Genomic DNA, 144,179 nt, shown 5'->3' on the forward strand with positions numbered 1-144,179 from the left:
TGACGGTCGTTTAGAGGCCGTTAAAACAAAGCTAAAAAGAATAATTATACCGGCATATGCTGGGTCTGTTGGAGTAAATCCAACATCACAGTTTGCAGCGTTGGATTTAACTATTGATAGCAAAGGCAACATACTACTAGCTGAACCAAATGACAATGCAATCCACCTGTTAGACAAGTCCTTAATGTTTCAAAGACTGCTTCTGACTGGGGAAGATGGACTAACTGGCCCACGCTCTGTGACTCTGGATCCATCGGGTTATCTCTGGGTGGGATGCTCGGACGGACAGATCCGTGTTTTCAACTACCAGTACCTTATGTGTACTGACCGCAAATCTAGATACCTCCACTCCGCTTGATAGTGCGTTTTTAAATACGACAGCTCAAAATATCAATCTAAGCTCTGTTTATAATTAAAATTACACGTACTTTATATGTTTGTATTATACACCCAGCTTATGAATGTTTAGAAAATATAATTTATTTGGAATTAAACTCAAGTTGCTCGCTAGACAGCGCAACCACATCACCGAGTTGTCGTAATGAAATCCGCCAATGCAAGGGTTAATGGGGAGCAAAGTGGACCGAAAACCCTTGGCTAGCGAAGATATCTGCAGCATAATGGGTTTTTTTTTCCTTTTTGTTGTCATTCATATATATATATATATATATATATATATATATATATATATATATATATATATATGTATATATATATATATATATATGGATTTTAAAAACATGTGATCGTTAAAACATTTATTAAAATTAATGTATGTCACTGTACGTACAGTCTGAGACTGGCAATGCCTTCTGGTTTTCGATAATATTTCTAAGATTTTAATGATAGGATTTCTAAGATTTTAATGATATTTTATGTTAGATTAATTATGTTTAATGCAAAACAATTTTCAACAAAACATGGTACAAATATATTAAATGCTTTTAAAGTTAGAAAAACATACACGTATAATATGTCTATAATATGAACATCTATTCTACACAATAAAAATTATGATCTTGATTGTTTGTGCTGTAAACCGGTTAATCGAGAGAGAACTAAATGCCTATCGTTTTATATATTTTGAACTCTGTACCTTATATACTTCTTGTAATCAGATCTTTTTTTCTTTCTCTTGACAAAATTAAATCCCCAAAACCGAACTGGATGAGTTTGAATTTTGTAATCGTCAAATTATGAGCTTCTGCTTCTCATAGATTGTAGGAAAAAGAGCGCCTCCACATTTTACGATTTAATGGATAACTTTTAATATTTGCATATCCATTGTTCTGCAAATATATATATCTATATTCGCAATTGCTCTGTCTGTATATTATGACGTCATAAAGGTGTGGCGTCATATACTTTTCCATGATGTCATAGATTTAAACCACTACGATACATCATGTGTTTTTCTCTCTAACTCCATAAAATTGATGTATTTAATTAAAAGATGTCTCATAATAATAACATTTTAAAGGAATTACTGTTATATCATAGATTCTGTTAACAAATCTATGTGAATTATAAAGATACATTACAGTCTGAATGTTTATTTTTGATGCAATAGCTAAATGTCAAGGTTTAGGCTAATACAGGGTATTTGCGAGTGGTAAAATGCAAATATAAGTAATAAACAACGATTACTTAGTAGATTGTTTATTTCTTAAATAGGATCCTGCTGTTCATCAGTGTATCAAATAGAAAACAAATCTTTTAGAGGCATGGTCACGATTTTGGTCAAATTATTTGTACGATTTTAATGTTTACTGTTTTTAGTACGGCATTTGCAATATGCGACCAAAAATCTGAATCATTTGTTGAGTTATAAGCGAGTAACAGAGCTTACAATTCTTTGCTATGTAAACAAAGCTTTTTTTTTTACATTTTGATTACTGTTGTAGTGACAATTCAAATATTTTAGACCTAAATTGAATGTTAAAACTTAGGAACTATGTTTATTATGCCCCCCTTCGAAGAAGGGAGGGCATATTGCTTTGCTGCTGTCTGTCGGTCGGTCGGTCTGTCGGTCGGTCCACCAACAGTTTCCGTTCATTTTCATCGCAGAGAATGAACATATTGAAATGAAATTTGGTATACATATTTATCATGATGATATCTAGGTCAAATTCGATATTGGGTACGATGGAGCAATTTTCGACAGAGTTATGGCCCTTGGACGTAGAAAAATTTCAGTTATTTGCAGTTTCCACTCATTTTCTTTGCAGAGGGTGCACATATTGATATGAAATTTAGTATACAGGTTTATCTAAATAATATCAATTTGATTTTTGGTACATGTATGATAGAGCGATTTTTGACAGAGTTATGCCCCTGGGACTTAGAAAAATTCCAAATATTTGCAGTTTACGTTTATTTTCTTTGTGGATGTTTCCAAGGGAGGGGGGCATAAGTGTTTCACAAACATCTCTTGTTTATATAATTCAGATAATATTGACACTAAATATTGATTTTTAAAACTTATTCAATGATAATTGACACATTAATTATTCCAATAAGAAGGGAAATCAGTATTTTTTTAAGAAAAGGAGATCAAGTACGGTAAATAAAACAATAGTTCAATGGTTTTTAACAACATTCCTAACTTGATTTAGTTGGAAACAATGTGTCGTGGACAGCTTCATATTTAAATGTACATTTAGTGTTATTGAAAGTTATTGAAAAGTAATTGGAATAACATGCCTTTTTTTAAATGTAAATAATTAAATTACCATTACATGTAATTGAAAATTTGACCAATTACACAGTACTTTCAATAACATCAAAACTTGTATTTAATTACACTCAATTACCATTACAGATTACCATTATCCGATTCTTGTGTCCAATACATTAACATTAGGCCAAAACAGATCATTTTGACTTTGAGTCTGTTAATAAACTAAATATTAAATAAAGGAACACTGGTCAAAATGAGGAAGCATGCTTAGAAAAACAGTTTTTTTGCATTGGTCCTTTTAGTCCACATTGCATTATGAAAAAGCATGCGCAAAGGTGAACATAGTTCGAAAATCCCGCACATTTATCATTTTGTACAAACAACGGAAGAGGATGGTGTCATTCTGTAGGATTTAAATGTTAAAACATGGATTAATGAATGTCCATAGGATTAAGATTTTTTTTCGATCCAAATTTATACGAAAGGACGACGTTAATTGAGCATTTACAATGAGTGAATAAGTTACTTTGATTTTGCCATACATAATTTCTTTTCGTGTTTGGATCTGTAAATTTGAATTTTCATAGATATTCTACGTAGTTTGCGCGTAAAACCTGATAAATTCCCTTCAAATTAAAGAAACCAGAGATTGTTGGGGTTTTTTTTTCTCCCATTGAACCTCCGTGAGTTTACGTTCACATCAATTATCTGCAGCAGTCAAGTATGTTACCTGTACGTGGAAACTTATTGGACAGCTATAGGAAACTTATTGGAGGGTTGCAGGACAATATTTCTGGGGCGGTTTAACATAAGATAACGCCACAAAAATGTTTTAAGTTACAAAAGATATTCATTTGTAAAGGAGGAGTGCACTTATGGGCCCCGGTAAAAAGTGAAAAAATGAAGATTCAATTTAAGCATATTTTTTCCTTAACATTACCTATTGATATCTATTCCATAAGAATTAACAAGTTTTAGCGCTGAATTTATTGTATATATATAAAACGCACTAAGCTTTCCAACATAGTAGGGGTCAGCCGACATTCGTGATTTTGTATAGTAAATCGAGGACGGGCATTCATTTCAAAGCCTTTGTTTACTGTTAACCGAGTACAAACTTATGGAAAAGACAAAATACGCATTATAGATTAAGAAAACTCCTGTGAAAATAAGAAGTTTGTTATACATTAGGCTGGTACCTAAAAATGAAAAACGTTTAAAAATTTCAAGGATTTTCCTATAGCAAGCGAAAGCTTTTACCTACGTTACCCATGTTTGAACCCACACATGGAATAATTTCAAACAATCACGTGGGTTCTATCCAGGTAGACGTTTGTCAAATGTGCTCACTGTAAAACATTGACACGTTTTAAATCGCATTTCATCAACTTTGTACGGTCATGAATGTTTGTTTGATCACTATGGTAATATTTATGCAACTTCAAAGCTTTATTCGATTTTTTTGGCAGACGTAAAATAATGCATAAAGTATAATTCAGCAAACGCGCCAGTCGATCCACCAACAGAACAACGTTGATTTAAATGTCTCCTCCCTCTGATTTATATAGACACAATTGAAGTAGGTTCGGTTCGATTTTTCGGATTTAGATTATTTATAGGCATTTAAAAATCATCAACAATTTTTTAAACTGTATGCTAATTTTGGTGAATTTAAGTGTGCATATAAATCAGAAGTATCCATGAGTGCTTAACTATTACGAGAAAAAAGCAATTTGTTGATATTTCCTACATAAAAACGGCACTGAAAAAGGGCCCATTCTCTATAGCTTAAGTGCACTTGTTCTTTAAACCAAATGTGGAAAGTTGTTCAGAAGTATACCTAGACTAGATTACAAAACCGTATCACGTTACACAACTGTATCAGTCCGATGCAACTAGAACATGTACCGTCAACTTCTGTTGGTTTTCATTCAGTTACTAGCATCATACAGATTAGTCGTGTAATTGTTTGACCTCTATCACGTTGTTGCTAATTAATTTTTCCTCCACCTCAACAATTTTCTCCATGTTGTTTCTGTTTTGAAATGATTCGGATTTTGTCATCGTCAATATCATTAACATTTCAAAAATTCCCGCTAAAACATATAGGAATCCTGAAACACAGAAAATATCAATATTGACTTAAAAATAGATGTGCTTGGCAGCATATTTTTTTAAAAGTACAAGTAAAAGTAGTTTTAAACGCTCAAAGTCAGCACGAACCTGATATGATAAAAATGATAGTAAAATCTTCAGTCTCTCTTTGAATTTTCCCTGAAATGTTTAATATTCATCTAACGAGGTAAAATGTATTGGCAATAATAAAATGAAAATACCAAGTAAGATAAGCAAATACATATATTACATGCATTGGTATTGGTATGTATATTTGTGTATATTAATAATACACTTATCGAAATTTTGGTAATTTTATGTACAAGTCTTACCTCCAATGATTGGACCAATTAAAAACCCGATGCCTCCAATTAACAATTCCATTCCAAAAGCTGTAGGCATTTGTTGAATACCAACAATTTCAATTGTAATAGGTGTGAGAAGCGACCAAACGTTGCTAGAATATATTCCTAGCATCAAAGAGTAGAATACTTTTCCAGGAAAGTAATTGCCTATCAATGGGAGAAAGAAAGTACTCAACCCTAAAATGATGTATGACCCCATATACAATAGTTTTCCATCTACGCGTGGGTCAGAAGCAGCTAATCCTGTCAGAATTCGGGAAAAACAACCCGTAATGCCGTAAAGAGACATAAGGATGGCAGCTTCTGTGTGTGATGAACCTGTGCTCACATAATATTGCGGTAAAAGTAATACAGAAGTATTTACACTCGTACTCCAACAGAAAATGCTAATACAAAATTGTAAATAAGCACCCATTGAAAATATTTTTCGAAGTTCTTGAAAAATCAATTCTACTTTCATCTTAAACGTCATGGAGGTTTCTTTTCTATTGTTTTCTAGTTCATGGGTATCTATGCACATGTTGAACACAACAACTTGCAAGCTGACAGCTGATAGGAGGAGAAATGTTCCATCAATTCCATAGGTCTCAATGAGAAACTCTGTAAACATGGGAAACACCGCCACTCCCATTCCTGCTCCCGCTACCACCACGCCCGTGGCAACCGATGGGTTGTCATGGAAATGAAACCCCGTGGCCAAAACTGTTCCCGAGTATATCATGGATTGACCTAGTCCTGCATAAAAAGATAACCCGTGGGTCTAAATGCAGATACATGTTATGCGATAATTTATGTAATTATTCGAGACATTTTGTTTTCAATACATTTGGAGGTACATTGTGTTAATAGTTACAGACTTCGCATATTTTGCCGTATCTATATACCGGACGACATGTATATTATATAAGATAATGTATGAGGTTTACATTTCAAATAGGAATCTTTTACCTTTTTAATTTTAAGGAATAAATATATTAATGCAATTTTAATATACTGATATTTTTTATTTCTTTAAACATTATTCAGTATGAAAAAGAAATACGATAAGCTTTGTTTTTAAAACGTTATTTAACATCAAACAATTCTTCTGCAATAAATGGTGGTTCTGGTTGGGGCTATTCACTTATTTTAAATTTTTTAAATCGGAACTAAGTGACGTATTTGAGTTACGCTGGACATTGTTGCTCAGTTAAGCGATGTAGCCCTCTTGTATAGGAAGATATAGTTGTGAAAGACGAAGTTTTGTTCATATCAATTTTAATTCAAATGCTTGTTGTAACTGACAATTGGTTTAAGGATTCCCTTAAGTATTATTAGGTTAAATTTTTGGTCGTGGTGTTGTCAAATCCAATCAGCCATAAGGGCTTTATGATAGATTTGATCTCCCCCTGACCGGAATTATCACCTCATAATTTTTTAAAGAATGATTTGTTGCTACTCCTATTTATAGAATTTTCAGCAAAAATATGATTTGATATAAAAATATTAATTTGACATATTATGCTATTATCATTTTTTTAGTTTTGCAAACTCCGCTTTTGCCAAAAAATCGTCATTTGCATTTATTGGATTATACATTAAAAAATCGATTGTGGTCTGGATTATGTATATATATTTTTTATTTTTTTTTGGGGGGGGGGTGTTTTAGTTTTGTTTTTTACATCAGAAATTACGTTACCTGTTAAAGTGACGTTTGCCATTGTTGCTAAGGTAAGCAATCTTGTACTCTTATTGGAAATGGAAGTTGAATTAGTTAAAGACTAAGAATTGATCATATCAAAATTACTTACAGCAATATAAGCTATATTTTTTAGAATTTTATTTTGCTGCAAAAACCTGCTAGTATGCTAAGTCAGCATGTAACTTAAATTGTTATGATAAATAATATTTGAAAAAATCATTAATTCTTGTCAGAAGAAAGATTTCTCTTCTAAGGAATATATAGCAGATCAATTTTTGACAATTATTCAATTATGTTTCAAAATGCCTTACCCACAAAAATAAGGCTAACAAATATTTTCAAAAATAAAACTATGATATTTTTGTCATTTTAGTAGAAATTAAGATTTTTGTAAATAAAAATCAGCGTGAAAATGCACCTCACAAATGTTATGAAGATAAAATAGTTCTGGGGCCCGTTTCACTAAAAGGCGTAAGATACGACGAAACTTAAGTTAGGCCTTAGGGCGTACGCCAAAATTTAGTCCGGCGTAAACTGCGTTTCACTAAGAGGCGTACGCCTGGCCGTTAACACTAGTATCGGACTAAGTTAAGGCCAGACTTACGTCCTTGACAACGAGCTTATGCACATGCGCAGACAGATGATAAACAGTAGAAAGGAAGATAGATAGATAAATATATAGATATATAGATAGATATATATTCTTTAGATAGATAAAAAGATAGAAACTTGTCAATTGTGTTTGCGTGAGAGAGAGAGAGAGAGAGAGAGAGAGAGAGAGAGAGAGAGAGAGAGAGAGAGAGAGAGAGAGAATCGTAAAGTATTCATGCATATTAATCCTGTTAAATGACAAAATCACACAGCAAAACTTGTTAAAATGTTTTATTTGAAAGATATATTTGATGAAGCATGTAGGGTATGTTCATTCAAAATCATTAACTCAACAGAACTATTTTGTTATCGATATCTCCGGGAATTTAACATGTTTCGAACACCCTTGGAATTTCTATTTTGATCATGCGTCAATTATGACCCGAGTATAAATATTTTTTTATTAAATTTTCTGGTTTCCTCTTGCTATATCATTGAAAGAAAATCAGTGAATTTGTTTAAAAATAGAAAATATAGCGAATTAATGCAGTAATGAGCTTTTTAACCATGGATTAGACAATTTTAAGCAAGCATCGAACAACCATTCAACAGATACTAAAAATAGCGATATTTTAATATTTAATGCAAAAAAAACAACAACAAAAAACGAAGAAGCTTGGATAAATATATTTATTACTTTCATATTAAGATTTTTGTAAATGTGTGTGGCAGACGTATGGTGGACTCAACATAAACTACCTAAGTACACTTACATGTGTAATTTAGTATATTGAACGAGGCTTCATATTAATTTGAAGCTAATAAAGAGGATGTGTATGTAACTAACAAAATAAAACATATTTAATCTGGAGTCAATGTTTTGCATCGGTTGTATCATAAATAAATTATCTAATATTTAAAAACATTAGGGACTTTTGACGACTCTAAAACATAGTTCGAGCTTTCATCATATTTTTAACAATACTGAAAATACTTTTGTGATTAACCTTAGTTAGACTACCTAAGCTAACACCTTTTACTCACCAAAAATAAAATAAAAAAAGGAAAATATAAAAGTCAATAATTTACTTAATGAGTTTTAAATTTCAAAATATCCCGCTCACACATATTTTGCGTGGAAGTGGGGGGGGGGGGGGGGGTGAAGTGCTTGAACTGCCAGACATTTCTTATACAAATATACCTTTGTACTACATATGCATCATGTATGTTTATTTTCTGCATTATTCATTGCCCAATTTACTAAAAAATATGAAACGTAAATCAAATTATTGAATAAACATAATCGAATGAAAACTATATATCGATTGTCTAAATATGTCATTTTAACATGTAAACGGCAATTGCAATTTATATAAAGAATGTGCATAAAACATGGTAAGAAAGTTTCTAATCAAGAATTGGTACCACCTATCAAAACTCTTTTTTTTCTTAATTTCATATGAAATTAATAACATTTACATGACAAATTGTACAATTTAACATTACGGTCAGCACCGATATTCTCAGCATCAGAATTAGCAATCATTTATGTTTACGCCATAAGTTACGACTACCCTTGGCTAGGTGTAGATTTTTGTCTTAACTTAAGGCGGGCGCAAAGTTACGCCTTTTAGTGAAACGGACCTTGGTCCAAATATTGGACTTAGTCCGGACTTACGACAGGCGTAAGGTTACGCCGGGCGTACGCCTTTTAGTGAAACGGGCCCCTGGGGAAGCGTTATTTCTTACTATAGTTTCCAAATGAAATCAATTAATTGCATATAAACAGCATGTGCAGACTGTTCGATTATCTCGTTGATATATAGAACATCTAAAGTTAAACATTTTTCGATTTTACATTATAATATTTAACTTATCGGCATGTCAAAATTCAAACTAAAAAACAATTAATGCAGTATTGAAGGAGTTGTTCAGGCAAATTTGACTAAAAATGAGAATTCAGATTTAGGGCAATATGTGAGTACCTGCAACAATTCCATAACTGAAGACTACAATCTCAATACTTGACACAAAACTGGAAACCATAAATCCCACAAAGCTCAGGAAAGATCCAAGGAAAATGGTCGACCGACATGACAAGGCATTCACAGCGACACTGGAGATAGGACCTAAAAATTAACATAACAAATCAAAGTACGTATTTAACAACTCAAAGAGATTCAAAGTGACTTGAAACAAGCATGTCTATGTGGCCTCGACTGTAAGTCGGTGTAATTTCACTGAAAGCCTATAAGTATATCGATACACGGATAAAGTCCATGTATCATTTTTCCCTTTCTGTGAAAACTACCGACTACAATACAGCAGATCAAGTAATTTCAAATCTAAGGCATACTATTCGGTCTTCCCATAAACTAGAGTTATCGTTACTGAAAGAGTTATCTTCCCCTCATAGCAGGTATGCATTACTTCCGGTTATTTGAAGATGAGTAAGCAGTGCGGGAGTTTACATATCCGACGTCAATTAATAACGACTTTTCTTACAGCAAAAACATTTGATGATATTTAAATTACCAAACAGAAAACATCAAAAGTTATCTAAAAAATTAAAATGAATGCAAAGAATGCGTTTGAATACAATGTATAACGTGATGTACATAGTTTTGCTTATTCGGCAAACATTGCGAGTGAATGACATTTACGATTCTTTTTTGGGGGTGACATTACTACTTTTGTGTGCTAACGGATGGATAGTGGTATTGTGGTTTCTCTGATAAAATGAACCCACCTGTTACACAGAAATAAAAGATGTTATAAATATTAGAGTGGGAGGAGTTGAAAATCAACTTTCTTCTTTAGAAATCAAATATAGAAATATATATTCTTAACGAACTGTCCCTATTTTTTTTCTTCTGAGCACAACGCAAAAAACAATATAGACCTAAGGGAAAGTATGCATTTATATAATTCTGATTAAATTCAAAGATACATAAATATACGAGATACCCCTCCCTCCCCCCCCCCCCCCCCCCCCCCCCCCCCCGCTATTTTCACAGACTGGGATTTTGAAAATGTGTAAAGTGATTTTTTTAGTTTATTAATTGTTTTTCGTCTTGATTTTCGTTTGGTCGGTCTGCTCTTCTAACCCCCAGCACACTTTTTCAAAATACGATGTTTGCGCTAGCCTGTTGAGATGCATTCGTTCGAAATGCCATGCTCTCATGAAAAAAAATATGTATGTACACGCAGTGGGTATTGGTATCTTACCAGGTACCGACGGTCATCAATTCAGGCAGCTGTAGTGTACCTGTCATGCAGGATGTTTAATCGATGACAATCATTTGAATTTCTTAACAAAACAGATTTGTTGTATAAAATAGATACCGGTATTAGAGGGTTAAGAGGAATGACAGCATTGAAAATAGAGCTCAGTGCTCTTAAATAGAGATATCATCGAAATTTGAATTTGTCTTTGGTTTAAAATAAGAGATCCCTTTTCTTTTAAGTCTTTGAGGAGACGCTTAAACAATTTTTTGTAGTCTGTTTGTTTTACTATTAGTACATTTATTACTTTTATCATTTATCTCATTGCCCTTTACATAATTGAACTGGTCTTTATTCACGTACCATCTATAGCAAACACCATTTTAGGAATAAACTTCTTATGAAAAATTAAGAATGGAATGAACTATATATAAAAATATAGGAGTGAATGTTGTCAATCAAAATCGGAACGCAACTTTAAATCAAAACGTGATTGCAAGCGGTCTATGCGAAAAATTGCGCAAAAGCTAGGTTGCAGATGTTTTTATCCATTATCTCTTAAATTCCCATGATGGTGAAATTGAAATATATAGTCATTCATTTATCTAAATGAAATCCATCAAGAGTAAGTATAGTAAGGTCCGCCAATGTTCAGTGCAGATACATACATACGTAGGTATAATGCCTATCTTTGTACCTCGACCTCCTGATAGATTGAAATATTCTCTTTTGAGAGGTGGACAGACAAAACCATCCATGTCTTTAGGATTGCTTTGCATGTCTACTTCTCTGTATAATAAAATGTACATGTATCAGCAGCGCTCTTCTAAAACCACACACTTCACCGCCAGCAACTGCATTATTTATTGGTAGATGGAAGGCGCGTGGCATCAAGGGGGGGGGGGGGGGGGGGGCACCCTCCCCTCTTCTTGCAAAAGATATTTTTCATAAATTTACATATAAAAAAGTGAATAAAAAAGTTACCCCCCCCCCTTACCTTTTTCGTAGTAAATAAATAAAAAGTGAATCTGTGAAAAGAATGAAATGAATCATTATTTAAGCTAGGTCTGCTGTACAGTAAAGTACATTATACCCCCCCCCCCCCCCCCCCAACGGATTAGGATTTTCACGATTTGAGAGGTTGTAATTTTCTTTTTCTTTTTTTAAATTTTCTGGTTAAGTAGTTTTTTTTTTATGAGCCCCCCCCCCTCCCAATCCACGTTCAAAAACCATGGTATGTGCCTGGATATGGTACGATTAGGCGCGATCGTCAAATCTCTGTACTTTTTTTTTTTTAGTATTTTAGTATAACAGCATCTTTTAATTGCACAGTCGTCTTTCTATTTTGACAATTTACACCAATAACCGATTAAACAAGACAAAAAACGTTTGTTTCAACCATTTGTTTATAGTGGTTACATAGCGCTATACCTGCTCTAATGGAGAGATAACTCGTGTTACGAACGATAACTCCAGGTTATGAAAATCCCGAATAGCATTAAATCATAATTTTTTAAAGTATACAGTCTCATAACTGCAGCGGTGTGTGCATACAAATTGAGTAACGCGCGTTGCCCGTCATGAAAACTTGTAAGCACACATCGCCGCAGTTATGAGACTGTATACTTTTAAAAAATCATGATCTAATGCTTTATATTTACTTTTTTTGATTTTATGCATTGTCTGCAAATGTGATTTATACCTTACAATTCTTATCTTATCCTAAGGGTTAGTTCATATTAATGGAAGAGCCACTGTAACAGCCATAAGCGTGAACTTTCATTTCTGCTTCGGACTTTGCAATTTTAAGCGTTCAACGTTTGTGACGTCATAATAAAACTCGTCATTTTAACCTTTGATTACCCTGTGTGCATTGTAGTGTTATAATTGCCGTAGCTTTCAACACATTATACAAGCAGAAAATATGTGTTATGTAAACATAGAGCATTTAATTTCTACTGTAGTTGAATTAATATATTGGGCATCAATTTTTGAAGATTCAAATGCAAATTAAGTGATAAAATTATAAAGAAATTAGAGTATGCTTAATCAGGAATTCTACACCTCAATCATTAAATCATCAGGAAGAGGAACGATAAAAATACATCAGTGTTTCTCCATGGAAGTCACTAAAATGCAAGTGTTAAACAAGCAGAGAAAGGAGAGAGAGAGAGAGAGGAGAGAGAGAGAGAGAAATATGTAGATCGAACCTTATTCTTACCAGCTAGACAAAGAAGGCTTGAAAATAGAGCACCTGCCCAGAAAACCACATTAGGAGACTTCTTGTGTTTCTCCAGTAGACCAAGGTGTATTATTCCTGCGGAATAGCCGATATTCGTTCCAAGAAAAGCGTTCATTAGTCCGGCTAACATGATCACCGCACGTCGACGCTGCCGGCGCATGGTTACCTGAAATTATATATAACTCTTACTTGGTTCAAAGTAAAATTTAATCATAATTAATTGAACTTAAAGTTAAAAAGTCTGAAATTACAGAATTTCAAAGGACAAATATATTAAAATAGAAATTAATTCCACAACTATAAAGTATATCAGATATGGTGGACTATAAAGCAAGAAAATGCTTTTAATGGTATACAAGTATATATATGTGATAAGAAAGATTTGTAGATAGCCATTGAAGACAATACAGTCATAAATATTTACAATATAAGCCGCTCTCTTTGTTGATTCATACGGATGTAAGAGAGGCAAATGTCTTTTCATTTAGAATTAAATTTCCTCTGTTATTTTTTAAATTGATTTTAATCAACTCTCCTATGCAGTAACTCTGGAAAACCGGAGGTAAAACAGTATTTGGACCTAAGTTCAAATTATTAGCGCTGCAAAACGTAGTACTTGAAAAAATCGATAAATTCTATGTAAAGTATTCAGCATTGTTTTAAAAGGAAATTTATTCATAAATACCTTTAATATAGTCAGAACGGTACAAACAATTTAGAGTTTTCCTACGCCAGAGTTCGATTACAGTGGTAGCGTTTTGAATAAAGGACAGACTATCAAATATAAAGATAGAATCAGTACTGGCGCAGACTAGACTTTATTATCATTTGTTTGTTAAAAATTGCTTTTGTACACTCTTCCAGAAATATTCTTTGTATATCAACTACGCAAGTTTCAAATAGTACTATAAAACATGTGACCTGTTCCAAAAAACTAAATCTCATCCAGCATTTGAAAAATATGCTCCGATTAGCACCAAAGCCTGTCATGTGCATCAGTATCATATAACGCACCATCCATGCAAGTTTGGTAAAGTTAGGACCAGTAATAACAAAGATATAATCATCAGAGGGCACCTGATCCGGAAACTTTAACTAGCTCTTAAAACCTTAATCTCCACCAGCATCCACATTTAATAGCTCAGATTTAGCATTCATGCCCGTCATGTGCAATAGTAACATAAGTAACACCATACATTCAAGTTTGATGAAGTTAGGACCAGTAGTGATATAGATATTGCTATCAAAGGGCACCTTTACCAAAAACTTTAACCTACTCCAAAAACCGTAACCTCCTCCAGGATCTAAAATTCATGGCCCAGATTCAGCTGTGAAGTCTTTTAAGTCCATGTGTTGGTCCAGTTGCATTATCCATGCAAGTTTGGTGAAGATAGGACAAGTAATAACTTAGATACAGGACCTGCAACAGGTCTGACGCCGACTTCGACGCCGAGGGTATAGCATAAGCCCCCCCCCCCCACCCCCCCCCCCCCCCCCCCCGACTTCGTCTCGTTGAGCTAGAAACAAAAGTTTAATCTATGCCTTGAAAGACACATTTTAAGAAGGTAGGATTCCTTCTTAACTGCAGACGAATACAGGGTCAGAGTGGATCAATAGATGGACCAAGCAGTATTTGAGGAGAGAAGATGAACAATATTTCGTCACACAAAATGTCAAACACGCTAATTAAGCGGAAAGATTCCCAAGAACATTTAAAGTCATGATGTAACGCTACTTCACTCATAATCGCACATGTGATCCGTTAAAATTTTACATGACATCGTTCGAAATATAACAGCCGAACACCTAGGTCCATGAAACTCCAAGAGAACGAAACAAATGGGAAAACAGTTACTATGAGGATGTGTTGAAACCATGTGCGGTTAAAAAGAACAAAAAATATAAACCGCACAAACGATTCGAAACAAAAGTGGGAGATTATGTCAGATTGTCTGGAATTGGGCACATGGCGAAAGTACGAAAAAAATGGACTGAGGAGGTCTTCATTGTTAACAAAAGATTTTTACGTCAGTAAATAATCAGTATACAAAGTCGTTATTAAAGTAAAAAAAAACCATTTACGAAACGTTTTATGAATCAGGAATTTAGAGGATTGATAAATAAATACAAAAGAAGATGATAGAAAGAAATGTACGGAAAGACGAAGACGGAAGTGTTGGTCAAATGACAAGGATATAATGAAAAAAGGATATAGATCTGGAAAAGGCAGTTACCCATGTTCTTAATAAATATAGACAAGAGATTGATCAGCCGTTGGAGGCCGAAAATAGTTTTTTCCTAGGACGATATTGAAGAAGAGTGTGACGATGGGGAAATAAATAAATAATATTATACACTTGATTTAACATTATGAAACAAGAAAACAAAGTCCTTTACAAAGTTTAATTTTAGACTATCAAAATGAAATGTTATATGATGAAGATGTATTCACAAATAGTGTAACAAAATGAATCAGAGATGATGATGTACAAAATCAATAGATATCTGTAACAAAAGATTTATCCATAATTGATAATGTTCAAAATAGACCATTCCTGCATATAGCATTCTTCCAGGCATATTTCTATGAAAAAACACACCCTTCATTTATATATCAGCTCGAAATAAAGCCGTCCGGGTCCTCCATCTTAATAAGGGGAAAATCAGAAAACAAAATAAGTTTGTTGTACTCTTCCACTTTTGCTACTTTATTATTTACCAGATTTATGAAACATGAAAATGAAATAAATGATTATGTTACAATATGTTTGTAAAATTAAATATAAAATTATGAATTTATGATTCTTTATGCCATCATTAAATCTGTGCAACAAAATAAGGTAGGTCTTGTTAAGGTCTTCCGTTTCCAACGGAAGACCTTCTTGTTATTGCTTTGTTTCTGTTTCCCTTATTATTATTCTTTTTTTTTCTTACGCATTTTTGTGCACGCGAGTTCTCGGGAACGGCTTGACTGATTTTAATGAACTTTTCAGAACTAACACATATTGATCTGAACCTTATTGGAAATTTTTTATATTGATGACGTCACTTCCGTTTTAGAGATATTGACGTTTTTACGATTTTTAGAGGGTCGGCTTGTCCGGTGATTTTCTCCTAAACGAAAACAGATATTTGATTCAAATTTTCAGGGTTTGTAGACCTATGATTGTGGATATGACAGAAGCATTTTCATTGTTTTGTGACAAAAAACACCGAAGCTCGCCTGAGCTTAAAAATTGAGATTATTTTGCAAAAGTATTTTGTTAAGACTTATAGAACAAAAAAACTTTAAAAAGTCAAGAACTTTCATTTGACATCATGGAAAAGGGGCTGGCCCTTTAAATTAAGGGCCGAAAGGGCTCTAAAGTATTTAATAATATCTTTTTAATGTGAAATATTTTGTAATACGTTATTTAAGCAATTATGTTCATCGTAACGTTATGTACCTATACATGACAATTGTTTACTCCTTTGTTACGTATTTAGGGATTTTAAGGGGCTAGCAGTCCGAAATTTTGATCTTTTATATCTGAAAATGGAGAGAAATTTTAAATAACAATGTTTAACGAAAGATGCTCCAAATAATGTCGTTAACAATTTGCAACCATAATTTTTTTGTTATCCGGTCTCTAAAAGGAGTTAAAGGGTCGGCCCCTAAAACAATCTCTTCCAGATATCTCAAGAACGGTACATAATTTCTACATACTTGTTGAACAAAATGTGTTTGAGCTTTCTTCTTATATCAAGAAAAAGGGACGGGCTATTCAAATTAGGGGTCGATAGAGTTCTAAAGTCTTTTAATCATAACTTTTAATTGTGAAATAATTTGTAATACATTACGGAAGCAATTATGTTAATCGAAATGTTATGTACCTATACATGAAAATTGTTTACTCTTATGTTTCTTAATTAGGGATTTTAAGGGGCCAGATGTCTGACATTTTAATTCTCAATATATCAAAATAGAGAAAAATTTTGAAAAGCAGTACTCAACAATATGTAACTATAACTTGTTTTCTTAACCACTTCCTAAAAGGAGTTAGAAAGGTCGGCCCCTTAAATGATCTTCTCCAGATATCTCTTGAACGGTCCATACTTTCTAAACTCTTGTTTAACAAAATGTGTTTAAAATGAGAGGAGCTTTCTTTTCACATCAAGAAAAAGGGGCTGGTCCTTCAATTAGGGGTCGATAAGGCTCTAAAGTCTTTTAATCATAACTTTTAATTGTGAAATATTTTGTAATACATTAGAAAAGCAATTATGTTAATCGAAATGTTATGTACCTATACATGAAAATTGTTTACTCCTATGTTATGTAATAAAGGATTTTCAGGAGCCAAAAGTCCGAACTTATCATCAACGTCCCAAAATTAAAAAAAATCAATTTTAAAAAGCAATATTGAAACAAAATACGCTTAATACGCTTAAAAATGTGGTTAACAATCTGCAACAAAACTTGTTTGTTTTCCGTTCCCAGATCTCTTCCAGATAAATCAAGAACAGTAACAGATTTCTAAACTTTTAACACAAAATGTATCGAAATCAAAAGACCTCTTATTTGATAAGAAATGAAAACGGACTGGTCCCTAAATTAGGGATCCAATGGGGTGTATAATCCTTCATCCATCTTTTAGATCACATCTGCATTTTCTGATATGTTTCGTTGATGAAGATAAAAGGCAAGGTCATTTCCTATTCTAAAAATCGGACGGAAGACCTCCTCGTTGCTCGCAACGAGATCGTGTCTAGTTCTACATATTATTTACAGTATTCATGGTCTTACCCAGACACTTTGTATTATTTTATTACGACCATGAGCTAAAGTGTGTATGCCAGAGTCTATAACTATCCGTTTGTTATCATAGAGATTTCGCAATGTTTTGCAGACAGATACTGAAACAGCTGGTTGTAACATCTAAACAAATTCATTGAATGACTCATGGAACAATGATCATAGAGGGCTCGCTTACAACCCAGTTGTTTTTAGTGTTTGTCAATTACAGATATGTTTTACTCCTTTAACAGTCTTCTCCATGTCGTCATTAAAGAAACTGTTTAACATGGATCTGAGACCAATGAATTCTTCCACTGGTTTCCCTCTGCAGTCATCCTTTATTTTGCCGAGGACCTTAGCGCTTGTGATGGAAAAAAGAAAGTGAATGAGAAAAAAACTGGTGTCAAAAAGAGTTTTATGAAACATATTTTGATAAAAATCTTTTTTGGATATCATAGCAAAGGCAATTCGTGTTTGTAAACAAAGAGTGGCCTTTTCTCCGTTTGCAGATTTAATAAAGTCGTAGTTAACCTCGAACCTGGGCAGCTTAGCCAGGTTAAGAATAAAAAAAAATAAGCTATACCTAGGCGATAGAGAACAACGTTGCTTTTTCTGAGATTGACGTCCTCCAGGTCTTTATTGAAGTTCTTAGAAGATATAAAGTTGGGCTTCGCACATACTCTACGTCATCTCTTTTTGGTCCCTCTCTTCCACATGCTCTCATTGGCTTTCCCACAGTAAGAATTATTTGTCAGCTTTTAAAAATTCTTTCTAGAAATCTGTTGTAGCCTGAGACATCATTTGCGTATCAAAACCAATGCTTGACTTCAACCAAAGGGACTGTGTACATCATAGAACCCTTTGGAGTGTGGATAATACACAGCCTTTCGACAAATAGTACATCGATCTTAAATTTCCATAATGAAGAACAACATCGTTAAGACAAGGAAGTACTAGTTCCTAACTTATCTTTGGGCATCAAACTTTGAGAAGTTAACATATCATTTGTAATGGTTTTAATTTGTTTTCTAAAGCAAGAGGATAATCACTGTGATTTTCGTGTAATGAGGTTGGACATTCAAGATCAACCTCTAGTATATACCCCAAGTACGAGTCATATGGGATATTTTATTACAGCAACCATTTTCTATTTGCTCTGGATAGATCAAAAAGCATTATCACACTTGTTTTTATATATAAAACATGGTAATCTCCAATGTCTTTCATTTTATAGATTTGTTTTCCATACGTTTTCAGTTTGAACGTACTCACTCTCAGATATATCAAATTCGAACAGCTTTTTTCAAAATGTTGTGACAGGGGGTAGCCCTCTGACATTAAACCTATCTTAAGAGTACATGTAGTCATATAGATAAACCATTATCCTAAGTAGGAGACCTTTATCAACCTTAGACTGAAAATGTCGAGGTAAAATTTGAAACCTCGACTCCCCTCCCCCTTCTTTGGCTAGATCTCTTACTTAGTGTCTAGAAAGGCATTCAAAAATTGCAGCGAATCAAAGAAACGCAAAAGTAATGTCTTTCTTCATATTGTTTGGAATACATGATATTTTCTTATCCTTTTATCTCCCAATGGCACTTGTTATCTGGTTTATGTCGTAATTGCAACTGTTGTGCATAATATCAGACACATTAAATTCCACAGGGTTCAAGCTTTTGGTTGGGTGTGGTTAAGGAATGATTTTGACTTGATATGCAAGATTAAACATGCAATGATATGCTTTCCAAGTCAAGATAAAAGACAAAGGACACCTTGTATTAATTATTAACGTGCTTGAATGGCACCAATTAATTTTTTTCTGAGTTTAAAAATGACATTGTAAGGGGACCATGAAGAGAGCAATAAGGAACATGTTCATCCGATAAATCTTGTCTTGTGAACCAATCAAGACAAGAAATTACAGTAGAATGTTTCTTCATTGTTCTAACCCCATTTGCCTGCTCATGCTCCTAAAGGATTGCATTTCTCGCTTCAGTTATATGAAGGGGGGGATTTCATTTTTTACAAATCCAACCGCGTTGACTGATATGTCGTTTGTCTTTTCAAATCTATTAATCTTGGACAAAGGTATGGAGAAATCTTATCCCTTAGTATTCAATTCAAATTCATATTTTATTTAGATTGGCACACGTGTAGATTGGTCCTCAGTACTAATTTGATGAAGCGGGGATGAAATCGCCCCAAGGAAAAAATAATCGTCAGTTTGTATGTTGAGTACGGTCTTTTCCTTTGCAAATTTTGGTGGAAAGGGAAGATAACTGCTCCAAGGCAGAGGAAACGAATTCTACTGTATTGACTTCCATTTTTAAAATCCATCTTTAACTTCCATCCCTATAAAATTGTTGTTAGCTTATCTATAAATTTTGTAAGCTTTTGTTATCTGCTCTTTGCTGTAAAATCTTTCTGGTAAGGGATGGTGACACCAGCGACATTCACGACCTGCTTCTGAGCATATCTTGCACATTTTTTACCTCGAAAAAATAGGTGTTAGGTGAGTACACCATTTTCCTGTTGATTCTGTAGCTATTTATATGTTCTGAATTCCACATGGCATCAGCAACGTCTAAGCCTTCTGTATTTCGTTGGTTTTTTTAGTGGTTGAGAATTCTCTTCATATTTATGTTTAAATGAATCCTTTTTAGTATGATTTTCGTAAGTAATATGATCGATACAAAGACCTTGTCAGCAAATACAATCTTCCGTTAGGTAGAATGCTGACTGACGTTTTTCAAACTTATTGTTGGGCCATTATTATTCACCGAATCTTCTACGGATTTTCCCGATTTGACAAAGAGCATACGGCGGATGTGACCGGTCAGCAGGGGATGCTCTATGCTCTAGGGCATCTGATCTTACCTCTTATTTTTGTAGAGGTCCGTGTTTCCTCTGGCCCTGTTCTGTTTTTCCTTTGGAATTTTGATTTTGAATACTGTTTGTTATAACCACACTTCATATTTTATCCGCTTCACTGTTTTCTCCATATGTTTTGATGTGACGTTTAAAGTTATCTTTTCTATTAAATTTTAAATGGTAAACAGGACATTCAGAGGCATAAGGTGATCCAGGCACGATTCGTTGATGTCGATTTAAATTACATTTCTGCTTGAATGATTTTACGCAGTCATAGCAATCGGTAAACATCGTTCCTCTCCATTAAAGCACAAGGTTTACCAGAGGGGTGTTCAGCAATGCGAGTGCTCGTGATTGCTAGCCAAAATGTATGTTGCAGGTAAGGGGAAAATTAGCGTGGAACCCGCCACTGAACAAAATCTTTAATACGCTCTGTAGCAACCTCTAATGATACAACGTCCACTAATGATATAATGTTTCATTAGTGGTCAGGATGTTGACCACTAATGATATAATTTTATCATTAACGAACAACCTAACCGACCGCTAATGATATAATTTCAGATTTGTATCATTAGCGGTCAAAAACCGTAACCTCTAATGATATGGAAAAAAACTGAGAAATAAGTACTACCTTGACCACTAATGATATACATTTGCACACATTTTCAATTGCATTAGTGGATGGATTTGAAACCTTTAATGATAAAACATGATAAAAGATTATATATATATATATATATATATATATATATATATATATATATATATATATATATATATATATATATATATATACATATATATACAGTAAAACACGGTTATAGCGAACACGCTTATAATGAATTGACGCTTACAGCGAAGTGAATTTCATTCCCCAAGTCTCTATTTCATGTTGTAAACTTGACGGATATAACGAATTACGCTTATAACGAAGTTAAATTGGCCGTCCCTGGGATTTCGTTATAAGCGTGTTTTACTGTATATATATATATATATATTTATATATATATATATATATATATATATATATATATATATATATATATATATATATATATATATATATATATATATATATATGGGTTTGTTAATTATAGATTAGAACAACAAGGAATATCAATTAAAGTTAGTTGAATTAAAACTACTTAAACAATAGGGATCATGTCGTTGTAACAAAGAATATTAGCCCAAGTTAAAAATTGGCCCGCGTTTCATTTTTCAACATTGATTATTGATTCGGGGTGGGGGTGGGGGTGGGGGGCTTTTTTAACGTTGAAAACTGAGACCAAAAGTCGTGAAATGTATACCCGGATTTCATTTTTCAACATTGATTATTGATTTGGGATATTGGGGGGCGGGGGGGGGGGAGGAGGGGCGGGGGCTTTTCTAACGTTAAAACTGCGACCAAACGTCATTTTTCAACAGCTCAAAAAAAATGTTTTTTTCTAATCTCTGATGACCTCACACGTTGAAAATTGACCAACTACAGGTTTTTGAACTGTCTCTGAAATGGAACTTGCTCTACCTAATTATTTTGTATCTGATAAAAAATTTCAGCTCCATGTTTTAATTCCTAATATTATCCGATATTCATGCCGATATGGATTTTTGTTTTTTCAAACAACATCGTCTCAAGCCATGGTCCGGTGTCCGTTTATATATATATATATATCTCCACCATGATTATTCATGTTGACCGTGGTTTGCTAAGATTGTCAAACCAATACCGGCCGTTTATGTTATATTTCCGGTAAATCGCTTCAACTTTAATTTATTTTGAGAAGTCATGATAATTAACTGACAGCACAATAATGAGCAGTTTTCATATTTTTATCAGACAAGTCGCGATCAGTGATTATTTAATTAATTCAACTTAACAATAACTTTTCTTAAACTTGCAAGATTAACAAAATTATGATTAATAAGCTACTTATCTTGATTTGACAGAAAAAAATATTGAAATGTGTTCAATACAGATACAAACACTACACAGAAACTTTTTCGTGGGTGTGTTTAGGGAGTATTGGACATTTATGACGCATTCGCCGGCGTAACGAGGAATCTTGACCCGGGTTGAAATTTGACCCGGATATCATTTTTCAACGTTGAAAAATTGATACCAAAAGTCGTGAAATTATACCTGGGGTCAGTTTTCAACAGCTTGAAAAATATTTTTCAAACTTCTTAGGACATCGACACGTTAAAAACTGATCATGACCCTGTTGAAAATTGACTCCGACTTCAGAGTTTTGAACTGTCTTTGAACAGAAGTGTAACTTGCTCTTCACAGTTTAATTGTACATGTGTGTACTTAAAAGTTTCGGTTTCAAAACTTTAACTCTTTCATACTATCCGCTATATTTGCCGTCTTGGGTATAATGACATTTCAAAGGTTGATTTTTCTGACTTCAATCATTTAATATTTCATTTGACTGAAAACGTGGTATGTAGCAACCTCTTTTATTATACTTTCATGTTAAATACTGAAATCTGATTTGTTTAGACGCAGTTGATAATTTGTACTATTACCCTCAGCGTTAGCAACACACTTGGCAACGGGTAACACAACGAATTGTTACATGCGCGTAAATTATGCGCGTACAGTTCGCCGTAGAATTCACGTCATTTCTATACAAAAGCAGAAAAATTTCTTTAAAATTAAGACATTCAGTATAATAAAATAAATAGTGCCTATTTGGGAGGATAACAGTTGACATTGACACCCCTCGAAAACCATTGTCAACCTCCGCTTCGCGTCGGTTGACAATGGTTCTCTCGGGGTGTCAATTTCAACTGTTACCCTCCCAAACAGGCACTATTTATATAATGATACACTGTCCACTAACGATATAATGTTGCATTAGTGGACAGAATGTTGACCACTAATGATATAATTTTTTCAAACCCGGGTCAATTTTCAACCCGGGTTAACATTTTTTGTTACACCGACATAATCACCATTGTTGAAGTAGTTTTAATTCAACCAATATTATTTCATATTCTTTGTTGTTCTAAGGTATAATTAACAAACCCACATATTCAACTTAAAAATAAATTAGTGATTCAATTGTGCTACAGACCATAATAGCAAATAGTCTTGTGTTGTATATGGTTTAATTGTAAAATTCTTCAGAAATATTTTTTTTACAAGCTAACCACTTTGAGTTTAATATACCCGGTAATCATTTTTGGTACAAGTTAACTATATCTGGTCAATCACTCACTTCCTGTCAGCCTTACTGACCAGTCCGGTCTCACTTTGTCAATCGTCTTCAATCTTGTTAGACGCGTGCCTCGAACCACTAAGTAAGTCTTTTTTATTGAAGTAATTGCTCAAATTTGTTAGTATTAAATTGTATTTTTGAAGTATAGTTACAGATGGAAATTTATTTTACAGATAAAACATTCTTAAAAGTATGGCACACCATTATGGTCTTTAAAGTAATTTACAGTTAAAGGTATAAAGTTAAATTCTATATTTTCCTATTTAGTAATTTGTTATTTCTATTTGTTGTAGTTTTTTACCAATATTATTCATGACGGCAACGTTTCCACACAAAATAAAATATGAAACCCGTGTGACTTTTGTTTGCGTTGTGCAAGGTTAGCTATCTGCTGCACCAGGCAGAATAAGTCTTATGAATTGGACCTTTTTCATGTTAATAAAATCCCGCTAAAAGTTTATCAATAATGTTTTAATATCGTAAAATTGCTTTTCTTCAAACTCTCTTCAACTAAAAATATTTAGCACAACTCCTTTTTGATTAATGATAATCAATTTGGATCTTCAAGTAAACAGACGAAGTCATAAATGGTATGTATTTTGTCTGTATGCGACTATTTCAGTTCAAGTAAAAAGGCAAAATATCAGGGTAATGTCAGAATGGTGTATTTTAAAGGACAAAATACATGTATATGATCAAATAACGCAAATATAATTACACGACCTTAAAAATCATACGCAAAGCATATTGTGCGTTGTTCTCGCGTAGGTTCCGAAGCAGATATCGAGATATATGTGCTAATCATGCATACTGTAGATTTGTCTATCTATCCAACTATCTATCTATTTATCTATCTATCTATCATTTATCTATCTATCTATTTCATCTTTGATTAGATTGAAGTTTTCGTGACTGTGTTATAAGCCTTAGGATTCTTGTGTAGATTATTATAGAGTATACACAGTATTTGAATCGCTACTTGAAGCAGACGTTTATTAAAGAATTTTAAGTGTTTTGAAAAATGAGGATAATATTGTATCCATACACTTAACAAAACTTTTAAGTGTCCACCAAGTATAATGTATTTATTATAATGAAATAAGCACATTTATTTGTCTTGCCGTCAGGTTGACCGATTTCCACTTAACTTTTAAATAGTGAAGAACAATGGATTGACCTTGTTCTCTGGTCATGACCCAAGACATTGACCTTTGTTAAATATCACAAACACTTCCAATTTGGTTGATTTTTTGCTCAGAACTTTTGGATTGTTTTAAGTTGCCGATGGGAAAGATATATATAAATATACATTTGAATTTTTTTTTATAATTTTCATTTTGATTTTAGTACCCACAATTTAAAAATATGACATCATAAAGTTTACCTTTTCCCGCCATTTTCTCATTTTTAGCATAAAACGGCTTGTTTTTAGGTAGTTTTTCTTTAAGGAAACATTGAGCGACTGCTTGAACAAACAAAATATTTTCACCAAAGATGTATCTATCCAATACTTATACGTGACAAAAAGTTCATTCTTGTTCAAAGAGTCGCTCTATAATTCCCATTCGAAAAAAGATAAGAAAATGTCAATTTTTGATTGATTTTGATTAAATTATGAAAATAGCGTCACTTCTGACGTCATATACTGCCAGTGAGTGCATATAATCAAATAAATAGGTGAAAAACATATTTCATGTCAACTCTATTATAAAATAACACAACAAATTAATGTACCTGAATCATTTTAAAAATAGCGAATTTTGGGGGCCAAATTTGACTAATATCATATATAGTTCTTATTTGTTCTAGTGTTGTATACCGGTATATACTGTTTATCAACTTTCACTCACTGAGAAATGAGTAAAATTTGTCTTGGAAACAATGCAGACACCAATATTCCAACTGTTATAGGTTTTCGCGATGAATATTTTGTCCATGCTAAGTGTTTTTCTTTTTTACCTATCGCCTTTGACTAATATCAATCACAAATATGGTTAATCATATTCAGCAGAAAAACACCAACATAATGCTTTTGAAACTGACAAGTTAGTAGTTTTGTTGAGTGTAAATAAAAAGGCGTAATGCTAAGGTCGGCTACACGTTCCTGCTTCCACTACTTTTTACGTAATATTTTGGTAATCATAAAAACAAGATTTCGATATAAAGCCAAAAATAGAAAGTCAACGGGGATGTTGCATTGCAGTTGACATAAATAATGTTGAAAAACTGTGCAAGATGTTTCGAGTAATTCTGAGTGGATAAAAATGTAAACTTTTTCCATTATCAATCTCCGTAGGAAATTTGTTTTCGTTCAATTTTACTTCTCCCAGTAAAAAGAAATGAAGAGTCATTCAACAAAGACCCCCCCCCCCCTGAAAGTGGTCTGAAAGTGAGGGAAGAAGTAACCTCAGACAGACTATAAGAGCAATATATCTAAAACTTTTTCTTCTTAAAATGAAGTTATATGCAATGGGATATCTACAATATAAGACAATAGAGTAATTATAAAACACTATTTTGTGCAATATAAAAACGATAGATCCATTTTGGGGTTTTTTTCTCCCTAGAAAGAGCCCTGGAGTGCGCATGATAATGTAAACCTCCTAAAAATACATGTGAAAAAAAATTGTCCCATGATCAACATCGCAATGGAGTCTTTACTACTGGACATTACTTCTGATGTGACGGATTCTGCAAATGTAAAGACGACCGTATAACTTGAATACAATAACCTGTGCCCAACCTTATTTTATTATCAAGTGATATTAGTCTTTAGAAAGATGAGAAATATATTTATGCTGTGTACAAAAAGATAAGTAAAAAGTGCCCAACAACATTGTATTAAAAGAAGCAACACTATTTTATCCTCACGTTTTATCGATTAATCCACTCCACGAGAATATCATCCGGTTGGTAACATATTTCTAACATAATAATCGAGGTACACAATGAATATACTAAGATCGTTTTGTTAAATGTATATACAGGCGTTATATACTTTCCTATGAACATCCAAAATTAGGTCTGAAAACACAATTGTATCATCGACTTAAAGATGAACACCACTCGTAAATAAGGACCGTCACACAGGTAAATAAACATTCGATTTAGTTAAACCAGATTTCACACCTGAATCTCGTGGCCGATCTGTAGGTCTACATCGATTGGAAAACAAGTGTAAACTCGAATTGATTTAAATATATCTCATGCACATGTGCAAAGAAATTTCATTCAAAGGAGTTAATTTTACATCACGTGTTGTTACGAATGTAGGCAATATGACAATGTCACAAGAAGCAACTACTTCTTTTTATTTGGTATTCGGCTAATCAATTATCTATACGACAGACTGGCAATCGTTTTGATGTGTCTCTCTCTCGCTCAACTGCACACAAGACATTAAAGTTGCGTGCATTTTGAAAAAGATATTCTTAAATGCAATTGAACGGCCGGATCAAACAGCACAGAACATAGCTGCACAGACATTTCAGTTTGTTAGTGGTTTTCTTGGGATCAGTAGTGTACTCGATTGAACCCATATTAGAATGAGTTTTCCCACTGGGGAGATTCAAATCATATAAACCGCAAGTGAAAACAATCAATAAAGTTACAGGTTTGTTCATGTAATAATAATTAAACAAACAATCGAATTTTTAAAAAAAAAAAATCATACTAATGGTATACTTTTATGATTCCTATTTAAGATTGTTGTGGATAATTATCTCATGCTTTTAATTGATCACTCTGGATGGCCTGGTTGTGCCCATAATGCACGGGATTTTCTTTACAACAGTTGAAAATGGAGCGCTACATGTAGCTCCACCACATATGCACATCATTGCAAATTCTGCCTACCTCTTAAAACAATGGCTAATAACAGCGTTAAGAGACAATGGAAACCTGAGTAAACAGAAAAAAACGTGTCAGTTTTGCTCTCTTCTTGCCGACAGACGGTTGACGGTGCAAATGTACGAAAGCCGAGAAGGATCATTCGAGATTCGAGATTCGAAATACGAGATTCGAAATACGAGATTCGAGATTCGAAATTCGAGATTCAATATCTAAATTAACCAATCAAATCAAGGATCTGAAAATATGTATCCTAGCGACATCAAACTGTTCTAAATAAAAATCATACGTACATGCTCTTATATACAAATAAATGCTATGTTCACTTCTCCCTACCTAACTAAATAATTATTTGTATTTACTTTTACACAGAATATCTAAGTAGACTAGTAATAATGCAGTGTGCTTCGCGGATCTAAGTGATTTTGTTTGCCCTGGTGCATTTCCACCTGATGCGTTTGAACCCTAAGGTATTTCACCACCAGTAATAGTTTAAAACCCGGGTTTATTCACCCCTTTTGTGTAAAAATGCGGTTATGATAGAGAACTTCATAAGCGTAGCTAATTTTTTCTGTAGGGGGTCCTAGGCCAATTTTAAAAAATTTTACTATGTAAATTTAATAAGCTCCAATTTTCCCGAGGAGGGGGTCCAGATCCCCTGACCACCTCCTTTCTAGATCCCCGCATGAAGATTAGTACATGTATCTAAATAATCTAAATATAAATAATCTGTCCTGTTTCACTAATAAATATAAGCATTACTTATCGTTTTTATGCATGTATACAGTGATACACTAGTACTATGATTATAAACAAATCATTGAGATATTATCACATCATATGCATACGGAATTATTAATAAATACAATTTTTTTCCTTTTCCTCAGTAAGCAACTTATTATGAGTCTTACTTTTGGAATTGTTTTCAATATAGAAGGATACCTACTATCTACAATTAAAGGTAGGGATGATAGGGCGCAAATTTGTTCACATTGCCGATTTCTTGTGCAGAGAACAGTAAAACCCTTTATTTGATTGTGCATGAATATTTCAAAATTAATTGTTGTACATATATTTTGTTATAATTCATTCATTGATATATCAACAAGAAAGAATAAAAGCATATGTTTCACAGCCAAGTTAAGTTTCTCTGTAGTTTCCTACCCCCCTATCCCCCACCGCACCAAAATTGACAATAATTACATATAAGTCATACAAATGTTTACTTTTTTTGTAAATAAATCTCTAAAGATGTAAATAAGCACTGCAAACAAAGATGTGTGTATTTAATATACTACTACATTACACTTAGCCAGATAAAATGTAATCAGGATGAAGCTACAAGGGGTGAGTGGTGCAAATTTACCAATTTGTCGCCATACACACAGAACACCAAATAAAGAAACTGTGAGTGGTGTGTGGAATGCATAAAAGATGGCGGCAAATTATCTCAAATAATCAGTGCAAAAACCCACAAATAGGCTGTTATTTGTCACATATCCTGCAAAAACATTGATAAAAAATGTTATCGTCCCATAACATAGCCGATTAAGTTAATGTGTACATATGGTCAACGTACATGTAATTCTAATATACAAGAAGGCGGACGTATCAGGCGGGGATCCAGAAAATTAAATTTCAAAAATGATCGGTTGAATTACAATAAATGCTTTGAAAATTGTTTTAAACTATCGCACGGGTCAAAATGCTTAATAGAAGCTATGTACAGTGTAATTGGAAACTTTCATTTTATATCAATATGTAGTATTACCTATTATAACAAATGAGAGTGTAGCACAACTGCCACAAGCAATACATGTCCTTTACCGGCACCACCTCCCTCCCCATAAAAAAATGAAACAATTGTCGTTTTATTTGCTAAAATGTGTGTGGTTCAAGATTTTTCTAAAGGACATACCCGATTAGAATTGAAAAAAAGAGTCGTACGTTTATAACAAATTTTGTCAAAACTTTTAGATTCATTTGGTTATATTTTGGTCCATTTGGGTAAATATATGCACCAGCGCAGCTCTAATTTATATATAATCAGGCCATAAATTCAAAATATTTTCAAAAATTAATAGCTTTAAATCCAGTGGATGAAAGAAAAGGAAAGCAAGTCGAACTCGATGAGTGCTAATACCTGTGTTGAATGAATGGTACAGTAGGATATGCGCAAAAAAGTCCCGTCTACTCTTTCCTACCCTATAATTATTGGAATATTAAATCCGATTAAAAGAGTCAAATTAAAAATCAAGTACGGATATGTACCTGTTTATCAAAAGTAAAACTACTCATAATTTATCTACAGTGCATCGTTGTGGAGCTACACAGAAAGTTTTATATCAATTTGCCGAGCCAAATGAAAAAAACCTGGAAAACGAAGAGAAAACAAAGTGGGGACAGAATAACTGACAAATTAATTAGGACTATATAGCCGCCCCCCCCCCCCTCTTGAAATGTATATACTGAAAACAGATTATTGGCGTATACGATCCGCACACAATTTAAAGAAAATTTCATGTGTTTTTTATCATTATCGCTAGCTAATGTAAGACATCACAAATACCCCAAGCCCCCTCACGGAAAAAGAAATGCTAGGTGATGAGAGAGAGAGAGAGAGAGAGAGAGAGAGAGAGAGAGAGAGAGAGAGAGAGAGAGAGAGAGAGAGAGAGAGAGATGTAAATCACAGGTGCGCTAACACCGTTAAAATTAAAGCTTGCTAGTTGGTCTGCCCTACCCTAGCTACCTCCTCTCTTTTCTCGTTTAAGAGGCTTAATTATTGTCTATATATGCTTGTAACAAATCAAATCAATTTCAAATTCTAAATCAAACTGAATTTGACACTACAAAACTCTCTCTGTGTCTGTCTGTCTGTCTGTCTGTCTGTCTCTCTCTCTCTCTCTCTCTCTCTCTCTCTCTCTCTCTCTCTCTCTCTCTCTCTCTCTCTCTCTCTCTCATATCGACAATGGCATTGCCATACCCTACAATACACTATTCTTATCTGGATTTTTGTCTTTGAGGTTGTAAATCATTATATCTTCTATGGTTTAAAACTTTATCCTAACCTATATTTTGACATGTCGATTATTTTTTTGAGTTTCGTTTCATAGCTATAACATTTAGATTAAACAGATCTTTCTTCGCGAGCCGATTTTTACACAGTTGGGGCGAATACACTTTGGGTTGAAATTGTTCGGGGGGGAATACATACAGGGCAAACAAAACCACTTAGATTCGCAAAGCCAACAGTGTTATTTCTACTTTAATTGTTTTTACTGTGTAAGGTTAATTCATCAATGTTAATATAACCATCAACCACTATTTAAGAGCTATTAAGACATTTATTTGTAGGAAAGAGCATGTACGAATGATCTTTATTTAGAACAGTTTGATGTTGCTAGGATACAGGTTTCAGATCCATGATTTGATTGGTTAATTTAGATATTGAATCTCGAATTTCGAATCTCGAATCTCGTATTTCGAATCTCGTATTTCGAATCTCGAATCTCGAATGATCCTTCTCGGCTTTCGTACAAATGGCCACAGGAAAGGCGGATTAAGATGGGAAATTTATTTTCATGATCCCGAAGTGTTATGTTCCTACATAATTATAGGCTGTATACTGCATAATTTATGCATCATACATGATGAAGACATTTAAAATTCGTTGTCGTACAACCGGTCTGCAAAAACGACAGCAACTTATGAACTTGTAATATGGCCCTAACCAATTCCTGCATTCCTTGCACGATTCTTAAATTTAATAATTGATGAAGCATTTTGCCACTGATGGTGAGAAGTCTTATGTAAATTAGACATTTCTTCGTAATATGCTCGTAATGATTTGCATTGAAATTAAGGATTTTCATAAAGTTAAAATTGTCAAGTTTTTTTTTACTTTGTCAAACCTATTTTTTTTATTCTCTAAATGACTTTTGTGCAATGCAAAGATAATTTTTCAAAGTAGTTATTAATGTACGGTACATGTGAGAAAACATACATATTGTTCAATCACCAAACTGTCTACGAATATTTCTTCTTTCCCGATTACCACAAAGAGCACACGGCCGGTGTGACCGATCAGCAGAGAATGATCACTTCTCCATGGAATTTAACATGATTTGCTCTGCTCCTGATTTGTATATTCCTTTAAACTTTTGACTTTGAACAATATTCGTTATCTCCACATTCCATTTTTCATTCGCAAGCTTATCAATGAATGTAAACCTTTTCATAATATGTTTTTTTTTTCAATACAGAGAGTTAATAAAAACATTAATACATAATTAAATGTTATGATGCTTAAAACATTGAATTTAATCTTCCTAATAAAAAGAATTTTGAAGAAGACTAGTCAACAATTAACTTTAAACTTGCTAATTTTACTTCATTGTAATGATGATGTGGCAAAAGGATTTATTATACTATCGTCCATGTTTCTATCATATAACCTATATTAATTTTCTCAACCAGAGTCTACACTGCTCTGTTTTTTGCCAATTTGAAAGACAATATTAACAACATGTTGAATTGAAAAGAGCATTTTATTACAAATGCCAATGTAAATGTAGCGGTATTGTCCGCTATCAAACTGTATGTTACACCTGTTTCAATGAAAAATAAAACAACAAAAAAGATACAGTATCATGAATATAAAAATTGTACATACACAATGAAAAACACATGACTAAGGAGTGGCAAAAACGAAGGCACTACTATATCTATTGACGAAATTCACTTCGTACTTACATTGTTTGAGCTGCTAAAGTCTCAAAGGAAAAAGAATGCCGTGTCAATCAAAATGCTCCATATAAAACGACGACAATACATCAAAAAATCCAAAAAACTTATCAAAATCTTCTCACTTCTAAAGTTGTGGTAAACAAAGATCACGTGATCAAAATAATGAGTGTAATATTAGAATCTAAAACGGTACACATGCCTAATCCGGAAATTGACAAAAATAACAATTAATAATGAAGATGGTATAAATTACTTTATGCTTCACATAAATACAATTATTGACATTCACCACCCTGTCATGTTAATCCATACATACAATAAACTGAATTATGAGAGCCCCTTTTAAAAGTTTAAATTTAAATAAATTTTAAAAATACAACATGATATATGAAAATTGTAGATTATTTTTAAATTGAAACCATTCAAATCAATGTAATTATAAGCAATAACATACTTTTTTGAAGATTCATACAGGTTATGAAGATAGCGATCATTGCAGAAACTAATTACATTTTAATTAATTTTTGTTGGGTTTTTTTTTGGGGGGGGGGGGGGGCAATATCGCCACATTCATATCCTGCTTGAATCAATAAAGAAAGCATTTCATTGTGTAAACAACTTTTATAGTCTATTAGTTCTTGACAGTATCTTAAGAGATGTCGTTACACACATTCTTATTAATTTTTAATCGTCTCCTCGTCTCCCTTGGAAGAGGAAGAAACCATCATCAAAGAGACTGTGTGGCAGTTTTGCTAAAATTTGTCCTTTTTTGTTTCTGGTGACTTCGTTTTTTCTTTTTTGTCTGAACTCTTCTGATTAGTTTGCAGATTCTGAGATTTGCGTTCAAGGAGGTTTAAATACTTTGGGTTTGGTTTTGAGCCACTTTGACGGAGGAAAATTTTTACTCTCCTGATCTGCTTTATAACCTTCATCATCATATATATTTCCACCTTTATTATGGTTTACGTTATCTGTGTCAGTCTGACACATTTGGTTTAGTAGATGGCTTTGTCCCTTACAATTAAAATAATGTGTCATAATTCTTTCAGGTTTGTTGGTCTTTTCCAGTTTTGTTGTTAATGTATGGTCTTGATTTTCTTTGCATTTCTTCAACGATCATTCCATTTATCTTGTGCTTGATTTGCACTGACGCTGACATTATTCTCAGGGTTTAATTTGGCAAAACAATCATATCCAAATAATCTTATGTATACGGGTGTATACTTCTAAAAATACAATAATTTCTCATCGGATTTCGGTTATGCAGCCTGTTTATACCATAAATGATTAATAAAGTATTTCAATAAAAGTTCTCAAAAACGAAGGACAATGTTAATGTCATAGTTGATTATCTTAATATTTGTAAGACAGTTTCCTTGTAAAAAGGGAACAACCTTTTCTTTGTGAACTTCCCATTATTTAAAGGGTTTGCGAGATGCTATCAGTTATAAATAACATTTGGGACAGATATAAATATGAGAAATGAATATTAATGTTGAAAAATTCTTTCAAATCTCTCAGACATCAGATAGTCTGAATACGTAGCTAACCAAGCAAATCTCAATGATTTGTTGTTGTTGGGTTTTTTGTGGGTTTTTTTTTTTTACATTTTTAACTTACTTTGGAGGACATTCTAACATTGACGTAATGTTAAGGCTGACATAGGATATTTTAAAAACCTGCCAGGACAAGTAATCCAGCCCTTCCGACTTTTTCTTTATGGGGTCTAAAAAGTAGAAGACAATCAAGTAAAATCTAGAGGATTTGGCAACCAAATCATCAATGTTTAAAAAATGCATACCATATCAAATTTGCATTAACTGTGTGCATCACTATAATATAAATACCTATAAATTACCACGTAGAAGTGCGATACAATTTCATATAAGGCGTCCTTGTTCATATTAACTATGAATTGTTTGCCTGCATGGTAGATACGGAAAGGAATTATATGCACAGTGTATTATGTCAGCGCCAATCTTTTTAAAATATTCCCACTTTTGTCGTTAAATAGTAAGTACATGATTTCAACAACTCATGCAAACCCTTTAATCCTTCGGTCTAGTTACTTTTGCATGAATTTTTAATTAGTCTATATCAAGCATCAACCGTGTTTGACACATAACTACAATCATATTAGCGTCAAGCAAGAGAGTCACTTTGAATGATAGCGACCAAGCTTACACATTCCCCGATTAAAATTAAACAATTATTCCCTTGGTTTTCTTTCATACATAAATACAGTACATATTCATATCAAATATTTTCTCAAAATCAATGTCGACTAGAATAAAAACAAGATACAGCTATCGAAGTATTTGTTGTGAAAGCAATATAATATGTTGATTTAAATATGTCAAATGTAGTCGAAATTTCATTTAACGATTCCAGATCCTCTGTCATGTCCGATAACTCTTAAATTATCCGTATCTTATTTATTTATTTATTCCATTAATCTTCTTTTACGTAGTCAAATATAATTAGTATTCTAGTACTAATATTATTATCAGTGATTCATCAATGCTTGGCTTAGTGGGTCCATGGAGATCTTCAATAACTACATAAAAATAAAAAGGGGTTCGCAGCACAGCCGTTGCACCAGTACAACTTTTCTTTCCATTTGATCTCAACTTGTATATTAATTCCATTATATCCACCGTGGGCAAATTTGCAATAACTTTGTTAAATGTATGGATACCATCAATTAACTTCTTTTTATTTCATTTCATTTATAAAGTTTTAAGGACGATTAACATTTATAATGATAAAAGATATTTTGAGGCTGAAGGTACGATAACTTTAAGGAGGCTGATATAGGTTTTTTGCGCGAAAACTACAATAGCAGAACCCTTTATTTTTTAAGCACATGTAGTGTAAACAAAATCTAGTTTATTAGCAAAGTTTAAAAAATCTAATATCCATCGTTTTAGGGTTCATCTATATAGAAATATATAGCACATTTTCATTGTCAACATTTCGAATCAGATTTTAAAATACTACTTTAACAATTTTCCTCGATTTTGGAATTTGTATAATCATTTTCTACCGTGTATATGAAAAAAATAATAATAATAAATCCACCGTCTGAAATATTATTTTTATTGACTTCCAAGAATTTGATAATTACCAATTTTCTAGATTTTTGAAAAAAATAGGCCTAAAACTGCCGGGTGCTGCTTAAAAACCAAATGCACATATAATAAATTAAATCCAAATCCTGATTGGGTACTTTACACCTGGGCGTGCCTAATTCCAACGGATTTAAACAAAGGGGTATAGGTCCATGCAACAAGTAGGGAAAATGACATATATAGATAAATAAAAGAATCAAATACATGTATTCACAAAACCAGCACATTATTTTTATCATTTTATTTTCCTTTACTTCTCCAATTATAATGCAATTAAAACTTTATATTTTTAACGATTTCAGTTAAAGTGTATCGATTGATTAATTGCTGATTAGTTAAAATGATCAAGCGACGCTTTTCCATGTGTAAACACAATTACTGTCTAATTATTCAACTTAGCTGTGATTATGCAAACAAAACAATACTAAAACAAAAACCATACAAATGTTTGTTGAATAAGTTATTTTTTCGTATTAGAACAATTTTATTAACTATTTAAATTCTTGTTACGATTTCTCCAGAGTATGTTTTCTCTTGGAGTATATGCTCCACCCTGATTTGTGGGTACTTTTTATTCGGGTTACATTTTCTCCAGGGAAAGATTTCTCCAGTTATCTCTTCGCAGGCCATCTAGCGTTAATTTTGAGAATCAATGTTGGTTTTTCATCGGTAGTCGTTTATTTTGCGTCGGTAACTGTTTATTTTGCAAAAGAGTCTGTTGATTTTGATTTAAGCTGGTCTGTTTCGTATTTTAGCATGTTTTTAAAAAGTAGCTTTTCATATTGCATTTACGTCTTTTTCACTCTTTCCTCCGCCCATAGAGGTATCTCCATGGAGAACTTTAACTAAGCATGTGTATAAACTAATTTTATTTGCTTGGAGTCTTTAATATTTCTTTCCAATTTATAGTACTTGTACTTGAAAGTATATAAAATATACCAGTTGTCGAAATAAATGACACGTGACCATCATTTTAAAACCCATTTTAAGAAATCGGCTGCACCTAATACGTGTTCAAAATTATAAGAAATACATGTAGCAGTCATTCGAATTTAAAGAAATTTTATGTTTAACCCCCTCCCCAAAAAAACAAGCATACAAACTCCTTTTAACTCAAAAACAAAAAATAACAAGTTTGGCGCCTACCACTTGTTAATGTAACAGGCAGAAATTAAATTCTGTAAAATGTTCCGCAGTTACATTCTGATTAAGGAACATTTAAAAAGTTTTTAAAACGTTACATACTAAGTCAGTTCCTGTTTATGTATATTATGTGATATTGTTCTCAGACTACATTTAACGCAAAAAAGTAGAAGTTCTTCATATAATGTGAGAAAAAATATAGACTTTGTTAAAAAAAATTTAACTAAAGAGAAGATGTTTTAATTCATACGATGTATAAATTACATTTCTAAAAACTTGAGGGTACAAATATAAGAGCTATGCTTGATACTGATTGAGAAATCAATAATTTTTTGGTAATTAAACCAATATCAATGATCTAATAAACTTAGAGTTTTTAGCCAGTTTAGGCAATATTCTCACTTTTTTTAATTAAATCCATATTTCTCGTTCATGCATGCATTTCTTGTGAAATTCATTTTTGTATGAACCCACAGAAAAAAATTCTATTCCCACTTGTATAAAAAAAGGAAACAGTATTTTTTGTGAAAATTGTTTCGCAGACAATAACGTTCATAATCATTGAAAAAGTTGGTATTTGGGTTTTCTTAAAAATTCTTAAACGTAAAATAGGGAGACTCTCTCAACAACTTTAAACACTGTACTATACTTTACTTGGTGGGCATTGTTAACTTTTACCTTTAAAAGAAAACCATATCAAATTGAAAATTCAAAGTTATTGGTCAGAAGCGATTCCCATTATACAATCGTATCGGTTCGGCGAACTAGTACTGTCAGAGGTCGTTGGTATTTATTGCATGTAAGTTACCTGTATCACCCGTCACTTTGTGTCCTCTGTATTTTTGTCTACTATCAAGTGATTGCTTATTAATTTTTCCTTTACTTTACAGTTTTTTCCATGTTGTCTTTGTTTTTAAACAAATTGGATTTTTTCATCGTTAATATCATTTAATTTAACATTTTGAAAATTCCCGCCAAAACGAAGAATCTTGTCGTAGAATTATGCTTCATTGCTTATTTGTGAACATACATGTAATTTTCATCGGATTTCTTTGAAATGATTCCTTTGGTTGAAAGTTTCAACAAATTTCAAAGTCAATATCATTATTGCTTTCTAACTATTTTCCTATTAATCTCTAACAAATCCTGATTGTTTTAATGATGTCATGGAAGATAATTAAGATAATTAATTTTAAGACGGCAGTTAAGTAATTTGCATTTCTTTTAATATATTTAATTAACATTGTATACTATTGAAAAAAGTCTGATGTTTGCAACAGGACAATGTCTTAGGTGAAGTATGAAATTAAAATGAATATGAATAGTGCGCTTTACCTCTTTCCATTTATTGTTTATCCCTGGGTGGTCATCAAATTAACCATCAGACCTGCCGTACATTTTTAGATACAATGTCTTCAACTATAAACCATTATTTGATAAATGAAAAGTCGATATATTTTACTTTTTAAATTTGGTCATTTTTCTATATTCTTATATATTTGAGGAGAACAATTTAGTCTAAAAATGGTCATAACCATCGATCCCTCTTGCGTTTGCATGGTAAAAACCTATAGAAACAGGGGCGAAGATAGGTAACGAATCAATGCAACTTGCAATAGGAATGACCAAATCTCTTACAAGAACTCCTAACCAAAATAGGTATTAAATGTTACAACTTGGTAGGTGCATTGTCGCTCACTACGGTCATGCATTGACTACGAAACTTATTTAAGGAGGCCGACTTAAGCTTTCATTGCGCATGTTCTTGCGCTTTCTATTATAATACAATGGATTTATATTTTTTATGAAAATATTTCGATATCATTTGTAAAATTGAACACAATAAACAAAATACAAATAAAAATATTTAGATTTTTGAAGAAATGTTTATGTTTAAAACGATTTTTCCGTTGTGCGGTAGGGGAGCGTTGCCATTGTGCTTTGATGACGCTATGACAAAATGAAGCTTTGTAGGAGTACGTTATAAGAAAAAGCATGAAAGAAAAGGTAAAAATTGTACGCCATTGAAATTTTATACACAGGAAGACGCTATCCTAGAGGACATTTTCCTTATTTTTTGAATGAATCCATTGTAATAATCTTCTTTCGTAATGCTCCAAATATATTGCAAAATTTAGTGCAATCTAATATATATATTAATATTAATATTTTGAGATGGCCCCAACTGAAAACCAGACGGTAGAATTTGGAATTCTTTTTAAATATAAGGTAGGAAATGATATTGCTAATCATATTTAACAACTTGAGAATAAAGGCTATAGTGGTATCTTTTCATCTGCTTCGAAGTGCGGAAAATGTATACATATAGTAAATGTACCTTTATTTTGAGATGGTCCCTAAGCAAAAGGTTGATTTTCTCGAAACTTCGCAAACAAACTAGAATTGGTTTAAATGATATATGGTTAAGAAAATAAAGAGTTTTGCTATTGAAGTTTTTCTGCAACAAAAACAAAATCGGCCTCCAAAAGTTTCTTTTACTTCATAACAAAAACATCCACCATAGTACCAAAACCCATGACCTAGACTGCTTGGATATCAAACATCATTCGTAGGGTCCTTCATGCTCAAGATGACTTAGAACGGTATTAACTTTTACAACTCTTCTTTGAAACAGTAGGAATCATACATACGTATACGAATTTGTTTTTTATGAAACTTTTACATAGTATATTCTTCAAAATTCACAAAGTAATTTCAGAAAAGTTATGTATATTCAAAATTGTATAACGATAAGCGTCATTGAGCAAACAAAGATATCGGTACTTAAGTAACTACTCCACCTTTAAGTAACGTCTACAATCTAATTAAAGAAGGATGTGTTATGTAAAGCGAAAATCCCCTTAGCCGTTAATTATATCATTAGTCCGGTGTTAACGTTTGATAAGGAGTTGTATGATACGAATGCTCTGTTGTAGTTCACAGAGGTCTATAATGCCGGACTTTCACTAGTACAATACATGAAATAGAATAATAAAGTTATTATGAATCCACCCCTTAATTTTTTGAAATGTGTTTTAGATCTATGCTGCAGCGTATCATCTATTTGCCTGAATGTCTATACGACAATCTTCTCAAATCAAGAGAAATAAAATACAATTTTGAGGTGAGATTTTTAGAATAATAACAAAAAATGATTGTACGACGATTCATATATGTTTACACAATGTAAAATGAATATAGTGTCAGTTTACTAATATGACATTCAAGGAGTCAGGATGGTCAAAAAATTTGTCATCAGATTTACCTTAAATTTTATATCTAAGCTATGAAACAATTGTTGAATAAAGAGAAATTTCATATTCCAAATGTCATATATTTCAGCTTTAAAATTTGAATATACATATCGGTACACAGAGCTCCTCTTCTCAAGGACTGAAGAGATCAATTTAGTCTAAAACTGGGCAGGGCCATCTAGCCCTCTCAAATGGACGCATACAGGATTTAAACTCAAAGTTTTTTTAAATCAATTTAAGGTAACCTGTGTTACCCGGATGGTTATTTACAAAACAAGGCTCGAGCTATGTTGCATAGGTATTCGACCTCTGTATCTCGCTTATAACTCTATATCTAACATTTTTTTTTATATTTTAGTCAATCATTTAAGCTATCCAAGCAAATTATTTTCTACATTTAGACATTGATAAAATACTAAACCGTCTATAGGTTCTAAAAACTTGTTTACAAAAGCTTTCTTTAACGTACGATTGAAAGTCTAAATTGAAATAGAAAATGCTTATCCCATAACTCATGATAACAGTCCCTCAGTAAAAGAATGATATCTGTCTTAAATATAATAAATTAATTCAAAATCTAACACCATTTTCGTGTTTAATTAATTTAATTATGATTTAATATATTGGTACAAAACAACTGGATGCAAGAACTAGTTCTTGGTGATATAAACAATACCCAGTTTATATGCAGAAGTATATATCAAATCAATTCAAAGACATTTTAGACATTCATATAAACACTGCACTGCTACGATACGATGTATACAAAAATTCTATCAGTCTAAAAATAACTAGTATTATGTACTTGCATTTACTGTACATTTTACAGAGTACTATAAATTGTCAGTCGAAATAATGCCTTCATTGATTGTAACTTAAATACATCTAAGAAAATGTGTATTTTTGTAAATGTATACACTTCAAAATTACTAGTTTTAGATCTATCATGTCAGTGTACATGTATAATTTTCCCTGGTAAAATGTTTCATGATGTATTCCTGTACATGAGAAATTCTATCTGTATAAATTATGTGAAAAATATTAATGATTTTAGTAGGAAAGGATATCCTAATTTAAGATGTTTTAAGTTACTGTCGAGCTACAACATAAGAGGTATCGTACGTCGATCCTAGGATGTTCCTAACATTTTTCCTAGGTTATATCTTAGGAACACACTTAGGTCATATCAAAGGAAATTTTGGTGAACATGCATGAGTTGATGTGAAAAGTTGTTCGGAAGTTTACCGAGACTTTATTTACACAACGGTGTCAGTTCGGTGCAACTAGTACTGTCAGCGTTCGTTGGTATGTATTGAGTTACCAGCATCATCACTCAGTATCAGTGATAAGTCGTTTAATTGTTTAACCTGTATCATGTGGCTGCTCATTAATTTTTCCTCCACCTCAACCGTTCTCTCCATGTTGTTTCTGTTTGGAAACGATTCAGATTTTGCCATCGTTAGTATCATCAACATTTCAAAAATCCCTGCTAAAACATATAAGAGTCCTAAAACCAAAACATAACATTATTGACTCAAAAACGTGTTTAGTAACATACTTTTTTTGTAGTACATGTACAGGTAAAATAGTTACAAACGCACAAAATCGGTACAAACCTGATATTATGAAAACAAGAGTAAAATCATTAGTCTCTCTTTGTATTTTCCCTGAAATGTTTAATATTCATATTCAGTCAAATTATATCGGCAAAGAGAAATAGAAATGTAATAGAAAATGCCAAGTGAAATAAGGAAATCCATGTACTGTAATAAATTAGTTAAGATCTGGAATATCGTACATACTAATGATACATTTAGCGAAAAGTTCATAATTTGATGCACAGGTCTTACCTCCAATGATTGGACCAATCAAAAACCCAATGCCTCCAATCAACAATTCCATTCCAAAAGCTGTAGGCATTTGTTGAATGCCAACAATTTCAATTGTAATAGGTGTGAGAAGCGACCAAACGTTGCTAGAATATATTCCAAGTACTGACGAATAAAATATCTTTCCAGAAAAAGAATTGCCTATAAGGGGGAGAAAGATTGTGCACAACCCTAGAATGATGTAAGACCCCATATACAAAAGTTTTCCATCTACACGTGGGTCAGAAGCGGCTAATCCTGTCATAATTCGGGAAAAACAACCCATAATGCCGTAAAGAGACATAAGGATGGCAGCTTCTGTGTGTGTTGAACCCGTGCTAACATAATATTGCGGTAAAAGTAATAAAGAAGTATTTACACTGGTACTCCAACAGAAAATGCTAATACAAAATTGTAGATAAGCACCCATGGAAAATATTTGTCGGAGTTCCTGAAGAATTAACTTTACTTTCATCTTAAATGTCTTGGAGCTTTCTTTTCTTTTGTTTTCTAGCTCGTGGGTTTCTATACACATGGTAAACACAACAACCTGCAAACTGACGGCAGATAAGAGGAGAAACGTTCCATCAATTCCATAGGTCTCAATAAGGAACTCTGTAAACATGGGAAACACCGCCACTCCGATTCCCGCCCCTAACGCCACCACGCCTGTGGCAACCGATGGGTTGTCATGGAAATAGAATCCCGTGACCAAAATAGTTCCGGCGTACATCATGGATTGACCCAATCCTGCATAAAATGTTAATCAGTGGGTCCAATTGTAGGTGTTATGTGATATATTCTGCAAGTATACCACGACATTTTGTTTTCAATACATATTGAAAGAGATATGTACATTGTGTAAAGAGTCATACGCTTAGCATATTTAGCCGTATCCATGGACATGCATATATTGGTATTTCAGAACAGGACATTTTAACCTTTTTAATTTCAGTAAACTTATATAGTCAAATGCAATGTACTGAGATTTTTCAATTTTTAAACGTTATATACCTATTCACAGGTATGAGCAAAAAAACAATACGATTTGTTGTACGTCAGATTTGAAATGTAAAGAACCAAATTGCGAAGCAAACAGAACGCAATAAATTAAAATATCCGGACGACGTCTACTTACATGTTTTCTCGACGAAAATACCAGAATATTAATTTAGTTCTTCGGTGACAGGAAAGCCCAAAAGTTGTTATGACGCCGTATGCCATCGGTATCGGATGACATAAACCTCCAGGGATTTCCTGTCACATCGGGGCAAATATTCTTATATGTATACCTCAAAGCCATGTAATATATGTATGCTATAAGATATCGGCATGTGAAAATTAGAACTCTTCTTATACGGCATTGCAGAGGTGTTCGGGAAACTTTGACTAAAATTAAGAATCCAGTTAAACATTATTATAAAAGATACCTGCAACAATTCCATAACTGAAGACTACAACCTCAATACGTGATACAAAACTGGAAACCATAAATCCCACAAAGCTCAGGAAAGATCCCAGGAAAATGGCCGACCGACATGACAGGGCATTCACAACGGAACTAGAGATGGGACCTAAAATTTCACAAAGCAAATCAAACCACGTGTCTTAAAATACAAAAGTGATTCAAACTGACAATAAACAGGTTTGTTGAGCATGTCTAGGTGGTGCTGGAGTGAAGGTTTACATAAAGACTGTAAGTATATCAATACGCGGGTGGATTATTATTTTTTCTTCTCTGTGAAAACTACAGACTACAATCCCGGAGAACAATTTATTTAGATTTCAATCTTAAACATACAGTCTGTTAGTTATTTATTGTTTAAATATATGCATGCAGTAATCTTAGATAAATGATATAATTTAATAGAAATTAGAGTTTGCTCCCAACGATACAAAGAATAAAAAGATTGAAAGAAAATATTTTGTCACTAAATGTCTAGAAAGAGAAAAAACAAAATTGCATCAGTGTTTCACAGTGATATTCTTAAAAAAAATTAGTGTCAACAACATGCACTGGTGAGAGAGATAAAGAGAGAAAGCCTTTCTTACCAGCCAAGCAAAACACGCTCGTGAATAGAGCACCTGCCCAGGAAACCAAATTTGGAGACTTCTTGTGTTTCTCCAGTAGACCAAGGTGTATTATTCCTGTGGAATAGCCGATACTCGCTCCAAGAAAGGCATTCATTAGTCCGGCTAACATGATCACCGCACGTCGACGCTGCCGGCGCATGGTTACCTGAAATTAACTTTTTCTTTTCATAAAGGTTGTTGTCTATTGCAGCAAAAATATACTTAAATATGAATACGAATATTTACAACACGTGCAGCTGTCTTTGTTGATCATTTGAATATGAGATGTCATTCAATCGCATAAGCTAGACTAGCAAATATATATTTTACATTCTTAATATAGAATTACATTTCTTATGTTATTATTACACTATCAAAGCAAAGTCGTGGCAACATCTGTTTCAAAATTGCTTATTGTGGAGGTATAATTAAGTTGACATGACATTTTTCTAAGTGGCGAGAAGTCTTAATGATGACAAATGAATACATAAGTGACAGACGGCAAATAATATTCAACGTCCTTAGAAAGTAACGCAAAGAATACCGTCCGTTATGGCGCGTAGGTTCCGAAGCGAATATACATATAGCGCATAGCAGTAGGAACATAGTGTATATCTAGATAGAGAAAGTATATCTCAATGATCCTGGAGTTGAATTTCATCATTGTCTGTAATTGTTGTCATATCCACGAGATGTATTTCTCTTTGACTGACTAAATTGAACTTAAATATTGTGACTGTGTATTTAGGCATATGAATACACATAAATAGGTAGCCATAATAATAGTAAATATACTAACACAAGTAGGCATATAGATGTAAACCGTGTGGTTTGTAAAACATATACATTACAAGAACGTAGCACCGCTTTTGAAAGTACAAAGTACGTAGAAATTATATTTATATGATAATTTTGTAAATTTCAGTATAAAATTTTGCATACTCCAGAAAAGCGAAAGATCAATTCCTTTAAAAGTAATTTTTTTATTGGTCAATCTATTTAAACGTTTGTCGCGACAAAAGGTGGAGGAATGGTGGCGCCAGCCCCTTCCCCCGGTACTACGAATTTGCATGTATATCACTCAAATAAAAGATTTTTTGCTTCATTGGTAAATGCATCGAGCTCGCCCTTTCAAAGCTAAATTAAAATTGGAATTGGAAATATCTAAGGTACAAAACGACTGTTAATTAATTGAATTGCCACATGCAGCTGGAAAAAAAGTAATTCAAATATTTTGAAATCCTAAGAAGAGTATTGTATGCATATATAGATAAGAATATATCACAGTGTATTCTGAGAGCATAATATCATTGTGTTCTCAAACAGGTTTCTAATTAAAACTCCCAGAAAAAGTGGAATGGGATATCTTGGAAAATGTAGGTCCAAAAAGTGTTATTTTGAAACACTATTTTGTGCAATATAAAAAGTTACATACCTTTGTTTTTTGTCCCAAGAAAGAACCCTGGAATGCACAAAATGAAAGTTCATCCTTCTAAAAACATGTGTCAAAATGTCTTATGACCAACGTCGCGATGTGGTCATTATTATTAGACAGATAATGAAATAAGTGAACTGATACACTATAATGAGAACCAAAAATAGTATCCTGTTGTGACGGATTTTGCAAACATAAAGACGGTAGTTGATTAGGATAACACATAACCTCCGCCCGTCCTTACTGATTGTTGAATGATATTAGTCCTAAGGTAGTTGGAAAATATATTATGTATGTTGTGTATAAATAAGGTACCTAAACAAATGGCAGAGCAATATTGTTTTTTTAAAGAAAGCAACACTGCTTATCCTCACGTTATATCGATAATTCCATTTCAGAACAATAACTTCAGGTTGATAACTCACAGATGGTCATACATGTATATGAAAATCAAGGTACACAAGATATATTCACGTCTAAAATCCTTTGTTAAATGCATATTCATGCCTTGCATACTTTTGTATGAACGTCCAAAATTAGGTCGACAATCATACCGTCAATGCTCATTTCGAAATAAGTCTTTACTTCGGTCGATATATAATCCCTTAACAAATCGTTGGAACTTTAAAAAAGTTAACAATTGACATATAATTCCTTTGATGAATCCTCGGAGCTTTTAATACAGTTATACTTCGATGGAACCAGACACGTATAAAAATTAGTAGATCGTCTTACTATATTGAAAATTTTCATATGACGCCTTGAGTATCAATGTTTAAAATGCATCTTTTCAAGATGTTTTCCCTTTCTCTTTTAAATCCCACAATATGCAAGATTCCCTAATAAATATAGCGATTGACACATTAGGAATTTATCATATTAAGATTGAATTAAAACAAAACTTGCATATATATTGCATAAATGGAATGCTTTGTTGTTGCTATTGTGAAAAAAAATTAAAACTATTATGACAGGTTACTTTTTTTCTATAACTTTTATTCAGATAAAAACAATACGTACAATTCCAAAGTTTTTGTGTCACATTACAAACTCCATTTTACACAACTTGTCTGTCTTTGTACAAATACCACTAAAGTTTTAATGAAGCATAAGAAACAATCCAAAACATGTTCATTAGTATACATGCTTTTAAAATACAATGTTTTACCATCAGATTTTGGATGTGCAGCTAAACTATATCATGCACGAAAGTTGATGTATTCAATAAACGTTTTTCAAAAAAGGAGGACGAAGTTAATGTCATAGATGATGTTTTTCATATTTGCAAAGATTGCTTATAAAAACTTTACACACTTCATGAACTTCTAAGGGGAAAAGGTTTTACATGTAACTATGCTTTCATCTTGACCTATTTTATACTTTGCAAGATGTTATTCAGTTAAGAAGTTGAAGAAAAACATAAATGTAGGATATGATAATCAATGTTCAAAAGTTCTTTGAAGCCCTTCAGCCAAGGTGATTTGAATACGTGACCAACCAACTGAAGCCCCAATGCCTTCTTTAATCCTTTACATTTTTTGAATAATTTTTAGGACATGCTGCCATAGAACTTAATTTAAAGGTTGACCTTGAATTTAAAAAATGATCAGGGCATTCAAACCAGCCCAGCTTTCTCGACTCCTAACACACAAAGATTGTTAGGAGGTGGGAGTCGAGACAAGTATTGGATAATCAAGTAAAAAAGTAGAGGATTTGGTCTCCGAATCAAACCGTGTAAAGAAATGCATAACTTATTACATGTACATAAGATCAAAAGACATCTAAATTCAGAAGTGAGGGTGCGATAAATTTTTATATATTGGCGTCCTTGTTCGTCTTAACCATGCATTAAGTTTGCCGAGTTCATACCTAAAGCAACGGGGAAGAAGATTTGTTCATGTACCGAACCAACGCATATTCATGCATATTCCCCAGCTGATCAAAATAGACCAGAACCCTTGACTCAAATAGGTTATAAATGTCTTGGCATAATTTTCTCAAATACAACTACCAAGAGTGGGTGCTTTTTATAAAGTAAGAGAAACTAAAATATTTTCTATTACTAGGAGAAGGTTACCGGTACATAACTGCTTAAGTATCTAGTTCCTTTAAGTAAATTGGACATTCTTATAACGAAATATACTTACTGATCGGTAAATTGTTGAAGAAAAGTAATACCATTCAAAGAGTTTAAGGAGGATGGCACCTGAAATACTAGTAATGTCAATCATCCAAAACCTTTGGATATAAAGATATGGACCTAATATAATAATTTGTTTTGATTGTGACCCATGTAACAAAGTAAAAAAAGTAAGAGTCACATCTAAAACAAAATTGAGATATTGCATGAAATAGCCTATTTTAGGCAAAATTTGAATTATTTTTTTCTTAACTTCTATTAAATATATGCTAAATATGACAAAATATATCGAGAGAAATATCAAAATATTGTTCAAATATGTTTTTTAAAGCATCATGAATATATCGTACAACACAAACTATCTAGAAGTTTGGTCTGTACTGAAAATTATGAAGCTAATTTACAGTACTCTAAAACTATTGTGTTATAAAAATTGCTCAGTTTCTTCTTGAAAACCTTCCGCCAAAAATATAGTTTCTAACTAAACTCTGTAGAAATGTAATTTTTAAAAACAATTTTATTTAAAAAAGTTTATTTGGCATTGTAAAATTTTTTTAGACTACAGGTGACCCAAAATGGCTATCCAAAACCTGATGATCGAACAATGATATAAAAGTAAGGCGTCTCTGAAGCTAAGATTTATCGCATCTTAGATATTTTATGTATTTTTTTTATCTAGCTGATGTATTTTATTAGCTTTAGAGGAGCTAGTTCCTCTAAAATTGATGATATTTTCACATGCAACATACACTTGTACATAAGTGATGTCAAAGCCATACTCTAACGTTTACGATTATTGTTACGCCGCTTCAGTAAGCGGGGTTTTTAATCAATATAATCAAATAAAAGTTATATAAAATTGACAATTTTGCAAAATAAGTAAAATAGGTCTGTAAAATACAGTAACTTTTTAAACACTATTTTGTCAAATATGAAAATGATAAACACCTCTAGTATTCACAAGATAAAAAGTTGTTCTCCTTAAAAGCATGAATGAGAAAAATGTCTCATGATCAACGTATTATTTGATATAATATCACAATATAATGTAATGATTAAAGTCTCCTAGAAAAAAAATATGCAAGAATATTGTCTTATTATCTTCGGCAGATTTGGCGATGCTGTCATTAATATCGAATATTCATTAAATGAGACACGACAAAAGAATCCTGTTGTGACGGATTTTGCAAAGGTAAAGACGGTAGTTGATTGGGATAACACATAACCTGCACTCACCCTTAACTATTGTCGAGAGTGAGTGTATTCTTAAGAAAGATGAAAAATACATGCATGCCGTGTACGAAAAAAAAGATTCGTAGCAGGGCAGAACTAGATTGTTAAAAAAAAACAATCGAATTTTTACATCACGTTTTTATCGACTATATCACTCATTTAATAATGTCTCTCGAGTCCTGAATCCATAACGTTAAGTTCCGGTTGGCAACACAAAGATATTCGGCGTTTTATATTTGCATTGGCAACGAACAAATCAATGCATGCTTAGTATCAAAATAGACAGAACCCCTAACCGAAATAGGTTATAAATGTCACAAGTTGGTAGGTGCATTCTCGCTCACTACAACCATGCATGGATCAACAAAAAAATATTTTAGTGTCTTTAACTTTATATTAAAAACAACCATCAATAAACACGAAAACCAATTATATTTGGATATCAAACATCTTTAGTATGGTCCTCCTTGCTTGGGATAACTAAGCACGGTATTAACTTTTACAACTTTCTACTGAAATGGTTTCATAAGGACGAAGACGAATTTGTTTTTCATGCAACTTTTACACTTTTTTCTTTAAATTTGGCAAAGCACTCGCAGAGATATCATGAATATTCAAACTTGTATAGCGACTAGCGACATTGAGCAAACAACAGCTACCGGTACTTAAGCACCTACTCCACGTATAAGTGACATCTACAATCTAATTGAAGAAGGACATGTTATATATGTAAAGCGATGATAAATTTAGTTGTTAATTATATCATTAGTCCGGTGTCAACGTTTGATAAGGAGTTGTATGATACAATTGCTCTCTTGTAATTCATTATGGTCAATAATACCGGACTTTCATTGACTGCAATAACAAAACTTGTATGAAAAAAAAAACAACTGTAAATATATTTATTGGTTTGTTTTATTAAAAATTCATATTTTAGTGCTTGTTTTTTCCTGGTTATGTATACAATACTTAGTTAACTTGTAAAAGTCCCTGTAAAATAAACTCGAAGACATTTTTAGACAGTCATATAAACTCTGCACTACTTCGAATGCAGTATAATGTCTACAAAAGTTATAACCATTCTTTAAATAATTTTCATTATGTACATGTGTTTTCTTAACCGTTTATAGGGCACTGTTAATAATGACGTCATTCGAACGACATGTCTTCATTGATGGTAATAACACGATTTTCTTTGCGGGCTTTCTCTGCAGCAAGCACAACAAGATGGCTGGCCAGTGTCTCGTCTGCTCCCGTGTGGATTTTGGAGAAGTCTTTATGCTTCAAAAAAAGATTATAGTAAAAGTAAACAAATATTGTTTTGTAATAAAAACGAAATTTATGAAATGGCATATATACTAGTAATTTAAAAATATCATTTTAATTTATTTTAACACAAATTGATTGCAAGTACTTAATATTGAGAACATATCTTATTTTATACTTTTAAGTGTTTTCTAAATATCTTTCAAGATTACTTGCAGCAAAGAAGTCTCGAAAAGTCAAGAACACTGCCTCTCAATCTGCTATAGATCTGAATACATGACATACCCTCTTTTCAAATGCCTAAACATTTATAAACCATAAAAGGTTGATGACAAAAAGCCAGCTAATATTCTAAAGCATTTTCGAAAACTAATATCAAAGTTACCATTCCTCGAAATTCTCAGGCAACAATCATCTCCACATACAATTGCGCAACTCCACATACAATTGCGCAACTTAAAGGAATATACGTTGATCCAACCAACACCATAATACTTAACAACGGTAACCTTGGTACTTAGAATTGATGCCGTTGAGTTTGAAATCGAGAAAGGCTTTTTAAATCAATCGATCTTTCCTGACAATCAAACAACAGTGGAAAGTTCGATTTACAGACTTTGAAAAAACGAGAAGTCATATAGTAGGAAGACAAAATGTATACAGTTACAATTACCTAAAACCGAAACCAGACTCTTATCTTAGTGGTGAATAGAATTAGAACCATTTTAACAAGGAGCTTGGACTTTGGGTAGTTGTGTCAAACTGCAATGTGACGTAAGCCTGTCCATTTCACTGCTAGCCACTCGGCCATTGTTCTTTGAAATCAACAAGATTTGACTGGCTTATGAGCTTATACTACACAATCGGTGCATATTTCGTTTGAAACCGCGTTATATTTAACGTGTTTTGACACAAGGAATCAATCAACTGAACTACTAGTTAAATACACATTTCAAACACAAGAGGACCGTAATTAAACAAAAGTTTAATAGACACGCCGCTAGATTAGTGGCATGCAGTCTAAGAGTTCTCCTAAAGAGATGATTGTAAAAGAACCATCATTAAATATATGGAATCGTAAACGTTCTCCACTGGAGAGTGCAAATAGCCCACATATCATAGATACAACGCTTGTATAAACTGCACTCAGAATATTCTAAATATTCTAAATTTGATATAAGTATAACAGAAGCACAACTTACATAGATGGCACTCACAAAGCTCTCTATCAGAACCTGGTCTCCACCCCCATGCCCTGAGAGTGGTCCACTTTTGCTCTCAAGTTTATGTTTGTCTGTTGACAAATAAACATTAGCTTTAATCAACTTCGTATAGAAATCACTCTCTCTCTCTCTCTCTCTCTCTCTCTCTCTCTCTCTCTTCCGAGATATTCATTACGTCTAATTCAAATTTCCTCATTTTCTCTTTCTCTGTATCTTTTATACCTTTATAAACCACATTAGAAATAACTATACATGTAAGACCCCAAAAAGCGTTGATCATTTTCGTCTGATTTGTTTCAAATCGTATAACTCACGATGAAACATTTTATACCTGTGGATCAATATAAGTTTTCTTAAACATTTCTACATAAAGCCTTGATTAGATAGCAAAGAGTAAAATTTTGAGACTTAGTATACATTAATGTTTTCTGAAATAGGAAATAAATCCGGTTGTTTTATGATATCAAATATCCACACCTATAAAAATTGTTATTATTTTTGAAAAATCTAAATGCTATATTAGAAGTATATTGTATAAGAATGAAATACATGTATGTAATTGTCTCAAAGATTTGCAATTTACCAAGACTGTGAAAAGATACGTACACCTTCGTCTTGTTGTAAAGTCAACTTGCGAAACACTCTCATCCCCATCTTTATATCTGATCTCACCCTAAAAAATGAAAATTTTATAATTGTACATAATGTACATTGAACAAAAAGCTTTAAATAAACTGAATCAAATAGGACAGGGAGCAAACTCTTACCTTTGTTCCAAACACACTGACTTCCCTTGTACACACTGATCCTGTGAACCCTATCATTGACAATGAAGCTGTGGCCCCACCAGTGAACTGCATGTTAACTACCTTCAATGATTCATAGTGATAAATATATTTATATCATATTTGAACATTTACATAAAACGTGCACCTCGAAGTATCTACATTATTACTGGCTGCAAAGATGGATATGCTATTTTTTTTAATTAAGAAAAATAACAACAAACATGCACCACTTTATCATTTACCTTGAATTAATTAATTTCATCATAACTAAATTTGAAATCATTTGGTCTACCTGTTGTGACATGACGTCATTATCCATGTCATAAACACATCGTCCATACGGCCCAGTCCGTAGGGCTTCCGTCACGTTTTCTATGTCAGGGGGTCCTGCTGTTAGTACAAATACAGGCCAACCCGTGTTTGACTAGTAGCAATAAAAAGTTTGTAAAATCCATTATCAAATAGGTGTTTAAATTATAATTTATGTCAAATATTACATGAAAGTTGACCTTAAACAGATTTTACTTCCAATCGTTAACACTCTGTATTCAAACACTGTCCAACGACATGCAGACTTACAGCTTTAATGCCATCTTCAATGTAAATTTTCTTTGCTGAGTAGGGACACTTGGACTCCAATTCCTTTGGACATTCCAAGCACCTGTTGGCTGCCTTCTTTGGCTGAAAACATACAATGTAGCAACAAACATAATAAAAATTTAACATTATACAGATGATTCTTACATCTATACATGAATCATGTATGATTTTATGCATTCGCCAAACTGTTTTGACTGTATCCGTGCCATATGTTAATTTTGTGAAATTTATCGCTGTGTTGTTACGTACTTTATTTTCCTTGTTAAAATGACTCAGATGTCCAAAAGATGACACTCTCTGGCACTTCCTTTCTCCCATCCAATGACACACGAGGTCGACGTCATGGCAACATTTAGCCAGTAAGGATGGAGAACTCTCGCTTTCATTGTGCCAATTTCCTCTCACGTAGGAATGGGCAAAATGCCAGTATCCTACCTATAACAGAAAAAAATGAATCCTTAATAGTGCTACCCTGAATATAATAATTATTCGATCGCATCAAGTCAGCGTTACTGCAGTATAAGCCAGAATAGTAAATACACTCTTTGTCTTTGATATAAAAAGGCAAATGTTTAAACTAATTCAAAATTGATAGACGAACATTCTCGAGCCTTCTTGTGCTTGATGTTTAATAAACACGACCAGTAGCATTTTCTATCTGAAAATTGTAACAGTTTCGCATTTGTTAAGAATTTGAACAATTAATAAAAACGGTAGATAATCATCTTCACTCAGCTATTTCAAGACAAGTTTAAAATAAGCAAATCTTATACAAGTTTAATCGGGCATAAAAGCATGATGCGATAATAACCTGGAGTACAGTAACTAATTGTATAAACTATATCGATTTGATTAAAATCTATATCTAAAAAAATGCACTATTCAAACAGACACCCGGCAGTTGTGAGTTGAGTACAAGTACGTTCCTCATTTTAAATAATAAACAATTGTTCATTCACGGTTATATAGATAATTTGATTAAATTAAGTAGACATTAGTACTGTATGTTAAATAAGATGATTAATGTAAAGTATCTCCTTTTGAATTCATAAACTTACAGGTGTATTTTCATGATTTCATAATTTCATTCATAATTCGTTATAAATTTGGTATTTTGAATACAGAAATCGCAATTGCCATAGAATGTATTTATATTATCATAGAAAGATTGGTTACTCAATTGGTATTAGGTTTGTATTATAATATAAACAGAATTCATTTATTTGCTTATTATCTTAATTATACGTCAGCAAAGTGAACAAATATGATAATGCAAGAAAGACCCCATGTTCTGATACTTAAAATGCATGGTCTAGAATCTGGATATTGACAATGAGGTAAACAATTACAGGTTATTACTTACAATAAATAGGTATAGGACTTACAGGTTCTAGATGTTGAATATTGACCACGTCTCCAATGGCCCCGCTGTCTATCAGTTCCTTGATCTTCCTGACCCATGGCGTGTATCGGAGAACATGGCAGACCGACAAGAAGACATTGTTTTCTTTGCAGACTCGGACAATCTCCCGACAGTCCTCCTCTGTAGTCTGTAAACACAGATATTATTAATAACAGAGTTTCTTCTGTAAGTTCTATAATTTTAGCGTGTTAAGGAAGAAAGGTGATCCACAAATGAACTATCAGATCTGTCTAAACTTGAACATTGTTTACTTCTGGCTATTAACAAACAGTAAGTAAAGAATAAATACCAATATTTTAGCTCTAAAATTCAAGCATCTCTCTGATTATATTTATAATATTATATTTTTCAAAATATAATATTATATTAGGTAAATATAGCCGTATATTGGTTACGATCATCCGGCATTTTTATTATATTACAACAAAATTGAGTTTTTGGTTAATACATTACTCTTAGTTATAAAGAAATTATATAACTTTTAATGTGTCCTGATTTTTCTTGGTTTTTTTTTAAAATAGGTATAGAGAAGTATTTACAAACTTAGCACATACATCAGTCTGATTAAAACCACGCCTTATTTTTACTCTCGTCAGACGAGTGTGAGGAGTAGGGCGTGGTTTTAATTGGACTGCACATACATGTTAATCATCGATATCCTTTTAACCAAGAGGTTAAGCTTGCTTTTGATTGTTGGAGATTTGCATATATCATACTCATGGTGACAGAAAATATATCAAATGTTTTTTTTTCAGCGTCGGGAGTTAGCTGTATAAAGAGAATAAATCGCTTACCATATAAAACTTAATAACAGTTAATGCATCAAATTTAATCATTACTCTTTTAATATACATTAACATGTAAGTACATCAAATAGTTGAGAGTACTAGGTACGTTACTACTAGAGTGCAGCATAGCATTGACATTTTTATACTGAATCCTTAAAAAAAAAGTGACAATAACAGTGAGTAGCATAGTTATTCGTGTACTCTGTTTGATATACAAGGAGAAAATTATATTTTTTAAGGTTAAACTAACCGCCATTGGTTTTTCCAATAATATGTGGTACCCTTTCTTGGCAAACGCCACTGTTGGTTCCTATATTGATTACAAAATGTAAAGTTAGATTGCTTCAAACGATAAATTAAGCCATCCCGTCTCCAAGCAAAGAAGATTTGCAACTGATATGAATGAATGAAAACTCGAAATTCAGTCAATTGCAAAGAAATTCAAGAGATGCAAGCATATATATATTTATAGTTTCTGATTTTATTAACTTATTTGATTATCTATATCTTAAACTGTCCAAAGATATGTTATGTCGTATTAAATAGCTAAATCGTTCAATAATATGTCCATTTACAAGGTGCTCGAACATGTCGTTATGCATTTAAGACTTATTACACCGACAAAAGGTCTATCATTACTCTTTGACCGAGGCAGGCTGCGTCATACTAGCTTTCACACAGTGTACTAGGTACCTTGTGTAGCTTGTCTTGGGTACAGATTATCACACATTCAGCAAACTTCTCCCTCTCTACCACTTCCCTCCAATCTGATGGCCGCAAAGCACAAAATTACACAGATGATCTAGAGGCATTTCGATGGAGAAAAAACTGCCCGCAGACTGGCAGTTTGCACTTGTAAGCATTATGTACAAAATATTAAAGGGGCATGGTCACGATTTTGATCAAATTCTTTAGAAATGCATTTCTAATAATTTAAATTAAACTTGAGAGCCAGTTGTAGAGTTTTAAGCAAGATACAACGCTCACAATTTATTGTCATGTAAACAATGCTCGTGCCCTGTTTTTTGTTTTTTATTTTTCATAGGTTCGATATACCAGTAATAAATCTTTTTTTAGCGAATAAGTCGATCTCCTTATTCATTTTAAGCATAAATAAATAGGTTCTGACGTTTAACACATTCATTTTAAGTCTTAAACTTGAATTTTCACTCCAACATTCAAAATGTAAAAAAAAAGTTTTGTTTACATTGCAAAGAATTGTAAGCTCTGTAACGCGCTTAAAACTCAGCGAATGACACTCAAATTTTGGTTGCTTATTAAAGATGCCTAACTAAAGCATTGTAAACATAAAAATTAGAAAAATCATTTTTGACCCAAATCGTGACCATGCCCCTTTAATTAAGAGTTTCCTTTCGTTATTTCATTTATTATAAAACTCGCATACTAAAAATTAAATTGATGCGTTGAATTAAAGCGCACTTTTTATAACAAAACATAATGCACACCATTTACTCCTTCAAATTTAAATAATTTTTTTGAGTGAATGTATAAATCATAAATAGATTCTTTAATCAGTCGCTGGAAAAAATAATACCTTTAAACGCCATGTCGTCGGAAATGCCACAGAGAGTCTGCAGCTTCTCTCTTTGGTATTTTTTGGGGTCTGCTACTGCAATGACCTGTGGATCCCACCAGAATAATGTAGGCAAATTGTACATAATATATAGTTTTATATAAACGATTCATGTTATTTGTTTTATTTTCTATTTCGGTGTCCAAAAAATAAAGAATAAATCTTTCACAACACGATTAAAATTATTAATAATAGTTTGCAACAATCACTTTGACGTACATCTCATGTACATGTAAATCATACCTGTGAAAAGATTCAGACATAGTACATGCAACGCCAAGTTCAACACTATCATGTATTCACATATATATTTATAACCTGTTTTGTAGTATCCCACACGAAAGTTTAATTAAATTGAGTTCATTGTACAAGTAATACTAATGTTCTTATAGAATGAAGCACCAACTTGAGCATGATACCTGAAATTTTGGCTTTTTTTCAAGACCCAATAACAAAATGTCCTTTCATTTGTTATATTTGGTTATTACTCCTTTCATTTATACCTTGGTAATACAGTAGAATAAAGTACGTTTTGAATAATTAACATTCGTTAAGTTCACAAATTAAATGTACCCGGAACCTGTCTGGTTTTATCCTTTGGTAATAAGAATAACCATATCCCCTCATGCCAGCACCGATCACAATGGCTGTTGTTTTGTTTTTCTTGTTGCCGAACATTTTAGAAAGTTTCTGCAATCTATTTAAAAGTAAAGTTAACTATAAATTGAAATAAAAATATTTATAAAGTAATAAATTTAATCCAATACCGAGGTAGTTCAAAGACATCTGATGAAATAACTTTCACCTGGTTTGCGAAGAAATTTTATTTTTCTCCGTACAATTGTGTTTAGGTCACAATTGACAAGGAATTTATAATCATTTTAAGAAACAAATAACTGACATTGGTTAAAAAAAATCTCAATGAATTGTGGAAAATCCGAAAGATATGTCATTGCTTTATACATTTTGCTATCATGTATAATTTAAGACTTAGTAAGAAGGGGTACATGTCACAAGCTTAGTAGTCTTTATACGAAATGTATGTGAAAAAAATCTATCAGGGAAATGTTTACATAATATAAGAGACTGTGGGTTTTCTTATCAATAAAGTAATACATGTTGAAATAATCGGAGAACATATGAGTGCCTCTACTTAAACGTTAACACTTCAGACGTCAATGCTATACCATGGAGGAACAAGTATACATGTAGTTGTGCAATTGATAGCACCAAGAAAATATTCAAAAATTGATAAAATCAAAACAACGAAATGCATGGGTACAAGTTCGTGTTATATTTGTAATAACTTACAGTTTATCCATAGAACTGCAAAACAGGCAGTCTACCTTCCCCTTCCGCCTGATCCAGTTAAACTTACACTGCTCTGTTGTCAGGTTTTTACAGCATTTTTATCATCCTTATCAGTTTGCTAAAAATAATTATGACACATGATTCCTAAAATTTCAATTTAAAAAATACTAATTGTCACTGAAAAATGACAAGAAAAATCAAGGATCACAATACAGTTACAAACCTAGAATGTAAAATGTCTATTAAACTCAAAACCTACGAAACTGGTTCACACCAATTCGATAGGATAAAAACTATATGTAACGTGTTAAAATGGCGGCGATAAAACATAACACATACGAGATTGACACTGTGCTTAGAATGGCATTTAACTGATATGAACAAAATAACATGTATCATGATTATGGCAAGTGTAAAGTACAAAACATAGTTCAATTGCTTTTCTCAGAAAAGAATTTAATTTCATTGCAATGCACTGCAAAATATTTTGATAACTGATAATTGTGCATCCTTCGTATAATGGGTTCATTCGTATATGTCTATGTAATAATTAATAATGTTCCATGATAATTTAAATAAGTAAAGGATAAATTATATTGGGGTTGTTTTAAATCTGTGTATGCTGTTATACATTAAGTAGACACATTGTCGAACAATATTTTGATATATCTATCAATATATTTTGGCAAATTTAAATTACTTAGCTAAATTTTGTTCATCCTTTAAGTTATAATGAATTTTAACATGTACATTTCCGCTTTAAACTAAGAAATCATGTCGATGTAATTAGTCTTTAGTTGAATATTTCCAACTTCAAAAATGAGACCTGCATGGCGGCCCGTCCAATAGACATTAATTGGTATCTACATGTATAACCTAGCGGCTGGGTTAGCTGCTACGATCTTGAACACAGCCCAGTCCTTCCTCCCTTTGATCCAGAACAATAGGAGGATCGGATTCCAAGAATAAACACATGAGAAATAAATCATTCCCTTTATTCAAAAACATTTCGATATTCTCTTTACAATTCATGATAAAATAATCAGTAAATGTTTATATCAAAAATAACCGATAAACGTGTTCCATTAGAAAGGGTATATCTAACAACTTTATATGTGATGTAAGTTTAAATTAGCAATGGTCAATGTCTTGAATAAATAGACTTCTTGCAAAACGTGTCCTTAGTAACGACAGTTTGTTCGTGATCTATAAAATACATGAGTAAAACAAGTGAATAAAGTAGCCGTCTAAGAGATAATGCTCACCCAATTCACCATTTTAAGAATTGTTTTTAAACTATGATGTATACAGATTCTCTTTGACGATAACTATCCAGATCTTTATCACTTATTGGCACGCGTTCCTTCGGCAGAATAAACATACATTTAGCTATAAATGGTGCATTTACTGTTTAAGAGAATTCAAATTTTCCGCACAATATTTTTTATAATCAAATAAAAAAGCCGGTCTTTAAGACTGGGACTTTAAGCATTAAAAGCCACATTCCAGAGGCTGAAATTCATTGGTAGTCCTATTATTTTTATATGAAATTAATTTCAAAACTCGGTGAATGATACGTTGGTTATCACTAATCTGGCTGGTCTGTCTCGTTTGTGCCAGTACCAAACAAAACCTCAAAAACTTGTGTAAAGTAATGATGATTAACCGAATTCATATAAAGTATTCACAACTAGTCTCTTCTTTATGGAATGTCATTCTTACAATCATATCTGCCGGCTTTGACTTGGTTTTAATCAAGCAAACGACATGTCCTCATTAATGGTGACAACACGGTTTCCTTTGCGGGCTTTTTCTGCAGCGAACACGACAAGATGGCTGGCTAGTGTCTCGTCTGCTCCCGTGTGGATTTTGGAGAAGTCTTTGTGCTTTTATAGGAAATAAAGTAAAAATAAATACTACTTGCAACATTTTGTTAAAAATTAAAAAAAATTCTAATTCGTCTAAAAGATTGCAAGTGACTATGTATATTTTTAAATATTATAAGTTTTAACCCTCTAGTGCCCCATGTAGCATATATGCTACATTGACTTTAAGAAGAAAAAAGCTAATTCCACACATAGAGCATTACATGGGAGCTATTGCATTCCCCCAGAATATTTATCCAGGATATATTGGAAAGTGGTTTATTAAAAATGTAAAATTATAGAAACATCAAAACTAGTCTGATATACATGTACTAGTATAGTTTACGAGGCTGAGTGGTTAAGAAATGACACGTCTGATTTTTAAGCCATGAACTATCAGTTAGTAAATAAAAATTCTAAATATTTTAGCATTTTCCTAATATTTACACAGCCCTCTTGATATTGTAAGTAAAAGCTTCCAGTAGATGAATCATTTATCATTGAGTTTATTATTGAGTACCCTGTTATGAATTGTAATTAAATTATTGTAATTGTTATAAATCAATTGCTACAAATAAGTCTTCATCACATAACTACTTACTGCAGAAAATCAAATCACAAGTGAAATTTGACAACACTTTCAACTGCAGAAATCTTTAAGTGGAGATACACAGTACATGTATGATGATTGTTAGAGAAATTCATGTTTACTTCTACTGGTATCTTTCAAAGTTTTCAAAATAATTGGCAAATACACTGTAGAAATAGTTGACATTTGAGGCATTCAAACTTTGGTAACTAGATTTGTATGATACTTTGTATATAATTGGAGCAGTTCTAATCATTTTAGTCTTTGAGTCTTTGACAAATATTTCATACATATTTTTAGATCTGAGTTCTAATAAAAAGAAGCTATGCATGTACCCATATGCTTACATGTACTCCCTTGTTTTTAAAACAGCCATGTTTTTCTAATTTTAATGGCCCACAGCCCATTTATATACATGTACGTGTAGTGAGAGTGCAGTCCTAAAGCCCCATCAATAAGTACAGTCATGTGCATAGAGAGTATTCTCAGAGTTCTCTATTATATAAAGTGTAAGAGGCCCATCACCGAACATTAAAAGGCAATCTCACAAATGTTTTCTTTCAGACATGTAAAACACTTACATAGAGGGCGCTCTCAAAGTTCTCCATCAAGCAGTAGTCTGCTCCTCCATGCCCTGAGAGTGGACCACGGTTCCTCGACTCCAGTTTATGGTGGTCTGTTGTTACAGTAATAACATTCATTAGCTATATAAACCATTCCTAGTTTCTGCAATCCTATGTGTGTATTATGTGTGTGGAGAGAGAGAGAGAGAGAGAGAGAGAGAGAGAGAGAGAGAGAGAGAGAGAGAGAGAGAGAGTGTCAAATGTCTACATTATGAACGACATTTGTGCATTAAAGATATTCATTTGTTTTAAATTTATGATTGGTTTCTAAAGTTTTAGTTTTATAGCTATGCTAAGGAAATATGCAATATAACATACACGTAAATGCATGAGTGGGATATACTAGTAGATAGATAGAGATATATATTTGAACATTTTCTGTGTTCAAAGCTTTAAATATATAAAGAATATGTTGTGTAATTATAAGTAAGATATATAAGTGTGTATATAAGTACCCAAATAATCTACAGTTTATCTATACCCTTAACACATGTATTACATACTTGCATCTTTGCCCTGTTGTAAAGTCGACTTGCAAAACACTCCCATTCCCATCTTTATATCTGATCTCACCCTATTAAAAAATCAATTTCAACTCCTTGAATATTTGTAGATTCCAAGAAAATGAATTTGTTGAGTAAGGGAGCCAACTCTTACCTTTGTTCCAAACACATTGACCTCCCTTGCACAAATTGATTCTGTGAATCCTATCATTGACAATGAAGCTGTAGCCCCTCCAGTGAATTGCATGTTAACCACCTTCAATGATATCATATGATCTATAATATATTATATACAGTTTAACATGCTTAAAGCAAACATGCTTACAATGAATTGATGCTTATGGTGGATTAGTGATTTTTATTCCCTGTTGACAAATTGTGCTAATGGATATATAAAAAAAATACATTTATAGCAAAGCTAAAATCACCTGTCCCTGGTACTCCCTTATAACCGCGTATAACTGTAGTAGGCTAAGTGTATGAAAACTATTATTGAAATAAATGTTTTATAGTGCTACTTAAAGGGCAAGCCCAGCCAAGTTTGGAGTATGGAATATATTCATCATCATATAGAGCTCTAATGGATTTTGGTAACATTTTTCTTTAAATTTTGACATCAATTAAGATTGTTTGGTATAGTTTCTGCCAATATATGAAAGTGTATTCATTTTAATATGGGGAATACAAATACAAATACAAATACAAATACAAATATTTTATTGGCACAAACACAATTACAATAATTGGCAAAGGCCCAATGAATATATAAGAACATCATTGTATGTTTACAATAGTTTCATGTACAGTATATATATTTTTACTGATCTATATAGATCAGTTTAACATTTCCTTAGACTAATTGACATCTGTGTTCAAAGCAGTCATTAATGAATTTAACAGTAATATTTAAAATAGTATGTATTTCACTATTTATGAAGCACTTTAATTGTGGTATCACTTCCCTTAACTTTTTTTATATTTTTCAACAGCAACAAAAAAGTGGGTATCAAAGAGCTCTCTGGTTTTTGTTTTTTTTAAGTAATTATGAAATTTTATGAAATACTTATAAAGAACCTATTTCATTCGTCTATGTTGGATAAAGGAAGTCTGGGATAGCATTAGGAATCTTGGGATACCGTCATCAAGTTTTAAAGACGACTTTACAGCATCAGCTCAGTCTTTATTATGCATTTATCTATAAATCTTGCTAAATCTGCTACCATTCTAATATACCGGTATAACTCTTGAGAAAGGACACATGTAATTTTCTAAAAGCTTTAGGTTGTACTTTAGTTTACCGGTACATCTATACACATGCACTCTATCAATATGAAAGCTATGAATAGTGTAAACCAACTTATATTCGTGTGAAAGAAATTTTTGCGAGGTACCAGAGAGCCTCATTGACATGAATATTTCTTGCCACAGACCAGTGTTTGCCTTGTGGTTGTAATAAAAAAAACAGGTGGGGATAAGGCTTGGTTGCAAAAATTAGTTGCTGCGAACCAGTTTATCTCAAATCAATCGTGAAATAAAGTTGTCGCAAATAATAGTTGGTTTATAGTAATGGCTGAATAGATGTTCAACTAAACAAAACTCATAGTTACATAACCTACTACTAACATAATTATTAAGAAAATAAGGACAATTTGGATTACCTGTTGTGACATGACGTCATTATCCATGTCAAAGACACATCGTCCATAAGGCCCAGTCCGCAGGGCTTCTGTCACGTTTTCTATGTCAGGGGGTCCTGACGTTAACACAGACACGGGCCAACCTTTGTTGAACTTAAAAAGAAAATATCAAAGATATATCAATCAAGGTCAAACTGTTTTCAAACAGTTCATTATAAATGTATATCAGGTAAAGTGAATATCGATGTGCAGGTTTAAATTAATCAGATTTATTTGTCAATCATTGTGTTCGCTGACCTCACACAGATTTTACTTCAATCCATAATTGAACATTCAGTATTCAAACACTGTTCAAATACAGGCTGATTGACTCACTGATTTGATGCCATTGTTGATGTAAATTTCCACAGCTGAGTAGGGACATTTGGACTCCACTTCCTTAGGGCAGTCCAAGCACCTGTTGGCCGCCTTCTTTGGCTGATGAAAACAATTTTTAAAAATGTCATTCTTTTGAGAGATCACTAATAGTTAACATTGATTTTACAAAATACTATAGATTCCTTATTTCACGTGAGTACTTTATTCCGCGATTCACCAGTTTTCCACTAAAGTGCGAGAACCTAAAATTGCAATTGCCGAATTTTAATCTTAGTTTCATGTAATTTACATATGTCCATAAAATAAAAGAGAAATTTTAAAATTCGCAAGATGTGCTTCTCACGATTTTAAGCGGATTTTACTATGTATAAGTTAGTATAAATAATTATAACTTATGTACTGTTAGAGTAGGGGGGAGATAATGTATTGTTATAATTATAACGTACTTTATTTTCCTTGTTAAAATGACTCAGATGCCCAAAAGAGGACACTTTCTGACACTTCTTTTCTCCCATCCAATGACACACGAGGTCGACGTCATGGCAACATTTGGCCAGTAAGGATGGAGAACTCTCGCTCTCTTTGTGCCAATTTCCTCTCACGTAGGAATGGGCAAAATGCCAGTATCCTACCTATAACAATAACAACATGCAATTTAGATATCAACTTACTTTGTTAGACTGAGAGAAATGACTGAGATGTCCGAATGAGGAGACAGACTGACACTTCTGTGGTCCCATCCAGTGACAAATAAGGTCAACGTCATGGCAACACTTAGCCAGAAGAGAAAATGCACTCTCTGATTCCTTGTGCCAGTTGCCTCTGACAAAAGAATGGGCAAAATGCCAATAACCAACCTAAAAGAAAACAGGAATTTAGATGCTCTTCATCCAAGCCTGGTTCCTGCATTCTGAAACACCAGTACACCTTTAATTCATTTAATTCATTTACTTTGTACAAACTATACAAGTTGATGTCTTCTTATTCTTTTTGAGAATTGTTCTTAAACATTTATCTTATTCTATATATATTTCATGTACATGTGAATGCGTGTAACAGTGAATTTTCCTACGTAAAAAAATATAATTAAAACCAATAGCCTTAATATATAAAAAAAAAACCATAATGTTAAAGACCAGTGCCTAGTAGGTGGCAGGGTCTAGATGGGGGCACACATTAATAAGTCATAAATTTAGAATGCTACATTTAAAATCTCCCAAAGCAATAGTTACTATCACTCAATTGTGTATAAAATTTCCCTGAACTATGCATAGTAATAAAGGTATGAATTAGTACATGTACATGTATTGATTGATGCATGCATTAACTGTCACTTGACTTACATGTACAGTTTCTTGACAGTATTAAAAGTGAACAACATCACATGCCTCATCACTTCTAAAACAGGTTCTATAGATGATGGATATTAAAAAGTAAGGCAGGAACAATAACCTGTGCATGTAATCACTCAGTATACATATATCAGGTAATTACGATTGTGTTTATTTATGACTTACAGGTTCTAGATGTTGAATATTGACCACGTCTCCAATGGCCCCGCTGTCAATCAGTTCCTTGATCTTCCTGACCCAGGGCGTGTACCGGAGAACATGGCAGACCGTCAAGAAGACGTTGTTCTCTTTGCAGACTCGGACAATCTCCCGACAGTCCTCCTCTGTGGTCTGTAAACACAGATATTATTAATTCATTATGTACCATGTCACCATTACATTTGTCTGTTGATTAGGTTACTTTAGATCAACTTTTATTAATTTGCGAGAAAATTTTGGGAGTTTTGTTAAAACTTTCATTTTCAGACTATTGATGGTCATTAACAAGTCTTATTCATACATGTATATCTTTTATATTGAAATTTTGTTTAGCAAAAAGAAGTCACTGCATGCAAACCACTTAGACATGTAATTTGCAAATCTAAGTAAATTAAGTCATTGGAATAATTAACTTGGCTAACGGTGATCAATGTTACAGAGGTTTATATTAAACACTGTACCAGCTAGAATGGATCTTTGAAAATCTACTTTCCTCTTGACAATGAATTTAGTTATTACATTCTACATGTAACTTTCATTATACAGAAGTTAAATTCAATTAGGTGCAAGAAATCCATTTCCATAGTTCTAGAGAACTTAATAAATATATTGATTAGCTGGTTCCTACTAACAAATTACTGAAATTAAATTTGCATGATTATACACACAATATTATTATATATTTATGTACTTAACAGGAAAACAGGCTTACATTACACAACACCTGTTTACAATAAACGCATGAATTATAAATACATTTTTTTTTAAATTACAAGACTTGAATAATAACTTACTGCCATTGGTTTTTCCAGTAATATATGATATCCTTTTTTGGCAAATACAACTGCTGGTTCCTATATTGATTACAAAATGTAACTTCATTACTTAAAACTGTTTTGTACATAAGAAATAGTCTGTTTCCAAATTAGGCATAAAAAATTCAATAGTGTGTCAACATTTTCAAGATGCATCGAGTACACTGTACCTTATGCTGCTGGTCCTGCGTACAAATCATCACACAGTCAGCAAACCTCTCCCTCTCTGCTACCTCCCTCCAATCTGAAAGAAACAAAGACTTACCCATCAGATTTCAGATAAACTGTCATCAACACCTAATTATCATTTATAGGTACTGTTTTACACATTACCAGTATTTTGGTTTGCCATGAATATTCAATATTGAATTCTCAATTCATCCATGAGAAAGGGAAATTCATTAGTTTTTAAAGATGTGATAATGACAATGTTCTTAAAACATGCTGTTGTTGATAGATGAATGCATACACATTAACAGGATTGGTGAGATTTCCTCCACAAAAATGTAAAGAAGCCAATCAAAATAAAGCATGAATTATTCATGAGAACAAGAAAAATTCAATGACTTAGCCCAAGGTCAGTAAGTGTACACAAGACTGACATTGGGTTTTCGGTGATGAAGCAGTTAAAGTAATACAGTACCTTGAAACACCATGTCATCAGCTATGTTACACAGAGTCTGCAATCTCTCTCTCTGGTACTTTTTGGGGTCTGCCACTGCAATGACCTGTAAATCACAGCAGAATAAATTGAAAACAGTTCCATTACCTTTGAAACTTTACAATAATTATATTGTGCAACACACAATTTTGTCTGTGTGTTGCACTGAATGGAATATGTATACGATATGTACAATGTACAAAAATATGGTAAATATACCAAAGAGAGCATACAGTATTGGATCATGGTTTGATTCCAGGTCTTGACACAAGTCCTCTTAAATTCACAAAATACATTATTTACTAATTTGATTTAATATTCCACCTGTCGTACCTACTTCACCAATACAATAAGAGCATATATATGTATAACATGTTGCTTCACAGAATAACCCAGCATCTTTAACCTTTATTAAAATATTACTTTATCACCATCTTTTAAAATATCATGTAAGACTAAGGAGTTTTGTTTCTTTAGAAGGAAAATCAAAAGCCTGTAACTCCTTATACTAAATCAAATTGTCCTCACCACTTACCCGGAACTCCTCAGGTTTTACCTCCTGGTAATGAGCATAACCAAATCCCCTCTGGCCAGCCCCTATCACAATAGCCGTCGTTAATTTTCCCTCACTGTCAGACATCTACAGTTCAATCATTTTTAAATTGTTTATAAACTATACAAGTACAGAAATGTTTCAAAAACAAAGGATCGTGCATATATAGGATTACATGTTGGACACGAACAGTTGGGAATTCCAATCGTATTGAAGGACCATTGCAGACTATTAGTTTTAGATACAATTTAACCTAGACCCCAGCACTAAACTTGGATGTTCCAGGGTATACATGTAGTTACACGTAGTAGCCTAAATTCAACTACATGGTCCATGATCATGACATGATGACCATGTGCAAGCATCAAACTGATCAAGTACTAGCTATATATAGTGAACGAATTAAGTATGTGGACAATGTGGTTGATCTTGACAGTTTATTAATCTGACCAGTGGGTTCACCTATTAACTTAATATGTAGAGTGCTGAACTACTATGTCACAGGATCATGCTGATCGAGGTTCATCCAAAGGCAATACCATATATGGTTTAATTCATCCATGCAGTGCCATTGCTACGATAAAAAATCTGAAGATCTTTGGCTCTACAAGAAAACTTGGATTGATGTAGGCTATGTCAACTCATCCTGAATTTTCCCATAGAGTTATATAATTACATGTATACATATCTGCAGCACTTACAGGATAAATTGAAATAACAATATTGATAAGCCGGACCATCTCATGAAATTGATAAAATTAAAAGAGATTAAATAAATCCAGCAAGCTTTCACAAGCACCCAGCTATAGTCTGCTAAACAAGTCTTAGGCTATCGAAATTAAATTATAGAAATTATAGAAATATTGTCAATATATTGTGATGGTCAGACCGGTTCAAATACCTGCGCCAGATAGCTCGGTTGAGCACCAGACTCTGGTACAGATTCAGGGAGCCCAGGTTCAAATCCTGGTCTGGTTTGTCATTATTTCTCCCATCCTATTACATTGGTCTGTGACCAACCCCTTGCTGGAACCGACAGGTTAACTCGATCATGACAGGGGAAGAATTAGATAGAATGTTCTATCATTAAAATGACAGATGTCCTACAGACCCAGTTTAACCTGAGCGTAGCCTGGTCTTTCTGGAGAAGAACCTGGGGTGATCTTAATTTAAAGGGTGAAGATCAATTAAAGGGGGAGGAATGTGATGGTCATGCAGACCGGTGCCATATAGCTCAGTTGACAGATCACCTGACTAGAGATTCAGGGGACCCGGGTTCGAATCCCTGTCTGATCTGTCATTATTTCTCCCTTCCCATATTATATTTAATTATATGATATTTAATGAAAAATTTAAGTGAAATTAAGAAAAATCACAATAACCCAACTCACAATCATTGGATATGCTGATCCCTGGCACTTGTTTTATAGAGTACTTGCTTCTAACTCGCAATGAAATAATTTGACGGTTGTAAAACTCCGTGTCATAGTTTGTTTACAAACACGTTGCATGACAAGTAATTTCTATTTTTAGAGAAAAGGATGTTGAACCAAAAGATTAAACAAGTAAATAAGAAGGTCTAATATCCTTATCTTCTCTGTGGCTTGCAAATTCAACCTTTTTGAGACCTGAAGTACATATACATGTGCATTATGTATTCTGTCACATGTTTACATACACGTACATAACCCACGTGAAAAATCACATGACATCAACATGGCGGCGATACAAACCAATATGCCATGAACTCATGATGAAGTTTGAATAACGTGACAGAACTGATATGAACACAATATCTTAACAGGTAAGGCAAATATGACGTGTTTCAGATGCATTATTAAACAAATTATTTCAATTCAATACGTTTTTACAATAAATTAATAAAGTAAAGGAGTTTGGATTATTTTGTTATATTAACCAGTTAACAGTACCTGCAACATTAGTTTATACAATTCTATCATAACATATTGTGTATCAGTCCTATCGTATCGTGTGGGACTCTTCTCAGATTTATCCTTTTATGTATTATTTTCGTTTATCAATGTTTACCCTATTGCGTTCTCCGTTTTCATTTACGGGTTTTTAAAATAAACTCTTAAACGTGAAAAAATCTGATATTTGACATGATGAGTTTTCAAATAATGGACCATGACGATCAGACCCAATCTAAAACAAAGTAAACTCCAACTAAACCCTGCATTTACTTTTGGGGTTTACTCTGGTTATACTGCATGGGTTTACTAGAAACCTAGAGTGGACCCAGAGTAAACCCAGAGTACAAAATATGGAAACCCAGAGTGAACACAGAGAGTAAACCCTGATCAGAGGTATACCCTGCTGAAAGCAGATCTATGCTACATGTGTATTTGGATTATACAAGGGGCAGGAATTACAGGCAGCAAGATGGTAACTAAGATAAAAGACAGGTCTGATTCACACTTCTATGGTGGCATAATCTCAGCCCCTTGTGTGGAAGTTATCTTTCTATCAAATATGTCAACATGCAACATAACTATGCTGACATGCAAGAAAATTACAATCAAAAGAAATTTAAAAATTCTCAAAAAATCTTAAATATCGCCAAAATGTGACATCCAAGATGCTGGGTATTACTTACTTATGTCGACATGCAACTTATCTATGTTTAACTTAACTGCATGCTTGATAAATATGTTGACATGCAACTTATTTATGTTGATATTCAACTAATTTATGTTAACATGCCACTTATTTATGTTGACATGCAACTTAATTATGTTAACATGCAAGATAAATATGTTGACATGCAACATATTCATGTTGAAATGCAACTTAGTTATGTTGACATGCAACTTATAAGTTGCATGTCAACATATTTATCTTGCATGTGAACATAAGTAAATTGCCTGTTGTCATAAATAAGTAGCATGTGCACGTAACTAAGTTCCATGTCAACATAAATAAGTTGCATGTGAACATAAAGAAGTTGCATTTTAACATAAATAAGTTGCATGTCGACATAAAGAAGTTGCATCTAGCATCTTGGATGTTACATGTGGGAGATATTTGAGATTTTTTGAGATTTTTTATAATTCTTATTTGATTGTAATTTTCTTGCATGTCACTAGAGTAATGTTGCATTTTGACATAACTATCTTACATATGTCAGCATATTTATCTTGCATGTCGACATATTTAATAGAAAAATAATTTGCACACAAGGGGCAGAGATATGCTACCATACACTTCAGTGCATATACAGTGGACCCCAAAAGCAAACCCTGAGTAAACCCAAAGTAAAACCCCAGTGGACCCAAATTTTCAAAAAGTAGACTTGGAGTATATCCCAAGTAAACCCCAAAAGCAAACCTGGGGTTTCAGTTGGGGGCTGCTCTGGTGTTAGGTTAGGTCTGGACAGTAGTGTACTACAACATATTTTTACGAAATTTAAGAATAAAACTGTGGTGGAAGGTGTATGAAACATGATTTTAAACATATATATTCATGTTTGATAGTATATAGAAGTAGATTAACTCACAGTAAAATAATTTTTGATAACAAATTTTGGTTTTCTTTCCACAGGTAGTTTAATTATATACTCATTCACCGAATCAAAATGGAATGGTGAAAGAAAATGTAACACAATAATTTAAATATATACGAAGCCTAGCTGACACCAAATTGAAGTTCTGCTCCATCTTGGAATATTAGTGTTGTTTTTTAAACCAGAAAAACTAAAAGAAAATATTTGGAGAATGGGATTACCTTTGACCCAGAGACTTGGGTACAGTATAGGTCACGTCCTGAATGACCTAACAGCCTCAGTATGGTTCAGTTATCTTATTGTGTATTTCCATCAAGTGATGAACTTTAATAACAATTTGGCGGGATATTTGATGCTGATTGGGCAAGTGAGTGATGCGATGTTTACACCATTTATCGGGTATGAGTCGGACAGAACTAGAGGATTCTGTGGTCTAGGAAGGAGAAAAGCATGGCATCTTGTAGGTAGGTACATACAATTGTAAACAGATATAGAGAATCTATACTCTTATAAGCATTGCTGGTACTTAAAATCATTTCTAGTGCTTATATTTTGTTACATATAGTCTAGCTGATATTCAGTGTGTTCATTTTTTGTAGATTTATTTCATTGCAATAAAAAATTATGAGTTTTGAAATACATTCATAAACATACGTGCAATCAATGTAATTTTTACTAAATACAAATAAGATTACAGTTTTTAACTGAAATTTTTAGTAATTAAATCTTTATTTGATCATTTGTTTTTAAATCAGGTACAATATCCGTGGCTTGCAGTTACCCTTTCCTCTTCAATGACTGCATAGGTTACCCTAATGCCCCCGATTGGTCCAAATTCATCTACTTTGCTCCATTTGTGGTCATTTTCCAGTTTGGCTGGGCCGCCACCCAGATTTCTCACTTGTCACTTATACCTGATCTCACCTCTGATGATAACGAGAGAGTAGAGCTCAATGGAATCAGGTAGGAAATATTTTACCAGCAACTTTATTAGGTCGATCACCTGTCAGTGAGGTTACTCAGGTGACCAATTGCTATCAGTGTCCATTCAACTTCTTTGTTCCCTTTAACTTGACCAAATTTGATATGTGGCTCTTACATGTATATAAGAAAGAGAGCCAAACCCTGAAGAGGAACATATTGAATTATGATATTGAAGGAAAAAAATTCTCCACACTCCTGAGCATCTTGCAGTCACATAACATTTTTTTTTTTTTCATGCTTTATTTCTATTATTACCAATCAATACAATAGTCACACAACTTAGTGTTATTGTGGTATCCAAACAAAAGAGAAACCTTTGCATCATTTGAAACAATCAGCGTTAGTGGGACTGGGTTATGTAAATTTTTTCTCTATGATCGCAACCTTCTTAATCTGCTTCCTAATGATTCCTTCTGAATCATCTAAGATATTTACATCTTATCTTTCTTTTAACAAATTAATGAATTGATTGTTAAAAGTAAGTATAATTCACTAAATTACTGTTAATGTACATCACTTCGTTAGATAAAAGAAACATCCAAATCATCTCCTATTGGAATTTGAGTCTGACATCATCTGATTCATGATTATTTCGTGCAGTCCGCAATTTTTTTTTTTGGTCGCTACAGGTTTCGACCAATCAGTAAACGGGGTGTGTAGATTTCCTTGCTGTGAGTTTCCACAGATGTTCTATAGAGCTATGAATTAACTATAAGTTTCCGTATATGATTTCCTCTATTTCTGTTAGATATAAAGGAAATCATATACGGTATATGTATATAAATATAATTTTATATGCGTAATGTGTTATAATTAATGTGTAATCTGTGTCATACTGCAGCAAGTTAGTCTTTAATTTCTACATACTCATCTGCATGACTCATGGGAACACACACTATCAGAGATAAAAATTAAGATAAAATGTTGATTTTAAATGCTTTCATAACATGTTATTATAAGCTTGGCTTTGATAGGACAGGTGAGGCTCTTAATTCATATGCAGAGATTACTGGTAACAGCGCTTAACGGCTTGTTGTAAGGAACACGGTACTTGGCGGATACCTGTACAAGTAGAATCAAGTACCTTGTTGAGATGTCTCAGCCCTGAAAACCCGAGTACATCTAACTGTTTCCTGTTTTTCACTTTGTTATGAGGGCCCTGCCTTGACATTCATTAAGTTCTCCCCAGCCAAGGAGTCTACAGTTTGCATAATTTGAAGAATCTAAAAGTGGTTTAAGATAAAGACATGATTTCATTTTAGGCGCATTTACATTAATTAAATATATCAAGTGGTATATAGCATTATATAAATAAATTTTTCTAAATCATGAACATATCTCTTTTCCTAAATCATTGATGTACTGGTATGTGATTAGTACATGTATTAATTGTTCACAACCCATCAACTTGCGTGAAAAAAACATAATTATGTCTTGAGTTTGCTTTCTGAAGAATATGTTAAATTTATAACAAAGGAAAACACTATACATGTTCAGTGGTAAATACATAATGTACATGGTTATTTCAAAGTACCGGTTATCAGTACTGTCATATTATAGTATTCTTGACATTAATATAATGACATATTGCTATATTTCAGGTATTATGCCTAATCTATTACAGTTAACTGTAATATTGTAGTATACTTAGCATTGTAATGACATATGACACCTGTATTTTAGGTGTACCAGAATATATATATAGATATAAAAATCATAACATGGCAATATTTATATTGCATCCTATATTAGCCGGCGATCGGTATATATCAGCCCGATAGCCTTCAGGTTCAATGGCTGATATACAGTAACCGAGAGCTTTTATAGGATGCGATTTTAAAAATTGCCATGTTATGATTTTTATATCATATACTTATAGAAAATATTAAAGAATCAACAAAAACATCATATGATGAATGATTATTGTTAACAAATCGCTCCTTGTCTAGATATTTTATCTTTAATAATAAACTTCCCTGAAATTTCTGCGCCATCTGTTTGTATATCAAGTTGACGTCGACATAACTATTTGACGTCATACTCGAAGATCAAAGTTGAACAACGCATACCGTACTCTACGTCATAATAGCCAATTACGGAAAGGGGTGTGATATAACAACCAAAGATTGACAGAGAGGGATGTGATATAAATCTTATATCACACCACTAGGGTTTATATTACACGGGTATAGGTGACTTTTCAGTGTATATCGCACAGGGCAGAAAAGGGTATATTTTCTGTAAGTATACGATATAACAACATTATAATGATTGCAATGTATATTGCTATATTTTAGGTATGCCTTCACCGTCCTGTCCAATCTGGTGGTGTTTGGAATCTTCTGGTTGTTGTTTCTCCTCCACGGTGACCATAGCGACAACATGGAGAGCCAGCTGACCTCTGTGGATGCTCTCAAGTTCAGGGTGTGTACCTGTGTTTCTATTTTGGATGGCAATCTCTAACCGGTAAACTGATTACCGGGTATTTTGTCAGAACAATGGTAATCAGTTATTTAGTCAGTAATCAGTTAGTCGTTTATAATAAAAATAATGTAGAACCATTTTAACAAGAACTTGGACTTTTGGTAGTTGCAGCAAACAGCAATGTGACGTAGGCTTGTCTATTTTATTGAAGGCCATTGCTCTTTGAAATCAACAAAATTTGTCTGCCTTTTGAGCAAAGACTACGTAATCCGTGTATATTTCACATGAAACCAGCGTCATTTTTAACTTGTTTTGATGCAAGAAATAGATAGTAACGTCCTACTGAAAGTCCAAGACCTTGTAAAAATGGTTCTGTATTTTAATGCAATTTCAAAATAAATTTTAGTTTTTGTCGTTTGAGACTATTATCTGTAATCAAATTAAATTAAGACCATGGGCTGAGCTCTGAGGAAATTGGTCAGTTGGTGTTTAATTATAATGACCATTTTAAAACAAAATGTCACAGCTGCCTTGTCTGATTAGCTCATTATTAATCATTAATAAATGGTGCTAATATCACTGTAGAGTACCATTACAATTATCATTACTGCACTTACATTCAATGTGATTATTTTCCTTCTTTTTTTTTTTACCCGACATCATTTTATTACATAGAAAATGCAATTGTCTGAAGTGGGCACATACATGTTACTACCATCCAAATTCCAAAATGATAATCATTTCAAACGGAGATGGATTTGATAGCTTGTCTTAGGCAGACTTTGTTTTGAGAAGTCAAACCGATTTTGAAATTGCAACATGTTATCAGTGAAACTATTTCATGACTGTTTGCTCATTGTTTACAATTTCTATTTGAATTATAATCTTGAGATATAATTTTCATATCATATTTTGATTTTGCATAAAAACTGAATATCCATGCCTTGTTTGCTTTGTTATTTATAACAGTCATTAAAAATAATATGTAAAAAATGGGCTCATTTTGATGCAAGTAACTGGTTAATTGGTTGCAATGAAATGCAATTAACCGATTAGTAATTCTGCAATTGACCATCCCTAGTTTCTACAGTTAGCTCCCATATCTTGTTTTGAACCAACTCTGCTCTTTTCACGTGTCAGATATTCATGTATGCTTCGTGTTTATTTTCATTTTTGAATATATAGTTGTGACATACCGGTAAATTCTATATTGAATTTCCCTGGTAAGTTTTTTGTACACGGGTAACTCCATATTTCTTTATTGTATGAACTTCATAATCTACATTTATATACAATGAGAAAAGTATTAATTAAAATCATATTGTCAGGGAGTCATTTGTATGTATGGTTTAATGATTTTGTTCCTTTTTTCAGAACCTGGTGTTCATCATTGTTGGTATGGGCATTGTCTTCAGTATAGCCTTCCATTTAATCGTTCGCGAACCAGTACAGCATGACGATGTAAGCACTGCAGAAAACGCCATCTCAGACGGTTTCTCCACAACGATAGAAAAATCTACAGTTCTTCGAACCAGAATGACATGGAAATGTTGGTTAAAAACAAAGCAGTTTTATCAGGTACATATATGACTATGTACATGTAACTATGAAGGTATAATTACAATGCAGTTTTATCAGGTACATATATGACTATGTACATGTAACTATGAAGGTATAATTACAATGCAATCTTATCAGGTACATATATGACTATGTACATGTAACTATGAAGGTATAATTACAATGCAGTTTTATCAGGTACATATATGACTATGTACATGTAACTATGGAGGTATAATTACAATGCAGTTTTATCATGTACATATATGACTATGTACATGTAACTATGAAGGTACAATTACAATGCAGTTTTATCAGGTACCTATATGACTATGTACATTTAACTATGAAGGTATAATTACAATGCAGTTTTATCAGGTACATATATGACTATGTACTTGTAACTATGAAGGTATAATTACAATGCAGTTTTATCATGTACATATATGACTATGTACATGTAACTATGAAGGTATAATTACAATGCAGTTTTATCAGGTACATATATTACTATGTACATGTAACCATACATGTACTCCTTTATTTTGATCTCAACACTTATGTACAATGATACACAGAGATTATTATTACAAAATATGTGATTACTGGTATATCTTTCCAAATAACATCACATGGGAAAAAAACATATTAAAGATAAACTCTGACTAGCTGATACAAATGTGAAGTATAGGGGTTCTAAAATGAGGAGTGTATGAATTAGGTACAATTACACATATATCATTCATTCCATTAAAAAACCAGCACCCATTCAAATTAAGAAATCACAAAAACCACAATTTTCCTTCCCCACTTTCCCAATGTTCTATGAATACTTCTTTATTATTTTAATATTGAATTGTGAACTCCATTACTCTCATCATTAGAAAATGTCATTTCATTAATTTGAGGTCATCCTTCTTTCATATGTTAAAATTGAATTACGTACCTTTTAGTTTATCGATTTTTTATGTACATGTATTTGTAGATTGCAGTAGTATATATGTCTACTCGGTTGTTTGTAAATGTATCTCAGATCTACCTCCCGTTGTATGTAACAGAAACCCTGGACCTGCCCAAGGTAAGTACAGCATTGCAATGGATAAATGTTGATTCCTGAGTTCGTGCGAGAACGTAATTCCGTGATTCAACTGTTTTGCATGGAATATAAAATTGTGAGGGCCAAATTTTTATCATAGTTTCATGCACCTATTTTACATCAGTCCAAAAAATTTTAAAATACATGATATGTGCTTCTCGTAATTTTAAGCAGATACATGTATTAATTCATAATTAGTTACTTAGGAATCTACAGTCCTGACTCTTAGACGGAATTATTTTTGGCCTTAATAAGTTAATATGAATCCTGTTAATTATCACTAATTTTGAAGTGATTTGTAGTTTGTGGATTTATCTCTCTGTAGGACTCTGTTGCTATTTTTCCATTGGTTGTGTATGTTTCCGGTTTTGTGGCCTCAATTGCAATGAGACTGGTCAACTCTCGACTGGGACGAAAGGCAAGTTTGGTGTGTGTGGGTGGGGGGAAGGGGTAATTTTTGGAAACATTAAAATAATTATGTAGATATATAAAGGAATATTTATAATACATGTATGTTCATGTACCTTTATTATATACACAGCATCAATTTATATGAGATTTTCTATTTTGTTTCTTAATTATTATTTTGTTTAGGAATCTACCACCGCTATATGAATACTTGTACAAATTTTTATAAAGTTTTTGTATGAATTTGTATGAAATTCACAGTACGTGTAATACCATAATTAAATAGTACTGTATTACAAAAAAAGAGTAAATATTTAAGATGAAATGACAATAAAACTCACAATGTTGTTTTTTCTTGGGATTTCAGGCCACATATGCCCTGGGCCTGGTGCTTGGTATCGGGGCTTGTGCCTGGATTTACTTTTTGAATCACGACAATGCCAAGCAAGTGTATGGTGCGGTCATTCTGCTTGGTCTGGGGGGATCCACCATGTTGGTGACCTCTTTAGCCATGACCTCTGACCTTATTGCCTGCAATGTGGTAGGTTAAATCTACTTTGATACCAAGATTTTTCTTCTTTTGCCTTGGACTAGATTGCATTCTGTCAATAAATAAAAATTGTTACTTGATTGCCAACTTCATTTCAGTCTGTAAATTCTTTCTTTATTCAAAATAATGAACCTTCCAATATCATTTGCATAATAATGAACCATCCAATCTCATTTGCATAATAATGAACCTTCAATTATCATTTTAGACATTTACATATATATATAATAATGAACCTTCAAATCTCATTTGCATAATAATGAATCTTCCGTTATCATTTGCATATATATAATAATGAACCTTCCAAACTTATTTGTTTAATAATGAATATATACATCTAATATTAAATCTCAAAAAAGTTCATAAATACTATTGTTTTTGTAGGAATCAGGAGCATTTGTTTATGGTGCCATGAGTTTTACTGACAAACTCTCTAATGGGGTCGCGGTTGTGTTAATACAACACCTGCATCCTTGTGTGTAAGTATCTGCATTCAACAGATAGAGAGTTCCAACAACAAAATCAAAGCTAGAATAAGAATTAAACGCTTATCAAGTGATTAGAACATAAAATTCACCCTCTCTTGATTATTTTACTATGTTAAGGTTATATTTTGTTTCGTATTCCAATATATATATATGTATAAGAATGAGCAATATTCTCAAAACGGTATATAAAACCCTGTAGCAGTTGAGGAGCAATCAAAATTAATATGGCGACCAAATGCTTTTATAAATTCATGTCAGCTTTAAGTTCTGTATGATTAAACTGAAAGAAATTTTTAGAGATGTTTAATCTTTGACTTTTTCCTACTAGAGCATGTTGTCCAAGCTGTAAAGATTATTACCGTCAGGTCCTGACCTTTGTCCCAGGGGGCGTGGCAGTTGTAGCTTTCATTGCTCTTTTATCTCTACTTCCATACAAAATAGGACTGCGACCTAACACAGGTATAAATTCAAGTTGGCAGAAAAAGTAATTTGGTATGAACTAACATGGCATGTATACTGATTACCTATACATATACAAGTTATAAATACATTGGATGTATTGATAATGTGTCATTGATTTCTCAGAATTCTAGACTCAATAAAACCTCATTAATCTCTTTACACATGTTTGACTGGTTTATTTTCAGTATGCATGAAACATCTTTTTAATAGTTTCTTCCTCAGTGAACTTTAGATTAATAAATATGCCTGATAAACATGATATATTCATAATCAGAATGTCATGTATATAATCATGTGTATATATATATATCGTATATGACAATGGAGCATTTTCATCAACACATATACAGCTTGAAATTTGGCTTGCATGATTTGCATGAATTTTCTGGAAATTGCATTAAATTTCTAAATGGCCACAAAAACTTACCAGTAATACTAATATAACTTTTAGACATTATTTTCTTTAGTGCTCTCTTAATCTTAAGCATGCAAGCAATATTTTCTTTTCGGTTGTAGTTAAGCCACTGAAAAGCCTGGTCAGTAATGACTTTAAAAGGGAGGAAGCAATGACCGATGATGAAGAAAGACAGCCTCTTCTTCATAACAGACCCTCTTAGTAGCATGCTGCATGCAAATAATCTGGCTCAGTCTATTCTGCAAGGGTAATTGGGTGACACATTGGCATGAAATCATTATAATTCTATTTTCTGGGTGTTTTGTATTTCCTGTCTATATTGTGTTTACTTTAATTATAATTTTTCTAAATATCAAATGCTATTTTTGGATTTGTAGGCAATGCATTGAAAACTGCAGTTGATGGAATAAAGGCAGACAACTCTTGCCCTGCTGATGAAACCAGTCCTCTCCTTGGGGAACATAGACCACAAAGTGCTACAATACAGACTTGAGTGTTAGATTGATAAGAACAATGTTACAATAATTGTCTCATTTGTATTATGTAAAGAACATACAGTGTACATTATTTTAATATCCAAGTGCATGCATAGGCATGAAATTCAAATTTTAACTTGATGGGTAAATATTCTATATTTGAATACAATGTACATGATTTATACCGGTAATGAAAAAAGATTCTGTTTAAACCAATCAGATCTCAATTTCATGATAATAAATTGATATTGTGGTTTTGGACACTATACAATTATTTTATAGTTCATCATACTGTTTGCAATTATTGAACTATTTTTCTTTCATGTTCATATTTTTATTTAATTGGTACAACATGTAATGTTATACATATATTTTTATTCATTTAATTCCCGTAATAAATAAATGTGAAAAAGGACTCTTTTTATGAGCATGCACTTTTTAAAAACATTTTTTAGATGTAGACATATTTTATAAACTTTTATTATGTATGCCAAACATTTTCATTTACTATAGTTGTATTGTTAAAGATTTATTTATTTCCATTAAAAACTGTTGATAATATATTGTAGGCAATCATAATAAATTATTATGATGAATATGCATTACGATGTATACATGGCATAATGAATATGTATTGTGATGTTCTTCCAGCATCTAGTCATTGTTGGCGTTTGATTCATGTCTTACCATTGTAATGTCTAAATTGAGTGTTATATAAAACTCAAATTGCATTCTGTCTGTTGAATTAGTGTTATATACTCATATTGCATTCTGTCTGTTGATGTAGCATTATATACTCATATTGCTTCCATCTGCTGATATATTTTACACAAGAAAATAATTTGGAAGTGGGTGTGGGTGGATTGCCAAGGTCAATGCTTCTACCTGTACTGTGATATTTCTTGGATATATGTTGGAAATTTCTGATGTTAATTGTCTAATGAATTGTTAATAGATTACCAGCATCCCTCCTTAAAATCAAAATGTACAAGGAACGTGTGTATTGGACTCTATCTGTGTACATTCCTGCATTGTTGCGAAACATAAAAACTGAAAATATTTAGAGTAAAGTTATTATTGTCATTTTCTTACTAGTTCATTTCTCTTGTATCGAAAGATGCATTTTTAAATTAAATTAGACAAGTTCTCAATTTATACGAGTCCATTGTCTTTCATCTGTTTATATGATTTGATATACTGTGATACAAGAATGCCACGGTGCATGCATAGCTATATATGTTTTAATAAAAACATTAACTACATCTTTCTTGCGTTTCTGAATCTGGCATTGGTGATTAGTGCCAGAATCTTGAAAACCATGGTTTTACTGTTGCAGTTAATTATCATTGGTACTAGTAGACTAAGTCATAAAACCAAGAAATTTGCAATTCTACCCATGGTCAGTATGTACACAAGTAATGAATGATGTTTCACCCTTCAAATAAACTTTTATTCAAAGGTCATTCAGGTCAAAATGTGAGGCAATTAACAGTTTTGTAGATAAAATACAATGACTTTAGAGACATATCTTTGAAGGTCAATGTTTAAGTTATATATTAAATCTTTATGAATTTTTCAATACAGTGGCAATTGAATTTGACCATCTTGAATAGTTCATAAACATTAAATTTTATAAACATAAAATTTATAAAACACAAGTCCACTGAATTGCGAATTTTTTAATCCATTCTTAAATAATTGATATTTTCCTGCAATATCCAATGAATGTTAATTGACATCATTTTCCCTTAAAATAACTTATATTTCCATACAAATAAAATTGCTGTCAATCACATCAACATCATATAAAGCCCAAGATATCTCCTGATATAATGATATTTCTATCAATAAACATTGTAACCTCTTGACATAATCATCGGATATTATCAGCTCTGTCTCCAGCCATAACAAATCATAATTAACTCAGCCATCTGATATAACAATTCATTATAAACTCTGCCACTTGTTATAATCATTCATTACAAACTCTGCCACTTGTTAAATTCATTCATTATAAACTCGGCCACTTGTTATAACAATTCATTATAAACTCTGCCACTTGTTATAATCATTCATTATAAACTCTGCCACTTGTTATAACAATTCATTATAAACTCTGCCACTTGTTATAATCATTCATTATAAACTCTGCCACTTGTTATAATCATTCATTATAAACTCCATCTCTTGTTAAATTCATTCATTAAAACTCTGCCTCCTGAAATGTCAATCCACATCATCAGGATAAAACTCGACTTCCGGCTCATCATCACTGTCGGTATCCATGGGGTCTTCCCGAGTTCGATATCTATTTGTAACGTTAAGGAAATTATAGCATATTTGATATTGCAACATTAAATCTCATCCCTATCATTTCAAGTAAACTAATCTATTCAATTTCTTTATTGCAAAAGACATACGTCTTATAGCACTTATAATGGTGAACAATACAAAAATATAAGGAAAAATGGACGGTCAGTCCTTACAAATATTGTCTCTTGTGTACAAACTCATATGTTTACAGAATAATTTGTATTTGGAGAATGACATACATGCACAGGTAGAATGAAGCATGTTGCAATATAAAGATTGTTAGAAAACTGATGAGGATACGACATATTTCTTCCCTCTGGGTTGTAAGGTTCCATCTTGATTTTTAGAGACCTGGCTAGTCTCTCTGCTGCGGCTTGTGCTTGTAGCTCCTGCAGAATACATGTAAAGTATGTGTTAACAGATGAACTGACATAATTTGTTATATTCAGTAAGTTCATATTACAATTTTATGATAGAGGAAATGAAGCTAAATTCGTTGTAAGCGTGAATTATTTATACACATATACATGTATTATCTATGACTTTAAATCAAAGGAACTGGCCCAAAAAATGTTATATACATGTTAAACTTATTCTTATTTCAAACCCTTTTTTGATGTTATCTTTCTTTCTTAAGGGAAGGAGGTAACTGGTTGTTAAGTTGATTTTTCTTCATTTTGTTTCCGCAATGAACATGTTATATACTAGTACATGTATATTTAAAACTTGCTTCCTGGTGCTTTTGTTGTGCTTGCTGTAATTGCATGGACTCGTCTAAGGGAATGAGTCTGGCCTCTTTGTATTTATAGTCAGGGGGTGTGGCAGCTGAATCTTCCCTGACAGTCATGTGATGTGGAGCCGATGAATCAGGCCCTGTGATTGGATGATTCTGTCGAGACTTCCACTTGTATTTGTCAGGGAGGTCCTCTACATGATGTATTTTCAAGAAACTTAATAAAAAATAATAAACATTAAGTTAGAACACACTTTAAATAACTCATTCAAGCAAGCATCTTTTTTATAATTTAAATGAAATGTAACTTGCCAATGTCTACTTCTGTTGGAATTTTAAATCAATACTGCAATTTATAATGGAAAGGCAATTAATCTTACATTTCAAAATATTAAAAAATTCATGATTACAGTGAAGTTTAAACATCAATCAGCTGAGCATAAATTCCGCATTCATGTACTTGTTCTCTATTTGACAGTTTGTATAGGAAGCATGCTACCCTGTAGCTAGGTCAACCTTTTTTGTTACAAGCAAATTCACTCGGGTGGACAACATACGGTACTCTAAATGTACTCCTTCTATTCAAAGGAATCACTGTGACAATGAAATAAATGGCTTCATTTTGTTTGAGTATGTAGCAGTGCCTTTTATCATACCTGTTGGTTTTAAATTGTGAAGAAACTTTTGCAGAGTTCTCTAGTATTTTTTCCCTCAGTTCCTCAGATTCTATGCTATGTACACCGGGACCAAACTCCATTCTTTCCATGGCATTTTCTAACATATTTACATCAGTGTCTTGACTCTGTGCAGTTTTGGGAGTTTTATTTACACCACAAGATAGATTTGTAACAACTTGAGTAGTGTTTTGGTCACCTTGGTGACTCTTATCTCTCAACTTTGCAAATTCACTGGCACCATATGTCGTGGTTTGAGCAGTTTGCAATGGTGATGGTAAAGTGTTTGCATTGTCCTGTGTTGTTTGCATTGGCGATTTGTTTTCGTGCATTATCACTGCTTCTGCCTCTGGCCCTCTGGGCTGACTCTCCATGGAAACAATGTCATGGGCCACATCCTTCTTAGTCACTTCTACACTGTCATTTTCCACTGATTTAAAAACCTTTTCTTCCTCTGAAAACCTAGATTTTGGTTTGATAAGTGGATTTAGATGCTGTTTTATTTTCTCCTCACTGCTGGAGATTAAAGTCTGGGGTAAAGCTGTCTCATGATACAGATTCTGCTTTTTGCTGATTAAATCCAACAGTTTCTGTCTGAACTCAATTATTTTTTTGCCTTTGTCTGGAAGACTTGAAACAAATTTTCTAGAAAAAAAATGTATACAATAAGAGATATCTCAATATGAAACAAATATATATGTCAAGTTTTAAAGCTCATACATGAGCTTTAAACTCCATGTTTACAAAAACATGCATGTCTAGCCACTTGCCAGTAAAAATTAATGTACATGGAACAATATTATGTTAAGGGAGTACAGTTGAACCTCGATATCTTGAACACTGATATCTCGAATACAATGGATATGACGAAGTGATTTTTAAGTCCCATCCCTTACTTTTTAAGTAATTACGCTGAATATCTTGAAAAGTCTGATATCTCGAAGTTTTTAAACACTCATCTACTTTGAGATAACGAAGTTTGACTGTAATTACATGTATAATGTTCATGCAAATTCTGTCATGCCTAAATCTCTCTGTCTAAGATTATATATGTTCTTAAACAATGAGTTACTTACTTCTTTCTTAGGATGTTCTCTTCCCTGGTCAACAGTTCTTTAAGCTCTTGGATAGATTTTTCTTCAAGATTTCCTAAATAGCCTTGTTTTTCAGAAGCCATACTGCTGCTGTTGTAGAGAGTAACCAAGTTTTAATATCATTTGTTTTGTGAATATGTAATTGTTATAGTTCTGACATACCAATAATTCTTTTTTAAAACTGCAAGTGGTGCCAGGTAAATTCTGAAACAAAAGTTCCCTGAGTATTTATATGCTGTTTTGTTGAAATTTTAGTCCTTATTATTTCAGTATGTTATACAATCAAATTATTCGATGAAACAAGACAAAGTTTAATGAAATTCAATGCATTAGCAGTCATGTATTTCAATATGTTAACAATCTGTTAAAAGGTTTGAGCCTGTCAATACCACAGACCAAAAGACTGGAGGTTTTTAAACTTCTTGACTTGATGGATTGACAGTCTGGGTGATTCCTTTATAAATTGTATCAGTATGTTGTGATGCTATCAACCGCAATTTTACAACTGGCATATCATAAGCTTCATGTACCCAGTAAATTTTCCTTACCCATTTGTCTTTGAACAGCACCTAAACCGAAGACCTTTCAGTCTACTTTAGTAAAATTTGAAAATAATTCACTTAAGTCTGTCCCAAGTTACTGCTTCCATCAGTTTTTTAAGTGATTTTTAATAAAAATACACATACCTGTGAAAGAAATACAATTGAAATAGATGGAAGGGAATATATCCAAGATATCTTCATTGAACAATTAACCCCTTTCACTCATAAAATTTCACAGGAACGAAAACAATTTTTTACGGAGATTTATAATGGGAAATGTTTACATCTTTTCTCCATTCGGAGAAGTACTCAGGATACCTCGCACAATTCTTTAACGTTATCATCCGGGCTTATTAATGGCTGATGCAATGCATAATCTCCGTAGACATTCAATTTCGGGATGTGTATTGAATCCTGACGCAGTAGAGGGGACGTTTCAAAACAGATAATCTGGACTTTTTTCATATTAGTGGATGAACGTAGTTTGAGCACAAAGGTATTAACTATTATTGAAATATCAAGCAAAAAGTGGTGGAAGCAAAAACTCGGGACAGAGTATAAACACTGGTGGCTATTCTCTTCAGAGAAGTGGACTGGCATAACGAAAGCAATTTTATCAGCAAAACAATTTTTTGTTTGTTAAAAATGTGCTCTATAGTACTGCTTAAACATGATTTCATTAGTCGTCCAATTACAAACTGGTTACAAACAGTAACAGCTGAGTAATATATAATTTATAGTCTGTCCAAAGATATTTATGCTGCACATTTGGACGATTTTTTTAAAAAAATACACATACCTGTGAAAGAAGTGCATTTGAAAACGTTGAAAGGGATAATTTCCAAGATAATTTCATTGACACATTTTCAACTGTCTCTTAGAAAAATTCAAAGGAACGAAAACAGATTCCTTACGGAGATTTATAATGGGGAATGTTTACATATTTTCTCCATTCGGAATACACTCGGAATACATCGCGCAATTTTTCAACGTTATCATCCGGGCTTGCTGCAATACAAAATATCCGTAGACTAGACATCACATTTTTTAGCATTGTATTGGAACCTTATACGCTAACAGGGGCGTTTCGACTGAGAAATCTCGGAAATTTTTTATACTTTTGAATGAACCTCGTTTGAACCCTGAGGTATTTATAAATATCACGCAATTAAGCAAAATGTGAATCCAAGATATCTTGGGACAGACTATAGTCAAATTACAATTTGGTTAGTCTAGTGCAGGAAAAGAACGGACAGAACCTCAAAGAACAAAAGTCATCACATGTCACTTCTGGATAGAATATGATAAAAAATAATTCAATGATATGAATGTTACATGTACTTACATTTATGATATTACAACCTTTTTGCGAACGAAATAATACAACTTACAACAACGCAATAATATGTTCTGTTGTGTTTATTTTTACCGGAATAATTGCTTTGGACGCTAAATATGAAGTCCATTGAAAAGACTCGAAATATCCGGAGAAGGGTTCTGGAGCGAAAAATATTCACTGTGTCATTTATCTATGTTTTTTTTTTTATTTATTTATGTTTATTTTATATGTAAATATGCGAAAAGGGTGTTATTACTGTCTGACGTGCCGCATATCTCGATCCTTCATATAACAACCAGAAAATGAAATATATATATATTTTTAAATACAACTTATTACTTAGGCCAAATATCTCCGAAGAAAGTATTTTGTACGATTACCTGGCCAACCTGAAAATGTTAATACATGTAGATATTGAGACATAATCACAGCTTTCAAACTTATATCATATAATTATAAAATCATAAATCTTGCCTTATCAAAATATATTAGATAATATACACTTATTGACAAAAATTTAAATATATCATCATCTATTTTATTTAAAAATCTAAATTTAATATTCTCGTTATCAATTTTTAATGATTAATTATGACTTTTTCAGTTATGTTATTATTTCACGATCTACATAACCAATTTAGATAAATTTTTCTGGGTACAGAAAATTTCAGTCCTTTATAACTTTAATCTGACTTTAATTAATTGGTAACGTTCGGTTAACATTATATAAATAGTGCCTGTTTGGGAGGGTAACAGTTGAAATTGACACCCTCGAGGAAACCATTGTCAACCGACGCGAAGCGGAGTTTGACAATGGTTTTCGAGGGGTGTCAATTTCAACTATTATCCTCCCAAACAGGCACTATTTATTTTATTATACTGAATGTCTTAATTTTAGATATTTTTTATTGATTTTATACAGAAATGACGTGAATTCCACGGCGAACCGTACGCGCATAAATTACGCGCATGTAACAATTCGTTGTGTTATCCGTTGCTAAGTGTGTTGCTAACGCTGAGGGTAATAGAACGGATTATCAACTGCGTCTAAACCAATCAGATTTCAGTATTTCACATGAAAGTATTATAATATAGCTTCTCCGATACCTTCATGTATAAATAATATGTACATTGTCAAACAGTATTTATTCTGTAAGGAGGTTTTCTATGCATGAATCATTTTGTTACTTCTTGATCAACGTAGGGATATAATAGACTGAGAGCGCAGCCTGCGTGGATTGCGCGGACTGACGTCATGTAGAAGATAGATCCATATTTGGACGAATTGCTGTTCCTTCCATACATCGTACCGAATGACAACAATTATAATATTATGTACTTTTACTCACTTTATATGTACTTTATATGTGAAGGTAATGATCGATTCTTATAGAGAAGTGTTTTGAACATGGAGTCAAATGCGTAACGTTAGTGCATTGTTCTTCATACAGAATATTAAGGTGGGTTTTTTTTCGGAACTAAAGAGATAGATTGATAGAGAAATGTTTTAGTGTTTGGTGGTTGATATGGGATATGAAGGTATATCGGTTTTCAGAATGCTACCGTCATACCCACATGAACCACCGACGATATAAAGCATTTTATCGTTGAAGGATAGAATGTCATCATTAAGGCTCGTAGCATCGTTTTTGAATCGCGAAAGGGGGACCTCAACCAAAAAATATTTTTTCGATTCAATTTTTTACATGGCCCCATATAATTCGGGGGGGGGGGCACCATGTAAATTCATTTTTTTAAATATGTAAATTATACACCTACGACAGCAAATAATAAACTTGATCACTACACCCATACATCACTCAGACGCAGAGGCGTACAGACGACAGCCTACAAAGACGATAACGGTTAGCGGCAACGCAATCTGGTCTTATTATGAATCTTAAAGATATTTTAGATTTTCCTAAATGTCAAATGACACAGCAGCAAGCGGTGAAAAAAATATTCATTTAATAAATACCGGGGGTCTTTTCGCATAGCCTGATGGGATACCTGTCATAAACTATGAAAATAGTACGGATCAGATATTGGCCATCTTTTGGTTTGAAAAATTGGAAAATATATATGTTGTCTTTTTTATACAACCCTAGTATCTTTGTTTTGATTCTTGAAATAAGCAATTCTTATACTGGAAGTATAATTGTTCGGGAAGTGGTATCGGAGATAAATTGATTCTTATCTAAATTTTTGTCACATGGCCGAAAAAAAACTCATGTAACATTTATACATATACTGGGAATACGAATCTCATCTATAATGTATTGATCAATTTTAATATGCATGTGCAGTTTGATGTTACGGATCCGGAATAAATTTTACTAAGGTTTTCTGTATATTATGTGTATCAAATTACAAGTATTCTATTGAAATTCCCTCTGATTTTAAGTACATACTCAATATCAATTTTATTGCTACCCGGCATACATAAGTTTTCCATATACATTGTACCATTATATACTTTAAATTATGGATGAAGGATAATGAACAAGCGTAAGATCGACAGGTTTGTTACAGGTAATGTCCAATCAGTTTCCCGCGATGCACAATAAATCGGTCCAATGACAAACCGGACACCCGGTTTATAAAGCATATTGTACATGTTAATTACGTCGAATAAAAGAAGATGGGGGAATAAGATGGCGCAACTGCGCATTCAGTTTAGTCGTAAAGTTCAGTTTTGAATTTATTTTTTCCCAATTAAATCTATTCAAATATATCATAATACAAGTTTGCAAAAGCACAATTTCTAATTATATTCAGTTTTTATTATTAAAAAAAAAAATTTAAAAAAAACAAATATTGACAGAAATTTTGGTGGTATCGAACCCATAACATAAAAACCTAGATATAAGGTTAGCTTATGTCAGGTACCACTGAGCAATTTCAGACACAACAAAGTAGTCTGTTTAAATGTTATGTGTGTCTTTGGCCACGAATTTACGGACTTGTATTATTTCATCAAAACGTTCAATTGTTGGGATACAAAATGATATTTTTAATGCATAGTGGGTCATCTCTCTACTTTGTTGTTGATTGATATTGGTTTGTTTTTCATTAGACCTTATTTAGACTATGAGAAAACAATGGAGCACAGACCCACTTTGTTAAAGAAAATGCCTTGAAGTTCTAAAAAATGACAGTATTTGCAGTTTTTGATACCTATACGCCTGTTTGAGTCAGCATATTCCAAGTATTGAACATATTTATAGGTTAAAAATCAATGATATGTTAAACATTATTGTTTTAAATGATTTTTTAAAACAATATCAGATTTATTGATATTTTATTTTTTCAGTAGCTTGTCCGACCGTGTATGGGCATTTTACACGCCTTATCAACCCATCTTCTTTATGAGAATGTAACTGCATGGGCATTGTATTTAATTTCAAGCCATTCTAATTGTTCTTGGAACTTGTAATTCTACAATACCGAAAGGCTATATTAGTTTTTTTGATACAAAAAAACTCAGCTATAGCTGACATTTTATTACAGAACTTGTCAATTTGCTTGCCTCAGAAATTTTTTAAACACCCACCTGAAAAAGAGAAGGATGGGTTTCTTTAATTCGACCGTCGATCAGAAAGTGTCAACGGAGTTGATGATATGATATTTTTCTTTTTATCATTCCTTATAAAAATTCTGTGTTTGGCTTTGATAATTATGTCATGATTTATATCATATGATAGTCATGTGTGCGCTTTTTCCCATAATTTTACAGCATTCATGATTTGGTAACAGAAGCTGCAATGCACTAGGCAATGGCTTTAACATAGTGCCTTTACCAACAATTAAATGGTTCCAGACCTGTCTATATTTAAAGTTTTAAGATCCATTTACCATGGCAAAATTAAATACTAAGTATAGAGTTATTAATTAATGAATACACATGCAACAAGATTGCAAAGATATACATGTATAAATATATGCTCTGTATCAAATATGTATTAACAATTGGGCAAAAAAAACCCGCCACAAATATCTAGAGATTTTCCAACAAAACTGTCCTAACCCCAAATAATGCAGAATGTCTACAATATATTCAAATACTCGTACTATATCGGTATATCTACAAAAAATAAAAACATCGGGTCGCATTCAGTTTTCTATCAGTTGATCATACATCAATTTACCATGACTTGTTGACCTTCAGTTCATAAATGCATTGTCTGGCTAAACATGCAGCACTAGATCTATCTAGATACAACCGGAATGCCAAAAGCCATTATGTCATAATTTTCCATTTTTCAAATAGTTTCTTGCATCAATGTTACCGATTCTGCGAAGATATTTATACATATGTACATAGAAATCGTTCTACAAAAATTTCAGAACAGTCCTGGCTTTACCAGTACAATCTATGAAATACAAATGCAAGATTTAAAGCATTAGACAGCAGACGTTGAATGCAAAGAACAGCTAACAAGAAAATTATCCAAACACGCTTACCATACTCAATCATCGCGATAGACGCGTGTCGGGGCTTCGAAATGAATTGCAATCAAGAATTTTATTCATCATCTTGAAAACCTTCTCCTGTATGCCTAACATGTCTCATTAAACAATTTCTTGTGCTCTAATGCTCAAGTTATAACAAACCGGCTTCATGGTGTGTAATAAGCCTTACATAGATCGAATTATAGTAGATGGAAAATCGATTCTAAAGCATCAATCACGCCGCCTCGAGGTTTCATCTGCATGCTCGTGTAACGGGAAGAAGGCTTTTGGTCTCTCCTTTCACCTAATTCCGCGCTCAAGAGATGATTTCCATCTGCAATCATGTCACGTGATTGGAAATCCAGATTAGATCGGGTGTCATGAAATGGACAGGGGGCAGCTTGATTGGTCACCGCATCTTCTGCTTGTGTCTCTTCCATCGCTGCTTCTTCTTTTGGTTTTTCCTCATCCTCTTGGACCCTTTCAGTCTTCTTTGCTGCTTCTTTTTGTCAGAGGAATAATCTTTAATTTTCTCTGTCACGTGACTTTTTTGACATTGGTCATTTTTCCGACTATGTTTCACCCCTGATAAGGGATCAGCAGTGTACATCAACTCCAGAATGTCTTCATTCATATATATCGATTTTGATTCCAATGCTGAGCAGCTTCTGTCATCTACAACAAACATAAAGTTGAAGTTAATGTGTCACAACCAATTTGCTACTCTTTTTGCCTAGAATCACATTTATTTCTATTTCCGCATATCTTGTTTTTCAACATTGCCTTTTTTCGGATTTATGACACTGGGATATTATTAAGTAGGATTGCATTCCATTTTTATTTGCGTTGTCGTTTTCTTCTAGGTTAAGTCATTAAGTCATATTGATCTAAAACAAAGCCATATTTTGCTTAGATTTCTTGGAATGTCCACTTGTCCTCTCGCTAACATTTGTTTCCTCAGCTTCCTCTTTGTTTCACTATTCTACGCAGTTAAATAACCTCGAGAACTTTAACTATTTTGATGTGCAGTGTGCTATCATTGGATTTTTCTAAACTGAGAATGCAGACCTAGAAATCTTGCAGCATTAAAAATATTCATTAAATATATATCTCGCTGACTGTGTCACTTACACAGTAATTAATTTCATAAGTCTTTAAAAATTCCGAATAAATTTGATCACACAGAAATATTAATGTAAATACTTGGCACAGTTTGGCGATAATAAATAACATTTCTACAGGTTGTGAATGTTAGAGAGAGAGAGAGAGAGAGAGAGAGAGAGAGAGAGAGAGAGAGAGAGAGAGAGAGAGAGAGAGAGAGAGAGAGAGAGAGAGAGAGAGAGAGTATTATGGTACACTGTTTAATGCCTCTACTCTTCATAGCCTCGTTCTCTTTTCATCAGAAGTTTGCCTCCAATGAATAATTCTTGTGTTTATTCACGTTTGAATTCGGAATAATTAAATAATTTTTAGATTTAATGAAGAATTATTTCTGTATGCCATTACAAATTAAAACCACCGGTTACAATGTACTTTTTCTGCAAGTTTGAAATATCATCCGTATTCTCGTCAGATTTAAACAAATTTAGTGAAGAAAAATTATTTCAAACTTTTGTATTTTGTAACGTAAATTGATCATATATTATATTTCAGTTAGCTTGTAAAGGATTGTGTAGAATGATCTAAATGTGAAATATCTAAATCAACCTCCTGTCAATTTAACTACTAAATAGAAAAAAAAATATTTTGTTCTTTTTCTGCAGTGCGTTCCATAAAAATAGGCAACCGACCAAAATATGCAAGGTTTCCTGACCACCATTTAGATAATTTTTCCTGCCTAAATATACATGTAGATAATCTCACCTACCTGAATAGATAATCTCACTTACCTGATTTTGCACCTGATTTTGTTGCGCACTCCGGAACCGCCAACACGAAGATAAAAAACTTCAACAAATCAAGATCAAATCTCATTGTTGTATTTGTGCATCTTTTAGTGGTTTTTTCCTCCTCCGAATCCGTCGGTACTAATTTGATCTACGGTCGACGACGCTCGGCTAATTAGGCAGGTCCCTTATAATTAACGAGACATCATCAGCAGGTATATAATAACGAACGACGACACTGGTCCGTGGCGCCGAGGAACTGTGTGTGGATCGAGAGGGTTCCTTCTCCTTAACATGATATATAATCAATAACGAGTTTGTTATACGGATTGAGAAAGAAAATTAACGTTCTATGTTTTTAGGCAGCGATTACAAATCTCATAAAACACGTCTAATTAATCATTAAGCGAACAAAATAAATGAAAAAAAAACTGGTGATGCGTTCATCAAAAGGTTTTTTTTCTTTTTGAAAAAGATTTTTCATGACATTAATTTGTTTTTGTCCATAAGATTGTTAAAAAATGATTTGTTGTCATTTGCAGGGCTTCTATAAGTCACCATGGGAACTGCACGAGAGAAATATTACCTTTACTTGTTGCATAAGTCTGATATAGATCAACTATACATGAGGTGTTCCACCACTGTCAAGGTAGACCAACATATATTAGATGGCCCGATCAATAGAGCTTTATCCAAGTCTCGAACTTCAATATCCTTTATAGTGATGGCGACTTATTAATTTAATATCTTTAATCACTAACTGTACTAGGAATTTTCCCCACGAGTGCTTCTAACAATGAAGCCTAATGGAAACTTGAGATCATAAAAACCTGTCATTGCAAGCGCAATATTTCCAAAAACTTTGCTCATTTTCTAAATTTTTAATATAAGGGAGTGATGATAAAATTCTGGTTATGAGATGAGCTCAAAATTTACTGCAACGCGTCTTTAAATTGTTTTCATGAAAATGTCAAAACCATTTTCGAAATTGAGACAAATAAGTCATTAATAGACATGCGCATAAGTGATTCACAGCGTTTCCGGTGCTCTATTCTATTTCTCCGATCCTCATATAAAAAAAATGATAAATTAGCTGGCAAACTAAAAGCCATCCATATCCTGAAGAACACTTATAAAGCTAATTTATTGAAAATCTGAACCAAAATAGCCGATTGATCGAACAGGCTTGGCAGTATGGCCGAGCTGTTTTTCCCGAGATTGTCATATCGGATTGCGGCATCCTTTTTTGTGAATTATGATTTTTTTTTATGTCAACTCATCCTCTTTGTTTTTAACAACAACGTGTTTTTTAATGATATCTTTACGTTCAATACTAATTTAACAAGATAAGGGTCCTTGAATTGTTTGAAGTACGAAGTCAATACACACACAGTGTCTCCAGAGTGTATACTGTCATTACAGAGAAACCAATCCTTGAAATACAGATGTAGACGCGGTTCCTTGGAAGTTTCAGAACATGCAAGCTGTTCGTAGATTCTAATTCTTAGAAGACTAACTCTGCATTTAAACGTAGTGCCTATTAGAAATAAAATGATCTTTTTTCTTGGATTTTTTTAGTTTGCTAAGTACTCATCCATTTAATAGGAAATTCAGCCTGAATCAAGACTCATACATATGTAACACCGAGAATCCACGTGCTGCCTAATCAAGATGAATTTATTTTATAAAAATTGTGAGTTTATATTCAAATGACAGAAAATAAGTAATTTTATTGAATTAAATGCAAACTGTTAAGAATGAACTTTCGATAAAAATTCCAAAAACTGAGTGGGTAAACATGAGCTGTAAAGGGCACATTCCCCAGGGGCTCCAGACTATACGGTAAAACACACCATCGCTTCTTCCTACGTGCGTTTTTTTCACTTTGCTTTCTGATCATTTTAAACTCTGATTATCGGCAGAGGCATGTACTATGTACTGTAGATAGTAGTTTTAATACGACCTTTTAGTTCATACCTTAATTATAGCAATTACATTGTAATATGATAACATACTACTTGAAAAAAAAATATAGTAACTATGGGTTTATTTTTATTGTTTTAGGCATGCTACATTTCGAAGTGCGTGTGTCTTTGTGTGTGGTAGCGTGGGTGGGTACCATAACCGAAAAAAACAGTTAAGGAAATATTTTCATACAACCGAAATGGATACATTAATGCGCACGGTCACTTATGCATACAAATATACCTGTATTTTTACAAAATAAAACTGTCTTAAATTGATAATCATAGTGAGATGGTTCTAACAATAAAATCATACAGACATTTTTAATGCAATATTATACGGGCCGTTAATTTTTCAATTGGAATAATATAGATTTTTTTTAAAACATAAATTATTTAATGTTCGTTACATCCGTAAATTTGCTTTATCCGTGTTCGCTGCAGTCAAGTTTTACCATACCTGCACAACAAAATGAAATTCTATGTCTTATAACTACAGGCAGTAGTTTCTGCGTTGAAATCTAATCTAAAGGGTAAATGTATGTATAATAGAACTTAACACTTGTATGGCGAAAAACTTCATCGCATAAACAGGTGCATGCTTTTGTCTTAACAATGTTTGTAACAATTTTTAACCGGGTTTTCCAACGGAGAAGATATGTTGTATATATAAGCAGAGGTTCTTTCAAACTATAAGACCACTATGCCTTTATAGAGAGATGTAGTGGAAACCAACATCTCGTGCTTGCTAGTCTCTCTGTGCGTTTGTAAACGCAATGCGGGACTGTAATCCACTTGTATGATAATAACTAGACTTTGACCCGTGCGTGCACGGGTTGACATTGCATATCGGACATTTCCGAAATAGGTACATCGACACACGTTATTATTGACATTTACATAACGAAGCTATAAGCCTACACTAATGCTATTAATTTCACTACACTTTCCTTTTTTTTAATAATCTGTGTCTCGGGAAAGGCCCTCATCACAGATAGAATGCCCGTAGTGTAGCAGAAAATTGCAGGATCGCTCCGGAACGCTTTTGGAGAAAGTTAATGAAGTTGACTTGAAAATAACAGTCAAATTCATCACAACAAACCTTTTTGAGACTGCAAATACCTTTCAACTACAAATTTTAATCCACAGAATGGAAGAATTCAACACTTTTTTACCAATGTACACGTATTTTCTTTGTAAAACTGGGTCCATAGGGCATTATTTTTAATGATAAAACATATTCTATCTTCTTCACTCTCCTAACAAATATAATGTAACTTTTTTGCATGTAATCAAATATTTTTTGTCATCACGAAGACATAAGTACATGTAAGTACTTAGTTGAAATGTACATCTATATTTGTTATTTTATACGTTCTCTCATAAGAAATCATTATTATATATGAACAGAATATATAGCAAAAGTCCAATGAAAATTTACCCGTATTTCTGAGTTTATTCATGCAGATGTGATATTGTGGAAACATAAACTAAAGATCCCGTTAGCGTGAATGTTTTGCGCAAGCGCAAGATTGTAAAATCCAAAAAATCCAGGTGATTTCCGGGATTTTTTGAGGAACTTTCGTTGATTTTTAATTAGCGGAGCTTAAGTGAGAAAAAATAAAAACGAATTGGTAATCTTCAAGTACCAATGATGTTTATAATATATAAAACAAAAGACAGTATTCTTCCGATTTCTCGGTATTAAAGACAAAAAATTCGAGTCTATTATTTTAATATAGTAGTATAGATGTATAATTTGTAAGATTTGTCTGGTCTGGTTCAATATGTTATCTAGCCTTTAAGCTTTGGAAACTCTCTCTCTCTCTCTCTCTCTCTCTCTCTCTCTCTCTCTCTCTCTCTCTCTCTCTCTCTCTCTCTCTCTCTCTCTCTCTCTCTCTCTCTCTCTCTCTCTCTCTCTCTCTCTCCCTCAGAATGAAATGGCCGAGGGGGAGGGGGGGGGGGGGAGGGGGGCTTATAAAAAGAAATATGTATGGGTGTCAGTACAATTCATTACTTGCCAAAGAGAGATGGTTCTTGGTAACCCATCCGTAAAAATATATTTACCACCCACTCCCAGAGCGCTAGAAAAAATGGCATCGGCTTTTAGAAACCGAGTAGCTATATTTTTATATTGAGAAACATTTTATTGCAAAACCAAGATTAAAGGAAAAATTATATTGTTAATTATAATGTATCTCACTCCTCGATATTTTGTGTCAAGAATTTCTTGAGAAGTATATCATTGAAATCTGTCGACAAAACATACTTTAAAAAAAGGAAAGGGGGCAGTGTTGATTCCTCTGCGTTATTTACTTTTTTGCACTTACAAGTACAAGGAAATTTCAGCGTGACGAGATTGACGACTGGGATACCTTTTAAAGTTGGGTCCCTACATGGGTGACGTCATCATTGATATATCTGTATACACTATATTAAGAATATGTAATTAATATTGTTGAAGAATGACAGAATTATTGTATAAACCTTGTAGCATTAAAATTGCACCAATCTTTGACCAATGTGTAATTCTCTGCGTATTTAGAAGGTTATGGTCGTTAACTACAATACGCTTCAAAATATTATATTTATTATAAACATGCATTGTAGTGTATGCAAGGGTCACACAATTTTTATAAAAATCCTATTTTTACGGTGGGGCTATCTCCTGAAAAAAACAAAACTTTAACTTCTTTTCAAAAAACAAATTTACAAACTAATTTGCACAGAAAGTTTCGAAAGAAAATTTATTTTAGAGTGGCGTTTTCCCAAGGTCAAGTTGACGCGAAATGGACGGGGGTATACATGTTCTTAAAATTGTTGAAAGAAAATAAGCATGTTAACCAGCTTTCTAGGTGCAACATATATAAATTTAACATTTTATAGGGGAATGATTTGCCAATAACCAGCAATACCAAAATATTTCAAATTTTATGATAAATTTTTAATTTAAAAATAATCTTTAAAATTTGTTTTACTTGAACAGTTTATCCAAAACTGCCAAAAAATGAAAATAGCCTGAAAAAAAAATGAAAAAAGGCTCCGGGGGTATTGTTACATATTGTGGAGACACACAAACTAGCTAAGACATGGACTTTTGTGGCTTTTGAATTACACTTGGCATGCGTGGATCTAAAAAAAAATTGGAATGGGGGAGGGGGTGGCGTTTCCGAGGACTGGTTTTGGTAATTTACTACATAAATTTAACACGTTTGATTTTCCAAGGAAGGGGGGGGGGGGGGCTCAAGATCCGCGCTGCAAGGTGTCCAGCTAATATTTCCAAACTGAAGAAAAATATCACCACACAAGTAGGTCTAACCGAAAATTAAGAGGAATATGAAAAAATCATTACTTTTGGAGGAATTGAAAAGAATGATTAAATATTTGTTATTCGGCACGTAAATCGTGCCATATGCAATCAGAATGCTAGTACTTAGTACATGTACATGGCGAGTAATGTACATTTACTGTTTTGAGTGCTCAAATTTTTTCTATGGATAAAAGAGTTGATCTCTGACTATTTTTTTGGAGATATACGATTACTCTCTCTTAAAAATATAATTTTGTCATACATTTAAAATATGTTTTCCCGTCTTACAACATTCAATGAACTCGCAGATTTAAAATGATATCGGGATCGACATTCCTCAAAAAACAAAACCAAAATGTCACAAGACGATGGATGAAGAGAAGAGTGGAATTTTAAAATGCTTCATTTACAAATTCAAACAACATGTCGATCTCAGTTCTGTGAGTGAAACATATCCATGTGTAAGATGTAGGCTGTTGGCATTGGTGCATAATGACTGCACTCTACAGTTAGTGCATTTGGACCCCAAAATAAACACCGGGGTTCCCTCCCTCCAAAATATCAAAAGGTTGGTGTTAGAGCAGTTATGTATTCACTATACTTAAACTAGCTAATTTGTGGTGTCATGTACCGGGTTTTGATTTTATCAACAATATATAGATTCTAAACAGAAACACGGCCAAAATTAAAAATTGATTTGTTTGATGTTCTCCGACCGGCCAGGGTCGACTTATACTAAAAGTATACAGGTTGGGACCAATCTCCCAAATGGGATATAATAGCCCGTTTGGGATATGATAGCCCAAATGGGATATAAAAATTAAAATTTTTGATTTTGAAATTTAGTAGTAGTACCATATAATAAATTATTGTTGCAATCAATTTTACTTCCAATTTCATCAAATATATATATATGATTAGATAGAAAAAAAGATTGATTACCCGTAGTCATTACATTCATGCAATATGACTTCTGCAATATGCTCTTCAGCTTCACATGGAGGAAACTAAAGGCAGTTGACAGTACTGTAAGAGATGGACTCCAGTTTGCAGTTATCACAGGGAACAACACTCTGGTATCTTATAGGATTTCTGGGGACCCACTGAAGGCTGATCCTGGAGATTCCTACAACCTGACAGAGGCATTGATAGGAGCAGGTACTACTTCTTAGATTCTTACTCACATTTAGATTTCCAAAATGGAATTTGCAATTTGAACTTTGTAAAAATGTATGTCATTCAGTAAAGTTAGATGGGTCTTAAGCTGCTTGGTTCGATGTTTTGTTATTACAGTTTGAAATAATTATACATACAAACCATTTATCTTAGAAAGATATGGACCTTCTTCTATTTACACCAACAGAATCAGTCTTCTTTCAAAGTTAGAAATATTCAAAGTAAATAAAAATAATTTCTCTTTGGGCAAATGAAAAAACAAATCAAAATGCATCATGGGATGTTTAGAAAAGGAAACTGTTTGGTTTTGTCCCCCGAATGATTAGGGTCATTCAACCCACATGCTATACATCGATTGTAAACAAAGCAAAATTCAGAAATATTATCGAACAAAACGTACCGGTACACAGGTTTATTTGTAATTTGTCTGAACATTACGACCTTTTTTATAGTGATGTCAAAGTCGTAATACAACCATACCCATCTTGACGTCAGGGGTGAATTTTGACATGAGGCGAAATAACGCGATACCCTATTTACATTGTTTGTTTTGTTAACAAATTTTGTACATAATTTTTTCATTGAAATTTGGCTTAATTGACAAGAAAAACTACTGCAATGTCTATTATTATGCATATTCTTAGCATAACCATTGTTTAAAAACGTGCACAAAATTTGATATAAAATCGGTCCAAGCAGCTTTAAATTTGGGAACTGTTCTATATCTAAAAATCATTTTGTAATATGATAGTTATTTTACTATCGATGGGTTTGGATCATTTGTAAAAGAGTGGACACTCAATATTGTAGTTTTTACCATTCCAAGTAGCTTTAAATTAGTAGAATTATCATTTTCCTTACATTTGTCTTTTTATGTGATCTCAAATCAGCTGGGCTGTATTGTTAAATTAGCTAGCTGCTAATTCTATTTTTCAAAATAACAATAAAATTTCGTTTAATTTTCTCCTACCCATTATTTATGAACACATTGAATTAGTTTATCTTGTTTGGCACGAGTCATTTTGTCAAAAAAATGGTAATTCCTATTATTTGTAAACAAATATGAGGTTCAAGCTTTGTTTACATAACAGTGAATTCTTCTGTATCTTGCTTGTTACTTGACATCTAACATTCAAATTTTATTATTTCGTACATAAAAAATAAAATTTTGATCTTAAGTCCCTTTAACATAGGAAGATAACAAGTATGATTCAGGGTTCTAAAGGACAGCTCAAGTATGGTAATTTAACACTACAGGCAGATTTAATATGTGCTTAAATTTCTTTTCTTAATTTGATAACTTTTGAATTAAAATGACTAATCCTTGTGTCTTTTTTGTTCTAGGTTTATTAAAAGAGAACCAATCTCTGAAACTATTAGACTTGTCACAGCAGCATGTTGTTTTGGAAACAGAAGGATTAATAGCAGGTCTGTCCCTGACCTTGAGTGAGGTGAAGGTCATCTACAAGATTCCTTACGATTCCCTGTATCAGATCTGCTCAGACATTCTGATTAAATTCAACACTAAACAACTTGAGTTTTGTATCCTTGTTACCTTTTAAGGTACGGGTTCTAAATCTAAAAAGGTTGTTTAATTTTTTATAAGATTCATGTTTCTAGAATTTTTTTTTTTTTTTTCGTGTTATTTGATGATATCTTAGTGCCAAAATTCAGCAAATCATTCTGCATGTGCCGATGATGTATTTCAAGCACTTGTATGAAATTCATTTTGGAATGTCATGAGATGCAATCTAAAGTACATACTATGTTTCAAATTATTTTTTGCAGTCTATTGTAATTGTAGAGACTAGAAATGCAGAATATATTTTGATATCTTTAAGGGTCTAAACTGCGAAAATTTCAAGCTGCAGAAAATACCCTTTGTACAGTAAACCTTAAACCTTTTATTTTGCTGTATTCAAAGTAACATTTAACTTTTAAAACTTTGCAATGAATTAAAAAAGTAAGTTTTTTCAAATTAATTTTGTCCTTAATCTTTGACCTAGATTAATGCTCTAGATTTCTTGTTTTCATATATTTGGACACCTATAACACAAAAATAAAGGGACAACAAAATTTTTAATTCTGTTCATGTAAATCAGTAAAAGCTATAAGGTATATACCTAGGGTAATAAGTTAATATACAACAATGAAATGGCCTTGACCTTTGACTTTCATATAATTTTCTTGTAACTAAGTGATACATGTACTACATCCTAAGAGGTCTGATTCAGATGTCTTTCTGCCTTTTCAAAATCCAGGAGCAATTAGTTATTAATTAAAAAGTTTGGACTGTACATCAAATTGAAGGTCAAATATGATCATGGTTAGATTTGTTACTTGTACTTTATTTTGTGGTCATGCTGAGGTGCTTGGATATAATTTTTGATTGCTGTTGTGTTGAGTGCTTTTGAATTTTTTTTAAAGGCAAGCACCAGTAATATTGCAGGTACACGAATATTATCTATGTTGCACTGCCCTCACTTGCCCTGATCATGTTCTTTTTGTCCATGTTTCTTGGTCATTGAATGAGGTTAATCAATATCCTTACAATCAAATGTTTCAAGATTAACAGTTTTAAAATGCATCAAGACATTTCTGTGAAATGGAGTTCTAGTCCTAATGATTCTGAAATAGTCAAGCTTCAATGCAGTTCAACTCTTTGTACCTGGTATCTGTTGAACACACTGATTCAGCTGGAATAGGATGCTTTTAAGATAGAAAATTCAATCTATTTGGATTGTTTGGCAGTTACGTCTCTGTATTCAAATCATATAATCAAAAATTGATTGCGATATTGAATTTTCGTCAAGTAATTGAGCTATAAATATTAATATGTAGACTTATGATAAAGGTGTTTGCACTCTGTTATTTATCCACATTTAATTAGAAACGTCCGTCACCTTGTAGCATACTTTTTGCGATTAATAGAAATCTTGGGAAGAATCTTCTGATTGATCATGATAGATTTTTTTCTGACAATTCCTTAGAGATGCTGTTATAATACCAGTATATGGATGTCAGTTATATGGATCATTAGCTGGATGTGTCAGGTCCTTGTTAGGATGATGTCAGTATGATGTAAAGAATGGAGCAGTTTGCTTTCCAGAATCTTTTCATAGACATGGAGGTTTAATAAATCAATTTAATGTTGCTTCAGTTAAAATGATAAACTCAACCAGTATCTGATTTGCTATTTAGAAATGAGAGTATATTGAATCTTTGTGGAAAATTACTGTAAATCAACGCATCCAACAAATTACATCCCGATGAATAAGCAAAAAACCCACATTCAAATGATTCCACAGTATTATCAAAGATAAAGGCTCAATGTTGAGAACAGCAAGGTCTGCTCTCTAAGTATGATGCAGGCCTAGTGAATTATACAAATGATGAATTGTAATATTGAACACTACAGGATTTATTGCTGTATAATCCTTAACCAGAAATTAGCATTTCATGATCTGAAGTCTGGAGTGCTCGTTCTGAGACTTGATCTCAGTCAGTTTTTTCTCCAACATAAACAGCCACTGTTCTGGAAGTTCTCGGATGACCTGGAAAGGTTGGTCGTCTTGGATACGGATCGAGTTCTTTGGGTTTTAAATGTGAATGAGTACACTTCTGTGAAAGAAAACACAGTGAAAGTAGAACATGAGAGTGTGGACAAGTTACAGGGGGATGGAGAATTTGTCAGTTACTCAGCCAGTAAGATGGGAGATGAGGCATGGAGGGAAAAACTCAAGTTCCTGTTCAACAAATACCACCAAGGAAGATGCTCTAACCAATGGCACACACCGCAAAAAATGGCAACCAAAATTTCAATTACTACAGCAACGAAACACAAATCCAAAAAACACAGAGTTTCAGGTTTTCAGAAGGAGAAAGAGGGAGCAGACCCAGAGGATAGTTACATAGAGAGTAAGGTGGTACTACCAGCTCTAGACGCCACTTCCTGTCATGTGACCGACTTGATGTTCTACCATTCTGTAGTGTCCATTAGGTGGAAGATGAGGGATCAAGTGTTGTTGATGATCTGTAATTATAAATCTGGAGCCATCCTGCAAGAGAGGTCAGTATTATTACCTTAACTCAAATTAAGTCTTCTGTTGGTTTTTTTTTCCATTTTGATAGGACAAAAGAACTTAAGCATTAAATATGATAAGCTAAAGTATCAAAAGGCTCCTTGAAATGAACTTCATCCTGTTCATAATTTTACTTTTCACTAATACACAGTTATTCAAGATTTTGATTTAAATTGGTGATATATAATTATATTACCAGTTTGTGACAAATTGGATATGAAAAATTTGTATGTAAATCTTCCACAGGCAATCTTGTTGTCTAAAAGCCAAAAGCATTTGGTTTAAGCTAAACAATTTGATCAATAAATTATTGTTTGATTATTACATTTTTTGTCTTTATGAAATTTTAATAAAATTCATTTTATGGTTAAAAATTGTACAATTTGAAAATGTCAAAACTATTATTTATGTATTTGATGAACTCTCATCCACATTGAATCTCAAATCTCCAAGTACATCTTTGTATCATTTTGTTATAAATAACCTTTTCATTACCATTTTACTATTATTTTTTTTTATTTTTTTTTTTTATAAAATTGTGATTGTTTATGAAATTCCTGAAAACACATACAAACAATAAAATAGAAATTACAAAAAAGGCATTTATTTACATCAAAGAAGTAGAAAAATAATTCTTGTTTTCTCCTCACAGATAGTTACTTTGATTGGATTCCAAACATATACCGCATAGTCCTTTAATTTAGACTTCGTTTACTGCTAGTTGCATGGAAAATTTAAAAAACACCTTCTAAATTACAAAACAATGTAACATACCTGAATCACTTAAGTATGTGTTGATTATTGAGGGCTTATCATATCAAGTCATTGGAAAAGTAAACTGATAACCAGTACTTTTACTTCCAGATGCAGGAAAACTTACTAAAATATTAATTTTGATATCAAATACCAACAGATAAAGTTTATTACAGATCACTTTTTATGTTCATTCACAGGCTCTCACCCTCAGAGCACCTGGTCCTGTCTATGGAGCCGGACAACCCCCACCTTGTCCTGACCCCCACCCATCTCACCTGTGTGGTGGTGGACGGTTCCCTACAGCAGGAGGACGTGGTCAGTAAGGTGAGGTCTGATTGGCTGACCGTGTGGGAAATCTCTAAGTCATTGCTGGTTCTACTGTTTTTCATTTTTTTGATTTTATGTTTTATTTGTAGAGTTTGTAGAATTGTTAAAATCAAATTGTGTGTAATTATGAATGTTTTAAAATGCATCAAGTTTTTACTAGTTAGATAGATTATGGTATAAGTAGGGCCAAAGTTTGGGGGGGGGGGCCTAATGTTCTTGCAATTTATGTGACATTTCATCTCTATCTACATCTATATCTACACACAATGATGAATGCAGTGTCCAGTGTAGCAGACTACCTGCTCATATTTACAATGTTCTGTGAGGGTCGATTTTACTTACACCCTATGTTTTATGGGGCCAGGACATTCTATGTTCTATGCTGTTCTGTACATGTACATGTATATATACAGACAATGATGAATGCTGGGCCAGTATTGCTGACTCCCTGTGTTTGTTATGATATTCTCTACTTGTACATGTATTTATACAGACAATGATGTATGCTGGGGCCAGTATTGCTGACTCTCTGTGTCACATCAACCACTGGGGGAGGTGCTCGGTCCCCATCAACACGCTGGACATTGGACTCAAACACAGACAGCTCGACACCGTCTCCTTCTTCCTGAAGAGCAAAGAAAACAGTAAGGAAGGATTTACAAACACATACACTTATAAATGAAAAGCAAAGAACTATATATGATATGAGTTAAATTTGGCCCCCATAATTTGCCATTTTTTAAGTGTTTCGGGTACAATAAAAAGTTAACTTATTTTTTAGATGAGTTGATATAACATATGTTTTTTATATATTTATTAGATTTGTTTGCACTCACTGGCAGAATATGACGTCAGAAGTGACGCTATTTTTAGAATTCAATCAAATTCAGTCAAAAATTGACATTTTTCTTTTCTTTTTACGAATGGGAAACATAGAGCGCATGCTTGAACAAGATAAATTTTTTTGTCACTTATTAGTCTTGGCTAGATACATCTCTGATTAAAATATTTTGTTTGTTCAAGCATGCGCTCTATGTTTTCTGAAAGAAAAACTGCTTAAAAACAAGCTGTTTTATGCTAAAAATGCAAAAATGGCGGGAAAAGGTTGTCTTTATGATGTCATATTTCAAAATTGTGGGCACTTGAATCAAAATGAATATTATGTACACACATCACATATATATCTGTACTAATTAATCAAAGAATTACAGTAAAATGATGATGTTCATTTTAGGGGGCCATTTTAGGCCCATATCATATATAGTCCTTTATAAAAACAAGCAGAAACTAAAACTTACACATGTATAGAATGTGTACATTGTGTTTATGCCTTGTACAATGAATAATTTGTATTTTTTTATTCAAACATTTTTAATCAAACCAGCTTCCTTACTAATAAAAATGGTTTAATGGATAGTCAACATACTTGTATTTTTTTTGTCCAGGTTATAGACAGGGCTATAAGTGATAATGATTGAATGACATCATGTAAACAGCAGTTTTACTTAATATTGTTACTTGTATAATTTAGAGTTACAATTTAAAAAATTAACATTTTAAATGCTAAATAAAAGAAACAATTAAAAAAAAATGTGGTATTTCAAAAATTTAAATCTTTTATTTTAAGTGTTTTCCCAAGAAGATGCAGATGACCCAAGTTCCCCACCCCGAAACGCCGCCCCTCCCTCCTGGACCACTACAGGCAGTCACCATGACAACCTGATGCAACTGGAGCCGGCCTTGACCCTGCTGATACAGACAATGGCAGACAGTGCCACTGACAGACAGTCCGTCAGCTTTGCACAGAAACTGGCCGACCTGACTCTCAACTTCTTGTACTGCCTGCTGAAAGATGTCGTACATTTGACCGAAACAGCCAAAGTCAAGGAAAATAAAGATGTAAGTATTTATTAAGGAGAATTTAAGTCATTCATAAAATTCTGTTGTTTTAACAAATAACTTTCAATTTTGATGGAAAGGTTTTAGAATTGGTATTGGATTACATGTATTATGATCTAAGAGGGTTTCATTTTAATACATTCATTTGATGTACATGTGTATAGGATGTTCTAGTTTCCTTGAAAGATTTGGAATTATAGATCAACATGTTTATAGAAGTTTGAGTCTGTTCTGTTTAAGTATGAACAGTTACTTGACATTGCTGACCGTGAGTTATATGTTGTGTAGGGGGAGCTAGCTGACCTGGAGGCTGTGACAGACACTCTGTTGTCCTTTATATCAGAGGCAAGGAAGTCTGTCAGGCAGGGGGGAGGCCAAGACTTCAGCACCAAGAGAGCAGAGAGTCTTATAGAGAGGAAAGGAACTGCACAACAAATTTCAAAGGAGGAACCAGAAGCAAAGGTGGGTGATCAATAAGGAAGTTTATAGATTGAAAGATACTTTCTTACACTAAGTTAAATCATCAAGTTGTTGTAGTTTTAAAATACTTGCAATTGTATTAGTATTGTTTTTTCTGCAGGAGCATACGGAGAAGGAGGATATGTTGAGTGCACTGTTGAGTAACACTGTCCCAGAGCTTCAGACCAAACTGTGTGCTGCAGGGATGTCCAGCATGGCGGCCATGGACAGGATCTATCAACTGGGGATGAGGCAGGTTCACTGGTGTCTCTGTAAGAGAGAGGCCCAGCCTGCAGTTGTTATACTGGCCAATCTGGTAACAATTTGTAATAATTTCTATGAACTTCATACATTTTAACCACAAATATTGTACATCTATAGTTTGTAAATTACTATCAAAGTGTTGAAGAAATTTTGGATCTAAGACACAAGTTTATTCATTGCTGAAAAAAAAATGATGTTTAATCTTTATCTCTTTGCATTTCTTTTTACAGGGACTTGATGTGGACAAAAAATTGTGGGAAATAGCGTCATTGACCCTTGATCCTGATATCAGACAGTTTATCCTTGAGGAATGTCTAAGCTATTCCTTAACATCTCAACAGGCAAGCGATGTCAACTTCCTAAAACAACTGGAGAAGGCCACGATAGAGAAACACCAAAGCATGAAATCAACACCAGAGAATAATTTGAGGTATCTTAATTCTATACAATTTATTGGCCAATAAGGAGACCTCATGGGAGACAAGTGTTGATCATAAATGACTTTGAAATTAAATTTCTTAAATATGTGGAATAACGTTAAGCACTTATAAACAGGAAGGATTATGTTCACTGATCTTGTACCCTAGTTCATTTCTCACAATCTTTGCAGTGTGCAACAGCAAGAATTGGAGTCCATCATACAAGAAGGGAAGAATGCAAAATGGCCTCTGTCGACAGAAGTTAGCTCCCCGAGTGTTCTTCTGGACTGGGTGCAGCACTGGGGCCAGGACTCAAGGGAGCTTATTCTGTTGGCGGCTGGAGCCAAAGGTCAGATGTTATCTAGTGTGTATGAAAAACTTAATACTTTAGAGAGTGCAACTCTTCATTTGCAAGTGGACACTCTGCTTTGTGGTGCTTCTATAAAAATATTGAATGTCAGAATATTCAAGATTAGTTTTCTTCCAGATGTTTAATTGATATACATATAAATAATTTGCCTAAATTTGAAATATCTGATTGAACCATATAGATGTTGAAAATGAATCGAGTCAGTAGAACTTCTTTCTGACACTTGATCATGTCTGTAGATGAGAAGGATGTAGAGGCAGAGCTGTACCTGGAGTATTTGCTGAGGAATAACAGTACAGAGAGACTGGTGCAGTGGATCAGGACCCGGGGCTCAGAGCACGGGGAGGTCCTACACAGGCTCCTGGGGGGCAGTGACAGCCTCTGTACACAGCTCACAAGGCAACTGATGATCACAGAACTATTTAGGTAAGTATGTGCTAGGAGTTTTACAGAGTACTTCCTCAAGTTACTTGTATTAGAGACAGGTTGTTGTCAGGAAGTAATAAAGGTGAACAAGAAGTGATTTGAAGTATAGAAGACAGGAATATATGCATGATTATAAGGATGTTTGCTTTAGTATAAATGTGTTTCAATTCCTTTTCGGTAAAATTAGATATGTAATATCTATTTTCGACAGTTCTGCTGCAGCAGAACTAATGAAATATTGAAGCACTGAGAATGAAGTTCATTTTATATTTTCATCATGATTGGAATGAATTTCATTTGATGTTTGTGCTTAATCAGCACTGTGTTTTTTTTTCTACAAGACTTGGGATTTATGGAGAGATAACCGACACCACAGCCTTTCTACAGAACTTGAGGTCTGTTGGCGGACCTTTAGTTCGGGATATCCCAGGATTCCATGCTTCATTCATCTCCTTCTGTATCAGAGAGAATCTACCAGACGTTCTGTGGCATTACTGTACAGATCACAAGTAAGACTATTTCAAAGAAAACCCTAAAATTATGCTGAGCTGTATTCAGTGGTTTGTGTGATGAGAATGTGGCTTTATCCATAACAAACATCATAGTACCATAAATAAGGTATTTTTTACCATGAATTCTCTCCCTCGCTTTTTTGCGATAAAAAATAATTAGCACAGAAATTAAATAAGGAAAGATGTACTGGTACTGTAAAAATCTTTTAAAGTTGCATGAAATGACTAAAGCTAGTTAAAGGTTACACATTTGCTTCATTTTTGCAAATTGCCATGCAAAAAAACACCCAAAAAGTTAAAAAAAACTTTAACCTTTTGATCTTTTGACAATTATAGTTATGAAATCTTTTTTAAGCATACAGTTGTTTGATATTGAAGTCCTTTGGTATGAATTTGTTTATTTCAGTATTGCAGTAGATATGCTGCAGGAATCTGTGATCACTCAGGGATGTAAGGCAGACTGGATGGACATGTTCGTCAGCTTTTATGATCTCGCTCAAAGAAAAACCACTGGTAAGACCAAGAGTAAAGCTTTATTGCATGTACAAAGTTAATGATATACAGCTTGGTAATGAATGCATGTCATGCACATCTTTTTCTGTATTGCAGAGTGCGAAGCTATGGATGTGTATAATCTAAGCCTGTCAAATGCAGCATGGAGCTATAGTATAGAGGCTCCCTCTATAGTCAAACTGTTGAATCAAGGGCAGACAATTACAGCTGTAGCTACTTTGATGTACTCACCTGTTACCCTACAACAGGTAATACCAAGCAACATTAGAAGCTAAATGTGAAATATAACAATTATACAGGAAATACATATACCTGAAATTATATATTACTGTGAATTTGTTCGAATTTGCAGAGGAAAAAATTGTGGAGGAAAAAATTTTTTTTCCAAGGACTTATGAAACAGAGTTTTAATTCATTAATGTACAAGCAATTCCTCAAAATTACATTCCTAGAACCTTTAAACAATTGTCAATCCACAAAAATTGACCTCCATGAATTATTCAAAAATTATTCCAAGAACAGGAGACTCTTGTATGTAATACATGTAATAAATCCCCCTTTAATTGGGATTTGATAAGTTGGTTGATATTATAAATTGATATTGTATCTTGACTTTCAGATTGTGTCAGGAAGCTTGGCAGAGGGTGAGCTGAAGGAAATAGAGGAGAAGTTGTTGGAATATCCCAAACTTCACGGGACATTCTTCTCCGTGTCTTCCCGAGAAATCCCGACCAATGACATCACAATCTACCAACTACTCAAGGTACAAGAGGAATCTCTGTAAAATTCCTAGGCTTGTCAGGCATTCAATCAGTTTTTATGTGTATAATTAGATTGAAAGAATTTTGAAAATTATTGTAATCCTTTTATATTACACAGAATAACGCTGCATTTGATCCAAGTAGATTATTTGGTTGGCAAGCGCTCAATACCCTATACAGCGGTGAAGGTACAAATAATACTAATTCTAAGTACTTTTATCAGTCCTTCCTATTTTAAAAGAAAAGTGAGTTTCTAATTTGGAGCCCTATCTTTCAGAGAGTATGAAACATCTGCCTAGTTTTTCACAGCCTGACTGGGTGACTCGATTTGGATACACAGAGAGAATTCGATACACCTACTACCTCAAGCAGGGGAGGCCAGCCTTTGCCTTCTTGTCTTTCCTGTCAGAGGAGATAGACTCTGTGTCCGCGGAGGTGTGTCCTCAAAGGTGCGTCATTGTTAGATGAAAGAAAACAATCTTTTTTAAAAATTAAACAAATACAGTGAAACACGCACATAATGAAGTGCCAGGGACGAGCAATTTTGCTTTCTTATAAGCATAATTCATTATATTTATCAAATTTACAACATGTTTTATAGTCACAGAATGAAAATCACTTCTCTGTAAGCATCAGTCCATTGTAAGCATGTTTGCTATAACCATGTTTTACTTTAAGTTAATATTTATCTTGTAAGGGAAGTATGTAAGAGATTTCATTTAGAGATACAGAGGAGAATTTTAGACTACTATGTTTGGTATTCACTGTGAGACACACTGTCACAGGTGTATAGATATCTTTGATGTATTTTCCATCCTTGCTAGGTTGACGGAGGCTGGTAACACCGCCGCTTGGATCGGTCTGCGTAACTACCACAACTCCCAGGTGGCGTGTTCCTGTGTGGCTTTTATTGAGATGCTGGGTCAGGATTCCCTGGTCCTACGTACCCTGTTACAGGCCGGACAGGAAGTACTCTTCCATCTGAATGGGAACCTGACGACAGCAGGGGATCAAAGGCGGGAGCAGGCCAAGAAAAACGATGAACTCATAGGTACTGTAGATTTTTATCAAGTCTCATGAAGTTAAAGAAGAATGACATTTGGGGTAATGATGTCTGATTTGTAATACATGGTACTTGACTTTTCAGTGTCCTGGCTGTGTGCCTGCTTGGTCTACAAGGGTCAGCATGCTGTGACCTTGCTTCAGCAGTTGGAGGACGCAATTAGTGGTTCACTAAAAAAGGACAATATTCCCAGGTAAATGCTCTGGACTGTACCTGAAAAATAACTTGATTGTTCATACTTCTACACTTACATTTGCATGTACATGTATTTCATCTTTACTTCATGAAAAATGCATAATGTTTTGATCTAGACTTGAAATATCAGTTTGTCAGCTTTGATGAACATTGTAATGGATCAAAACCACGGTGTGATATTCACTGGCCATTTTTTGACTTTACAGCACCAGTTTTGAAGCAGGCCAGAAGTGGACAATAGCGGTGGTGTTCTGTCAGCTGATGTCCATCCCCTGTAGCACCAACTTCCTGGAGACCTGTGCCAAGTCCGACAAATGGCTGGCTTTCCTGTGGTTCTCCCAGCTCCACCAGTACTCCAAACAACAAGTAATGTGGCTACATCTGTGTTGTCAGGAAGCTTAAGAAAAGAACTTGATGAGATATTACACATTTAAAAGATTACGAATTTTTGGTTTAATCATATTTAATCATATGAAAATACTCATGTTAATATAATTAATAATCATTATATATATTTTTATATTAAAAAAAAAAATCAAAGCACTGGTACAATATTCTTCTAAAAATTAGCATGAGGGTATAGCTTTGAATTAATCAGAAAAAAATTGATTTTATTATCCTCTCTCTCAGAAAACTATTGATAAAAATTAATAGAAAAGGCTTTGAGATGGAGCAGTGCTTTTAATCATAAAAAAACAATGCGTTACTCTTACCGTAAGTTTTATTTTTACACAGTTGCAGCCCCTGCTTTACAAGTTCAGATGTCGCCACCTACAGCAACATCTACACTACGTCATAGAGAATGCCGAGTCCAAGATGTCGGTGGGAACTCCCTCTCCCTCAAGTCAGGGGAAACAGCACCCCACCAAGGACATCCGATCCTCCCTGTACGCCCGGATTGGGCTCACTAAGGACAGAGACAACAGTACAATTCTACTGCAGTGACTGATTTTTTAATCACTTTTATCATCAAACCACATACATGGTACAGTTTACATCTCTGTTTTCTATTTTGTGTGCACAGATGAAGGAAGCAGCAGTGAAGAAGAGGAAGCCAAAGAAAATGTGACCGACAGGGACAGCTGGCTTCAGCATTGTAAATTAATCTTTATTTTTAAGTCTGCTGCATTTATGTATAAGTACATTAGATCTAAAAGGTTATAATAAAACATTACAGAAATTAAACTTATAGATAGAGCATTAAAATAATACACACTGTAAGCACTAAATGTAACAAGTCCCTGTGTATAACTCCCTGATACTCCAAGTTCTATTGTCTCTATCACCTGTGTTTTTCTCTCAGTGATGAACGTGGACACGGAGTCTATCCCAGATGACCTGTTCCAGGTGATCTTCATTGCCCGGGCCACCCCCTCCCCCTGGCAGGCCCTGTTGGTCTACTCCATACTGCTGCACAACCCAGTCCTCTCTGTGCTGGCCGCCTGTGATGAGGTGAATACCACTACTAAGTTTAATTACTTTATCAAAGGTTATTTTTACCTGGTGTTATTTTTGCCTTGTTATGGTAGATAAAGATTTCACCCATGAGCTGGCCACATCTAATGAATTGACTACCTATGTAGATACTGTATGCAGGGTTATTCTTGCCCAAGCACAGTAATCTGTTGTAAAATATGTCCCTATTTAAATTTGCCCTATATTAGTTGTGGAAGAGAGAGGTAATTTGTGGTGTTTCATAATTGACGGCAAATGGAATGAAAATGGAAACCTTGTTTTAAGTTTTTTCATGGTCAATAAAAGTAAAGCAGAGATGAGCATTTCCCTGTAAACAATCTGGATGAATACTGGCAAAAATATACATGTACCATTACTTATGTTCATGTATCACATCTGACTTTCTGTCATTTGCTTTCCAAAGAAAATTGTTAACTACATTTTCTTATTATTAAATGTTAAAACCCCTTTAAGATAGAATTGCACTAACTTTAATGTACAAGTAGCTCATTAGAATCTTCTACATGTACCCGAATGTAGTTTGGTACATGAGCATGTTCATGTTCATGTATTATGTTTTTATCATTCTACACAAACATGTACAGCTCTGTGACCTTCATTTACAGGAATCTGATGTCTTCCCCTGTCTCTGTGGCTGGATGGTAGCCATGATGGATGCTGGGTCACATGATCAATTTATTGAGAATCATGGGAAATCGGTGTGGACGTGGGGATCTAAACACTTTGACAAAATCCTGAATATCTATCTGGACCAAAACTGGATATCCACATTTGCAACAGGATTAAATATTTTTCTTCCAGTAAGTTTTTATCTTAATACTGAACCCGTTGTGTATATTCCAGTTTTATGATTTTATCAATGGATATAGTTTTGTACACTTATTTTTTCATTGTAGGAGTCTCCATTGCTTCCTTTCTGTAAATTCTCTGCTGCCCTGAATGAAAGGAATGATTATAAAGAGTGTAAAGCTTGCTTGGAACAGTTTAAAGAAGCCATGCAACAGGTGAGGAACTCGAATGCTCTTCTTCTTTTTTTTAAATCAAATAATTCTAGTATGCAAAATTGAGAAAATCATTCTCTGAATTTTTCTAATATATTGTTTCTTCATGCCTTTGCTCGTCTTGGTGTAAAACTGTTTTTTTTATTATTCAACTTGCTGATTTTATTTAAACTCTGGCTAATGTTATGTAATGATAAGTAACATGCTCTGTTTCTGCAGTGCTCCAAATAGCACTAGCATTTTGGTTAACCCTTTAGCTAAGTCAGCAGAGCCTTGGTTTTTATACTGAAGGGTCCTGAGTTCAAGCCTACTTGAATCATTTCTCTTATTCTATTACAAAAGGTCAGTGGGTCAGAAGTGGCTACTGATCAGCCATTGTATGCCACCACCGACTGGCTCCAGCAGAAGACCTACCACATCATCCAGCACCATTTTCACCACGCCACCACCCTCCACTCCCTGCACCACCTCCTCAGGCTCCTAGACAGCCAGAGCATCATCCTTGTTTTCAAGTTTGATGGTAAGACACTCCTAGCATAAAAAAGTCACAGCAAACTAATCTTAGAATCTAAATAATGAAATACAGTGAAACATGGTAAAAGCAAAGCACCAGAGATGAGCAATTTTCATTCATTATGAGCATCATTTTTTATCTCCAGTAATATTGATATTTAATTTTTTAAGAACAGGGAATAAAACTGAATTTACAAGCATGTTTACTGTAATGTTTTTTTAATGGACTGTAACTTTTGTTTTTACAGTGGTTGATTTTGGTCAGCTGTCACGGCTGTTAAACATCATTGTCAGTGCCCATATACTAGATGTCAATTTCAAAAATCTGGTGTCAGGCAAAGAGGAAGTATTCCAGCAGGAGTGCAGAAAGATCATGGATTACCTGATAAACAAGTGCATGTTTAAAGAGGCCAGGCTGATTGCTCGGGAGAGTGGGATCAGTATGGATGATGTCACTATTGCTGAGGTCAGAAACTCCTCCATGTTCATTTTACCAAATGTTCGGTGATTTGACTTTGAGAGATGTAGGAAAGATGGAAAATGATTTTATATTTAATTCAAAACTTCTCTTGTAAATACTTCCTAATCAATTTTTTCAGAACAAATGGGAGAAGCAGAAGTTGTCGGTGACCTCTCTGTGGGAGGATCCAGTGACCCGCAGGAAGTTATGGACGGCCTGTGAGGACCGCTGTACACACCACAAGGTGGCGCCACTCACCGTGGCTCAATACTTCCAGGTACATGCAGGGCCTTAATTGACGGCATACTTCATCAACTGTACGACTTCATCAACTGTACGGCTTGTCTTTGATAAGTGACAAAATGAGCATAATATATCTAGATGTATTTATAAGTACGGTAGTTTTAAAATAAAGTCAGTTTTTATAATTTAAAAAGTGCTGCACTTTATTTAAGTGTAATTCATAACATGTACATTATGGTTTTGATGATATCTTTATCATCAGAGTGAAGCAGAGCTAACAAGTGACCTGAGTGAGAAGGCGTACCTGTACCAGCTGGGGCATCAGTGGATCGAGGGGACAGAGACCAGTTGTAACCAGGAGTTCGGGGACCAGCTATACAACAAGATGTGGAGGGCTCGCATTGAGAATGCTGTCAACATTATTCAGGTGGCTTCATCAAGAGAGACCACTCTCTTCCAAATTAAATTTTTTTATAAATATCCTAACAAATTGCTCAAAAAGAGTGCCTTTGTTTTAAGAGAATATTAATGTAAATATGTCACATTCTCTTTTTATTAGTTTTTCTTTCATAAAGTAATCACAATATTGTGAACCTAAGTTTGAAATATTTTGCATCTCTTCAATGTCTAAGCATATATTTATGCAGTATCCTGTAAATAGTACCCTCATTTGAAATTAGAAGTTTGTTGTGTTTATGTAGACTGGGCACCTGTCCAGCTCAGTGGATGTCCCTGAGGACCTGTTCACTCTGCTGGAACTGGACACTGTAGTGGGCAGCCCATTGCCCACTGAACTCTTATCTCTGGGCAAAATCCCCAGCATGGACAGCTGCCCTATTGACCTAGCAGAGCAGGTATATGATTAGTTATTCGTGCAAGACATAATGATAAGCCACCTTTACCATTTAAATGAAATTACGAGCAGAGAAATGGGTTACCGGTACTCATTCAAGATATGTTGAATATAAATCAGTTTTTAAATGTGATTGAAATGAAGGGGTTTTCTTTGTATGAGCAGATAACTGCTCAAATTTATCAACTGATTTAGGAGAGATTTAAAAGTTCCCAGAATTTCAAAATAAATTTTCAATGATTTCATTTACTCGCTCATGTATTTAACTTGAGATTGCATCATTTGAGCTTGTATGTGCATTGTGTAATGAATGTTTTTTTTCATATTACAAACACAAATACTATCTCATATTCTTCATATATCAAAAAAGAAAAAGACCAAAAAGAAAAAACACTATTGCAAGAAATTGAGGATTTAGAATCAGATGCTTTCATTGATTTAAATAAATTAGATGAAAAAAAAAAGGAACTCGAGAGTATTAGAAAAGAAAAGTTACTAGGCCACATGATAAGGTCCCGAGCTCGCTGGATAGAAGAGGGTGAAAAACCATCAAAATATTTCTGTAATTTAGAATCTAGGAATTATTTAAATAAAACAATAAAAAAAATTGAATTAGAGGGTACTGGCACTATATATGAACAAACAGAAATTTTAGATGAAGTTAAGATATATTATGAAACTCTGTATAAAAGTGCAGATTCAAGTTTAGTTAATATAAATTTAGAAGAAATGTTTTTGAATTCTAATAATCCTAAAATGGATACAAATACGTCCAAAGGTCTGGAGAAAGACATTGAGGAAAGAGAAGTTCTTAACGTATTAAAGCACATGAAGAATAATAAGTCCCCTGGTAGTGATGGGTATACCGCAGAATTTTTCAAGTTTTTTTGGAGTGATATCAGAAATTATGTTGTTAGAGCTATTAACTGTATTTTTCTTAAAAAAGAGCTTCCTATCTCTCAAAGACTTGGAATAATTTCATGTTTGCCAAAAGGGGACAAACCAAGACAGTTTCTAAAGAACTGGCGACCAATAACCCTTTTAAATGTTCTCTACAAGATCATATCTGGTTGCCTAAGCTTTAGAATCAAACAAGTTTTGGACATTATTATTTCAAATACACAATCTGGTTTCATAAAAGGTAGATACATAGGGGAAAATACTCGCTTTGTTTATGATCTGATGTCGTACACAGAGATACATGAAATTCCAGGGCTTTTGGTCCTCATTGATTTCGAAAAAGCCTTTGACTCTATGTCATGGTCATTTATTTATAAAGTTTTAAGTTATTTTGGGTTTGGAGAATATATTATCCAGTGGATAAAAATTTTAAACACAAATTTCCGTGCCTGCATTTTACAAAGTGGGTTTTTATCAGAACAATTTGACATACAAAGGGGTTGTAGACAAGGAGATCCTGTTGCTCCATATTTATTCATTATATGTGCAGAAATCCTTTCAATTCTTATAAAGCAAAACAATGATATTAAGGGCATTTTTGTTCATAATAAAGAACATATAATATCACAGTATGCAGACGACACTTTGTTAGCCCTTGATGGTTCACCAAAATCCTTGTTCGAAGCATTAGAAACTATAGATTTTTACTCCAGCTTTTCAGGACTTAAAATTAATACATCTAAGACAAAAATTGTGTGGATTGGTTCAAAAAAATTCTCTGATCAAGTGTTTCATCATACCAGATGGAAATTAGACTGGGGATCTACATCTTTTAATTTATTAGGTTTCCAATTTTCCGTTGAACTTTCTGAAATTGTTGATATTAATTTTGGTAATCAGATTCCAAAAATCATTGCACTTATGGAACAATGGAAAAGAAGAATTCTTACTCCAGTTGGTCGTGTCACTGTCATTAAGAGTTTGTTAATTCCAAAACTAAATCATTTATTTATATCGCTTCCTACTCCCAAAAAGGAGATTGTAGCATTTATATGCAAAGCCTTTTTTGAGTTTCTATGGAAATCCAAAACAGACAAAGTTAAAAGGTCTCTTATAACACAAGACTACTTGTCAGGTGGTATGAAAATGGTAGATGTTAGAAGTTTTATTACATCACTTAAATGTACATGGATTAAAAGGTTAACTTGCTCACATAAACCATGGATGGATATTTTCTATGCTCTCAATGGAGATGATATTTTACAGAAATTGTATGATTTTGGAGATAGTTTTGTGTTTGATTGTTTGTTAAAAGAAAATAACGCCTTTTGGAAAGATGTTTTGATTGCTTGGTCATGTTATATGAAATCTTTTACTTACACTCCGCACTTTAAAAACAAATTTCATTATATTCCAGTGTGGTATAACTCTAATATAAAAGTTAACAACAAACCAGTTTTTTTTAAATCCTGGTATGAAAAAGGAATAAAGGTTGTGCAAGATTTTTTTGATGATGATTGTAATCTTTTAGACTTTGGAGTTCTTAAAAACACATACAATCTATCTGATAGTTGTGTGATGCAATACAATAGCATTGTTACAGCTATTTCAAAATATTTGAAATCATTGTTAATAGATAGGTCTTCTTTCAAAAGACTTCCTAATCCATATGTACCTTTATTTTTTGAACCTACATATCTTCTGAAAAATGCTCAAAAATCTTTTATAATTTCTTGAATAAAAATGAGGCTATTCCAACCTCAATCAGCAAGTGGGAGGCAGAGCTTAGGCCATATGGAGTAGACACAATATCAGTGCAAGATGTTTTTAAAATTTGTTATAAAACCACTAGTGATTCTTCTGCCCAGTGGTTACAATTTCGAATCTTACATAGAATTGTTCCTGTTGGAAAATACCTTAAGAAAATTAACATTAAAACTTCTGATTGTTGTGGTTTTTGTATGGAAAATGTTGAAACAATAATACATGTTTTCATTGCTTGTGATAAAGTACAAACACTCTGGAGTGATTTAAGTCTTCATATATACAGAAAAACCTCTGAAAGAGTTGGTTTCAATGTTTCGAATGTTATTCTCGGTGATCTACCATTGTCAAACAATAACAGGGTTATAAACTTCATAATTTTATATGTTAAACAATATATTTTTATATCCTTAATGCAAAACAAAATGCCAAATTTTCTTGGATTACTCAGTCATTTAAGAATAAAATACCATGTAGAAAAATATGCTGCTATCCAAAATCAAAAGCTGCGCAATTTTGAAAAATTGTGGCTTACATGGAAAAACATTTTAGATTAGTTTATGATATTATGATTATTACTATTCGTATTATTATTTGTTATTTATTTTTTGGTTTTTTATTTCTTTTTGGTTTTTTCTCTTTTTTTGGAAGCAAAGTAACCATTTACCACTAATATTGAAAAATGTATGTAATTATACTTGTGTGTGAGTGAGTATGCATGTGTATAAAATTTATAAAAACTGAATTTAATAATGTCAACATTAGTACTAGTATGTATGGAACAAAAACAATAAATTATAAAAAAAAAAAAACACTGGTCTGTTATTTTTTATTACATGTATCATGCCATGTAGCAATCATCCATACAAATTATTCAACAGATAGATGATTTTGTTTTTGTTTTTTTTAATATAGGAAATAGAGGCTCTTCAAGAGATCATTAACCAGTTATTAGACAGGGGCTACACCTCCCACTGCTGCCGACTGGCCGCAGAGTTTGGTGTTTACAACAAAAATCTTGCCATTGTAGTGGTATGTATTTAGCAAGATCAACCTCACTTGTCTCCTGTTGTTAAAGCGACAACCATTCTTTACTGATAGACTAGGTACTATACTTCAAAGAAGTGTTGTTTTCAGATAATTATTGCAAAATGATTTTAAAAATTACAATTCACCCTTATTCTTCTTTCTCAGACCTGTATTCGACTGGCGCGAGGAGTGGCCGATGTGAACAGCCTACCTCCCAACATCAAATCTATCCTGACTGGGTCTCCCTCCAGACAACACAGGCAGTCCATAGCCTCACCGGTCTCAATACCCTCTATATCCAGTGGTAAATTTTTAATATTAAAAAAAAAATTGAATAACGTAAGTTTCTATAATTCCTTATAAAGGGCAGATAACTTTTGCATCTACACTAACATCTTTTAGTTGATAATAAAAGAAAATAGATTAACCTATTATATCAAATCCTATGGATTCATGCATAAATCATTATGTAGTCAGAAATACATGTTGGTCAGAGATTTTGGGCTTGGTAAGAGACAGTCCAGAGGCTGCTTTTTAAGATAAATTATGATAACTGTTGATATTTTCAGCTGTGAACATTGGATCTTTGGGAGGGATGAGAACGGACTTCCTGCCTCCGGACAAGGAACAAATAATTGTTACTATGGAAACTCTGGAGAATGAGATCAAGCATGGGAAGAAGTGTTGTAAAAGGATTGTAACCTGTTTCCTAATGGCCTGTGTAGGTTGAATAGATTAAAATAATCATGGCTAAGATAAATGAAAACAGTAGACCCTGATAAAAAATGATCTTTTTCATGTTACTTTAACCTTAATCAGTTTTTACACTGATTTTTATGGATTCATTGTGCATAATCATGTACATGTAGAATTTTCATATGTTATATACCGCCTTGAGAAGTTAAGTTTTAAAGTGTATGAAGTTTGCAATAACTATGATGTATGTTGGATTTTGAATAGATTCTAGAGAAGACATACGAGGATATAGTGCCCTGTCATGAGTTTGAGATACTGAAGCAGTTACTGAGGTCCCAGTCCGAGCAGAAGTTCCGACTGGCTGCCGACTATCTGGGTACCTCCAATCTACAGTCACTGCAGGTAAACAACGAGGTCCTCTTACAGTGGTAACACAGTACATAAGTTATTCATTGAAATATGAAGCTTTAGTTGATAACAAACTTATATACTATTTATTTCATCATATTTCAGATAGCAAGTTTCATCTGTGATTCCATTGTTGAAATTTATAAAGTCATGTATGCAAACAGCTCAGGTAAGATTTTTCAATACAGAATGTCAGAGTAAATACATACTATAGTTTGTCCCAAGTTATTGCTTCCATCACTTTTTGGTGATTTTTAATAGAAAAATATGTCACATACCTGTGAAAGAAGTACAGTTGAAATCGATGAAATGGAAAATATCCAAGATATCTTCATTGATAAATTATCCTTTTTCACTCATAAAAGTCTACTGGAAGGAAAACAAATTTCTTATGGAGATTTGTAATGGGAAATGTTTACAGCTTTTCTCCATTCAGAAGTACTCGGGGCCATCAGGACACCTCGAGCAATTTTTCAACGTTATCATCCTGGCTTATTAATGGCGGATGCAATGCAAAATCCCCGTAGACTTTCTATTTTGGGATGTGTATTGAAACATGAAGCGGTGATGGAAGCAAGAACTCGGGACAGAGTATAGTTCTTATAGTATTTCAATGATGGACAAGAAGAGTATATATTAGAAGTTCTTTTTCTATCTATGCATCTGCCAATAGGTTTATGTTACATATACGGTATGTAAATCGATTCTTTGCAACAAAGTACACCCAAAAAAAAGGTTGAGAAACCTACTCGGATTTTTTCAGCTGGCATCAAAAAGGACCAGGCCTCCTTCTTTAACCCCTCAGAGAGGAGTGAGGAGGCAGTCAGCTTTGTCAAGCTGTGTCCCGTGCCCAGCACCCTGGGGGACAAGCTACTGGAGGCCCTGACCTCACTATCGGGGGACGACCAAGACATCCCCAAACACAGTAAGGAGAGTTAATGGAATGTTCTTGACAGTAAGGCCAACTAGGGGGTTAATAGAGTGTTCTTCAGGATTAAGGTTATGAATGATGTTGTAAATATGATATGTTCATTTCCTGCTTCCAGTCCTGGATATCCAGACAGAGTTACTGATCCTGGCACACCTGTGTTACTCCGGGGTGTGTAACATGGAGGGGATCTCCAACGTACTGAGGGCCGCCCGTGTGATGACCGTGTGGATGGAGAAGGAGGGAGAGTTCTCTAACATGGTCAGTACACACACAATAATGTCCACATTGTACCTACACAACCCACACACTCGTATAAAAACACACTGAGGAAATAAGGCATATGGGTATCATTTGTATACGGGGATATGAAAATATGTTGGTCACATCATCAAATCCCATAGACCTGAAAGGTTTCTCGTCTCATTTAATCTGATGATCCATACCTGGCAACTCAACAACATGATCCGCCCCTTTGGATCAAGTTACTGTTAAACTGATATATATATGCCAACACACTACTTAAATTCTAACCCAATTATTATGCGTTACTTATGGTCAGTACACAGGCAACCAATAGTGACAACAGCATACCTACACACTACTTTGACCTTACTTACACTTACCAGGGTAATTGTTACTGAGTTTATCAACATGGTCAGTTCAGATTCAGACTATAACTCATTGTACCTATGCTGTACATGCCTCAGAGACCTGACCTTCATCAATGTACTAGAATTCTTTAGGTAGAGTACAATTATGAGATAAAACGAAATACAGCATACTGCCATAGTACAATTAAGGTTATTTTTACTCCTTGTTTTTTCTCTCTTGGCCTACATTGTTCATTGTTTATGAGTGCCAGTGGGTGTAAAACAGCATATGTTAGTCTAAAAATAGATTCAATCAATCAATATCAATGTTAGAAGTTCAGGCAAGGGAATATTTGACAAATAATTAATTGTGAGAGCTAAGGAATTAAAAAAGTGGTAGAATCAAGAAAGTTAGATACAGTAAAACTTGGTTATACTAACATCTAGGGACGTCTGATTTACTTTGCTCATTATAACAGCTGAATAAATTAATGAAATATATATAGGGAATTTGCAATGTAAGTGTTTTCCTTCTTATGACTGCCCTATATAACCATTTACACATAACATGCAAAGATTTTTGAATTTTTTTATTAGAACTATATACAGTTACTTAAAAAAATTGATTTCTATCTAACATTTGGTTATTAGAATTTATTTTTAAAAAAGTCATTATAATGAAAGATTTTTCTTGAACATTAATATGACCAGTTATACATACAAAACTTATTGTAATTCATACCTGTGCATTTACACCTGTAAAGGACAGCATCTATTGTTCTGTCACAGGTGAGGCTTCTGACAGGGATCGGGCGCTTCAACGAGATGATCTACATATTCGACTCACTAAAGCAAAATGAGCAGTTTGAACTCCTACTGAGGAAAGGAATTGAGAAGGTAAAATTAATCACAAAATGTGTTTGAAAAATATAGATTTTATAAAAAAAATATTTATGAATTAAATGCTGTAAGATATTTTTTTTAAAAGGTCAAGGGTTATCAATTGTAAAACAAACATATGTACTCAATGCAATATACTTTAGGTGTGATTTAATATGGCATTTCATGATAATTAAACATTAATTATTATGTTGGTTATTTTTCAATTAACTCGGATACATTGATTTGCTGCACTGAATCTCTTAAATATTCCACTCTAATCAAAGTGATATCTTAATGGTAGGAAAAGAGTCTGAAGATGGCCATTATAGATTACTTGAAGCGGTACCACCCACAGGACAATGAAACCTTTGACATGGTGGCTCATAACTTCATGATGCACCGCGAGATCGCTCATTTGCTGCAGAGCAGAGCACAGCAGATTCTGGAGACTTTCAGGGAAATGAACATAGGTAGGGAACATCAAAATCAGTCGACTGAATGGTCAAACGACTGAATGGACAAACAGACAGTACCCTGGATTGGTAGACTTGGACATCTGTTGTACTGATGAAAAAAATCTGTAAAATTTTGAGCAATTGTCGTGGTATCATGTTTATTTCACAATGATTTTCTGTAGATTCCTCTCCTGAAACACAAACAAACTTGCAGTCAGTCGTACAGTTCTACATGGATGCTGCAGAGAGCTACTGCAAGGTGCTTGTTATTTATATGTCAGCCATAGGATTTCTTTGTTTAGATGATCCACAATACATGTATTAAATTATCATTAAAGTGCAAAATATTTTATAATAGGATCATTGGCCATGAATTTATGTATCCTTGAAAGTGTGATTTTTTTCGCATCCTCTTTAATTGATGTCTTTGAATATTGATGAAACCGCAATAAGATTGAGTCTTTTTGACATTTCTTGATTGACCTGTTTTTAGGAGGGCTGTATGAGGAACGCCCAGTCATGCATGAAGCAGGCTAGACTGGTGGCCTTACAGTTGCATTTTATAAGTGCAGGGGTCAAGGTCATTCATATGTCAGATGAGGGAGCTGACCAGTTCATCAAATCTCACCCCCGTTTTTCTGAGGTAAGCACACATTTCATGATAAATGTTCTGCATATCATATCAAGCATGTAGTTATTTACTTTTCGTGATTAGTTAAAATACAAGTACCTCGGTATATGAGATACAGACTGTATATTTACTTGTGCCAATAGTGAAGATTTTGCAAAGCTATTTTTCAAAAGAACACCATATGATGTCAGTATTTGTATATTTAAAGAAAAATAATCTTTGAGTGAAATAATAAAATCAATGTGGGACATAAAATGAAGTTTGAAATATTTTTGGATCGGTACTGAGGTAAAATATTTTAAATTTTGCTCATTAGGAACCTATTTTTTGGGAGTTGATTTTAATCAACTCTCCTCTGCAGTTACTCTGGCAAACCAAAAGTGAAACAGTGTTTGGACCTTAGCACAAATCATCACCGCTGACAAGACTAAATTCTTGAAAATAATAGAAAAAAATTCGATGTAATGTATGCTGAAGCATTGGTAGTTTAAATCTATCTTTAAATATTACACAACATGATTCATATGGGGTTTCTCGAAATTCTTGTCGGAAAAGTCTAAAAATTCATATTATAAAAAAGTGTGTAATTCAAATACAAACTAGAAACTAATTACCATGCAAGATAAATTGATTTTAAAATAAATGATAATCGATAAAATCAACTCCAATCAGTACTTCAGTACTTTGATTTTAAAAAAGGGAAAGTTTTTAATTTGAAATACTATTTCACTTCATATTAGAATACTTTATGAAATAATCATTTTTCCAGGAAAGATTTTTATGCATGACAAACGCTTTGCCAATAACGGTACCTCGGAAATTTGTTAGTCACAAAAACTTGAATAAAGATGGTTTTAATTTTGTCATATGGCATCCTCAGATTTCTGACTGAAGTAAACAGACGGCCATCTGCTTCCCTATATCATGAATATTCATGATTTACACAAATATAAATAATTGAAGTCTTATTCAATTTGCGTTTTGTTGTATGGATAGAGTTAAAAAGGGATATCTCCCTCTGTGGGTTTACTCCAAAATAATTAAAGTCTAATGTGTGAGGAGTGAAGAAATGATATTCCCGTTGGATGGTTCAATTCTTACAGGCATTGATTGTCAGCGAGAGCTACAACAGGAAGAGCTGCTGGGGGCATGCTCTGTGTCACAACGTGCTGGTTAATGGAGATTTCCGCTACCTTCAGGAATTAAAGAGATACGTCAAGTTGACAAACTCCCTCATACAAGAAGTTGTTAAAATGTAAATCTTTTCTTAGACAGTGCTCATTAATCCTTTTATTGATTTACATGTATATTACAGACTGGTATGAGTTAAAGCTAAACTTTTTATCTCTTACACTATGATTAAAAAATAAATTTTCAAAAAAACAAGATGTAAAACATTGATTGAAATTCTTATAACCATGCAGAAGGTAAACCTGTTACATGATTATCAGAAGGAATTCACCATAAATATTTTTCTTATTCCATAGCTTTATGGAGGATCCAAATCGCAGTGTAAATCCAAAGATCCTTGAGAAGTTTATCGGACACTGCACAGATCTAAAACTCCAGATCCAGCTGGCCTCGGACCTGGATCTGCGCGGCTTTATGTCGGAGCTACAGAGGCGCGACTGTTCCAGCTATGTACAAGACATCATGGCCAGCTCCTGATGTGTACACTGAAGGCTCTAATTCCTGTTATAGCCTGATTCAAAAGTTGAACCACATTGTTTCATATGCCTTCCATTCATATTTCATGAAGATTTTTGTTACTTGATAGATATATTATATATCAAGCATATTATTTTGTTCTTGTTATATATCTGTCAATCTTATAAAGGTAACAGATTTAAATAAGGTAGAAAGATGACTTTGATATATAGTTACAACTCAGGACATAAATTTAACACTTGCCAAATGCAAGTAAAATGTAATGTTTTTTACTGTTGACAATGCAGTCAGTGCTACAATTATGGAAGTGTTCATTGTACTGATGATTTAAAGATTTGATTTACATAGTTATCTTTTTTATATGTACAAAAGATACCTCTTAGAGAGATACAGAACGACTGGCAATACACTTTGTTAGTGATGGGCATTCAGATACAGTTGTCAGGTGTGCAATATACAGATTAATAATGTATATTTTCATTAAGGATGCCATAGACTGACGAATTAATTTTTCATTCACAATAAATACTCTTTAATATTGGAAAGGTTCTTAGTCATTCATTTACCGGCTGGATGGCCTTAGGTCGAGTGTCAGAAAAAAAGGATATGATGAATGAGTTCTAAGTATGGTTATTGCTGTGAAATGCCGTGAATGCAATGAAAAATGATGATCCATGAATCATTAACGTGGTCAGCTACCCTCGCCAGGGATTGGAGTTCTACCCGAGCGCGCACATCACGTGATTGATGGCGTCACGTGACATCAGTGACTCAGCCAAAGGAGCTTGTCTGTGATTTTATGCCTAGTTAGATAGGAATCGGCACGCCAATTACTTCCAGGGAGGACTGCATTATTTATGTAATATTGCAGTCAATATTTATCAACTTAATGACCCAGATTTTTTCTTCGTTCAATTACTGAGTGATTAGACTGTTTGGGCGAAAGAATCATCGACGTTCGCTTTGTTATCATTCATGCAGTAGTTAAGATATTAGCATTTTATGGAATGAGGCGAACTTGAAGACAAATATACAACTCGAAGACGTATACCCACTCCTGGCCTTGTATAATAGTGAAAGCTGACTCTTTATGACTTTATTTACTAGTACCTCATCAGGACAAAAAAAAATAAAGTATGAAAAGGGGAGAGAGTTCGTGTAATTTGAAATTTTGATATATACAGAAGATACAGAAAGCAGTCACTTTTCAATCAAAGGATAATTCGTTATCAGAAGGTCACACAAATCGACTGAGTTGTCCATAAAAGATATTGCTTAAATTTATCTCTGTCTCGAGCATCCAATTTCTGACGTTTTATAATAAAATTTCAGATCATGTTGAACTCGGTCCAACTTTAGTCTTGGTGCTGGGGAAGAATTAGACCGTAATTCAATTTGCTTGGAGTTACTCCGGTACGTGAACCAAATCCCGTGATTGCTGTGAATGGGATCCCTCGGAAGGTTCGGATTTAGGGGGATCAGCAGAAGTATTGTTTTTGATAGATTTCTCATGCTTTCGAAGGAGTCGAGTAAAGTCATCATCAGAGCAGGACCATTTCAGAAAAATACGAAATCGATGTGAACGAGAAAATGATAAACAAGATTGGTAGCGTGTCTGATAACAAATGGTTTTTTAAGTTAGTTTCTCACATGGGACGATATTGTATGGCTTCATTGGACAATTAGTCTCCACATTCATAACCCATTAATGATAAGATAGTTCTGGTACTGCAAGTGTAGAATAAAATCCTAAAACAAATATAAATATAGTCAAACGAAATACATGACGCTGCTTGAATTTCATACTCAGCAAATCATTTGTATGCTATTTTCTTGAAACTTTCTACTTTCTATCCTGTTTGCCAACTTAATAAGCAGTTTTGCAACAACCCCACAATACTCCAAAAATACAAGACTTATATAGAATGAGGTCCCCCGTGAGAAGCTTTATTCCGTACATTGACTCGGATAGCCGTGGACCGTACAGACAAGACGGGGTTAGGGTCCCGCCGTGTGGTGGGATTGCTGGCGTTCAGCTATTGTCCAGGGAGATCTCAGACTGTTTGATAGGAGTTCCCAGATTGATGCTGGTCTAACTGATCTCGAAAAGCTGGACTTATGAACTGGCACTAGATGTCTCGAAGAATTAAATGAGAATTGTGCGTATTCAGAACGGTCTACAGATCGGCGCACTTATCAATCAATAGAGAAACCCCAGATCAAGAGAATATGCCTTTAATACCTAAACCTTTCAAAATAATTTACCAAATATTAATTTTATAAGTGTCTTGTTATTTTTTTGACAAAGTATGTGTCCAACATTGGCATCACCACGTTGGCATACAGTCAACAGGAAATCAAATGACAGACAAAAGAATATTTTATGTAAAGGCTCTAACATGCAAGACAATTTCATACCATTACTTATATACTAGTAGTCCCTATAACTGTTTTCTCGGCATAAAGCATTTATCTAGACACATAGACGTTTTGTAGTATTGTAATCGCAGTTAAGACAATTATTAAATCGGATTAATCCCCCCCCACCCCCACCCCCCCCCCCCACCCCAAAAAAAAACTATCGTTGAAACAATTCTGAATTATTCAATGACCTCTGGATTGCGTTATCAATAGCAACAGACGCGAGTTCGGGATTGTTTCCGGGTGATGGTTCATCCTCGCCCGTAACATTTTTTTTTTTTTGCGGAGTCCAAGAGCTTTTCAACAATGAAAATACTTAAAGAATAACAGAGAACTTTCGTCTATTTACATCTATATACACATGTAGGAGGTTCAATGTCTATTTCTTAATAGTTTATATACTTCTAAATTCAATAACTTTGCAAGTGGGGGGGGGGGGCTTATAGGTATTGAGTCGCAACAAAGAAAAAAACCTGTTGATATTTTTCTATAATCACGGTTTTTAAGAGTTAGATAAAAATCAATTTAAAACAGGAATTTTTTTTTGCATTGTCATTTGCTTTGAATGAGAAAAGATCATGTAATTTACAACGTAATCTGTGTGTTTATTAAAACAGTCTATAGCCCACATGAATGAATTGGATTAAAAATGGTGGTCAAAATATCTAAACAAATTCGTTTAAAAAGAATGACCATGAGGTTAACACAGCTTTGTGTTGGTATATAAATGTCAAAGTTTGTGATTTTTTCCTTATAATAATATCTGTCAATCGTGTTAAGCAAATTCAGTGTGTATATGTCAATAAGAAGACAAACAAGAAAAAATTGTGAGGACAAAGGGGTATCCTGGACATTATTTGGTCGGAGCGACAGAAGAAAAGTTATTAATGTCATCCATTGTATGGTTTGGAATGAATGGGGAATTATAAGATAGGGATCACAATGAAAATAGGCATTGTGTTCCTCTGGAGAAGAAAACATCTGTTTAGTTTGGGATTTTTAATTTGTCATCAAGAGTTAATGTGCTAAGATTTGTCCACTTATTTAAAAAACAAATTGATTTCTGGTTTATACGGATTGTAGAGATAATGTAATAAGCACTGAAGAAAAAAACATTGTCATGATCTCCACCTCTGCATTTTTAAGTACTTCTTAGTATATTAAAATATATTTATTTTATCATGAAAAACATGACTAACTTGTAAAGCGGGCAATGCCGAAGAAAGTCCGTTTTATACATGTATATGTATTAGTATTCACATGTACTGTTCATAAATAAATTATGAAATAAATTATGAAATACATGTTCTATATTTTTTTCAAAATTAAAGAGTTATGCAGTTAGGAAACATAATGCCGCAGCTAAATTTCTAAAGAAATGTTTTAATTACAGTTTTTTCAAGGTGATTGATTCTTATATACTAAAAAATAATGAAAGAAAGAAAAATACACGTAGGCCTAAATTACTCTGAATTTAAAAAAAAAAAATTTTAGGTGGAACATAAATCTGATATTTTGAATTAAGAAAATATGTCAAGAAATGTCCAATTTTGAAATTATCAGTTATATTTTTATATTTTTCGTAAACCAATAAACAGCGAGTAGGGACCCACTTTGAATATTTATTTGATATTTACTAAAGATCACATGCACTGCAACCCTCTTTCACTCTCTGTTTATTTCTCTCATTTAAAATTTGAAAGAAAGGTATTTTCCTTACAAAGACTTCGGGTAAGACGATAAAGAGCCAGGAAACAATGGAGTACTGGGGGTAAGGCCGGGCCACTGTCAGTTTAAGCATCTCAAGGCACGGGGGTTGAACAATGTCTGTCCCTGAACAACTGTACTTTAGTATCTAAGCTCTTCTTTAAGAACTCTTGTTGTGATCTACCAACCCCTTATAACCGACAGGACATCTATGGAAGCGTTTATGTGTGGCCATTTAGTGTATCTAAAGAAGTAGATACTTGTTCACACTTTTTTCTTTTGATTAAGAGAATGCACTTTCTTTCCTTTTCTTGCAAACCTTTCATACCATGTCAATTTATTTAGGAGGCAAGATAATCGCTTTTTATAGAGTGCATAGCGACGTTGAAGTACATACTTTGCAATTAGAAGGTTTCTATTTCAGAGCTACCCACTAAATAGTTAGTATGTTGACATATTTTCAGCCAGAGTAGCAGTAATGAACTCGAAGCTATTTACTCGCCTTTCAGCAAACACCTTTGAAAAACAAACAACCATTCGCTACCGGACAAATATTTTGAATCAACACAATTTAACGCCCTTTAGAAGAGTCGTATATTTTTCTTGACAAGCTGCAAATCCGCCATAAAATACTGAAGTAGCCCATTACAAAACGATGCCATAAAAAGCTCTGTCGCCAAATCCAGAGTTAAAACTCTCTATTTCATTTAATTGTACAAATGCGGGTTTATTTACAGTCATTTTTCATTTGATGCGAGGAAACCGACAGTCTATATTACGGGATTAGATGAATATTTCTCGTAATAAAAAAAATAATACCCTTGCCTGTTCCACATTATTGGAAGGAGATCGACTATCGGAAATGATCATAAGCGGGCTGGGTATTGTTTTGTATTAATTGCTATCAGAGCGCGATAGGAGAGCCACTCTCGTGCAGGATTCAGCAGCCTGGGGATACGGAGTACGTGGAGGGAGGGAGAGCACAGCCTACTAGACGGATCGTTCCTACTCTGGCCGGCGGTGATTGGATGGGAAGAAACCACGGCTACAGAAGGTCCCGGCTACAGTCTGTCGGCGTTTTTATTTCTAAATGGGGGCTGTTCTTTTTTTAGTCCTTCACGTTTCAAGTTGAGCAGTGCGCACATCTGCTTTCATAATCGAAAGTGGATTTTTTTAAAAGTTCGTTACACTGAGACTGTTTTATAATGGAACCGCATAATTATATTCAAAGGGAATTTTAGGAAGTTAAATTAAAATACAGGTATGAATGTGATTTAAAAAAAAAAATGAAAGTGCGTTACTAATATCTCAGATTGACTTGTCATAATTGAGATGCGTTCTCTGGAAGATCGCATGACGAATTGTGACTAATCCTTTTTTGTAAAGATCAAACAGTGGACATTAAAGCAGATTCTTTGAGGATTTCATTAAGAACCGAATTGCAAACCATTGTCATTTGTTGGACAAGGACACCCGATCTATTTCATTAAGTTCTAGTTCTGATCAAGGAGCTGAAGCTAAGAACACATGCATGGTACAGCGGACTGCTGGTGAGTTCATTACCTTGTCTGCCGCGGAGATGTCAGTAATAGCTAATTAAGAGTAATTAAGGAGCTGTACTTGACCACTAAACAGACTTGCAACAAGAGGAGCCGGCAGTTATGACAGTACCAATGTGACAACAATCGCTCGGCAGACATTCCTGGAATCAAGTTGTTTGGTTTTTCCATCTTTCCACTAACTTAATGTGAAGGTTCTGCTAATTAAGATATTCATAACTGATTCCTGTGACTTATAGTTAAATTATAATTAAATTATAGTACAAGACGATAGTTCAAAGAAAAAAGGATAAACAGTAGAATGTGTGAATACGCCAGCTTTGTGGTTTTTGGTGGGGCGCGAGGATCGTGGTTCTTTGCTGGGTGGGGCCGGTGGTGCTGTGTGTGTACGGTGGTCCTTTCGCTGTTGTTTTGCCAAATACAAGGTAAGTGTTTGTGTAAACACAGAAAAGTGTTTACATTACTGTCATCTCCAATAAGGCTAATAAAAGAAAGAGGCAGATCTCAAAAAATGATTTCGGCTGGCGAAGAGGCATTTTGGGATCATTTGATTTATGGTTAGCGGCTGTTATTGACTTTGTTCACGATCAAACCGTTGGTCCATGCACCTATTGTATCCTGATAGAGCAATATAAAAAAAAATTGGACGCACTTGCATCATTTGGTGAAAAATCAATGGTGTTAGCACTAAGTATAAATAAGTAGAAGTCAATGTACGGTGAAAGCTGCAATACAAATGGAGGCAATTTTACATAGAATGATAATATTTCAGTTATTTTATTGATAATCGTCTGATAACTGGCGTCCTTTAATATGGTTTTTCATATTTAATAGTCCCCTATGAATGTCGAGAGGATAAAACGTCTGGACCGAAATAATTTGCAGTGAAATACATGCTTACTATTATTTATTGGTTTTCATGACAGTTAGTAGGCATCGTTCAACCTCCCATCACTAATCGCAGATCTTTTATTACCCCCCAACAACAGCTTTGTGCATGGCCTTTGATGCGATTATTATTGTTCCTGCTTCACAGAGTCGAAAGAAAACCAGATCTTGGTTTCAAATAAACAGAAGGCATGCTTTATAAATTTGTTTGCAGTGTATTTAGTAGGTGTCATAAGTTCAAGTTGTCTAACCTTTATATATATAACTCTTGCCCCTTCTTTCTTTAGAAAAATGAGCCTGTTTTGTTGACAATACGTGAATAAAAGCCAGAAAGTACGTTGTTTCGAACTATTTTATTGACTTATTTTAGAATTACTTTGGATGGATAATGTTTTATGTCCACAAAATGTTAAAGTTCTTTCGTGGCGGTATTTTACCGAATCTTTAATAAGTGTCAATAGCTGCCAATACTCAATGACCTATTTAACTCTTTCGCGTTAAGATCAAAATAATTGTATACATACATTCTCTTTTTTCAAAAAACGTTTATTTGTTAATTAGTATATCAAATCTACCAATTGATATAATCAATGCAAAATAAAAGTTATGTTTTCAATATATACCCATCTTTTTTTCTTGATAAACAAGGTTTAAAGCTTATCATTAAAACATTCAAAATTAAACGGCATTAAAATCTACACTCTTTTGGGTCAATTTCCCTCCGAAGCTATACAGTCAGTCACTTTGAATAATTATACACAAATAAGTGCATATCCAATATATTGAAGTTTCGTCGGCGTTTTCAAGTACATGAATTTAAAAGCACCTGCCCATGATAAAGACACTGAATCCTTAAAATGTTTTAATTTAAATGAGAATGATTGCAGTTTTCTTCCAAGATAATTACACAAGTCTTTGTCCGTCCTATCAGCTGCTTTGCATAAAAACTGAACATGCTCTTGATCATAATTGCGGAGAATAGAACAGACATTAATCAATAAATTCTAAGCAATTACTTTTTCGAAATGCAAATAAACAACCCCCACCCCCAATTTTGTAATTATTTAATAAGATGCATTTTAATAATAACATGATATTACGATTTGCACGACAGACAGCGGATCATCCATATTTGGGTTTTTCATTGTCTTGTACCCGATTAGTCATACCGATGATGACGAATCGCATCTTCGTTGATGGTGATATGACGACACATGGACGATCGATAGGGCAAGTGACACTCGTACATTTTTAATTATAATGGTGAATCATTAATCTTGATTGATAAGAAGGCCAGACAAGGTTTTGTTTCTATCTCACGGAACATCTTACTCTGTTGTTAGTCGGACTCTTATACTAGAGAGACACTGCGTCTTTTGTGTTCAGGCCTGGGGGCCATAAAAGTTAGACGAGCTCACTTTCGATCTCAGTCTCACTTTTCCACTATATCTTCCTTTGATAAAAGTGAGACTTAGATCAAAAGTGAGCTCGTCTAACTTTTATGGCCCCCAGGCCAGATCTTGAGCAAGGGTCTTAAGCCTAAAATTTGTTTTATGAATAAGAATACCATGTTGAATTAATGCTCATTCTATTGAATGGTACCATCTGTAAAAAGAACCTGCACATGGCTTTCTTTCAATGCAAGGGTTTTAGTTTCTGCTTTTTGTATCTCTTTCATTTTGTGCTAATTAGTTTATCAATCGGATTTTATGAAATTTCCATGTCACGGTCACGCCTATGACAACCTTCTTAGTAGACTGAATCCTCCTTCCAATAAAATATTCAAAGTGGATTAAGTCCAATTAACAATAGCTGGTACAGGCTTACAACACTTTTGATGAAGCGTTAAAAGCAATTATTCGAATCATCTGAAGACCTGGCCTGGGGGCCATAAAAGTTAGACGAGCTCACTTTTGATCTAAGTCTCACTTTTATCAAAGGAAGATATAGTGGAAAAGTGAGACTGAGATCGAAAGTGAGCTCGTCTAACTTTTATGGCCCCCAGGCCTGGTGTATTTTTTGTTACCAATTATGACAGAAACAATAGTCACAGTCCCCAGAAAACGTTTCGGATCGATACAGTTTCTGATTTCGTTCTTGTTTGGGGCGTGAATGTGACGTCTTGAACTCAGCAATATGACTACTTTTGCTTGCGGGGGTGTCTGTGGTATAGGGAAGAAGAATTCTGAAATTGGTTTCTTTTAATGTAATTGCTTATAATCTTCATCAAGTTTCAAGGATGGGTGTGTCTCGTCTTTTTATCACCGAACGTTTTCTATAGGTTTATGTTTCATACTACAAGGGGAAAATGATCAGCTAGCTATGTTTAAAATTCCTTATTTAGACAAAAGTTTATCTTTTTTTAAAACTCGGATGGTTTAATTTTGTCCATCAACTTTTGACATGTATCAATTATTCAGTGAAGAAAAAAAGAAAGCAGGTTATGAATCTCCGGATTATTTTATTTTTGCTTTTATTTTGGAAGGTTTTTACTTGTGTTAAATCAAGGTATAAATATCCCCCACTTAACACATAAGCTGAAAATTATATTGTCTATTTGGGTAACACTTTTTTTCTAGATATTCTGCCTATCGCTGCACATGCTAAAGCCATCGCGACATTGCAATTACTTTATTCCTAATAATCTTAAAACACGTTCTAAGTGACAAAAATGGTAAAATGCTTTCAGAATAATAGATATGGCATTTTACATTGCATCCCTCGAAACCACCAAGGATTACCCGAAGCACCAAGGATTGACCACAGAGAGATCTTGTCAACATAGGTTTTAAAGCCTAAAATCTTACGAAGACGTCGAATTATTTTGACACCCCCCCCCCCCCCCCCCCCCCCAAATACCTGTTCAATACTTAAAACGTTTGAAAAAACTGGATCATTAGTATTAAGTTTTGACAATAATCAGAAGCAAATTAATTATATGTTTGATTCCGAACAGTCTAGCTTTAAGTAAACTCATGCCATTTCAACGGCGCATATATATTAGTTTTCCGTTAATAGAAATATGAATTATTGATAAGATTATATAGAAAATGATGTCTGAAAAACTACTTGAAAACTGACGTTAATCCTCTGTTACACATTCAATTCTCAACGCTCTACGTGTAAACTGACGATGATGAAACATCGCAGCATCCATTAACGAGCGAGCTCAAGGTAAAAAAAAATCCCATAGGGGGAATTGTTTTATAAAACTTAAACATTGATCGGGATTTTTGAAAAATGAAATGTAATAAAAATATCAGCCTTTTAGAATTAAAGATTAATGTTCAATGCTTTCATTCTGCTGTTGCTTTGATACTTTCAGGATATCGTCGACGAATTCCAAATGTACATGAGCCTATTATTCTGAATACGACCAGCACGAACTACACCGCCATTGCTGGGGAGACAGCCGTGCTGTACTGCGCTGTAGACAACCTGGGAACCAAAACAGTAAGGCAACATTATAAAGCTCCCCCCTCCCTCCTTCCTCATTAACTATCCATGGTGTCATATTTTCAATAATAACAAATACATACCGTTGAATTATTATTGTCTCTTTAAATGAAATAAGACTAAAATGGACAAAATGAGACAGTAATACATCATGATTTAGCCCCCTTCTCATTAACTTTTGATGGTGTCTTATTTCAAATAACAACAATGAGAACAGTGCGCAATATTTGATTGATATTTTTAACCTTAATTAAGGTCTTCCGTTTCCAACGGAAGACCTTATAGTTTTCGTACGATTTCTTCTTAAGGTCTTCCGTTTCCAACGGAAGACCTTATAGTTTTCGTACGATTTCTTCTTCTTATTATTTTTTTCCACAAATTTTGTGCACGCGATTTCTCGAAAACTGTTCAACCGATTTCAACCATTTTTTCACAGAAGATGAGACTTAATATAAACTTCATACATTTTTGAGATTTTTCCTGTCGTCACTTCCGGTACCGATTTATCGGCCATTTTGCACATTTTTACGACCTTTTTTGTGCAGAGTTGATCTCAGAAACTATCAGAGATATGACTATGAAATTTTCAGGATAAGTAGTCTATAGTTTGAAGTTGTGCACTATTGTGTTGTTTTGCGCTAGTGGCACTATTTCTTGGAGCTTGCCTAGGCACGAAAATTGGGTACGAATTTTCATTCAAAATTTTCACACATTTTGATTTATATCTTTTTATCAGTTGATATTTTGTTAAGACATATATAACAAAAGTGGTAGAGAATCAAGAGTTCTTTCCAAAAAATCCAGAAAAAGGGGCTGGCCCCTTTATTTAGGGGCTTAGGCACTCTTAAACTCTATTACATATAACTTAAAAACGATAAAGATTTTTCAATGCATTATAGATGCAAAGTTGTTGATCGTACCAATATCTATTAGAAAAAACCATTGCCACGCCCATCTATTACGTAATTAAGGATTTTTAGGGGCCAAAGTACTTAAACTTTGACGCAATATAACTAGAGAAGTAGACATATTTTGTTAGACATCATAGAAGAGAAAATGGTTGAATTAATGATTTAAATCGATTCCAGTTATCAAAAAACGAATTTCTGTCCCCATTAGGAATCTAAAGGGCTGGCCCCTAAAATATTCAATCATTTGTATCTCAAAAAGGATCAACAATTTTAGATGGGTGTAAGAACAAAAAATGTTAGTATTCTTAAGACCTTTTCAAAGAAATAAAAAAAGGGCTGGCCCCTTAAATTAGGGGCCAAGGCACTCGAAAACTCTATTACAAATAACTTAAAAACGATAAAGATTTTGTAATGCATTATAGAAGCAAAGTTGTTGATCGTAACAATATCAGTTTGTAAAACTCATTGCCACACCCATTGATGACGTAATTAGGAATTTTTAGGGGAGTAAAACCTTAAATCTTTAATGTGCTGTATGTGAAATGTGAGTGGAAATTCTGAAACTTCATTGGTATCGTTTGAAAAATTGAACGGAAGACCTCCTCGTTACTCGTAACGAGATCGTATCTAGTTATTATTATTTTTTTCCACAAATTTTGTGCACGCGATTTCTCGAAAATTATTCGACCGATTTCAATCATTTTTTCACAGAAGATGGGACTTGATGTAAACTTTATACATTTCTGAGATTTTTTCTGTCGTCACTTCCGGTACCGATTTATCGGCCATTTTGCACATTTTCACGACCTATTTTGTGCAGAGCTGATCTCAGAAACTATCAGAGATATGACTATGAAATTTTCAGGATAAGTAGTCTATAGTTTGAAGTTGTGCACTATTATGTTGTTTTACTCCAGTGGCGCCATTTCTTGGAGCTCGCCTGGGCTCGAAAATTGAGTACGGATTTTCATTCAAAATTTTCATACGTTTTCATCTGTATCTTTTTATCAGTTGGTATTTTGTTAAGACATATATAACAAAAGTAGTAGATAATTAAACGTTCTTTCCAACAAAATCAAGAAAAAGGGGCTGGCCCCTTTATTTAGGGACCAAGGCACTCTTAAACTCTATTACAAATAACTTAAAAACGATAAAGATTTTGTAATGCATTATAGAAGCAAAGTTGTTGATCGTACCAATATCTATTAGAAAAAATTATTGTCACGCCCATTTATTACGTAATAAGGGATTTTCAGGGGCCAAAGTACTTAAACTTTGACGCAATATAACTAGAGAAGTAGACATATTATGTTAGACATCATAGAAGAGAAAATGTTTGAGTTTATGATTTAAATCGATTCCTATTATCAAAACACGCATTTCTGTCCCCATTAAGGATCTGGAGGGCTGGCCCCTAAAATATTCAAACATTTGTATCTCAAAAATGATCAACAATTTTAGATGGGTGTAAGAACAAAAATTGTTAGTATTCTTAAGACCTTTTCAAAGAAATCGAGAAAAAGGGGCTGGCCCCTTTTTTTTGGGGGGGGGGGTCAAGAGACTCGTAAAGTATATTACAAATTACATAAAAACGATTAAGATTTCGTAATGCATTATAGAAGCAAAGTTGTTGATTGTAGCAATATTTATCTGAAAAACTCATTGCTACACCCATTTATTACGTAATAAGGGATTTGTATACATTATCTGAAAGTGTGTGTGTGTGGGGGGGGGGGGGGGTTAATTCTGAAATTGTATCGATTATTCATGGTATGATTTAAAATTTAAACAGAAACCACAAGGAAGACCTACTCGTTACTCGTAACGAGATCGTATCTAGTTAACTAACTTATTTCTGTTTATAATAAAACAATCTGTTGTTCTTTAAACTCGTGCAATTTGTAGTTGTTCATCTATATAAGGTTAAATTTATGTAACAGGTGTTATGAATCTTTCAATGAAACACTGATGATATAGATCTATTATCATCAAATTGATAATAACTCTACAATTTATTTAAAAAAAAAAAGTTTGATAGTAACTTCGGTAACTCGAACACCGATATCTCGAATACCACGGATATCTCGAGGTATATCTACATATACATGTAATTGGCTTTAAACGTTAAGAAAAGCTTTTCAAAGAAGACATAACACAAAAAGAAAACGACGAAAAACGGAATTACTGTGATTAGACAGACAGTTATAAAGCCATGAACGATCGAACAAACACAACATTTTAATCTATTAAAAAAAAACAAAATCTTAAAATCATGTATGAATATTAAAAACCCGACATATCATTGCAAATTCTTTAAGCATCGTTTTGATTTTAAACAAATTAATACTTTTTGAATCAGTGATGTTTTATGGACTCCGTTCTGTAATATCTTGGTCACGTAGAGGAAGATCATTCTTTCGGTCTCCCTGACTCACTAAACAAACTCTTATGTCAACGAAGCCAAAATAAATAAAATAATGAATTTTAAATGAATATAAGTAATGATAAATTTAAACAATTTAAATTAAACACTTTTCAAAAGTTATATTGGTACCCTTTCTTTAATCTTTAGGTCACGTGGAGAAAAGCCATCCCCTCGGTGCCCCTGACGGTGGGTCTATACACTTACTACGGAGACCCACGGTTTCAGACCCATCACGTCATACACAAGAGGCAATGGAATCTCCATATCAGAAACGTCAGTGTCCTTGACTCAGGGGCGTATGAATGTCAAGTCAGCACACAGACACGTGACATTAGGAGGCCTTTCTTCCTCACGGTCAAAGGTCAGCATTTGATACTTATCACAATATGGTTCAAATATCAATAATCAATTATACTTCTTTGCTCGTATTATATTTTTTGAAATAATACAAAATATTGCATGTTTTTCTTTTTCAGAACAAAAATCATGTAAGTATTTATATTTGTACGCTTAAAATATCATTTTTGACAATGTTGAAATATAGGAAAACCTATTTGCAGATAATTAAATTGTATTAAAAACATAATAATTAAACATTTCCTATTGATTTTTGTTATATTTCATTACGTATAAAGCATTTCGAAGACTGAAATATAAGTTATTTTTCTCTCCAGTAATGTATCTGGATGTCGATTTGTTTCAGCTATTCATATTACGGGCGACAGTTACGTCAACAAGTACGATAGGCTGGTCCTCCTGTGTAACGCATCCAGCGACTCCTACCCCCCTGATGAGCTGGACTGGTTCATGAACGGCCTCAAAGTCGTCACAGACCTGGATGAAGGAATCAGGATCACCAACTCAGTGTCTCTTAGAAGTAGAACCATTTGGAGCGAGCTGGTGATTGAGCATGCGCAAATGCACCACAGCGGAACATACATCTGTCGTACGTCAGACGAGCTAGTGACCAATATTAAAGTCAACGTTCTAAGTGGTAAGATGTCTGGTCACACCTAAAATGCCTTGTTTGAAATACTTTATAATACTGAAAATAAATATATTATGGAGGCTGAGTTGTAAGCAAAAATGTTTTTGTCCGATACAACCATCAACAAACTTTGTGAAACTTAACTACTAAAGTTATCTCAAATGGCAGTAAAACTGCACTCAGTTAAAATATTGATATAATGAGGCTAGATGGTCAAAAAGTGCCCATCAGATCTGCCTGTAATTTCAGATATGAATATGTTAATCATAAACTATTATATAGTGAAGAAAATTTTTAGGTTTAAAATATCATTATACAGAGCTCTTTTCCCCAAGGAGATCAATATGGTCTAACAACAGCAACGACTATCCAGTCCTTGTTAAAACCTTCCATTTCTGGAGATAGAAAAAATGAAATAAAAATGCCCACTCAACGATTTAACAACTTTTATCTGTATTTTTTGAGTTGATGTTAAAATACAATATCTAATGACATCAGATATGAAATGTTCCTCGTTTTTCTTAATTATTTATTTTATTTTATTTTTGATTATTTCAGACGGCAGAATGAATGTTAAAAGAGGTTAGTACGTTCAAGGGGTTTGAAATTCATTGGATTCAATACACTACTCGAACAGGATTTTATGTTTCACTAAGATACATCACTTTAATGATAATTATGATAGTTTAATAGAAATGAACAAATGTCGTTTTTAATATATAAAACACCTGTATATGAACTTCATTTTATCTTGCATATAAAATTTACTTAAAGAGGAACTGTCAAGATTTTACAAACCAAAAAATATAGTTTAAAAACTAAAAATCTATAAAAATATCTTGGTTGGTTTCAGGAACGTTTTCAGGGAAGTTTTTATCCTCACCCGATGGCCGCAGAAGTACCTCTAGTCATGCTGCTGGGTCTTTGGTTCTTGTCACGTGGGTTGTCTTTGTTTTGCATGCTACCAACGTTTAGCAAACGACCCGTAAAACATAAACAAAGGGGTAAAACTTGAAGTATTATGCAACAAAAGAAAACTGGTGTCGAATTGTTCTTGGTGATGTTAAAACCCTAAAGCAACTGGACGAGGTGCTACTTTTATCGTATACCTAACTGCAGTTCCTGGATGTTGAGTCTCCCAGGGACATCGCTCCATCATCAGTCGTGTGTTAGTGAACCAAAGTGTATTTAATGTAACACCAATTGTGACCTGAATATGTACACTACTGATCTTGCTGTATGGAGATTCGACAATGTACATTTGTATAATATAGCGTTTTATTTTTATAAATAAAAAATGACAGAGAGTCATTGCATTTTCTTACATGAATATGAAACAAGTGAAAACTGTCAATGTGACAGCAAACCGGGTTTTCTTTTATGTGAACTGTATCCAAAATCCACTTCAACCCTAAATTGATAAACACTCCCTATCCTGAGAAATGGAGTACCCTATATTCAATATTATGCAAGAAAATGACAAAGTTCAACGGCTGGTATTTTTTTTCATAAATTATGAGAAATCAAAATTCAAATAACATGCTCATCTCTGATATATGTCCAGTTGATCTGCAAAACAACAACTTCCTATCGTGAAAACTGTAGGAGGAGTTATCTGTTCAACAGGGGTGCCCTTTCCTTTGAAAAGTCCGTTTAAAAACAACGACATACTTGATGAAATCCATTTAGAAAATATTTCCAATTTCCTTACTCCAAGGAACTATTGGTTTGCAAAAAGAAAACGATTGACTGAATAGCGTGTATCATGGGGGATATCTTAATTCTATTTTCTATAACATCGTAAGTAGCGTATAACCACCAAAAACATTTTTATCATTAATTCTGGTGCACCAACGATCAAATTGTGTAATAAAGTTCCACTATTCATTCATTAGCGGCGACCTCCGGAAACAAGGGATTTAGAGATTTACAGAAAGATGTTTTCTTGTAAGCGCCTAAATGATTCTAGAATGCCAAATAGGATAATTTTAGGGAAAATCAATCTAGATTAGCGGGCAATAAGGCCACGCAAATTGTTACTTATTTGATACTGTGACAGAAAATTGGGAATTATCCCAAATGATTGTATCCCGTTTCTTTATAATTGGGAGATCTCAGCGACAGTCGGGAAAAGGCGAGATTATAGTACAAGACCAGAATCGAGATGGGCTATATGAACTGAAAACACAATGGAAAACACATTACGGGCAATGCTGTTCAGACATAGGCTTTAAAACATGCCAGAGTGTACTAAGTGCAACTAGTATTAGCCTAATTTGATATTTTCTCGCACGGCAAGGGAATTGATAGGAAAGTTAAAATAAATGTCATTGCACAGGATAATGAACGTTTATTTCCTTAGAATTGAAAATTAATTGATATTGATTTAACATAGCCTAGCAAATACAAAATTGATATGTTGCTTCTTTTTACCGCTCGAAACATCTTCAAACTGTTAAACCGATTGTTATTTATCTACATACCTCGAGATTAATACCGGTATTCTTATACTAGAGTTTTAAGTATTTCTGTAACTGAGATCAACGAATGTGCTTTAAGAGTTTGTATTTCTTCGCCAAATTAATGACTTGTTAGGCCTGTTTGTGGTCTTAGCCCATTCAACAAGTTGTAGCACTTGGAGCTATGTGTTTCAGGAAATGTCTTTTTAACAGCAGAAATGGCAAACATCTGATAGAAACTTCGGAAATACGCGTTTTCCCAAAGTGATAGCAAATGCAGTTCTTTGTGCAATGACAACCAAGAAATATATTGCGTACTCTAAGCATGGCTGACGAGATCTATCGAAATAGATTTACTGTGGAACTAGACTCATCTGAATTTATTTGGACAGTCAAAACATTACCGGTTAATGCTAGAGGTGTCGTAATTTTGTGTGTTGCTGGTGCCTCCTGAGAATACGAAAAACAAAGTTAAAAAAAAATATAAAGGGTCCATACAGTAAGAGCCACCAAGAACAGTGATAATTCTAAAGAATAAGTTTTATACTTGATTGATAATCAGTGGCTGAAATTGTTATGCAGTGAGCTTCTTCTGACCAGAACTCTCGATGAGAAGACGTTGTGCATAACGCTTTTGTCAGAAAAACATAATTTGTGGTTTGATCATGAATGATTAGAAATAAATGGAATGTTTTATTACCATTATCCATTCATTCATTCAGCAATGCTGTTTTACTGTGGATTTCTGGTGTATATAGCCATAAAAAAGGCTGTAAAAGAAGACGAATAGTTGTATACGTAAGATCCAACACCAATTCTATCTTGAAGTATGTCGATTTTCCTCCGATACCCCAATCAGTGAATGTCAGAAACTAAACACAGTCTTAAAACAGAATGTAGGGTTGTCGTTTTTTTAAACATAATGCAGTTTATCAAGATATACAACTAGTTTAATGGCAAGTAAAATCCATCATGCATTAATCTAAGGAAAGAATGCAAGATACAAACATATATGTTGTTAATGATGTTGTGTTTTTGTCGGAAAAAAATACGTTTGGTTTTACAAGACATAAACAAAAGATATGATTCTAGAATAGTTCCTCTTTATCATAAAACAAACTGAAAGGAAAGGCTCATATAAAAATTAAAGCCGAAATAATTACGAACCTTTAGATTATATACCGATATTCATCAACACGCCACTTATTGTAACTTAAATTTTTTCCTTGCTTTTCCAGCTTTCTCTGTTTTATCTTTAAGGATGACAGTCTCACCAGAGACCCACAAATAATGTATCTACAAATTATTCACATTAGTCAATTCTGAATGATGAGCTAGTGATCAAAGCAATCATTTAATTTCTACATGTAATTGTAAAATAAAGTAGAAGTGAACGATTCCAATGATTTATAATCGTTTCAGAATACAGAAAAATTGTTTAGTTATCCTCTAAAAAAATATTATAACCATTTGTCTCCATAATGTCACATCACGATTTCCAGTCTGTTAAAACTGATTTATTATCGACGGGATCGTGATGCAATTGTGAATATTGTGTTACCAAAGAGTCGGATAATGATGGAACCTGATCTCCCTTGCACAGTATCATATATTAATATAAAATAATGACAAAAAATAACTGCTAAATGATGAATTTGCAGAGTCCAAGTTAATGTTTTTTCTGCAAGATTCGTTTGAGCAAAAGATTTTTTTATATAAAAGTTTCCTAGAAAAAAGGATTCCGTTGCTGGCTTCTAGGCCTGGCTTGGGTTTAATAACAATGCGTGCAAGACTAGCATCTTCTATCATCACGATTTGATCTGTTTGTCATTAATTTCAATATTTACGTTATACGATTTTGTTTTCATTTCACATCAATGCAATCTGTATAGCATATACTTTAATTCTGGATCGGTTTATATCTGGTTATTATTACGGCACGTGTGGTAGTAGGCGTATGTAAACACACTGCTAATCCGGGATGCATTATTTCGTCTGATGATTTATTTAGATTAAACGTAACACATCCCCTGAGTTAAAAGTGTTGTGTGTTAAATTAATCATATCATAAAGATTAATATATATCGATACACAAAAACTATAAATTCACGTCATTAAATCATTTCGATTATCAACAGGT

At 33.5% G+C, this 144,179-nt stretch overlaps 8 protein-coding genes and 1 long non-coding RNA gene across 26 annotated transcripts; 3 read left to right on the forward strand and 6 right to left on the reverse strand.

Moving 5' to 3' along the window:
• Positions 1-660: 660 nt before the first annotated feature.
• LOC105333090 (monocarboxylate transporter 6) lies at positions 661-32,510 on the reverse strand. Of its 4 annotated transcripts, none has more exons than XM_034467525.2 (6): positions 32,373-32,510; positions 12,879-13,065; positions 9,418-9,561; positions 5,128-5,895; positions 4,904-4,954; positions 661-4,794 (listed from the first exon to the last, which is right to left on the reverse strand). In XM_034467525.2, exons 2-6 carry the CDS (start codon positions 13,057-13,059, stop codon positions 4,634-4,636), a joined length of 1,305 nt encoding a protein of 434 aa, XP_034323416.2. In that variant the 5' UTR covers positions 13,060-13,065; positions 32,373-32,510; the 3' UTR covers positions 661-4,633. The 4 variants fall into 4 exon arrangements, with proteins under 4 accessions (XP_034323416.2, XP_011434210.3, XP_011434211.3 ...); XM_011435908.4 differs by lacking the exon at positions 32,373-32,510 and adding an exon at positions 26,643-27,111; XM_011435909.4 differs by lacking the exon at positions 32,373-32,510 and adding an exon at positions 20,551-20,774.
• A 7,976-nt stretch (positions 32,511-40,486) lies between these two features.
• On the reverse strand, positions 40,487-45,815 carry LOC105333091 (monocarboxylate transporter 6). 5 transcript variants are annotated; one of them, XM_066087186.1, is made up of 7 exons: positions 45,645-45,814; positions 45,271-45,297; positions 43,815-44,001; positions 43,193-43,336; positions 41,745-42,512; positions 41,511-41,561; positions 40,487-41,401 (listed from the first exon to the last, which is right to left on the reverse strand). In XM_066087186.1, exons 3-7 carry the CDS (start codon positions 43,993-43,995, stop codon positions 41,187-41,189), a joined length of 1,359 nt encoding a protein of 452 aa, XP_065943258.1. In that variant the 5' UTR covers positions 43,996-44,001; positions 45,271-45,297; positions 45,645-45,814; the 3' UTR covers positions 40,487-41,186. The 5 variants fall into 5 exon arrangements, 4 of the variants coding, with proteins under 4 accessions (XP_065943258.1, XP_065943257.1, XP_065943259.1 ...); XR_010714571.1 differs by having other exon boundaries at positions 41,745-42,564; positions 45,271-45,813; XM_066087185.1 differs by having other exon boundaries at positions 45,271-45,813.
• Positions 45,816-49,540: 3,725 nt separating this feature from the next.
• On the reverse strand, positions 49,541-58,466 carry LOC105333087 (putative oxidoreductase YteT). Of its 4 annotated transcripts, XM_011435900.4 has the most exons (14): positions 57,860-58,452; positions 57,637-57,754; positions 56,899-57,022; positions 56,287-56,371; positions 55,425-55,498; positions 54,982-55,041; positions 53,906-54,070; positions 52,770-52,955; positions 52,500-52,601; positions 52,213-52,344; positions 51,900-52,001; positions 51,739-51,805; positions 51,112-51,203; positions 49,541-49,924 (listed from the first exon to the last, which is right to left on the reverse strand). In XM_011435900.4, exons 2-14 carry the CDS (start codon positions 57,645-57,647, stop codon positions 49,793-49,795), a joined length of 1,332 nt encoding a protein of 443 aa, XP_011434202.3. In that variant the 5' UTR covers positions 57,648-57,754; positions 57,860-58,452; the 3' UTR covers positions 49,541-49,792. The 4 variants fall into 4 exon arrangements, with proteins under 4 accessions (XP_011434202.3, XP_065943041.1, XP_065943043.1 ...); XM_066086969.1 differs by having other exon boundaries at positions 52,500-52,955; positions 57,860-58,461; XM_066086970.1 differs by having other exon boundaries at positions 49,783-49,924; positions 51,716-51,805; positions 52,500-52,955; positions 57,860-58,466.
• A 151-nt stretch (positions 58,467-58,617) lies between these two features.
• On the reverse strand, positions 58,618-68,501 carry LOC105333088 (uncharacterized oxidoreductase SP_1686). 3 transcript variants are annotated; one of them, XM_034467511.2, is made up of 13 exons: positions 68,202-68,500; positions 66,793-66,897; positions 66,240-66,324; positions 65,767-65,840; positions 65,576-65,635; positions 64,749-64,913; positions 63,903-64,088; positions 63,229-63,330; positions 62,875-63,006; positions 61,371-61,472; positions 61,221-61,287; positions 60,672-60,766; positions 58,618-59,522 (listed from the first exon to the last, which is right to left on the reverse strand). In XM_034467511.2, the coding sequence occupies exons 1-13, from the start codon at positions 68,205-68,207 to the stop codon at positions 59,391-59,393; spliced, it is 1,311 nt and encodes a 436-aa protein (XP_034323402.2). In that variant the 5' UTR covers positions 68,208-68,500; the 3' UTR covers positions 58,618-59,390. The 3 variants fall into 3 exon arrangements, with proteins under 3 accessions (XP_034323402.2, XP_034323401.2, XP_065943044.1); XM_034467510.2 differs by lacking the exon at positions 63,903-64,088 and adding an exon at positions 63,678-63,863 and having other exon boundaries at positions 68,202-68,498; XM_066086972.1 differs by lacking the exons at positions 61,221-61,287; positions 63,903-64,088 and adding an exon at positions 63,678-63,863 and having other exon boundaries at positions 59,458-59,522; positions 68,202-68,501.
• LOC109619649 (major facilitator superfamily domain-containing protein 12) lies at positions 68,475-80,458 on the forward strand. 2 transcript variants are annotated; one of them, XM_034467507.2, is made up of 12 exons: positions 68,475-68,614; positions 70,372-70,797; positions 71,089-71,296; positions 73,615-73,741; positions 75,116-75,319; positions 76,287-76,379; positions 76,723-76,815; positions 77,173-77,346; positions 77,740-77,834; positions 78,172-78,302; positions 78,822-78,967; positions 79,098-80,458. In XM_034467507.2, exons 2-11 carry the CDS (start codon positions 70,545-70,547, stop codon positions 78,920-78,922), a joined length of 1,479 nt encoding a protein of 492 aa, XP_034323398.2. In that variant the 5' UTR covers positions 68,475-68,614; positions 70,372-70,544; the 3' UTR covers positions 78,923-78,967; positions 79,098-80,458. The 2 variants fall into 2 exon arrangements, with proteins under 2 accessions (XP_034323398.2, XP_034323397.2); XM_034467506.2 differs by lacking the exon at positions 78,822-78,967.
• A 390-nt stretch (positions 80,459-80,848) lies between these two features.
• On the reverse strand, positions 80,849-85,991 carry LOC105335325 (DNA-directed RNA polymerase II subunit GRINL1A). 5 transcript variants are annotated; one of them, XM_066088193.1, is made up of 6 exons: positions 85,352-85,383; positions 83,993-84,100; positions 82,899-83,561; positions 82,240-82,459; positions 81,810-81,898; positions 80,849-81,504 (listed from the first exon to the last, which is right to left on the reverse strand). In XM_066088193.1, the coding sequence occupies exons 1-6, from the start codon at positions 85,366-85,368 to the stop codon at positions 81,423-81,425; spliced, it is 1,179 nt and encodes a 392-aa protein (XP_065944265.1). In that variant the 5' UTR covers positions 85,369-85,383; the 3' UTR covers positions 80,849-81,422. The 5 variants fall into 5 exon arrangements, with proteins under 5 accessions (XP_065944265.1, XP_034323406.2, XP_034323408.2 ...); XM_034467515.2 differs by lacking the exon at positions 85,352-85,383 and adding an exon at positions 85,898-85,991 and having other exon boundaries at positions 80,850-81,504; XM_034467517.2 differs by lacking the exon at positions 85,352-85,383 and adding an exon at positions 85,898-85,990 and having other exon boundaries at positions 80,850-81,504; positions 83,993-84,097.
• Positions 85,992-89,702: 3,711 nt separating this feature from the next.
• On the reverse strand, positions 89,703-92,956 carry LOC105333085 (uncharacterized). The gene is made up of 3 exons (XR_010714981.1): positions 92,816-92,956; positions 92,233-92,517; positions 89,703-91,018 (listed from the first exon to the last, which is right to left on the reverse strand). It is a non-coding gene; the product is annotated as an uncharacterized lncRNA (long non-coding RNA).
• A 4,892-nt stretch (positions 92,957-97,848) lies between these two features.
• Positions 97,849-125,770, forward strand: LOC105333084 (spatacsin). The gene is made up of 44 exons (XM_034467504.2): positions 97,849-98,071; positions 98,495-98,661; positions 100,024-100,221; positions 102,133-102,748; positions 103,715-103,841; positions 104,338-104,488; positions 105,472-105,743; positions 106,032-106,205; positions 106,324-106,518; positions 106,697-106,896; positions 107,077-107,234; positions 107,495-107,681; positions 108,023-108,190; positions 108,600-108,706; positions 108,803-108,954; positions 109,326-109,469; positions 109,586-109,655; positions 109,745-109,916; positions 110,292-110,518; positions 110,615-110,723; positions 110,932-111,091; positions 111,461-111,650; positions 111,750-111,821; positions 112,029-112,177; positions 112,807-113,001; positions 113,098-113,205; positions 113,545-113,722; positions 113,964-114,181; positions 114,315-114,452; positions 114,681-114,845; positions 115,120-115,272; positions 118,851-118,967; positions 119,130-119,268; positions 119,534-119,685; positions 119,925-120,062; positions 120,174-120,237; positions 120,832-120,993; positions 121,115-121,257; positions 122,379-122,486; positions 122,773-122,941; positions 123,109-123,185; positions 123,420-123,569; positions 124,661-124,812; positions 125,045-125,770. Exons 1-44 carry the CDS (start codon positions 97,872-97,874, stop codon positions 125,223-125,225), a joined length of 7,272 nt encoding a protein of 2,423 aa, XP_034323395.2. The 5' UTR covers positions 97,849-97,871; the 3' UTR covers positions 125,226-125,770.
• Positions 125,771-130,003: 4,233 nt separating this feature from the next.
• LOC105333083 (neurotrimin) lies at positions 130,004-140,891 on the forward strand. The gene is made up of 8 exons (XM_066087907.1): positions 130,004-130,903; positions 131,174-131,337; positions 135,126-135,253; positions 138,740-138,953; positions 139,069-139,080; positions 139,296-139,586; positions 140,139-140,162; positions 140,434-140,891. Exons 2-8 carry the CDS (start codon positions 131,214-131,216, stop codon positions 140,553-140,555), a joined length of 915 nt encoding a protein of 304 aa, XP_065943979.1. The 5' UTR covers positions 130,004-130,903; positions 131,174-131,213; the 3' UTR covers positions 140,556-140,891.
• Positions 140,892-144,179: the final 3,288 nt, after the last annotated feature.

The sequence above is a fragment of the Magallana gigas genome, chromosome 6 (genome assembly GCF_963853765.1).
Source record: "Magallana gigas chromosome 6, xbMagGiga1.1, whole genome shotgun sequence".
Classification (NCBI taxonomy): Eukaryota; Metazoa; Mollusca; class Bivalvia; order Ostreida; family Ostreidae; genus Magallana; species Magallana gigas.

Bases quoted from the DNA above. Each gene is read 5' to 3' on its own strand.
- LOC105333090 (XM_034467525.2), bottom strand. From the start codon at position 13,059: ATGCGCCGGCAGCGTCGACGTGCGGTGATCATGTTAGCCGGACTAATG. The intron at 5,896-9,417 runs GTACTCACATAT...CTTTTTATGCAG, and splicing joins CAGTTATGGAATTGTTGCAG to GACTAGGTCAATCCATGATA. The intron at 4,795-4,903 runs GTTCGTGCTGAC...TCTGTGTTTCAG, and splicing joins TATCATTTTTATCATATCAG to GATTCCTATATGTTTTAGCG.
- LOC105333091 (XM_066087186.1), bottom strand. From the start codon at position 43,995: ATGCGCCGGCAGCGTCGACGTGCGGTGATCATGTTAGCCGGACTAATG. The intron at 43,337-43,814 runs GTAAGAAAGGCT...GTGAAATTTTAG, and splicing joins GAGCGTGTTTTGCTTGGCTG to GTCCCATCTCTAGTTCCGTT. The intron at 41,562-41,744 runs GTAAGACCTGTG...TAAACATTTCAG, and splicing joins GATTGGTCCAATCATTGGAG to GGAAAATACAAAGAGAGACT.
- LOC105333087 (XM_066086969.1), bottom strand. The intron at 52,956-53,905 runs GTAAGTCCTATA...TTTCTGTTATAG, and splicing joins ATATTCAACATCTAGAACCT to GTAGGATACTGGCATTTTGC. The intron at 49,925-51,111 runs GTAAGTTGTGCT...CTTTTTTTGAAG, and splicing joins GCTTTGTGAGTGCCATCTAT to CATAAAGACTTCTCCAAAAT.
- LOC105333088 (XM_034467511.2), bottom strand. The intron at 65,841-66,239 runs GTACTGTATTAC...TGTTTCTTTCAG, and splicing joins TGATGACATGGTGTTTCAAG to ATTGGAGGGAGGTAGCAGAG. The intron at 63,007-63,228 runs GTGAGTCAATCA...TTTCTTTTTAAG, and splicing joins TCAACAATGGCATCAAATCA to TTCAACAAAGGTTGGCCCGT.
- LOC109619649 (XM_034467506.2), top strand. From the start codon at position 70,545: ATGGGATTACCTTTGACCCAGAGACTTGGGTACAGTATAGGTCACGTC. The intron at 71,297-73,614 runs GTAGGAAATATT...GCTATATTTTAG, and splicing joins GTAGAGCTCAATGGAATCAG to GTATGCCTTCACCGTCCTGT. The intron at 73,742-75,115 runs GTGTGTACCTGT...TCCTTTTTTCAG, and splicing joins TGGATGCTCTCAAGTTCAGG to AACCTGGTGTTCATCATTGT.
- LOC105335325 (XM_066088193.1), bottom strand. The intron at 81,899-82,239 runs GCAAGTTTTAAA...TGTATTCTGCAG, and splicing joins CACAACAAAAGCACCAGGAA to GAGCTACAAGCACAAGCCGC. The intron at 81,505-81,809 runs GTATCCTCATCA...CGTTACAAATAG, and splicing joins CCAGAGGGAAGAAATATGTC to ATATCGAACTCGGGAAGACC.
- LOC105333084 (XM_034467504.2), top strand. From the start codon at position 97,872: ATGGATGAAGAGAAGAGTGGAATTTTAAAATGCTTCATTTACAAATTC. The intron at 113,002-113,097 runs GTAAGTTTTTAT...TTTTCATTGTAG, and splicing joins GATTAAATATTTTTCTTCCA to GAGTCTCCATTGCTTCCTTT. The intron at 118,968-119,129 runs GTATGTATTTAG...CTTCTTTCTCAG, and splicing joins AAAATCTTGCCATTGTAGTG to ACCTGTATTCGACTGGCGCG.
- LOC105333083 (XM_066087907.1), top strand. From the start codon at position 131,214: ATGTGTGAATACGCCAGCTTTGTGGTTTTTGGTGGGGCGCGAGGATCG. The intron at 131,338-135,125 runs GTAAGTGTTTGT...TGATACTTTCAG, and splicing joins GTTGTTTTGCCAAATACAAG to GATATCGTCGACGAATTCCA. The intron at 139,587-140,138 runs GTAAGATGTCTG...TGATTATTTCAG, and splicing joins TAAAGTCAACGTTCTAAGTG to ACGGCAGAATGAATGTTAAA.